Source organism: Budorcas taxicolor, chromosome 10, assembly GCF_023091745.1.
Source record: "Budorcas taxicolor isolate Tak-1 chromosome 10, Takin1.1, whole genome shotgun sequence".
In the NCBI taxonomy this organism is placed as follows: Eukaryota; Metazoa; Chordata; class Mammalia; order Artiodactyla; family Bovidae; genus Budorcas; species Budorcas taxicolor.
This window is the reverse complement of record NC_068919.1, coordinates 53,728,369-53,872,547: the sequence shown is the minus strand read 5'-3', so window position 1 is coordinate 53,872,547 and position 144,179 is coordinate 53,728,369.

The window sequence follows — 144,179 nt, the reverse complement described above, 5'->3', positions numbered from 1 at the left end:
GGAAATAGATTATCGATTAAATAATTTCAAAAACTTGTCAGTCTCTAAACTCTTCACTATTTACTTTTTATAATGCAAAGGCAAGTTTCTTCTTTCTTAATTAAGAACAGTGTTGAACATTACTGAATCTTCCTTTGATCATTTTAGATCCTTCAATCCCTCCAGGTCATTATTTTCAACATCATTGCTCTGCATAGGGACTAAAGATATGGATGTGCCAACATTGGGCTGAATCCATCTGGGCTCATGCATCCCTGGAAGATACATTTCTGGAGGGAGATAAATCCTGAATATGAACTATTTTCTTACTCTTTGCCTCCTTTTCATGAAATACAAATGTGGCCAAAAAATAAAAATAAAAATTTGTTAGTTGAGGCTTTTGATTAGTTTCAGTTCCTAAGACTGCACTCTTTCGACAGAGAAATTAGAGCAACATCTCTTTGCTCATATATTTTTCAAGAAAGTTCCTGAAGCCTATAACTGACAGTTCAGTTTTTAAACTCTTAAGAATTTGGAAGCAGAAATTCTACTTACAATTAAACTTCCTTGAGTTTGCAGTCACAGTGTTTCAAATTCTAATTCTACTGTGAAACAAGCCTACACTGAAAATTTTAGGGTGAAAAGTATACCATTTGTGCTGGGTAATTATTCATAAACAGAGTTTTTAAAACACAATAGCAAGTTTTAAGATGTTTATGCTCCTGGGAGCATTTCTTTGCATTCCGCCACTGGATTATTTGTTCATAGATCAGTGTCCACAAATTTTCAGTGGCAACAACATTAATTTCTGGTTTGAAAAACAAATTAAACTAAGCATATAAAATTATCAGCTTGAGAATAAATTTTGATTCTTAATTATTATCTGAGTTTGAGTCTTTTCTTGAAAGTAAGATACCAACTTGCCCAAATTCTTTGTTTAAAAAAAATGAAAATGGCATGTGAACAGCCAACTGGCAAGAGCAGAGTACATGTCCTGGGATGACTCACAGAAGCACTATCCATGGTGATCACGGATCACAGTTCTTAAGGCAGGAAAGCAGATCAAAATTTTCAAGGTTATGCTCAAGATACACCCTGTTATGGAGAGAGGAGGCATGCGTGAGCCAAGTACAGTAGTCCTGATCTCCCCTTCTGTGTGCTTTCCCTTTCCACAGTTTCAGTTATTCACTGTCAACCATGGTTCAAAAATATCAAGTGGAAAATTCCAGAAATATACAACTCATAGGTTTTAAATCGTGTGCTGAGTAGCATGACGACATCTTGAGCCCCCAGGTCTTTCCCTCCTGGGACATGACAGTATGTCTACACTGCATACACTGTCACCCACTGGCATAGGAAAAATACACAGTATACATAGGGTTCAGTATTACCTACAGTTTCAGGCATTTAATGGGGGTCTTAGAACATATTCCCTGTGGAAAAAGAGGAACTAATGTAGCATAAAATATCACTCAACAAGGGTATCTAACTACTTGCACAGCCAAATGAGGTAATGAAGTCCAATAACGAGCCCTGCTACAGCATTATCTCTCAGAAACCAACTATCCACCCAGGACTCCTTCTGCCCTCACACAGCATAGTCAGTGATATTGACAGGAATCACCACATATCCCAGATAGAGCTTCAATATGCACTGCTACCCAAGACCTTACAGAAAGAGCATCATATATACTGCCCAGAGCATACTACACACCCTCACATCAGAGCAAGAAACTCACTTTACACCAAAGAAAATAATGCAGCGGGCAGGTACACAGCCATGAAATCCTCGGGTACTTACTTCACTCCCCAGAAATTGCTGACATAATAGTATGATGGGATGGCCTACTGAAGGTGCTGCAAGGCCCTGTGGAGGGACTATATCCTGCCAGCAAAGGGAACCAAATCCTCCAGTATGCTAAATCAGTGACCATAACATGGTACATTGTCACCATAAGAAAGAACTTATATGTTTCAGAATAAAGGCACCAAAACAGTGATGGCCCCCTCCACCATCTCCACCAGTGGCCCACATGGGGAATGTGTGCTCACCATTCCCCAAACTCTGCGTTCTGCAGATTTAGAGGAAGAACCTTCCATCAGTAGATATAACAGAACTCCCAGTGGTCATAAAATATGGCTGCCACTCTGGCACTTTGGGTTCCATGTGTGAGGACCAGCAACAAAACAAAAGAGGCAGTTACCATCTTTTTTGGTAATTGACCCTGGCTTCCCTTGTAGCTCAGTGAGTAAAGAATCTGCCTGCAGTGCAGGAGACTTGGGTTTGATTCCTGGGTTGGGAAGATCCCCTGGAGAAGGAAATGGCAACCCACTCCAATATTGTTCCCGGGAGAATCCTATGGACAACGGAGCCTGGCAGGCTACAGTCCGTGTGGTCACAAAAGTCGGACATGACTTACTGACTAAACCGCCAGCACCAACAAAGGGGCAAGGATTACTGACTTAGTTATTAAGAAGAGGTACGTACAAGATTGGGTGTGTACAGAGTGGTATAACCATAGATAGATGAATTTATTTGCAAAACAGAAATAGACACACAGATGTGGAGAACAAACGTATGGACCAAGGGGGAATGGGGGATGGGATGGATTGGAGACCTGGACTAACATACATACACTCAGTTCAGTTCAGTCACTCAGTCGTGTCCGACTCTTTGTGACCCCATGAATTGCAGCATGCCAGGCCTTCCTGTCCATCACCAACTCCTGGAGTTCACCCAAACTCACATCCATCGAGTCGGTGATGCCATCTAGCCATCTCATGCTCTGTTGTCCCCTTCTCCTCCTGCCCCCAATCCCTCCTTGCATCAGAGTCTTTTCCAATGAGTCATCTCTTCTCATGAGGTGGCCAAAGTACTGGAGTTTCAGCTTCAGCATCATTCCTTCCAAAGAACACCCAGGACTGATCTCCTTTAGGATGGACTGATTGGATCTACTTGCAGTCCAAGGGACTCTCAAGAGTCTTCTCCAACACCACAGTTCAAAAGCATCAATTCTTTGGCACTCAGCCTTCTTCACAGTCCAACTCTCACATCCATACATGACCGCAGGAAAACCATAGCCTTGACTAGATGGACCTTTGTGGGCAAAGTAATGTCTCTGCTTTTCAATATGCTATCTAGGTTGGTCATAACTTTTCTTCCAAGGAGTAAGCGTCTTTTAATTTCATGGCTGCAGTCACCATCTGCAGTGATTTTGGAGCCCCAAAAAATAAAGTCTGACACTGTTTCCACTGTTTCCCCATCTATTTCCCATGAAGTGATGGGACCAGATGCCATGATCTTCGTTTTCTGAATGTTGAGCTTTAAGCCAACTTTTTCACTCTCCTCTTTCACTCTCATCAAGAGGCTTTTGAGTTCCTCTTCACTTTCTGCCATAAGGGTGGTGTCATCTGCATATCTGAGGTTTTTGAGATTTCTCCCAGCAATCTTGATTCCAGCTACACTATTATGTATAAAATAGGTAACAATGAGAACAGACTGTATAGCCAAGGAAACAGTGCTCTGTGATGACCTAAATGGGAAGGAAATCCAAAAAAAGAGGGGAAATATATGTGTGACTGAATCTCACTGCTGTCCACCAGAAACTAACACGACACTGTAAAGCAACTATTCTCCAATTAAAAGAGAAGAGAGAAGAGGCAGAGCTGCTATTATCCACTGCAACAGGAAGAAGCATGTGGCCCTCGGGTGAAGGCTGTATCACAGCATTCCCTCATCTCGTTTTGATCATAAATCCACTACCACAGCCAAAACCTTAGAACGGTATGGCTGAGGGATTGGGTCCCCTTGGGAATGAAGGTCACCTGCAAGGAAATCCCCTCAACTAGCCAAGGGACTAACCAAGGGTAAGGGATCTAGCACAGATCCTGACAGTTTAACTTCAAGCCCAACTATAGCAAAAGGTGCCATCTCTCCCATTATCTTTGTTTTACAAGTTTCCACCAATAAAGTGGTCCACCAGAGTTCTGAAGGAGAAGGACTGTTCCCAAAACTTATGGGAGACACTGAATCCAAGGGCAAGACATGGACTATTGTGAATGCAACACTTCCCCCACCCACTTTATAACTGAGAGATTTATTTCTCCCACTGGCCTCAAAGAATGAGATTTCCTGCTTCCCTAGTCAGTCCCTACCAGAGAACCTGTTGACGTAGGGACATAAGGGCCAGCACTTCTCCCCAGAAAGAAACAACACTGAAAGGGGCTTTCTCGGATTCAGTGTTGAGTCCTTGTTGTGACTGCATCACAGCCCAAATCTTCCTAGTCCCTGCTTCCTTTCTTTCCTCAACTGGTGTTGACTCCACGACTCTTCCCTAATAAACTTCCTGTACCCTTATTTCCATCTTAGAGTCTGCTTCCTTGGGTAAACCATCTATAATAATAACCTTTTCCTTTGGAAGCTGTTGTATACACTTGCCAGATTTAAAGAAGGAAAAAAAAGATCTCACTATTTTACTTAGGCCTCCCCCCCCCCCCCCCCCCCCCCCGGTATCCATGCAGTATTTTTTCTTTCTTCTCTTAAGGTCTTCTAAAGAGCAAAGAAAACTTTCCCCTCAAGTGTATTTATAGTCTAAAAAGAGCTGAACTATACAAAATTATTTTTTAAATAACCCTTGATTCTACCAATATAGTCATATACTTAAGGGGGCTAAAGAATGAAGACAAATACAATTTTTTTTTAATGATGATAAAATAAAATGTTTTGAATTTTGTGTCAAAGAATTTGCTGGAATGTTTTTGATACATCATTGGCACATAACCTTAAATTTATCCAACATATCAGAAATCTAATGAATTTTATACTGGCAGCAATTTTAATATACCTCCTTTCTTTTTTTCTCCTGTTTTTGCTCATCTGCCATTTTTAGAATCTGTTTCAAGTCTGCAGTCCTAGTAACTCTGCTCTCCTACCTGTCATTCTTTATTAGTGAAAACTGATTACCATTCTGGACTTGCTAGACTTCTGCATTCACTATATGTTGACCTGAAGTATCTGCTGTTGAGACATGCAGTATCCAGCAGTGTCCAGTAACTGCCTTAACTGTACACTTTGTCCTGGCCAAGTATTTTTCTTCCTTATTGTAATACAGAAGAGTCATAGTTTCCTCCAAGTTAGGTTCTAATATCAATCTGTAAGGTAGAAAATATGCTATTATTACCCTCAAAAATCCCATGAAATCAGAGGGGAAAATATCTCAACAAATGTATCACTATTGTTTTTCCTTCCCACATTCTAGTCAATAATCCTGAAGTGTTGGGCATTCATTTAAGGAAACACTTTGCCCCCTTAAAACAACACCATGATTAAACACTAAAGTTCCAGTTAGCTTAAAGGCATAAGAAACTTAAGACTCTAAAAGGCATAAGAAACCTAAGGTCCACTGACTGAAAGACCATTTTGGTTCATTGAGGGAAATAACTCATGTACTCAACCACACAATGTAAATAGTTATTTTTCTTTGATATATTTTTCTTTCTTGGTTCATTTTTTGTTTTTTAACTGAATGATACTTACTTTACAGAATTGTGTTTGTTTCTGCCAAACATGAATCAGCCATAGGTATACATATGTCCCCTCCCTCTTGAACCTCCTTCCCAATCCCTCCCCATCCCATCCCTCTAGGTTGTTACAGAGCCCCAAGTTGAGTTCCCTGAGTCATACAGCAAATTTCTTGGATCATTTTTGATGATTATATACATACTTGAATTCTTGTAAATGAAATGCAAGCATCAGTAGATCTGACACGGATAGAATACCCAGGAGATGAACTCCCCTAGCAGCTGTCAGACTCTCATTGGTACAAATCCAGCATCTTGCTGAAACCTTATTCCTGAGCCTCTTTCATGTGACTGTTTCAATTCTTCCAGATTATTTCAGTTTATGTATCTTACCCACTAATCTCCACCTGTGTATATAAGGTACATAATTCCACCCATTCCAATTCTACTTCAGCCTATATCTTGCTTTTAACTTTTCTGTTCTAGATAAGCATTAGCCACCTCCCTGCAAAGGAGGCTCAGATCCATTTAGCTACTAGGTATTATTTTCCCAATTTCATATTTGAGGAAATAAATATTAGAGAGGTTTAGACTTGCCCAAGGTCAGACAGTTTTGATGCTGAAAACCTTCCAGTGTTCTCTTCAGCTTTCATAACAGCACTTTTGCTATGCTGGAGTGAAGAGAACAAGCTTGTTCTAAATTTGTGTCACTAAGTCATAGAACAGTGCTGGACACCCAGCATTTTACCATATGGTTGGCGAATGATTGGAGAAATGGCCAGGTGCCTAAGTGATTGCTGGGTTCTACAGAATGAAAGATGGCATGGCTGCTCTATGGCAAGAAATGTTTGCTTTCATCTCATTGCAGTGGCACTCAGCACTCTAGTATGCTCATCAGCTTTATGTGATTCCTAAAACATGAACACCTAAGGACCAAATTGTAAGGCCATTTAAAAATGCCATTCCTATTTTACTGACAAGGCTTCAGGGAACCTATCTTAGTGATCCAGGAAAAATTCAGAGAAGAAAAACTATGATTTGGCTTGACATAATTATCAAGGGAAAAATAATCTGCCTATGAGTCAACAACAACACCCAGTTGTGAATGGGACTGCTGATAAAGCAAGGTCCAATGCTGTAAAGAGCAATATTGCATAGGAACCTGGAATGTTAGGTCCATGAATCAAAGCAAATTGGAAGTGGTCAAACAGGAGATGACAAGAGTAAACATCGACATTCTAGGAATCAGTGAACTAAGATGGACTGGAATAGGTGAATTTAACTCAAATGACCATTATATCTACTACTGTGGGCAGGAATCCCTTAGAAAATGGAGTAGCCATCATGGTCAACAAAAGAGTCTGAATGCAGTATTTGGATACAACCTCAAAAATGACAGAATGATCACTGTTCATTTCCAAGGCAAACGATGCAATGTCACAGTAATCCAAGTCTATGCCCCAACCAGTAACACTAAAGAAGCTGAAGTTGAACAGTTCTATGAAGACCTACAAGAAATTCTAGAACTAACATCCAAAAAAGAAGTCCTTTTCATTATAGGGGACTGGAATGCAAAAGTAGGAAGTCAAGAAACACCTGGAGTAACAGGCAAATTTGGCCTTGGAGTACAGAATGAAGCAGGGCAAAGGCTAATAGAGTTCTGCCAAGAGAATGCACTGGTCATAGCAAACACCATCTTCCAACAATACAAGAGAGACTCTACACATGGACATCACCAGATGGTCAACACCGAAATCAGATTGATTATATTCTTTGCAGCCAAAGATGGAGAAGCTCTATACAGTCAGCAAAAACAAGACCGGGCTCTGACTATAGCTCAGATTATAAACTCCTTATTGCCAAATTCACAGTGAAATTGAAGAAAGTGGAGAAAACCACTAGACCATTCAGGTATAACCTAAATCAAATCCCTTATGACTATGCAGTGGAAGTAAGAAATAGATTTAAGGGACTAGATCTGATAGACAGAGTGCCTGAAAACTATGGATGGAGGTTTGTGACATTGTACAGGAGACAGGGATCAAGACCATCCCCATGGAAAAGAAATGCAACAAAGAAAAATGGCTGTCTGAGGAGGCTTTACAAATAGCTGTGAAAAGCAAAGGAGGAAAGCAAAGCTATAAGCATCTGAATGCAGAGTTCCAAAGAATAGCAAGAAGAGATAAGAGAGCCTTCCTCAGTGATCAATGCAAAGAAATAGAGGGAAAAAATAAAATGGGAAAGACTAAAGATCTCTCCAAGAAAATTAGAGATACCAAGGGAACATTTCATGCAAAGATGGGCTGAAAAAAGGACAGAAACGGTAGGGACCTAACAGATGCAGAGGCTATTAAGAAGAGGGGGCAAGAATACACAGAACTGTACAAAAAAGATCTTCATGAACCAGATAATCACGATGGTGTGATCACTCACCTAGAGCCAGACATCCTGGAATGTGAAGTCAAGTGGGCCTTAGAAAGCATGACTATGAACAAAGCTAGTGGAGGTGATGGAATTCCAGTGGAGCTATTTCAAATCCTGAAAGATGATGCTGTGAAAGTGCTGCACTCAATATGCCAGCAAATTTGGAAAACTCAGCAGTGGCCACAGAACTGGAAAAGGTCAGTTTTCATTTCAATCCCAAAGAAGGGCAATGCCAAAGAATCCTCACACTACCACACAATTGCACTGATCTCACACGCTAGTAAAGTGATGCTTAAAATTCTCCAAGCCAGGCTTCAGTAATATGTGAACCATGAACCTCCAGATGTTCAAGCTGGTTTCAGAAAAGGCAGAGGAACCAGAGATCAAATTGCAACTTCTGCTGGATCATGGAAAAAGCAAGAGAGCTCCAGAAAAACATCTATTTCTGCTTTATTGACTGTGCCAAAGCCTTTGACTGTGTGGATCACAAGAAACTGTAGAAAATTCTGAAACAGATAGGAATACCAGACCACCTGACCTGCCTCTTGAGAAAGCTATATGCAGGTCAAGAAGCAACAGTTAGAACTGGACATGGAACAACAGACTGGTTCCAAATACAAAAAGGAGTATGTCAAGGCTGTATATTGTCCCCCGCTTATTTAACTGATATGCAGAGTACATCATGAGAAACACTGGGCTGGAGAAAGCACAAGCTGGAATCAAGACTGCCGGGAGAAATACCAATAACCTCAGATATGCAGATGACACCACCAGAAAGTGAAGAAAAACTAAAGAGCCCCTTGATGAAAGTGAAAGAGGAGAGTGAAAAAGTTGGCTTAAAGCTCTTAAAGCTTTCTTTTAGAAAACTAGGATCATGGCATCCGGTCCCATCACTTCATGGGAAATAGATGGGGAAACAGTGAAAACAGTGGCTGACTTTATTTTTCTGGCTCTAAAATCACTGCAGATGGTGATCACAGTCATGAAATTAAAAGACACTTATTCCTTGGAGGGAAAGTTATGACCAACTTAGACAGCATATTCAAAAGCAGAGACATTACTTTGCCAACAAAGGTCCGTCTAGTCAAGGTTATCTTTTTTCCAGTGGTCACATATGGATATGAGAGTTGAACTATAAAGAAAACTGAGCACCAAAGAATTGATGCTTTTGAAGTGTGGTATTGGAGAAGACTCTTGAGAGTCCCTAGGACTGCAAGGAGATCCAACCAGATCATCCTAAAGGAGATCGGTCCTGGATGTTCATTGGAAGGACTGATATTGAAGCTGAAATTCCAATACTTTGGCTACCTGATGCGAAAAGCTGACTCATTTGAAAAGACCCTGCCTGATGCTGCGAAAGATTGAGGGCAGGAGAAGGGGACGACAGAGGATGAGATGGTTGGATAGCATCACTGACTCAATGGACATGGGTTTGGGTGGATTCCAGGAGTTGGTGATGGACAGGGAGTCCTGGCGTTTTGCAGTACATGGGGTCGCAGAGTCGGACACGACTGAGTGACTGAACTGAACTGAATGAGTCAACAATTTCTGTGTCTCCAGCATTTCTAAAAATATGCCACTAAGCAACCCAAACTTGGAGTGGAATTGAAATTTTATCCACTCAGATGTATTTTTGTTCACTAGTAAGTTTGGGAATTTTTAGAAACAACGATGATTTCTATGTGCTCATAAAGTACATTCATTAGTAAGTCTTATTAAAATGTTTCAAAATTTTTCTGCCTATCTAATTATTAAATTAAAATGTAAAGTAAGTACTCAATAACTCACTAGAAATACTCTTCTCCAGTGATGTGAATTTGAGTGAATTTTTTTTAATTGTTGACATTCATTTATAAGATTATATGTTTCACATGTACAACATTATATCTCTCCATCTATATACACTACAACCAAATTGCTTCCCACCAAAAGTTTATTTTCCATTCATTACCACAAGGTTGATCCCCTTTATCATTTCACCCTCCTACTCACTCTTCCTCTTTCCTCTCTGGTGACCACTACTCTATTCTCTGTATCTATGTGCTTTCATTTAGTTTGGTTGGTTCATTTATTTTGGTTTTGTTTCTTTGTTATATTCCACATGTGACTGAAATCGTATGGTACTTATCTTTCTCCATCTTACTTATCTGAAAGAGATTATTTAAATGCCATCTAAGCAGGCAGAGTGAGAAGACTGCCAAGTGCCTACCCATTGCCTACCCATCAAAGGTATCCTGATGACATGTGCCAGAACTCACCTGCATGTGGATCAGGAGGATAGTAGAGTTATTCCTGCTCACTTCTACACCATGTACTGTAGTTTACCACTGTGAGTCAGGAAGAGATGAGAGAAAGTGTGATGGGCTAAAAACTCTCAAGAAAAAAGGCACAGCTACAGCAGATAGCCAGAAGAGGTGAGGCTGTCAAATTGCTTTTTCTTTTCTTTTAGGTACTAAGATCCTTTCTTTCTTATAACTATCAGCCAACTTTCCTTTCAGAGGTGAAAGAGGGAATTTGGAGATAAAATCATGTGCTGATTAGTATAGAAAGAATAAGTTCTAATTTAAAAGCTTTTGTTGAAGATGGCAAAGCAGTACGTGGACGTGGAGTACATATCTCTCCATGGATACATCAGGAATACACCTTCATACACAAAAGTGTACGCAGAACACCAGCAGACAGGAGTACCTGACCAGAGGAAAAGGATATACAGGACCACACAAAACTCGATAGGATGAAGGAACTAGGGGGGGAAACAGGAGTGTTAGTAGGACGGGACCTGCCATTGGTGGGTGGGGGAACTGAAGCAGGGGTCCAATCCCCACACTGGGGCATCTGTCTGAGTCAGAGGAGAAACATTTAAGGCTGAGAGTGAAACAGCTGATCAGTGGCAGCCTAAATGGAATGAGAATCACTACAGTCCTTGCCACAGCCATACATACCCCAGACAGGGATGCAGGTCCCCTGGAAAGCAGCTGGGAGCTGGATCTTAGGGACTGGAGTGCAATCCCAGGGCAAGGGCTGCTGTTGACTGCAGAGAGATGGATGGATGGAGGGGATGTGAGGAAAGAGATTATAGTGGAAAATGCCTGTGAGGAAAGCCCGGCAGCCATGGACCAAGACAATACTGCTGAGTCATGCATAGGAGGTGGAGTCATCATGATAGCCTCTCTCCACACACGCCAGCACTGGCAGCTGAACAATAGAGAGGCTGGCCTATCAAAGCCTGATGCACTGAACTACTGAGTAGGACTCCATCCAGGGTGCCCCTTTAAGTGCCTGATGCACCGATCTACAGAGTAGGACCCCAGCTGGGGGGTGGGGCAGGCCCTGTATGTGCCTGATGCACTGAACAACAAAGAAGACCCTAGGCAAGGGAGCCCTCTAAATTCCTGAACAGGTGGAGCTGCGGAGAAAGACTGGAAAAGAGGCTTTCTGATTGACAGCTACAAGAGGCTTGAAAAAAGACTCTGATAGGGCCATAACTCCTGAGGCAGAAGCAGTCCATGTCCCTGCACACTTGGCGCTGCTAGGGTACTCGCAAGCCAAGCAGCTGCGCCACCTTCATGCTCAACTCTAACTGGGGAAGAGCTGCCACAGGCAAAACAGTCTTGCATCTATGCCCACAGGGTCGCTTCAGTAGTGTCCAGCTCTGCAACCCTGTAGACTATGGCCTGCCAGGCTTCTCTGTCAGGGGGGGGGGGGGGGGGGGGGGCGTTCTCCAGGCAAGAATACTGGAGCACACTGGCTAATACTAGTTGCCATACCCTTCTAGAGCACTAATTTCCTACTGCCCTAGCCACCACCACCTCACCACCCCCCGAGTACCTGGTACTGGCAGAACCCCTGAGACCCAAGCAGCTGCACCACCTCCACACCTGGCCCTCACAGGAGCAGACCCAAGTCCTCCAGGAAAGCCTCAGAAGCAAACCCCAGTGGACACCCACATTCAGAGGTGGAAATAAAACCATAACTGAAACCCAGGGGCAGCGTGGCTAAGGAAGAAGACCCAAAACCTTCCCACCAGCTGTAAAAGCTGCAGATTAAATCCACATGATCAACTAGACAGACTCCGTTGATGGAATATATAAAAGGTCATTGAGAACTCCTGCAAAATAAAATGCACTAGTTCTGATAGCTGTGGACATCAGAGGCAAGAACACATAGAAGTAAGACCATATGAGAATGTGAGCTGCCCCACAGCATGTCCAGAGATCAGCACAGTGTTGGAGGGCATCCTAGGGAGGTAAGGTGGACTGTGACTCCCAATGAGGGAAAGGACTCTGACAGCAGTAACTCAAGAAAAACATTTATTATTCTTATGTTTTGACTTGTTCTGTAGATTCTTTTGGATTTTTTTTTCCTTTTCCCCCCCTTTGTTGTGGTTGTTGCTTTTATTGGCACTACGAAATCCAATTAAGCTTTTGAGCTTGTTTTTCCCTCAGTCAAATTTTTTATTGTTGCCATAAACCTCTGCATCTACATTGGGCTTTTGCAGTTCTGTGGAGTTTCCCTTTTTCTTTTTTTTCTTTTCTCTTTAATTTTTTAAACCCATTATTATTTTTTCTACATTTATTCCTTTGCTTGCTTTTTCTACTTTCTTTTCTTGCAGTTAATCTCTAATGTAGGTAAATCGTCATTATCTACCTCTATTTAACTTTGCATATCTATTCTTTCTTTCCTCTCTTTCCTTTCCTCTCAACATATTTGTTAGTTTTATTTTCATTGCTTTATTCCCCAATTGGCACCTTGCTTTAGTTTTGTTTTCCAGTTTGTGCATTAGTTAGCTGTGTTCTGGTAGATAAAATGTTTGGTTTCCTTTATTTGCCAGATCAATCTATTGAACTTTATTTTTGTTGGTCTGTTTTGATTTTGCTTATGAGTGTATATGTATATGTGTATATTCAGTCACACATTTTATTGTTGTTATAAAACTCTATCTCTACATTGGGCTTTTGCAGTTCTGTGGAATTTTCCTTTATTCTTTCTTCTTCCATTTTTTTCTTTTCTTTTTTATAATTTTAATTTTTAATTTTTTAAACCTATCATATTTTTCTACATTTATTCTTTGTTTGCCTTTCCTACTATTCTTTTTGCCTTGCAGTTAATCTTTAATGTATATAAATCTTCATCTACCTCTATTTAACTTTGTATATCTATTCTTTCTTTCTTTTCTTTTTTTCTTCTCAACATTTTGTTAGCTTTATTTTCATGGCTTTGTTCCCCAGTTGGCACCTTGTTTCAGTTTTGTTTTCCCATGTGTGCTTTAGTTAGTTTTGTTCTTAACTGGAAATATAAATTTTGATTTCCTTTGTTCACCAGGTCAATCTTCTCTATTTTTATTGGACTCGTTTGTGTAGATGTATATATGTATATTCCATTATTTTAATTAATATTTGCCTGGTTTTGTAACTGCCATTTGTCTGGGGTTCATCTTTGGCTTCTCAGTTTGGGATATTTGTTTTAATTTTACTTAAAGCCATAACAAACCACCTGTGGAATCCTCATTCCTGACCGAAGATGAAGCCCTGTGCCTTTGAGTGGGAGCACTGACTCTAAGACCCTAGACTACCAGAGAACTAACCAAAGGGAGTATCAGATAGTGAGAACTCACACAAAGGAAACCACTTGAATACAAGATCCGGCATCACCCAACCACCAGTAGCACCCTGTGCCTGACACCTCATCTAAAAAACAAACAAAATGAAAGTGCAAACCCAATCATCAGCAGACAGGATTACCACCTCACTCATCCTTGCCCACCAGGAGAAAAACAAACAAACAAAAATTCGCACAAATCTCACCCTATACAAAGCTTACATGTACTACTGGACCAACCTTGGGAGAGCAGAAACCAAAAGGAAAAAAGAATTCAGCTTTGAAGCTTGGAAAAGGAGACTTCAAACACAATAAGTTAAAATAAAATGCAAAGGCAGAGAAATACTACACAAATGAAGGAACAAATTAGAAACACAGAAGTCCAAATAAGTGAAGAGGAAATAGGCAAACTACCTGAAAAAGAATTCAGAATAATGATAGTAAAGATGATTACAAAAAAAACCTTGAAAACAAAATGGAGAAAATGCAAGAATCAATTAACAAAGACCTAAAAGAATTAAAGAATAAACATACAGAGACAAACAACACAATTGCTGAAATTAAAAATACTCTAGAAGGAATCAATAGCAGAATATCTGAAACAGAGGAATGAATCAGTGATCTGGATGATAAAATGGTGGAAATAACATCTGAAGAACAGAATAAAGTAAAAGGAATGAAAAGAACTGAGGATAGTCTCAGGGTCCTCTGGGAGCATATCAAATGAACCAACACTAACAAAGACTAAACACAAAGAAATAATATTAAAAGCAGCAAGGGAGAAGCAACAAGTAACATACAAGGGAAACCTCATATGCTTAATGGCTGCTATTTCAGCAGAAACTCTTCAGGCCAGAAGGAAATGGGAGGATATATTTAAAGTACTGAAAGGGAAAAATCTACATGCAAGATGGCAAGGATCTCATTCAAAATTGATGGAGAAATAAAAAGCTTTTCAGGCAAGCAAAAGTTAAGAGAATTCAGTACCACCAAATCATCTTTACAACAAATGTTAAACAGAATCATATAGTCAAGAAATACAACAGAAGAAAAAAGATCTACAAAATCAACCCCAAAATATTATGAAAATGACAATAGGAACATATATATCAATAATTACTTTAAATGTAAGTGGATTAAATGCTTCAACCAAAAGACACAGACTGGCTGAATGGATACAAAAACAAGACCCATATAAATGCTGTCTACAAGAAACCCACTTCAGACCTATAGACACATATAGACTAAAAGTGAGAGGATGGAAAAATATATTCCATGCAAATTGGAAGCAAAAGAAAGCTGGAGTAGCAATCCTATCAGACAAAATAGACCTTAAAATAAAGAAAATTACAAGAGATAAGGAAGGACACTATATAATGATCAAGGGATCAATCCAAGAGGAAGACATAACAATTTTAAATATCTATGCACCCAACATAGGAGCACCTCAATACCTAAGACAAACACTAACAGACATAAAAGGAGAAACTGACAGTAACACAATAATAGTAGGAGACTTTAACATCCCAGTCACACCAATGGACAGATCATCAAAACAGAAAATTAATAAGGAAACACAAGTCTTAAATGATACATTAGATGAGATGTATCTCATTGATATATTCAGGACATTCCACCCAAGTGCAGAAGAATACACCATCCTCTCAAGTGCACATTCAACATTCTCCAGGATAGACCACATCTTGAGTCACAAATCAAACTTCAGTAAATTTAAGAAAATTGAGATCATATCAAGCATCTTTTCCAACCACAACGCTATGAGACTAGATATCAATTATAAGAAAAAAAAACTGTAAGAAATACAAACACATGGAGATTAAACAACACATTTCTAAATAACCAACAGGTTACTGAAAAAATCAGAAGGGAAATTACAAAATTTCTAGAAACAAATGACAATGAAAACACAACTCAAAACCTATGGGATGCAGCAAAAGCAGTTCTAAGAGGCAAGTTTATAGCAATACAATCCTACCCCAAGAAACAAGAAAAACATAAAATAGACAACCTAACTTTACACCTAAAACAACTGGAAAAAGAACAAAAAACACCAAAATAATAGAAGGAAAGAAACCATAAAGATATAAGAAGAAATAAATGAAAAAGAAATGAAAGAAACAATAGTAAAGATTAATAAAACTAAAAGCTGGTTCTTTGAGAAGATAAAATTGACAAGCCTTTAGCCAGATTCATCAAGAAAAAGAGAAGAATCAAATCAACAAAATTAGAAATGGAAAAGGAGAGATTACAACAGACAATGCAGAAATATAAAGGATTATAAGAGACTATTATGAGCAACTATACAGCAATAAAATGGATAACCTGGAAGAAATGGACAGATTCTTAGAAAAGTTCAATCTTCCAAGACTGAACCAGGAAGAAATAGAAATTATGAACAACCCAATTACAAGCACTCAAATTGAAGCTGTGATTTAAAAAAAATCTCGCAGAAAATAAAAGCCCAGGAAAAGATGGCTACACAGGAAAATTCTATCGAACATTTAGAGAAGAGCTAATGCCTGTCCTTCTAAAACTCTTTCAAAAATTTGGAGGGGAGGGAAAACTTCCAAACTCATTCTACGAGGCCACTATCAGACAGACACAAAGACCAGACAAAAACAACACACAAAAAAGAAAACTATAGGCCAATATCAGTGATGAACATAGATGCTAAAATCCTCAACAAAATTTTAGCAAACAGAATTCAGCAACACATTAAAAAGCTCATACACTATGATCAAGGTGGATTTATTCCTGGGATGCAAGGATTCTTCAATATATGCAAATCAATCCATTTGAAACACCATATTAACAAACTGAAAGATAAAATCCATATGATAATCTTAATCGATGCAGAAAAAGCCTTTGACAAAATTCAGCACCCATTTATGATGAAAACTCTTCAAAAAATTGGCATAGAAGTAACCTGCCTCATCATAGTAAAGGCCATATATGATAAACCTATAGCAAACATTATTCCCAATGGTGAAAAACTGAAAACATTCCCCCTGAAGATCAGGAACAAGACAAGGGTGTCCACTTTCACCACTACTATTCAACAAGTTCTGGAAGTCCTAGCTACAGCAATCAGAGAAGAAAAAGAAATAAAAGGAATCCAGATTGGAAAAGAAGTAAAGCTCTCACTGTTTGCAGATGACATGATACTGTACATAGAAAACCCTAAAGATAGTATCAGAAAAATTACTAGCACTAATCAGTGAATTTAGCAAAGTTGTAGGATACAAAATCAATACCCAGAAATCACTTACATTTCTATATACTAACAATGAAAAATCAGAAAGAGAAATTAAGGAATCAATCTCATTCACCATTGCAACAAAAAGAATTAAATATCTAGGAATAAACTTACCTAAGGAGACAAAGGGAGAAGGAAATGGCAACCTACTCCAATATTCTTGCCTGGAAAATCCTGTGGACAGTGGAGCCTGAAGGGCTGCTGTCCATAAGGTCGCACAGAGTCAGATACAACTGAAGCAACTTAGCATGCATGAATGCATTGGAGAAAGAAATGGCAACCCACTCCAATATTCTTGCCTGGAGAATCCCAGGGACAGAGGAGCCTGGTGGGCTGCCATCTGTGGGGTCACACAGAGTCGGACATGACAAGCAACGCAGCAGCAGCAGCAAGGAGACAAAGGAACTGTACACAGAAAATTATAAGACACTAATGAAAGAAATCAAAGATGACATTAAAGAGATGGAAAGACATTCCATGCTCCCGGGTAGGAAGCATCAATATTGCGAAAATGACTATACCACCAAATGCAATCTACAGATTCAATGCAATCCCTATCAAATTACCAATGGCACTTTTCACAGAACTGGAACAAAAAATTTCTCAATTCATATGGAAACAAAAAAGACCCTGAATAACCAAACCAGTCTTGAGAAATAAGAAAGGAGCTGGAGGAATCAACTTTCCTGATTTCAGACTATGCTACAAAGCTATAGTCATCAAGACAGTATGGTACTGGCACAAAAACAGAAATATAGACAAATGGAACAAGATAGAAAGCCCAGAAATAAACCCATGCACCTATGGCTACCTTATTTTTGACAAAGGAGGCAAGAATATACAATGGGGCAAAGACAGCCTTTTCAATAAATAGTGCTGGGAAAATGGGACAGCTGCATGTAAAAGAATGAAATTAGAACACTTCCTAACACCGTACACAAAGATAAACTCAAAATGGATTAAAGATCTAAATGTAAGACCAGAAACTATAAAACTCTTAGAGGAAAACATAGGCAGAACACTTGAGGACATAAAGCAAAGCAAGATTCTCTATGACCCACCTCCTAGAGTAATGGAAATAAAAACATAAGTAAACAAGTGGGACATGATTACACTTAAAAACTTTTGCACAGCAAAGGAAACTATAAGCAAAGTGAAAAGACAACCCTCAGAATGGGAGAAAATAATAGCAAATGAAACAACTGACATTGAATTAATTTCCAAAATGTACAAGCAGCTCATACAACTCAATACCCAAAAAACAAACAACTCAATCAAAAATTGGGAAAAATACCTAAACAGACATTTTGCCAAAGAAGACATAAAGATGGCTAACAAACACATGAAAAGATGCTCAATATTGCTCATTATTTGAGAAATGCAAATCAAAATTACAATGAGACATCATCCCACACCAGTCAGAATGGCCATCATTAAAATGTCTACGAAAAATAAATGCTGAGGAGGGTGTGGAAAAGGGGAACACTCATGTACTGTTGGTGGGAATGTAAATTGATACAGCCACTATGCAAGACAGTATGGAGATTCCTTTAAAAACTAGGAATAAAACCATCATATGACCCAGCAATCCCACTCCTAGGCATATACCCTGAGGAAACCAAAATTGAAAAAGACACATGTATCCCATTGTTCACTGTAGCACTATTTACAATAGCTAGAACATGGAAGCAACCTAGATGTCCACAGGCAGATGAATGGATAAACAAGTTGTGGTATATATGTACAATGGAATATTACTCAGCCATAGAAAAGGAATGCATTTGAGTTAGGTCTGATGAGGTAGATGAACCGAGAGCCTATTATACAGAGTGAAGTGAGTCACAAAGTATACAGAATCTAGAAAAATGGTACTGAAGAATTTATTTATAGGGCAGCAATGTAGAAACAGACATAGAAAATAGACTTATGGACATGGGGAAAGGGGAAGAGAGGGTGAGATGTATGGAAAGAGTAACACGGAAACTTAGTTCAGTTCAGTTCAGTTCATTTCAGTTGCTCAGTCGTGTCCACCTCTTTGCGACCCCATGAATCGCAGCACGCCAGGCCTCCCTGTTCATTACCATCTCCCGGAGTTCACTCAGACTCACGTCCATCAAGTCCGTGATGCCATCCTGCCATCTCATCCTCGGTCATCCCCTTCTCCTCCTGCCCCCGATCCGTCCCTGCATCAGAGTCTTTTCCAATGAGTCAACTCTTCACATGAAGTGGCCAAAGTACTGGAGTTTCAGCTTTAGCATCATTCCTTCCAAAGAAATCCCAGGGTTGATCTCCTTCAGAATGGACTGGTTGAATCTCCTTGCAGTCCAAGGGACTCTCAAGAGTCTTCTCCAACACCACAGTTCAAAAGCATCAATTCTTCGCCACTCAGCCTTCTTCACAGTCCAACTCTCACATGCATACATGACCACAGGAAAAACCATAGCCTTGATTAGATGGACCTTAGTCGGCAAAGTAATGTTTCTGCTTTTGAATATACTATCTAGGTTGGTCATAACTTTTCTTCCAAGGAGTAAGCATCTTTTAATTTCATGGCTACAATCACCATCTGCAGTGATTTTGGAGCCCAAAAAAGGAAAGTCTGACACTGTATGTAAAATAGCTAGCCAATGGTAATTTGCTGTATGGCTCAGGAAACTCAAACAGGGGCTCTGTATTAATCTATAGGGGTGGCATGGGGCAAGAGATGGGAGGGAGGTTCAAAACGGAGGGGATATGTGTATGCCTATGGCTGATTCATGTTGAGGTTTGACAGAAAATAACAAAATTCTATGAAGCAATTATGCTTTAATAAAAAATAAATTTTAAAAAGAAACAGGATATAAACATATATGGAATGTGTACAAACATATCATCAGATGAAAGGAGAGCAAACTGCAGAACAGTTTATGTAATGTGATCTGATTTATGTAAATTAAAGTGCACAGGTATATAGTTATATTTCCTGATACAAAATATGTCTGGAAGGATGTACAGACAATAATGTTTTTGCAGAGGAGGACTGAGGGATCCAAAGGTGAAAATGACAGGATTTTCATCTTGACTTTTTCTCTTTTGTACTGTTTGAATCACTTTAGCAACAAATGACATTTGTAAAATATTTTTAAATATAAATCACTGATAGGGAAAAACATGTTTTTCAAACTGATGTGAAATTAGAACCTTAAGGCAGGCCCATCATGACTAACAACAAATAAGCAATAATAATGAATACTTATCAATATCATCATATACTGAACATTTGTTGTTCAGCTGCTCAGTTGTGTCAGACTATTTGCAACCCCATGGACTGCAGCACCCCAGGCTTCCTTGTTCTTCACTATTTTGCAGAGTTTGCTCAAATTCATGTCCATTGAGTCGGTGATGCCATCCAACCATCTCATGGTCTCCCCCTTTTCTCTTGCCCTCAATCTTTCCCAGCATCAGGCTCTTTTTCCGATGAGTTGGCACCTTCACATCAGGTGACTGAAGTATTGGAAGTGACTGAAGTAGTTACAGTGATGCATCCTCACAAAACTTGTATGAGCCAGGTACTGTCATGAACTCCATTTCACAGATGAAGAAACTAAGGCTTAGAAAAAAAATTAAGTAACTGGTCCAAGACTGCTAAGCTAGCATAAATCAGAGAAGAGATCTGAGTGGCCTTGAAATGAGAATGTTGAGTAGCATTTGGTTAAGGGAAAGTAAATTACAGAAGGAAGAGGAAAGAACATAACAGAAAAAAAGAAAAGTCATATTTGAAATACAAGAGAGCAACAGCAACAGTGGAGGATGTTACAGAGAGATGCTAAGAGGCAAGCTGAAGACAGTAGACCAGGGACATATTAAGCAAAGGTATCTGAAAAGCAAGCTAAAAACTGGGGCAGTTTGAAGCCATTGAACATTTCTGATCACAGAATCCAATCCTTGTTTGGACAGTCCTCTGCTTGTTTTAGGCAAAGAAATCACACAGGCCATTAAAAGTTACAGCTAAAATGACTGTTATCAATCACTTGGTTAAACACCTACATTTTACACATGGCTGAGAAATAACTAGAAGCTGCTTTCTGAACACGATCCTTTTTATCACTGTTAATGATATTTTGTTTCCCATGAATTGGTGATCTTTCAAAGAAAATATGTCCCTATTCTTTTGGCAGGATTTTTCTAAATGCATACTTTGAGTGAGAAGGCAATAAATATAAGTGGTGCTAGCCCGAGAAAACATGACATATGCTCCCAGGAAATGTATGTGCCCCCAAGATACCCAGAAGGCCTCTACTCATCCATATGGGCTAGTTGACATTCTGTGGCTTTCAAAGTATTATCACAGAGCTTTCTGGGAAAGGAGCACAGAGCACCTGACCGATCTCTTAGGTCACTGCCCACAGGTGACACACAAGCCCCTTCCCTGACTCTGCACTTTCTCAGTCATCAATTACATCAGATCATCTTTCCCCTTCTGCTTTTCGACCACTGACTAAGAATCTCTTCCACATGATACTTGTAATTTTTGCTTATTTATACTTGCCCAAGTTGCCAAAAAACTGCCTTGGAAGCACTATGTTCCAAATCTAAGAAAGAATTGTAGTTTGTTTTACATACTGTTGGATTTTAATCTGAGGAAGCAAATGCATTATTTAAGGCCAGATAAATCTTCCCCTTCTCTGGGATGATCTCTCCTACATACTCCTTCAAACACAGATTGTATTTCTTAGAAGCAAGAAAACCATGATTGGACAAATTCATTTTATCATAAACAGTAGTTAGGGAAAAAAAATTTAAAAGACATTGAATATACACAATCACATGTTAAGACAGATAGATGATAGATACATGGATATGTAAACACAAATTCTGAAGACTATCCAATTTCAAAATAAAAAAGATCCAACTAATTTTAATACTTTTCTCATTATATTCCCTTCTCAAGATTCACCTTCTTCAGAACTATAGAAAGTGTTACAATAATATTGGTTTCTCCTAAGTTCTGTTCTCCAAATATTACATTTTGTTTATTTTAAAAGAAATATGAACCAGTGCTAGCTTGCTTTTAAATTCTTTCACATGAGTATTTTCTTCTTGTTCTGTATCACATCTTTGCAAAAAAATTATCACTATTTAACTTCCTCATCAATTTACTTGGTACCTAAGTATATCTTTTCCTGTGTTTTATCCATAAACTGAAGGAGTAGACTTATTTTCTATTGATGGAGTAATGTATCCAATGCTTATAACGACGTTAGTGACCAAAGGAAGTACATAAAAAATTATATACTTTTTTATAAACTTGGATATGTTTGTATGTGGATATGTACTGCTCAGTTGCTTCAGTCATGTTCAACCCAATGGACTGTAGCCCACCAGTCTCCTCTGTCCATGGGATTTTCCAGGCAAGAATAATGGAGTGGGTTGCCATTTTCTCCTCCAGGTGCTCTTCCTGATCCAGGGATCGAACCCACTTCTCTTATGTCTTCTGCATTAGCAGGCAGGTTCTTTACCCCTAGAGCCACCTGGGAAGCTACAAAAAGGCTAAAAGTGTCTATCACTGCATGATAGGCTTATAGATTTTTTCTTTTTTATCTTCATCTTTTTATCCTTTATGTAAGATACATGTACAAATATGCATGTATATACACACCATGTATACATTTATAAATACATATACACATATGTACACACATAGGTCTACACACACACATAATTTATACCAGAGTACTCACCAAAACTTTACTTTTAAAGAAAGAAAAATAGAACCATGTTACTATTTACATATGACCCACCACTCCCATCTTAGGGCTGTAGCCAAGAGAAATAAAAACAAATATCCACATAAAAACTAAGTACGGAAATTATCATAATGGCATTATTATTCATGATAGCCAAAAGGGAGAAACAACCCACATGTCCATCTGAAGAATGAATAAACAAAGTGTGGCATTCATCCCAGTGGAATATGATTGGGTCATAAAAAGGAAAAGTCCTGATACATGCCACAACATGAATAAACCTTGAAAATATGCCAAGTGAAATAAGCCAGTCAGAAAGACCATAATAATATTAAATACGGATTGGCAAATCTATATAGACAAAATATACTGGAAGAGATGAAAGCTTAGGGATAGCTATAGATCAAGGGTATGGGTTCTTTCTGAGGCAATGAAAACTAAAATCACTGGTGGGGATGGTTGCGACATGTTACTGAATGTACTAAAAACCAATAGTGTGTGCTTTACACAGCTGACATGCATGGTACATAAATTATATATCAATAAAGCTATTTTTAAAAGAGGTAGAAAATGGTACTTGTCTTGTTTCCTTTATTTACAACTTTAATTTACCTCTGACACAGTATCTGTGGGGGAAACGACAAGACTAGGTATTTACTGACACCAATATAAAGTTCATGCCTTCTGTTTTAGGAAAATTATGGGCTCTTAACAAATCTCAATACAGAGACTGCAAACAGAAATATGTTTTCTGTGTGACTGTAAAGTGTGTAGATTTATTTGAGTAGCACTTGCCCTTAGAACTTCAGTTCAGTTCAGTTGCTCAGTCGTGTCAGACTCTTTGCAACCCCATGAATCGCAACACGCCAGGCCTCCCTGTCCATCACCAGCTCCCGGAGTTCACTCAGACTCACGTCCATCGAGTCCATGATGCCATCCAGCCATCTCATCCTCGGTCATCCCCTTCTCCTCCTGCCCCCAATCCCCCCCCAGCATCAGAGTTTTTTCCAATGAGTCAACTCTTCGCATGAGGTGGCCAAAGTACTGGAGTTTCAGCTTTAGCATCACTCCTTCCAAAGAAATCCCAGGGCTGATCTCCTTCAGAATGGACTGGTTGGATCTCCTTGCAGTCCAAGGGACTCTCAAGAGTTTTCTGCAACACCACAGTTCAAAAGCATCAATTCTTCGGTGCTCAGCTTTCTTCACAGTCCAACTCTCACATCCATACATGACTACTGGAAAAACCATAGCCTTGACTAGACAGACCTTTGTTGGCAAAGTAATGTCTCTGCTTTTCAATATGCTGTCTAGGTTGATCATAACTTTCCTTCCAAGGGGTAAGTGTCTTTTAATTTCATGGCCGCAGTCACCATCTGCAGTGATTTTGGAGCCCCCCAAAATAAATCAGCCACCGTTTCCACTGTTTCCCCATCTATTTCCCATGAAGTAATGGGACCAGATATCATGATCTTCGTTTTCTGAATATTGAGCTTTAAGCCAACTTTTTCGCTCGCCTCTTTCACTTTCATCAAAAGGCTTTTTAGTTCCTCTTCACTTTCTGTCATAAGGGTGGTGTCATCTGCATATCTGAGCTTATTGATATTTCTCCCAGCAATCTTTATTCCAGCTTGTGCTTCTTCCAGCCCAGCATTTCTCATGAGGTACTCTGCATATAAGTTAAATAAGCAGGGTGACAATATACAGCCTTGACATACTTCTTCTCCTGTTTGGAACCAGTCTGTTGTTCCATGTCCAGTTCTAACTGTTGCTTCCTGACCTGCATACAGGTTTCTCAAGAGGCAGGTCAGGTGGTCTGGCATTCCCATCTCTTTCAGAATTTTCCACAGTTTCTTGTGATCCACAGAGTCAAAGGCTTTGGTATAGTCAATAAAGCAGAAATAGATGTTTTTCTGGAACTCTCTTGCTTTTTCCATGATCCAGCAGATGTTGGCAATTTGACCTCTGGTTCCTCTGCCTTTTATAAAACAAGCTTGAACATCTGGAAGTTCAGTTCAGTCAGTTCAGTTCACTCAGTCGTGTCCAACTCTTTGCGACCCTATGAATCGCAGCACACCAGGCCTCCCTGTCCATCACCAACTGCCGAAGTTCACTCCGACTCATGTCCATCGAGTCAGTGATGCCATCCAGCCATCTCATCCTCTGTCGTCCCCTTCTCCTGCCCCCAATCCCTCCCACCATTAAAGTCTTTTCCAATGAGTCAACTCTTCGCATGAGGTGGCCAAAGTACTGGAGTTTCAGCTTTATCATCATTCCTTCCAAAGAAATCCCAGGAGATCACGGTTCATGCATTGCTAAAGCCTGGCTCGGAGAATTTTGAGCATTACTTTACTAGCATGTGAGATGAGTGCAATTGTGCAGTAGTTTGAGCATTTTTTGGCATTGCCTTTCTGTGGGATTGGAATGAAAACTGACCTTTTCCAGTCCTGCGGCCACTGCTGAGTTTTCCAAATTTGCTGGCATACCGAGTGCAGCACTTTCACAGCATTATCTTTCAGGATTTGCAATAGCTCAACTGGAATTTCACCACCTCCACTAGCTTTGTTCGTAGTGATGCTTTCTAAGGCCCACTTGACTTCAGATTCCAGGATGTCTGGCTCTAGATGAGTGATCACACCATCGTGATCATCTGGGTCATAGATATTCCTTATTGATGGAGATTTTTCTGACCAGGAGGTTGGCAAAAACCCTGAGGTTGGGTTTGAACATGAGTAACTCAGAGAAACTAGTGCTACAAGTGGAGTAATATATTCCCCCTACTGGGTTGTAGGTAGGTACCTGCATTCATTAAAGTTTTATAACACCACAGCTTCATCATAGCTATGACATGGGGAAATTGAGCAAAGGACTTTTATTCATCACGTGAATGAATGAACTGGAAGAAGAGCAATATAGCCCAGAGAATGCCCCGGAGATAGTGTGCAGTGACCTAAGAACTCTGGTCACTTTAATTAAACCTTTAATTACTTAAAGCAAAAGCAAAACTCAAAACAACAACAAAAAGATCCCAACTATACCCAGAGGATAGATTTGCAGAACATATTCTACACATATGTTTGGGGAACATTTGGAAATTTCTTGGACAGAGTAATGGATGTCCTCTTGTGATCCAAAAAAGTGTCTGAAACCATTGCTACACATTTTTTTAAAGTGATCAAATATTAAAGTTACAACACAAGAAGGGCTGGAGAGAGAAATCTACTTCCTTTACTAGGGAAAAAACAGCACAGAACTGATACCAAAGTATTAATTATGATTCCATCTGGATTGTGAAATAGAGGTGTTTTTTTTTTATTAATACTTTGCTGTTTTCCAAGTGTTCCAGCATTAGTATCTATGAAAGTATATATTGCTCTTATAGTTGTAAAGTGTTCATTTGCTTTTAAAATTGTTTACATTCAAGGTGTATATCATGATGTTTTGATACACATATACGAACTAAAATGATGATATGTGTGTGGTGTGAGCACTGGAAATCTACTCTGTCAGCAAATTTCTAGTATACAACACAATATTATTGACTCTAGTCACTATGTTGTACATTAGACCGCTATACTTACTCATCCTACATAACTTCAACTTTGCATGATTTGATAAGCATCTCCCATTTCCCCCACCCTCCTGCCCCTGGTAACCCATCTTTTTACTCTCTGCTTCTATGCATTCAACTTTAGATCCCACACATAAGTGAGATTATGTAGTATTTCTCTTTCTGAGTCTGGCTTATTTCACTTAATATAATGTCTCCAGATTCATTCATATTGTCACCAGTGGCAGCATCTCCTTTTTAAAGGCTGTGTATATATAACACTATTTCTTTATCCATTGATCCATCAATATACATTTAGGCTGTTTCTATATGAATAATGCAATGAGTTTGGGAATGCTGGTATTTCTTTGAGGTACTGAGGTATAGTGTTATCCATAATGGCTGTACCAATATATATTCCCACAAATAACATACAACGGTTCCCTTTCTATGCAGTCTTAACAACTGCTTGTTATCCTTCATCGTTTTGATAATAATTATCCCAACATGGGTGTTTTTTTATATTTACAAGTCATGTATCTATGTTATAAAAACATTATAGACAGATATTAAATTTAGATATATATTATGTCCAAGGTTACAAAATAAATAGTTCATTTCACATTTTGAAAGGTTTACACTTCAGAAGTTTCATGTTTATTGAGATTATAGCTATCCTAGACCTCAATCTGTAGTTTATCTCAAACAAATCAATAAGCTCTATTGTATTTAGAAATAATTAAAATATCCTTCCTGAATCTGCTCTTCAAACTAATACTTCATTTCTTTCAGCTCCTCCTTAGATAATATGGGTTAGAGTTTCTTTGTTCAGGGTTAATATTACAATCATTTAACACAGCATATTGTGGACACTAACCAATCAGAGTGGTGATGGACAGGGAGGCCTGGCGTGCTGCGATTCATGGGGTCGCAAAGAGTCAGACACGACTGAGTGACTGAACTGAACCAATCAGAATCAGATGCCAACTAAAGAAAAAAGATACAAATGAATCAGAATACATGCCAAACAATCAGAACAGACAAAAGTGAGTGCTAGAGGACAGTCCTAGAAGCTTCCCCTGCTATATAAGACATGACCTCCCCAGTCACTAAACCACGAGAGATAGCCCCAAGTACACAGAAGGGACAGGAGGTTTGGGATAGCAACCAACAACTAATCCATATGAGAATATTTTGGTATTTTAACTTGGCTAGCGTAACAATGCACTCTGGCTGAGTATCAGGCCTGCCTTCACTTTACTTCTTTCTAAACTCCTACAGGGTGCTCTATGTTCCTTTTTAAATTTTACAACTGTCGAGTTATGATTAAAGTGATAGCTGACTTTGTAGAAATAATTGTAGCCTAAGTGGAAATTAAAGAAGATACCAATGAGAAATAGCCTAGTTCATCTTTTACAACCATATATGTACGTTCAGTGGCTCAGTCTGACTCTTTTGCAACCCCATGGACTGTAGCCTGCCAGGTTCCTCCACCCATGGGATTTCCCAGGTAACAATACTGGAATGGGTGGCTATTTCCTTCTCCAGGGGATTTTTTTGACCCAGGGATCAAACCCTCATCTCTTGTGTCTCTTGCATCGGCAGGTGGGTTCTTCACCACTGCAACACCTGGGAAGCCCCATTTACAACCATGAAAAATTTCAAATATTGCAGATGTTTGGTATCTCTGGAAAGTGAGAGCTTGCCAGGCACTACGTACAAGAGCCTATGTCTCTTACAACCAAGTGATTCTCCCTTTCTTCAATTCCCCCAGGAGGTAACTTGTTTTCTGGAGAAATTGAATCCAAGCATCTCAGAATTCAGGATCAGTGAAGCACAGTAAAAGTTCAGATGCAGTGCCATACTAGAAACAGGAAGATTCAGTTGAAAGTATTGTATCCAAGTCCCCTTCCCTCATCCAAATTCTGACGTATTCACAGACAGGCCTTTGGAAGGGTTCATCTCTGGAGAAAATGTTGGTGGGAATATAAAATGATACAAACACTTTGTGAAATAGTTTGACAGCTTTTTAAAAGACAAATACACACTCATCTTTTGATATAGCCATTTTGCTCCCCTAGGAGCTGCGTGTATCTGTTCAAAGACTTGTACATTATGCTCATAACAGCTTTCTCTGTAATAGACAAAAACTGTAAACACTCAGAATGTCCACCCAGAAGTAAATAAACTGACAGATCTATATGATAAACTACTACTCAGCAGCGATCAGAAATGCACTATTGGTATATGCAACAACATAGATGAATTGCAATGCATGGCAAAACCAATACAGTATTGTAAAGTAAAATAAAGTAAAAATAAAAATTTAAAAAAATTTTTTAAAAACTGCAATGTATATTAAAAAAAAAAGAATTATGTCAGGTGCAAAAAAGCTACACAAAAAAGGAGCACATAGTGTATGTGCAGAGGTGGAGAACGGTGGGGAGGGGTAGGAGCAAAGATTGCAGAGGGGCATAAGGAAGCTTGAGAGGTGATGTTTATGTTCACTATCTTTGTTATGTGGATGTTACCATTGTTTGAGCACATTGCAACATTAACTTGTGTATTTTAAAGGCATACATTTATCATACATTTTAAGCATACACAGCTTATGGTATATCAAGTATAATGCAAATAAATAATAATTATAGCTCAAATAAAACTTAAGAATGAGTGGAAAGCCAGATATACTCCTAGACCTTCATGTCTTTAAAATCTGGAGCAGTATTTATTACAAATTATCACAGACTAAGGTTGTCCTCTTTTAGTGAATGATGTGATGGTTTTTAGGTCTTTGGCATTATTTTTAAATTTAATTATCATAGAAATCTTTTTTTAAATTCTATTATTTGTTGCATGCTTCATCTTGAATGTAAACCTGCAACAACAGTGGACAACTGTATCCAAAAATGAACTGCAATTTTTTAATGCTTTTTAAAATTAACTTTGAGAAATCAACATATAAAATTTACAAATCCAGAAATGATGGTTTTGCCTTACTTTACAACATAGGTAACTCCATAGCATGCTAATGATTATGACCAAAGGTGTTTTACTTTCATTTCAATGCCGTGATTCCTCTTTTGAAAAAGTACTTTAAATTTATGTTTTACATCTGATTGAAAGAAAATATAGGTATGTGGTATTTGTTACACTAGTGAATCACTGCTACTAGAAGAAGATAATTTTTATAAATTCTTTAGGAAAAGGTTAAAAACATCCCAGTAGATGCAGCATAATTCAGTTCCTTTACTACTTTATCACTTTTATTTTAAATAATTTATCTTTGCTTGGATTTATAAATCATCTTTAACATATTGCTTAGTATATCAGCATTTTCATATTACCCCACGTTTATTTTTTATATGCTCTCTAGGATCACAATTTAATTCATAGTTTAATACCAGCTGCTGCGAAGTCGCTTCAGTCATGTCCAACTCTGTGCGAACCCATAGACGGCAGCCCACCAGGCTCTGCCGACCTTGGGATTCTCCAGGCAAGAGCACTGGAGTGGGTTGCCATTGCCTTCTGCGTTAATACCAGCTGCATATCACAATCACCTGTTAATACACCAATTCCAAGACCTAGCTCACAGAGACTATGACTTAACTGGCTCAGGCAAGATCCCAGTACAAGTATATATTTTTAAAACACCTTAGGTGATCGCCTGGAGGAGCCTGGTAACCTGCAGTCCATGGGGTCGCTAAGGGTTGGACATGACTGAATGACTTCACTTTCACTTTTCACTTTCATGCATTGGAGAAGGAAATGGCAACCCACTCTAGTGTTCTTGCCTGGAGAATCCCAGGGACAGGGGAGCCTGGAGGGCTGGCGTCTATGGGGTCGCACAGAGTCAGACACGACTGAAGCCACTTAGCAGCAGCAGGTGATTCTGATGTGCAGCCACTACTAAGAACCACCGACTTAACATTCTCTGTCAGTGTTTCTCAAACTTGTTTGAACATAAGAATGTCCAACGTGGTATTAAAAAAAAGAAAAAAAAAAACAGAAAAATGTATTTTCAAAAGAATGAGAAGATGAGCCACCGACTGGGAGAAAATATTTGCAAAGTGTACATCTGATAAGGAATAGTTATTTAAAATAGAAAAAGAACACTTAAAATTCAGTCATAAGAAAATAAACAACCCAATTGAAAAGTAAACCAAAGACCTTAACAGACATCTCACCAAGAAGATACACAGATGGCAAATAAGCATATGAAAAGATGTTCCGCATCATATGTCATCAGGGAAATGCAAATTAAAACACCAAGACATTACCAAGCATCTATTACAGGAGCAAAAATCAAGAATTCTGCCAACACCAAACACTGGTGAGGATGTGGAGCAACAAAAACTTGCATTCACTGTTGATGAAAATGCAAAATGGCACAACCACTTTGAAAGACCATTTGGAAGTTTCTAACAAAACTAAACAATCTTTATCATATGATACAGTGGACACATTAGTCAATATTTATCCAAAAGAGCTAAAAAAAACACATCCACACAAGAAGTTGCACATGAATATGTGTAACTATGTATGTAATGTGTGTAAATACAGCATCTTTATTCATAACAGCCACAACTTGTAAGCAACAAAGATGTCCTTTAGTAGGTAAATAAACTGTAGTACATCTAGATGATTAAATATTACTTGGTATTGAAGAGAAATGAGATAAGAAACCATGAAGAGACATGGAGGAATCTTGAAAATGAATTACTAGTGCAAGAAGCCAATGTAAAAAGGCTACTTATTGTATGATTCCAACTATATGACATTCTGGCAAAGGCAAAATTATGAGAACAGTAAGAAGCTCAGTGGTTGCCAACAGTTAGGCAACGGAGAGAGAAGTGAAAATGCGGAGGACAGAAGAATTTTAGGGCAGTGCAACTACTCTACATATTAGGATGACATGTCATTATTTGTCTAAATCCATAGAATGCGCAATACCCAGAATGAAACCATAATGTAAGCTATGAACTTTGGATCATTATGATGTATCAGTGTAGGTTCATCAATTATAACAAATGTACCACTCTAGTGAAGAGTGTTGATAATATGAGAAGCTGTGTGTGTTTGTGTTTGGATGGGTGGATGCTTGTGTGTGGGTGTGGAAGGGTGGATGGGTGGGTGCATGGGTGCCTGTTTGTGTACTGAAACAGGAGATAAAATCTGTAAAATATCTGTACTTCCCACTCTTTGCTGGCGACCTAAACTACCCCAAAAAATGAAGTATTTTTAATCCAATTCCAGAATACCAGAGCCTCAAATCAGACCTCCAGAATCAGGAGTTTCAGGGAAGGAAGAAGAAGGATCAATAGGCCCAGAATGAGAAACACTGTTTCACAAGATGCCAATGATATCATGATGAATCTCAAAAAGGTTAAGAAAGAAAAAGGAAAAAGTAAATTAAGATGTCTATAAATTTATTAATAATAAATTAATTATTTACCAGATGATTTCTTTCTTTCTTTCTTTTTTTAAAAGGTGATACATTGGAAGCTTAAATGATCTTCTACCTCATCATTTCCGCTTCCAACGTATCACCTTTTAAAAAAAGGAAGAAAGAAATCATCTGGTAAATATCTTTGAAATATCTCAACTTCTCTTCATCACCCCAGTATTCTTGCTGGGAGAATTCCATGGACAGAGGAGGTTACAGAGTCAAACATGACTGAGCGACTAACACACACACAGAAATATCTTTGAAATACCTCAACTTATCTCCGTCACCCCCCACTGCCTATAGTCCAAGCTCCTAATATTAAGCCTCAGTGGTACGGCAAAATCTTCCCATGGAATATCTGGCTTCTCATCTCTCTCCAACCTCTTCTCATTAGAGCCAAACTTATTGTTTGAAACACCAGTCTTATCATGTCACTCAGGCTTTCAGGATCAACATAAATCTTTAACACAGCTGCTCCCTTTCCAGCCTCATTTTAGACTTATATTCCCCTGTATTCCCTCTCATCTGGCCATAAAAGCCTTCTTTCAGTGTTTCCGCACTGACTAATACCCTCCTGTCCAGGCTATTTGCAGGTGCTGAGCCCTCTGCTCTTCCACCCTGACTTTACCCAGTTACTTCCTATCCGTTTGTCAGAGCTCAGGCAACAGCCAAGTCCCAGCATTTCTCTAGTAGGTCAAATCTCTCACCTTCAGGCTTTCCGGAACTGGTCACAATCACATCACTGCATTTTTATGTGTGACTTCATAGTTGTTTCTGCCATCTTCCCAATGACCGTTTCACAATGAACTCCCTAAGAATGGCATGTTACTTTTGGTCTCCAAGATCAGCCTGCCTGCATTCAAACCCATGTCTCTTGCATTTCCTGCATCGGTAGGTGGAGTGGTAACAGTCTTTACAACTTGTGCCATCTGGGAAGCCTAAGGTCCATACTCGTATCTATCTAATTGCATTAGTTTATTAAATTCACATGTAGAGTGCTTAGCACAGGGCTTGTCTTATTATCGGAGAAGGCAATGGCACCCCACTCCAGTACTCTTGCCTGGAAAATCCCATGGGCAGAGGAGCCTGGTAGGCTGCAGTCCATGGGGCTGCATTATAAGTAGTACTAGTAGTAGTAGTAGTACTGTTATTTTGCATATTGCTTAGCATAATACCTATTTGTGGTAAACAGAATACTGGCCCCTAATTCTAGGAACGTGTAAATATGTTACCTTAAATGACAGAAAGGACTTTGAACATATGATTAAGATTACGGGCTTTCAAATGGAGAAAAGTTAGATTATACAAGTATTTTGGGGGGCTCCAAAATCACTGCAGATGGTGATTGCAGCCATGAAATTAAAAGATGCTTACTCCTTGGAAGAAAAGTTATAACCAACATAGATAGCATATTGAAAAGCAGAGACATTACTTTGCCAACAAAGGTCCATCTAGTCAAGGCTATGGTTTTTCCAGTGGTCATGTATGGATGTGAGAGTTGGACTGTGAAGAAAGCTGAGCGCTGAAGAATTGATGCTTTTGAACTGGGGTGTTGGGGAAGACTCTTGAGAGTCCCTTGGACTGCAAGGAGATCTAACAAGTCCATTCTGAAGGAGATCAGCCCTGGGATTTCTTTGGAGGGAATGATGTTGAAGCTGAAACTCCAGTACTTTGGCTACCTCATGCTAAGAGTTAACTCATTGGAAAAGACTCTGATGCTGGCAGGGATTGGGGGCAGGAGGAGAAGGGGATGACAGAGAATGAGATGGCTGGATGGCATCCCTGACTCGATGGACATGAGTCTGAGTGAACTCGGGGAGTTGGTGATGGACAGGGAGGCCTGGTGTGCTGCGATTCATGGGGTCACAAAGAGTCAGGCACGACTGAGTGACTGAACTGACTGACTGACAGTCTAATCACATGAGACATTAAAAGCAGAGGGAATAGATTAGAGAAATCAAATGGAGGAAGGAAGAGAGAGCATGAGAGCAATCCAACCTGCCATTGCTGGCTTTGAAGATAAAAGAAGGGGCCATGAGCCAAGGAAAGTAGGTGACCACTAGAAGGAGGGGGACAGCCTCCACATGATACCTAGCAAGGAAATGCTCTCTCAATCCAGTGACTTCAAGGAAATAATTCTCTCAACAATTTTAATAAGCAGAAACTGGAGTTTCCCTGAAGCCATCAGAAAGAAAAACAGCCAGCTGACATCTTGATTTTAGTCATCAAGACTATAAGCAGACTTCTGACCTCCAGGACTATAAGTGAGGTTTCTGCGGTTTGAAGCCACTAAGTTTGTGGTACTTTGTCATGACAGTGGTAGGAAACTAATACACAAGCCCCTAGCAGATACTCAATAATAAGGAATAAAAGAAAAAGAAATAATTCTGATCTGTGCTGGAATATTGGAAACCTACAATGTTTTACATTGGAGAAGGCAATGGCAGCCCACTCCAGTACTCTTGCCAGGAAAATCCCATGGATGGAGGAGCCTGGTAGGCTGCAGTCCATGGGGTCGCTAAGAGTCAGACATGACTGAGTGACTTCACTTTCACTTTTCACTTTCATGCATTGGAGAAGGAAATGGCAACCCACTCCAGTGTTCTTGCCTGGAAAATCCCAGGCATGGGGGAGCCTGGTGGGCTGCCATCTATGGGGTTGCACAGACTCAGACATGACTGAAATGACTTAGCAGCAGCAGCAGCACAATGTTTTACATATCATTTCATTTAATTCTCACAAATACCTTGTGAATTTGATGTGAATTTTCCTATTTTTAAGAAGGGGTAAGTAAAGCTAAAGGTAAGTTGTCCAAGATCACTCAGTCTTTTCCCTGACCTGACTCCAAGGCTGAAGTTTTTCCTCTCTACATTACATCTTACTAACTAAAAGTATTAATGTGATTTATGTACCACTTGAGTTTGCAAATCACTTTGTATCTACATTACTGTCTCAATTCATCTCTAGTGAATCTAAAATCTTTGACCTTTGCAGTATGAATGAAAATGTACTATATAAAATATGTGATACAGCTAAAAATAACTCATATATTTAAGAACAATAACTAAAATTCATTGAACACTTACTATTCACTACTACTATTTAATGTCACTACATAACATTCATGTATGTTAACCTGTTTAGCCCAACTATCAACATGATGACAATTACTGTAATTAATTTCCCGCTGTCATGTTTTGCTTAAGAGCAGTTGATTTTTTTTCAGATTTATGTAGTGATGCTAAGATAAATCTTTGATATTATTTATTGTGACAGCAGAATTAAATCAAATATTGTTATACTTTTCAGCTCAGGTGAAAAACATATTAAAATTAAAAGGCAAGAGACTTCTTTAAACCCTGTTTCTTTTCTTTTTGAGAATGCTTTTATAAAAAACACCTTGCATTTGAATAATGAGTTATGTTTAGATGGTAACAGATGTCCATGGAAGAGATATGTCCCCCAGACGTAAGACTCCCTGTAGAGACACTTAATTTGTAAATGTTTAATCACAATTTAAGGTGTTAATTGGCATAGTGAAGAATTCTTTCAGGCAAAATTATTTTTATTACTTCAGACTTAGATTCTAAAATGGAAACTGGATAGAATGGAAAATGAATACATAATTTTATTGGTATGCATTCAAATTATACCAATTGTAAAAGCTCTTTTAATGCTCTCATACTGCTGTCATTTGACTTTGGTATTTCTAATATACTATATTATGAACTTGAAGGCATTTTTATCAAAAAATTAAAGATGAGATAGTTACGTGTATGTACACACACAAATAATCAACTTAAAAGTCTGCTACCTCACTTGGAGTGAAGATAAGATACAAACATTAACTATCGAAAGGGTGCTTTACTTCAAAAATTTTCTGCCAATATTCTCCCTCCTAATCATTCCCTATTTTTCTCATGAACCAAGAACTTACAGATGTACAAATTGGGTTTAGAAAAGGAAGAGGAACCAGAAATCAAATTGCCAATATGTGTTGGATCATAGAGAAAGCAAGGGAATTCTAGAAAAACATCTACTTTTTGCTTCATTGACTATGCTAAAGCCTTTGACTGTGTGGATCACAACAAACTGTGGAAAATTCTTAAAGACATGGGATACCAGACCACCTTAACTATCTCCTGAGAAACCCATATGCAGGCCAAGAAGCAACGATGGATTCAAACATCAAATAACAGACTGGTTCAAAATTGGGAAAGGAATATATCAAGACTGTATATTTCCATATTGTCACCCTGCTTATTTAACTTATATGCAGAGTAGTACATCATGCAAAATGCTGAGTTGCATGAATCACAAGCTGGAATCAAGACTGTCAGGAGAAATAGCAACAACCTTGGATATACAGATGATACCAACCTTGGATATACAGATGATACCAACCTAGTGGTAGAAAGCAAAGAAGAACTAAGAGCCTCTTGATGAGACTGAAGGAGGAGAGTGAAAATCTGGCTTAAAACTCAACATTCAAAAAAGGTCATGGCATCTGGTCTCATTATTTCATGGCAAATAGGTGGGGAAAAAGTGGAGACAGTGACAGATTTTCTTTTCTTGGACTCCAATATCACTGTGGACAGTGATTGCAGCCAAGAAATTAAAAGATGCTTTCTCCTTGGAAGAAAAGCTATGACAACCCTGGATAGCATATTAAAAAGCAGAGACATCACATTGCCAACAAAGGTCTTTATAGTTCAATCTATGGTTTTTCCAGTAGTCATGTATGGATGTGAGAGTTAGACCATAGAGAAGGCTAAGTGCTGAAGAATTGATGTTTTTGAACTGTGGTGATCGAGAAGACTCTTGAGAGTCCCTAGGACAGTAAGGAGATCAAACTACTCAATCCTAAGGGAAATCAACTCTGAATATTCATTGGAGGCTGAAACTCCAATACTTTGGCCACCTGAAGCGAAGAGCTATTAGAAAAGACCCTGATGCTAAGAAAGATGGAGGGCAGAGGAGAAGCGGGCAATAATGAGATGGTTGAATGACATCACTGACTCGATGGACATGAACTTGAGCAAACTCTAGGAGATAGTGAATGACAGGGAAGCCTGCTGTGCTGCAGTCCTTGGGGTCACAAAGAACTGGACATGACTTAGTGACTGAACAGTCATTCTACATTCAGTTCAGTTCAGTTCAGTTGCTTAGTTGTGTCCAACTCTTTGCAACCCCATGAACCACAGGACACCAGGCCTCCCTGTCCATCACCAACTCCTGGAGTTCACTCAGACTATCGTCCACTGAGTCGGTGATGCCATCCAGCCATCTCATCCTCTGTCGTCCCCTTTTCTTCCTGCCCTCAACCTCTCCCAGCACCAGAGTCTTTTCCAATGAGTCAGCTCTTCGCATGAGGTGGCCAAAGTACTGGAGTTTCAATTTCAGCATCATTCCTTCCAAAGAACACCCAGGGCTGATCTCCTTTAGGATGGACTGGTTGGATCTCCTTGCAGTCCAAGGGACTCTCAGGAGTCTTCTCCAACACCACAGTTCAAAAGCATCAATTCTTCAGTACTCAGCTTTCTTCACAGTCCAACTCTCACATCCATAAATGACCACTGAAAAAACCATATCCTTGACTAGACGGATCTTTGTTGGCAAAGTAATATCTCTTCTTTTTAATATGTTGTCTAGGTTGGTCATAACTTTCTTTCCAAGAAGTAAGTTTCTTTTAATAAAATAAAGTCAGCCACTGTTTCTACAGTTTCCCCATCTATTTCCCATGAAGTGATGGGACCAGTAACACTCAATTCCTCACCTTTTTCACACATACTTTTCTCACCATTTCTTTTGCCTAAACTGACTGTCTTTCTTTCCTCTACATAAACAAATCACAGTTCGGGTATCTTGGTCCAACTCAAATACTGCATCTTCTTTGAAGATGTCCAGGTATTGTCACATTTATCTGTTTTTATGCCTCCAACTTGGACTATAAGTATCTGTAAGTCAGGGATCAAGAACTGAAGATTTCTGAATCTCTGGAATCTGGAGTCGTTGGTGTGCACACACAGTATGTACTTAACGAAAACAAATATTGGTCAAGTAAGTGTTTTGTGAGTCAAATATACAAAAGTGTTTACTCATTCTTTCATCCTTTCAATAGAAACGTACCATGTGCTTTTCTGATGCCAAGCAACTTGTCATGTCATGCGCAATACTAGAGAAAGATACAAAGAAGATAATGACATGCCCCTGCCCTTAGAGGAGGTGGACAGTCTTGTGAAACCCTAAGAACAAGAACTCCACGCACAATGTGACAAGATCCGTAATGGAGGCTACTGCTGTTTATTAGGGAAAGAAGTTGTTTTAAATCAATAAACTGACTCTTTACTACTAGATAACCTGGGGGAAGTTGTTTGGGGGTCCTCTCAGTCTCAGATATTTGTCTGTAATGTGTTAAAAAAGACATTATATGTATAAAGCAAATACAGAACTACTAACTAAACACCAGAAACTTAAAATGCTTTACTTTAGAAATTCCATGAAACTTCAAAGATGACATTGTTGGATGAACAAGAGTGTCCATATCTACCATTGTCCACAGCCCATAGCCATTATGGAAATTACTATACCAAGCAGTGATATTTACTGGAGTTTTCATATTATGAGTAGTATAAATACTTTTTCTCCTGAGTCAATTCTCTACAACTTGTTAAAGAAAATTAGCAGAGATAAAAATGTAATCAGTGGAATTTGCAATGCAATTTTAAAGTTCTGAGATCAGGAGGAACAGATGTACTTTCATAATTTATTTTAGAATTGCGATGGGTGAAAGATGCATTCCTCTAGGTGACAAAGATGAGCCATATACCTTCTATTTCAAATGTAACCACTTTTTCATAGTTGAAATTATAGTATATTAATACTAGTCTAAGAGTTCTCAAAATGGAATAAATTTATATGTATAAGCAGAAGGAAGTTAATGAAATAGGGACAATAAGTTCTGAATTAATATCACACTTCTGTAAAATTTATCAACAAAAATAAACAGCACATTATATAAAACATACAACACTCTCAAACCGCCTCTTCACTAGGCTAACTCAGTGACCTAACATTGTAAGATTCTATTTCTTAATTTCATCTATCACCTACATCTGATATCTGAGAAGAATAAGGTATAGCTTTTGGCAGTTTAAGAGGGGTTTGTTCTTCTATCACAAAGAAGAATGCCACAGCAGTTGCCACACAAAATTTTAAACATAACAAATGAGCTCATGTTTCTCTTCCAATAAACCCTTTACTTATCCTAAAGAAAGAAAAGGATCTGCGCTTTCTCCCCTTGTAAACTTGTATCTTTCTCTAAAGATGAGTGAAAAGACAATACTACTCAAATGACCAAATAATTTACACTCAGGCAAATAATATATAATGATGGACAGAATCATTTCTTACTGGATAAGTAGAGCTACACGTTGCGGTTTTAGATTAAAATATAAGTCTTTTTCCTTTTGAAAACAGTTTTTACACAATTTGAGAAGGATTTTGTTTTTCATTTATATATAGCCCACCAAACTTGTCCAACAGAACAACCATCTTCAAATCATTTATCTACTTCTTCTAATATTTAAATTTATATTTTAATTTCATAAAAATGTCTATTTAAAATAGTATAAAAATTGCTATTTCTATACTCCACAGATAATTTTTATCAGTTATTATTGGTTTCCTATTATGGTAGATTACTGAATGCTTACCTACATGATGACTGTATAGAGATGGAGAAGCTCTGTACAGTCAGCAAAAACAAGACGGGAGCTGACTCTGGCTGAGATCGTGAACTCCTTATTGTCAGATTCAGGCTTAAATTGAAGAAAGTGGGGAAAACCACTAGACCATTCAGGTATGACCTAAATCAAATCCCTTCTGATTACACAGTGGAAGTGAGAAATAGATTTAAGGGACTAGATCTGATAGACAGGGTGCCTGATGAACTATGAATGGAGGTTCGTGACATTGTACAGGAGACAGGGATCAATACCATCCCCAAGAAAAAGAAATGCAAAAAGGCAAAATGGCTGTCTGAGGAGGACTTACACATAGCTGTGAAAAGAAGAGAAGTGAAAAGCAAAGGAAAAACAGAAATATACATGCATCTGAATGCAGAGTTTCAAAGAATAGCAAGAAGAGATAAGAAAGCTTTCCTTAGCTATCAATGCAAAGAAATAGAGGAAAATAATAGAATGGGAAAGACTAAAGATCTCTCCAAGAAAATTAGAGATACCAAGGGAATATTTCATGCAAAGATGGGCTCAATAAAGGACAGAAATGGTAGGGACCTAACAGAAGCAGGGGCGATTAAGAAGAGGTGTCAAGATTACACAGGAGAACTGTACAAAACAGATCTTCATGACCCAGATAATCACGATGGTGTGATCATTCACCTAGAGCCAAACATCCTGGAATGTGAAGTCAAGTGGGCCTTAGGAAGCATCACTATGAACAAAGCTAGTGGCGGTGATGGAATTCCAGTTGAGCTATTTCAAATCCTGAAAGATGATGCTGTGAAAGTGTTGCACTCAATATGCCAGCAAATTTGGTAAACTCAGCAGTGACCACAGGACTGGAAGTCAGTTTTCATTCTAATCCCAAAGAAAGGCAATTGCCAAAGAATGCTCAAACTACTGCACAATTGTACTCATCTCACACACTAGTAAAGTGATGCTTAAAATTCTCCAAGCCAGGCTTCAGCAATATGTGAACCGTGAACTTCCAGATGTTCAAGCTGGTTTTATAAAAGGCAGAGGAACCAGAGATCAAATTGCCAACATCCATTTGATTATGCAAAAAGCAAGAGAGTTCCAGAAAAACATCTATTTCTGTTTTATCGACTATGCCAAAGCCTTTGACTGTATGGATCATAATAAACTGTGGAAAATTCTGAAAGAGATGGGAATACCAGACCACCTGACCTGCCTCTTGAGAAACCTGTATGCAAGTCAGGAAGCAACAGTTAGAACTGGACATGGAACAACAGACTGGTTCCAAATTGGGAAAGGAATATGTCAAGGCTGTATATTGTCACCCTGCTTATTTAACTTCTATGCCGAGTACATCATGGGAAATGTTGGGGTGGAAGAACCACAAGCTGGAATCAGGACTGCCAGGAGAAATATCAATAACCTCAGATATGCAGATGACACCACCCTTATGGCAGAAAGTGAAGAAGAACTAAAGAGCCTCTTGATGCAAGTGAAAGAAGAGAGTAAAAAACTTGGTTTAAAGCTCAACATTCAGAAAACTAAGATCATGGCATCCAGTCCCATCACTTCATGGGAAATAGATGGGGAAACAGTGGAAACAGTGTCAGACTTTATTCTGGGAGGCTCCAAAATCACTGCAGATGGTGACTGCAGCCATGAAATTAAAAGACACTTACTCCTTGGAAGGAAAGTTATGACCAACATAGATAGCATATTGAAAAGCAGAGGCATTACTTTGCCAACAAAGGTCCATCTAGTCAAGGCTATGGTTTTTCCAGTAGTCATGTATGGATGTAAGAGTTGAGCTCTAAAGAAAGCTGAGCACAGAAGAATGATGCTTTTGAACTGTGGTGTTGGAGAAGACTCTTGAGAGCCCTTGGACTGCAAGGAGATCCAACCAGTCCATCCTAAAGATCAGTCCTGGGTGTTCAGTGGAAGGACTGATGTCAAAGCGAAACTCCAATACTTTGGCCACATGATGTGAAAAGCTGACTTATTGGAAAAGACCCGTATGCTGGGAAAGATTAAGTGCAGGAGGAGAAAGGGATAATAGAGGATGAGATGGCTGGATGGCATCACCGACTTGATGGACAGGAGTTTGAGTGAACTCCAGACGTTGGTGATGGACAGGGAGGCCTGGCATGCTGCGGTTCATGGGTCACAAAGAGTTGGACATGACTGAGCGACTGAAATGAACTGAACTACCTACATGCCACACACTATTCTAAGCACTTCACATATAGTTTTCATTTAACCCTGACCTAACCCAATGAGGCAACAACTGCTATTATCCCCATTTTATAGATGAAGAAGCCAAGACACTAGGAGATTAAGCAAATTGTCTTAATTTGTACAAGTAAGCCATAAAGCTGGGATCTGTACGCAGACTTCAATGAGGCACATTTTGCAGTGGCTTCTTAAGAAGGATATTTGGGAAATATATTTTCTGAGTACTTTATGTTTGAAAGTGACTTTCTTATACTGTCATGCTTGAATGATAGCTGGATATAGAATCATAGGTTGAAAATATTTTCATTCAGAATTTTTAAAGGCATGGATTACAGTGTTGCTACTGGCAAATTTCATGTCATTTATTTTCATGTGTCCTAGTTTCTTTCTCTGAATTCTTCAAGAATTGTATTTCAGCAAGGAATGTCACCAAGATGGTGACATATTGGGTTGGCCAAAAATATCAATTTTTTCATAGGATGTTGTGGCAAAACCCAAATGAACCTTTTGGCCAACTCAATAGATCATTTATGATTTCACTATCATCTCACGAGAACCATTAGCAACTATGCAAGGACAAGGTACCACTGAGAGAATCCTAGAGCAGGAGAGTGAGGCAGAAGTACCCTACCACCACCATAGTAACCAAGACAGACTGCATTAGAAGAGTAAAAATGGCTACATGCTGATTGCATTGCCACTCCCCCCAAGTTGGCACAGAACCATACAGAGAAATCTCCCCCAAGCCTACAGTTCCTCCACTGAGAAAAGAGAGCCCTGGGGAGACACCCTGCTCCACTACCACTTTGGGTCACTTCTTGGAAGCTCGAGTCTCATCCCATAGGGTTTGAAGGGAAATCTGCAGGGCTTAACCATTGGGAATCTGATCATAATGAGGAAGCAGGAAGGGGCTAGCAACAGCCAGCACTCAGATCTAGACAGACCCAGATCTACCTGCAGAACCCAAGTAAAAACCCCAACCACAAGCTTTGCTTATCTGCAGAACCAAATTCACGGTGCACTGTGACCCGAGAACTATAGCCAGGATCACTGCTCAGTGTAGCCCCTATTTGCATCTGACCAGTTAGACTTCCAAGAGCACCGGAAAGCCTCATAGTCCACTAGATTAGAGAGACCAACAGATGGAGCTGACTGCCCACAGAGCCCACAGATTCCCCTGCCATACCCATGAAGGGTAGTTAATTAATAGCCCCTCCTACTGTTGAAGGTAGCTCCAGGCCCCTTCTGTCCAGAAAGGCTAACAAGAGCATTTGGAAATTGCATAGGCCACAAAATCCTCAAGCAGAGAGGATGGCATACAGATATGCAGAGCAAAGCAAGTAGTCTTGTTCAGCCAGGGAAATTGGCTTGGATTAGCTTGAATCACAAGACACAAAAAGCCTTATTGGCTCTCTGGCTTGTGCTGGGCAGGGGAACAAATTCATAACCACACTCATTGCCTAAAAAATACCTTCAGCCATTCTAACCAGGGAACTTAGCCAAAGCACATGGGAAGCTGCATAGACAATCCAATAGCCCTGTTTACAGTGACACTTGAACACAGAGTACAGCCCTTATGGCAATCGCCATCTCCAAAGCAAAACTGGTTGCCTTACCTGGCCAGGGAATTCAGTAAACACTCTTGACTGATTTGAGTCTGCAAACAACTGTGCAGGCACTGCACCCTCTTCTCCTGCACTACCAAGGCAGGAAAGTTAATTCATAGCCCCTACTTTCTGTTGAGTATAGTGTCATGTCCTAATAAGTTGATCTGAACAATACTATAGACCAAATGGACATAAAAGACATATCTGGAATATTCTGACAATAGCAGATTACACATTCTTCTCAGATGTACTAGAAATGATTTCTAGGATAGACTACACATTAGACTACAAAACAAGCCCTAGCAAATTCAAGAAGATTGAAATCATACCAAATATCTTCTTTAACCACTATGGTATGAAACTAGAAATCAGTAATAGAAGGAAAGCTGGAAAATTCATGAATACATGAAAATTAAACAACATGCTCCTAAACAATCAATAAATCAGAAGAGAAATTAGAAATCTTGAGACAAATGATGAAATACAACATACCAAAACTTATGTGATCCTTCAGAAGCATTTTTAAGTGGAAAGTTCATAGCAATAAATGCTTACCTTAAGAAGCAAGAAAGAACTCAAATAAACAACCTAACTGTTTGCCTTCAGGAACTCAAAAAAGAACTGAGACCAAAGTTAGAAGAAAGAAGGAAATAATAAAGAGTAAAACAGAAATAAATGAAATAGAGAACAGCAAAGCAATAGAAAAGGTTAATCAATCAAAGAGCTGGTTTTTAAAAGATAAACGAAATTGACAAAACTTTAATTAGAAGACCCCAGGAGAAAAGAGAAGACCCAAACTGACAAAATTATAAGTGCAAAAGGAGACATTAAAATTGATACCACAAAAATTCAAAGGGTCATAAAACTCTACTATGAACAACCATATGCTAACAAACTGGAACAAACTGGAAAACTTCTGAGACACATACCAGCTACCAAAACAGAATTAGACAGAAATAGAATATATGAACAGACCAATCACTCAGACATAGATTAAATCAATAATCAGAAATCTTCCAAGGAAGAAAAGTCTAGGACCAGAGAGCTTCATGGGTACATTTCATCAAACATTTAAAGAAGAATTAATGTCAGTCCTTCTCAAAGTTTTCCAAAAAAAAAAAACTGGAGAGGAAAACACTCCCAAAGTCACCTTATAAGCCCAACATAACCTTGATAACCAATGCCAGAAAAGTACACCACCAGAAAATAAAACTAAGGTCAGTATCTCTAATAAGCATAGATACAAAAGTTCTCAATAAAATACTAGTAAACCAAATTTAGTAGCATATTAAAAGGATTACTCACTATGACCCAGTGGGATTTTTCCCTAGGAAGCAAGAATAGTTCAGCATATGCATATCAATCAATACAGTATATCACAGTAACATAATGAAATAAAAAATCATATGATCATTTCTATAAACACAGAAAAGTCACCTGACAAAACACAATATTCATCTATAATAAGAATTCTAATCAAATTAGGCATAGAAGGAACATATTTCAACATAATAAAAGCTATATGTGAGACGACCACAGCTAAAATCAAATTCAACAATGAAAGGTTGAAAACTTTTTCTCTAAGATCAGAAATAAGAAAAGGGTGACTACTTTCACCACTCCTATTCAACATAATACTTAGAGTTATACTCAGAGAAGCCAGTCAAGAAAAAGAAATAAAAGGCAGAATTGGAAAAGAAGTAAAATCATCTACTCTCAGAATATGTGATTTTGTATATAGAATATCCTAAAGACTCCACAAGTCGGACACGACTGAGCTACTTCACTTTCATGCATTGGAGAAGGAAATGGCAACCCACTCCAGTGTTCTTGCCCGGAGAATCCCAGGGACGGGGGAGCCTGGTGGGCTGCCATCTATGGGGTCGCACAGAGTCGGACACGGCTGAAGCGACTAAGCAGCAGCAGCAAAGACTCCACAAAATAAAAGCTGTTAGATGTAATCAAAGAATTAAGTAAAATTAACATTTCCAAATTAGTAGTGTTTCTGTCCACTAACATTATCTGAAAAGAATAAGGAAAATAGTCACATCACTATAGCATAAAAACCATAAACTACTTAATAGTAAATTTAACCAAGGTTTACTGGTTTCCCAGGGCATATAAAGTTATGTTTATAATAAACTGTAGTCTATTAAATGTGCAGTAGCATTATGTCTAACAATGTATATACTTTAATTTTAAAATATTTTATTATTAAAAATGTTAATTATCACCTGAGCCTTCAGCTAATTGTGATGATAGACTTGCTCAATGCGAGGTTGCCACAAACCCTCAATTTGTAAAAAATGCAGCATCTACAAAGCACAATATAGTGCTACAGAACAAGGTATGTCTGTGTATAAAAGTTGTTGAGAGTTGGTGCTAAGAGTTCTTATCATCAGAAATAAATATATACACGTGTAATGTTTTGGTGAGATGACAGATGTTAACTAAGCTTATTGTGATAACCTTTCACGATACATGTAAGACAAACCATTTTACTGTAAAACCTAAACTTACACAATGCCATGTGCCAATTATATCTCAATAAAACTCAAGAAAAAATTATGTCTTTATTCTTGGTATTTCAAATTTCACACATGAGAGCAGTCACTGGGCTGGGAATTTGCTGGGCCTTGGCAATGTAAAAATTCATGTCTTTTTATTCCAGAAAACATCTAGCAATATTCCTTTGACAACTTCCTTTCTAGAATTTCTTCTGATCTCTCTTTCTGAAACTTTCATTAGGTGGAAATTTGATTGTCTATCAAAAAAAAGTTATCTTTAAAAACCTATTAATCACATTTTTTATGAACATTTAGCTAGTAGACATACTATTTTCTAAAATGTCTACTGAATTTTTATGGTTTAGAGTCTATATTTTTTATTTCCAGGAGTCCCTTCTTGTTCCTTTTATGTAGAGTACTATTCATCTCATTGAATGAACAAATCCTATTCTAGTTCAGTAAATACTAATTCTATGGTTTTACATTAATTACTTTCCTGGTTCTTTTCTTTTTCCTCCACTGTTCTTTCCCACCTTTTATTTGATTTCTTTCTTTCAGATTAAAGGTTTGTCCAATAAGCCATGGACTGAAAAGCTAATTGAAAGTTCTGATTTAGGGTGGGTGGAGCTTTTAGACTAGTCATAATTAAAGAGTGATGATGTTGTCATCTAGTCTTCTTACTGGAAATACTATGAACAAATATCAAGTTCTATAAATATTTTCTGCAAAAAAGAATCTCCAGAGAAAAATCCTTCCAGTCCCATGTAAAGAAGTAAGGATGAAGAAGGAAGGGAGATATTCAAAATATTTAACTACCACCGCAATTTGGGAAGCAACAAATCAAAACACCCACCAGCCAGGAGGTCTGAGCAGACCACTGCTGTGCACATATTATCTTTTTAGCTGCTAGGGTCAGGAAAATGATCATGTTAGCAAGATGAGAGCAGTAAGGCCTCACCCTTGTACCTCAGGTGAATACAGGGGAGAAATTACAGGGAAGAGACTGTAAATAAACTTGATGCTGAAAGTCTGGAGATGGACAAAAGAAATGGCCTCGGGATTTTTTTCACTTGGTTTGCAGACTGAATGCCCATGTTCAGCCAGGCATCTAGCAACCTCTCCTCTGTCTCTAGTATTTAGAGTCTTTCTGGCTCTGCTTTTTGGTTTCTTCTGGGAGTGGGAGGAGGGATAGACAACCGTGTGGATTGGAGGGTGTGGTCCTAACCACATCCTACACAGATTTTCCATGATCTCCATGGTTTCTCTCCACAATCCTGAGTGTATACTGTCTTGCTTCTGGTCAGAATGTTCATTGACATCTACCCTACAGGAATTTACATTTGACTTTCCTCATCTCTGTTTCCATAATGCAAGCTTACAGATACCAGCTTGCTTTTTATTGGAAGAGATATTTTACTTCTGTTTCTTATTCAGCTCACTTAAAATAATTTTCAAGAAAACAGAGGAACAGAAATTACTATTTTGAAACCAGTACACCCCAACCTGAGTACCCTATCTAGGCCCCGTCATAGCACTTTCTTCTCTTTGTGTGGTACTGGAGTTTTACGTATATGATTTATTTCTACTACTAGACCACATAGTTCCTAAGTAAAGGCTATCTGACTCTCTCTCAGGGCTTAATGCAGTGTGTTTTTTACATATCAGGTTTTCGGTATATATTTATGGATTAAATGTATGAAAACAGAGAATCAAAACATTATTTTCCTTAATCTTTTCCTGTAAATTCTTTTTCGAGAGGGTATATGGGGTTGTTGGAGTTAAATAAAAAATATTTGACTAATACTTAGCTCAGCTCAGCAAGAGGACACATTAAAAAAAAAAAAAAGACAAAACAGAACAAAGCAAAAATACAATCAATGCCCTCAAAGAAGTTATTATCCCTTAGACATTATAAGATTCACAAGAGACTACCTAGAGAAGACTAGAAAACAGTGCAAAAAGGAGCACTACACTTCAACAATATAAATGCAAAATTACAGGGGTCAGACCTAGAATTCTGTAGCAGATTCATAGTTTTAGTCATCTACCTTTTTATTATGGGGCTTGCCAGGTGGCTCAGTGGGAAAGAATCCACCTACAATGTAGGAGACATGGGTTAGATCTGAGTCAGGAAAATTCCCTGCCCTGAAGGAGGAAATGGCAACACACTCCAGTATTCCTGCCTGGAAAATCCCACGGACAGAGGAGCCTGGTGGGCTATAGCCCATGGGGTCGCGAACTCAGACACAACTGAGCACGCACGCATGCACACCTATTTATTATAGACCCATCTCCTTTGCAAAATGATTCTAACATATTCCAGAATCAGCCTGTCCAAAATTCCCAGGGAACCTGTTTAGGAGCTAAGTCTCCTGACAAGGCCAAAACACCCTTTTATGAGCAGTGAATTTTCATTGCTTGGAACAATTGTCATTATCCAGTTGGCATGCTCACTAGACTGCATTATTTATGACTTTATAAATACTTCCTCCTATTTCAAATGGCTCTGAGTTACCTTCATCAATAAATCAATAAATCATGTCTGTAACTGGGAAATTCTCCTTGGGTATTTATTAATAGCAAGCCAGTTTCCAAGGAGCCAAAAATTCAGAAAGTCAAAGAGCCTTGGAACGCTTAATTATTTTTCTAAAGTTTGAGAAAGTTACTAAATTCCTTTCTAAAGTTCCTTCTAAGTCCAGGTTTCTGTGAGTAGATAATAGACACATACACACACACACGTATATATTATATATATTAATGATGGTCATTCATCTACTTTTGAAATATTTGAATTTCTTATAATAAATTTACTGTCAGCAGAATCACCCATATTGGTCTGATATTCAAATAAATGATACCCTTTTATTGAAATGGAGAGATGATTTATAGAGATGATAAATGTAGACAGATGGACAGTCAGACAAGTGAATTAAATTGTTTAGCAGGGAAGAGCTTCACCTCTGGAAACAGAGAGACTTGAATCTCAGTTCTGTTACTTGCTAAATAATGTTTGATAAATTACTTTGTTTCTAGGCTTTAACGTTCCCATCTGTAAAGTGAACATGATACCTGTGAAACTCACCATAAGTACTAAATGACATATTCCATATTAGTTATATAATTTTGGCACATAGTAAGTGCTTAGTAAATAGTAGCTCCCTAATTTGGTCAAAACTTTCAAATGTTCCGAAATGCAAATCTTTATGAAAGTGTATTATGTTCAGGGCAAAGATGATGTAATATCCTTTCCTTCCATGGACCCTGAAGAAAAAGGCTAGTAGGATGTGACAAACATTATCCTTTCACCAGACAGAAGACAAGCTGAGCCATCTGTGACATGACCTCCTTTCATTTTCCCCATTACTTAAATTTCTAACAATTTCAAAGAACTTGGACTTTCATTAATGCGTCATTCTATGCTGTCCCTCCAAGTCTTTGTAAGCGTTTTCTCTGACAAAAATTCACTACCTTTCTTGCCTTTAAAGTGAAAGTGAATGTTGCTCAGTCATGTCCAACTCTTTGGGACCCCCTGATCCCATCACTTCATGGGAAATAGATGGGGAAACAGTGGAAACAGTGTCAGACTTTATTTGGGGGGCTCCAAAATCACTGCAGATAGTGACTGCAGCCATGAAATTAAAAGACGCTTACTCCTTGGAAGGAAAGTTATGACCAACCTAGATAGCATTTTGAAAAGCAGATACATTACTTTGCCAACAAAGTTCCATCTAGTCAAGGCTATGGTTTTTCCAGTAGTCATATATGGATGTGAGAGTTGGACTGTGAAGAAAGCTGAGTGCCGAAGAATTGATACTTTTGAACTGCGGTGCTGGAGAAGACTCTTGAGAGTCCCTTGGACTGCAGAGAGATCCAACCAGTCCATTCTAAAGGATATCAGTCCTGGGATTTCTTTGGCAGGAATGATGCTAAAGCTGAAACTCCAGTACTCTGGCCACCTCATGCTAAGAGTTGACTCATTGGAAAAGACTCTGATGCTGGGAGGGATTGGGGGCAGGAGGAGAAGGGGACGACAGAGGATGAGATGGCTGGATGGCATCACTGACTCAATGGACATGAGTCTGAGTGAACTCCGGGAGCTGGTGATGGACAGGGAGGCCTGGCGTGCTGCGATTCATGGGGTCGCAAAGAGTCAGACACAACTAAGCGACTGAACTGACTGACTGAAGCAATACTAAAATGCTATTCCCATAGACATATAATTTTCTGGAGCAGTGTTCAGACTGAAGAAGACACATCCCTTCAGCATAGTCAACCATTTACCAATTAGTTAACTGAGGCTCATGTCCTGTCCCTGGAAACTACAAAATTATTACTATTAACAGCCCCCATTGGAGAAGACACATCATGAAGAGGCCCATTCAAATCCCAGAGATGATCTGTGCATGAAATGGGGCAAAATAGCCCAAAGGCTTAGTGTTTTCCTTTGTGTTTTGGCAGCAATTAAACCATAGAAACAATAGGCATGGTTTTGAGTTGGAATCTAATGCTAATAAAATGAAAAGTAAATATAAAGCTTATACTTGTGTGCTAAATATCAAACAGTAATGGCACCAACTGTCCCTACTGACCCTGAAAGGATACCACCAATACATTTTCCTGTCCTTTGGAAAACAAATACCTCATGCCACCTTCATCCTGTATGGTTTCTTTTCTAGTCACAGGCAAGTTCTACCACTACAAATTGCATTACCTCCAATTTCCATAAACCTCTATCCAGGCCACAGTCTTGTCAAAAATATTGAGAGGGTAACAGGCAGGAAGGTCAGGGGTTTCCAAATGGAGGAAACAGGCTGCAAGTGTCTCTTAAAATTCTGTGTTGCCATGACAATACCTGGTTCCACCAGAATGTAACTTTTCTCAAACCTTGAGCTAAACAATGCATTTTTCTTATGGAAATGTGTTTCTTAAGCTATGTTAATGAAACTATGTATTTGCCTTGGAATTTGCCTTTCTTCAAAATGGTTCTGCCTAAGACTAACTTTTTTTCTTTTCTCAAACTTTGGGGTGATAAATAGCTCAATGAACCAGTATTCATATCAATTGTTTTATGGTTGGGGGATGACACACCTCATGCTATCCTATCTCAAAAGTGCATACTGTGGGAGAAGGGCCTGGTCAAACTGTCAGCCTTGACATGTCTCTCTGCCTGATTAATAGCTTTCTAATAGACATAAAACATCTCGCTAAAGACTAGCAGAGGGGCACTCTCCGTCCCCTTTCTGATGTCTATGTCAGAAGTTTTCTCTGTCCCTTTTCTTACTTTAATAAAACTGCTATACTAAAGCTCTTGAGTGACCAAGCCTGGTCCCTGGTCCCAAAGTTAAATCTTCTTCAAGATCATGAATCTGACACCATTCATGGTAATTTATCAGTAAGGCACTCTGAATAGAAAATCATTCAAATGATTACACTATTCCTATTATCTACTGAATTGAATTTGAACTTTTCATTCATCATGCCCAGTTTCTGTACATTACTATTTGCGCTCAGCACCTAGGTAATATATGAATCATATCAAATATACTTTAAATGCATTGCTGAGTCCCTAAAAATAAAAAGGAAATTTCCCCAAACACAAAAATAACGAAGACAGAAAAGCAGAGACTTGAAATAAGAATGATACATGATCTCAGAAACTAGGACTATCTTGGAACAATATTGTTAGAAATCAGAGCTCTAGGGACTTAGGGCTTAAAAGAATAGTAGGCAGGGGTTTGCCAAAGTATATGCATATGTGAGGGAAAGCTGAATCTGAGACCTAAAGTCAAGACCCAGAAAGGACAATATCGTCAAGGAATGGTAGGAAAGAACTTACCTGCCTGCAGTAATGGAAACCTGTTCATCTCTGCTAATGCTGTATCAAAAGTAACAACAATAAAAATAGCCTCCCCTGCCACCCAAAATTGTTAACATGGGCCTACCATCACATGGATACAAAATCAAAATCTGTAACTTCGTCACAGTAGAAAAATGTCTGATTCAAACAATAAAGTCATCCTTAAAAGCTCTCAGAAGGTGTTAGAGAGAAACATCAGATAATGTACAAGGAAATACAATTTGACTGCAAATTTCATAAGAACAAAAACCGTGAAGTTAAATAAATAAGGATGACTATGTTCAGAAGTGTTAAATTGAGGGACACAGACAAGAATGCAGACCAAATTCAACTCTGTTGAAACATAAGGTGGGCAAGTTTTTAGGAACTGGGGTGGGAGGATTGTAGGCAATCTGGATTGGCTAATTGGGTTTACCCAGAGGAAAACTAAACTTTCTGGTATCTTTAGGACAGGAAGCAGTTTCACAACTTGCAGTAAGGCAGTCCCAGGGGTTAGAGTTCCCCTTTCATGTGGACCAGCATCCTTGATGATGACATTTCAAAAGGATGGTACTTGAGAAAGACACCCTGGTTTTTTAAATTGGCAAGAAGATTTTTAAGAGATTTACATTTCAAAGGGATAGAGAAAGGATTTACAATTATCAGTAGTTTTCTAAAGTGTATGCTAAGGAAAAAGTGGTCAGGAATCTAGAGTCAAAAAAAAAACTGATGAAACTAAAACTTTCTTAATAACTAGAGATGAGATGGATAAGTCTACCCTCAATGCATGAGATTCAACATCTCTCCATAACTGATAGATCAATCAGGAAAATATTTAAAGAATAAATAAAACACCTAAGCAACACACAGTATTTTTGATTTGTTGGCACAAGTAAAAATTCACATAGAATATTTATAAATATAGATCATTTAGCAGACTATAAAGCAAGGAATAGCAAAGTCAGTATTATACAATTTGCTTTCTGGTAAGAAAGAAATTATATGAGAAAATAAAAATATTTTCTTATTTTTGATATCAATAATTTTAAAAGGATCTAGAAGGGCGCCAGCTGTGACAGACCGTGCAGAAGCACAACAGAGAGGAGTGACCCCATGCGTGAGGTCAGGGGCAGTGGCCGAGAGGAGCTATCCGACACCTGAGGTCAGGGGCAGTGGCCAAGAGGAGCTACCCCACATCCAAGGAGCAGTGGCTGCATGGGCTTAGGAGGACTGAGAGGAGCTGCTCCACATTCAAGGGCAGGAGGGGCGACCTCACCCAAGGTAAGGAGCACCGGCTGCACTTTGCTGGAGCAGCCGTGAAGTGATACCCCACGTCCAAGGTATGAGAAACCCAAGTGAGATAGTAGGTGTTGCGAGAGGGCATCAGAGGGCAGACACACTGAAACCATAATCACAGAAAATTAGCCAAATCTGATCATATGGACCACAGCCTTGTCTAACTCAATGAAGCTAAGCCATGCGATGTGGGGCCACCCAAGAAGAACAGGTCATAGTGGAGAGGTCTGACAGAATGTGGTCCATTGGAGAAGGGAATGGCAAACCGCTTCAGTATTCTTGCCTTGAGAACCCCGTGAACAGTATGAAAAGACAAAATGATAGGATATTGAAAGAGGAACTCCCCAGGACAGTAGGTGCCTAACATGCTACAGGAGATCAGTGGAGAAATAACTCCAGAAAGAATGAAGGGATGGAGCCAAAGCAAAAACAATACCCAGTTGTGGATGAGACTGGTGATGGAAGCAAGGTCTAATGCTGTAAAGAGCAATATTGCATAGCAACCTGGAATGTTAGGTCCATGAATCAAGGCAAATTGGAAGTGGTCAAACAGGAGATGGCAAGAGTAAATGTCAACATTCTAGGAATCAGTGAACTAAAATGGACTGGAATGGGTGAATTTAACTCAGATGACCATTATATCTACTATTGTGGGCAGGAATCCCTTAGAAGAAATGGAGTAGCCATCATGGTCAACAAGAGAGTCCGAAATGCAGTACTTGGATACAATCTCAAAAATGACAGAATGATCTCTGTTCATTTCTAAGGCAAACCATTCAATATCACAGTGATCCAAGCCTATGCCCTGACCAGTAACACTGAAGAGGCTGAAGCTGGACAGTTCTATGAAGACTTACAAGACCCTTTAGAACTAACACCCAAAAAAGATGTCCTTTTCATTATAGGGGACTGGAATGCAGAGGTAGGAAGCCAAGAAACACCTGGATTAACAGGCAAATTTGGCTTTGGAATACGGAATGAAGCAGGGCAAAGGCTAATAGAGTTTTGCCAAGAGAATACACTGGTCATAGCAAATACCCTCTTCCAACAACACAAGAGGAGACTCTACACATGGACATCACCAGATGGTCAACACCAAAATCAGTCTGATTATATTCTTTTCAGCCAAAGATGGAGAAGTTCTATACAGTCAGCAAAAACAAGACCAGGAGCTGACTGTGGCTGAGATCATGAACTCCTTATTGCCAAATTCAGACTTAAGTTGAAGAAAGTAGGGAAAACCACTAGACTATTCAGGTATGACCTAAATCAAATCCATTATGATTACAGTGGAAGTGAGAAACAGATTTAAGGGACTAGATCTGATAGACAGAGTACCTGATGAACTATGGACAGAGGTCCATGACACTGTACAAGAAACAGGGATCAAGATCATCCCCAAGAAAAAGAAATGAAAAAAAAAGCAAAATGGCTGTCTGAGAAGGCCTTACACATAGCTGTGAAAAGAAGAGAAGCGAAAAGCAAAGGAGAAAAGGAAAGATATTCCCATTTGAATGCAGAGTTCCAAAGAATAGCAAGGAGAGATAGGAAAGCCTGGCTCAGTGATCAGTGCAAAGAAACAGAGGAAAACAACAGACTGGGAAAGACTGGAGATCTCTTCAAGAAAATTAGAGATACCAAGGGAACGTTTCATGCAAAGATGGGCTCGATAAAGGACAGAAATGGTATGGACCTAACAGAAGCAGAGGCTATTAAGAAGACGTGGCAAGAATACACAGGAGAATTGTACAAAAAAGATCTTCACAACCCAGATAATCACGATGGTGTGATCACTCACCTAGAGCCAGACATCCTGGAATGTGAAGTCAAGTGGGCCTTAGAAAGCATCATATGAACAAAGCTAGTGGAGGTGATGGAATTCCAGTGGAGCTATTTCAACTCCTGAAAGATGATGCTGTGAAAGTGCTGCACTCAATATGCCAGCAAATTTGGAAAACTCAGCAGTAACCACAGGACTGGAAAAGGTCAGTTTTATTTCCAATTCCAAAGAAAGGCAATGCCAAAGAATGCTCACACTACCACACAATTGCACTCATCTCACATGCTACTAAAGTAATGCTCAAAATTCTCCAAGCCAGGCTTCAGCAATACATGAACCGTGAGCTTCCAGATGTTCAAGCTGATTTTAGAAAAGGCAGAGGAATCAGAGATCAAATTGCCAAAATCCGCTGGATCATGGAAAAAGCAAGAGAGTTCCAGAAAAACATCTATTTCTACTTTACTGACTATGCCAAAGCCTTTGACTATGTGGACCACAAGAAACTGTGGAAAATTCTGAAAGAGATGGGAATACCAGACCCCCTGACCTGCCTCTTGAGAAACCTATATGCTGGTCAGGAAGCAACAGTTAGAACTGGACATGGAACAACAGACTGGTTCCAAATAGGGAAAGGAGTACGTCAAGGCTGTATATTGTCACCTTGCTTATTTAACTTATATGCAGAGTACATCATGAGAAACGCTGGGCTGGAAGAAGCACAAGCTGGAATCAAGATTGCCGGGAGAAATATCAATAACTTCAGATATGCAGATGACACCGCCCTTATGGCAGAAAGTGAAGAGGAACTAAAAAGCCTCTTGATGAAAGTGAAAGAGGAGAGTGGAAAAGTTGGCTTGAAGCTCAACATTCAGAAAACGAAGATCATGGCATCCAGTCCCATCACTTCATGGGAAATAGATGGGGAAACAGTGGACACAATGTCAGACTTTATTTTTGGGGGCTCCAAAATCACTGCAGATGGTGACTGCGGCCATGAAATTAAAAGACGCTTACTCCTTGGAAGAAAAGTTATGACCAACGTAGATAGCATATTGAAAAGCAGAGACGTTACTTTGCCAACAAAGGTCCGTCTAGTCAAGGCTATGGTTTTTCCAGTGGTCATGTATGGATGTGAGAGTTGGACTGTGAAGAAAGCTGAGCACTGATGAATTGATGCTTTTGAACTGCGGTGCTGGAGAAGACTCTTGAGAGTCCCTTGGACTGCAAGGAGATCCAACCAGTCCATCCTAAAGGAGACCAGTCCTGGGTGTTCATTGGAAGGACTGATGCTGAGGCTGAAACTACAATACTTTGGGCACCTCATGTGAAGAGTTGACTCATTGGAAAGGACTCTGATGCTGGGAGGGATTGGGGGCAGGAGGAAAAGGGGACGACGGAGGATGATATGGCTGAATGGCATCACCGACTCGATGCCCCTGAGTTTGGATGAACTCTGGAAGTTGGTGATGGACAGGGAGGCCTGGCTTGCTGTGATTCATGTGGTCACAAAGAGTTGGACATGACTGAGCGACTAAATTGAACTGAACTGAGTGTTTGCCAGTGAGGACATTCAGTTAATGATGCTTAGACTTCTAACTGGTAACTGGATGGATGGATGGACTGAATGTGTCATGTCCAGTGTTTTGTGACCCCTTGGACAACAGCACACCAGGTTTCCCTATCCTTCACTCAGACTCATGTCCATTGTGTCAATGATGCCATCTAACCATCTCCCCTCTGCTGCCCTCTTCTGGGGGTCAATTAACCAAGATGTCTTTACTCATTTAATAAATATTAATACGAGAGTTCCTGGTATATGACATTCCAAATCTTTCTATTGAAAACTATCATTTTAGCAATATTTCCCAACTGAATCAAACTACAGCCTAGTCGACAGTATATTACACAAAAAGTGAAGTGAAGTGAAGTCACTCAGTCGTGTCTGACTCTGTGATCCCATGGACTGTAGTCTACCAGGTTTCTCTGTCCATGGGATTTTCCAGGCAAGAGTACTGGACTGGGTTGACATTTCCTTCTCTGGGGATCTTCCTGACCCAGGGATCAAACCCAGGTCTCCTGCATTGCAGGCAGATGCTTTACCCTCTGAGCCAACAGGGAATGAAGGCATCCATCCTATCTTTCCATGCCACTGTCTCAATATCACCATGAGAGAGAAGTGGAATGGCTCTCTGTGGGGAAGGAATACAAACCAAGTTCCTTAATTTTCATGAAAATAACTGACATTAAAATTATCTAGACCTTGCTTCAAATATTAGCACAAAATGTCTGTAACAAATCAAAAACCTTTCTGTTATGCTAACTATAGCTTAATTTCTATAAAACGCACAAAACCTTCTCCTTTCCCACTGGACTCACAGGTAACCTACATTTGTGAGCCTCCCCCAAGTCATGTAGATCCACACTAAAAAATGAAGTTTGTGCAAATGTGATGAAAACTTGGTGTGAACCATAAACTCTGCTACAAACTCTGTTTCCCTCTCCACCACTGGCTGAATGGAGAGGAGGTCACACATCAGCAGAAAACACGGTCATAAGGTGAATTTTATTCCTTCCTAACATTATTACCTAATATTACATTATGTGTTCCTCTGCTCAATATGTTTCACATGACAACTTAGAATTTAGAAGATGAAGGCATGCCTCTTCTAAAGTATTAGTATACTTCCATTTATCCACATTAAAAAATGAAGTTTGTGCAAATGTGATGAAAACTTGGTGTGAACCATAAACTCAGGTACAAATTACTCTCATGTTTTATTTTTTCATTGCCAGGAAACTCAGAGCTAAATTTAAATGCAACTCCTCACTGTTCTTTAACTGCTTAACATTATTTTAAGTTGTACTAGTAGATTTTTTATATCAGTTTCAATTCTTTTGGAAATTGGGTAAGATAGAAAATATTATGAGTGAAATGAGTGCAATTCAAGTCACCCCTCTGATTGTTGAATCCTACTTAAGCCTCCATACCTAATACAAATAGCATTTCTTCTATGAAGCTATTCCCCCATGACTCCAAGCTTACTATATTTATCCTCTTGCCTTTCAAATCTCTTACTGCCCTTCCTATCCATAAAATGTGTTCCTGTCTATACTAATTAATGTTTCCCTACAGCCCCACTTAACATCAGAATTAACACAATCTCACTCTGCATTGGAGCAGTAGCACACTCAGCATTCCATAAAAAATAAACAACCTGCCAGGCACAAGAACATGCCCTTTTCTGCATCACATGCCCATAGCCCACAAGACAGGAACTAAAGTGCTTGTAATGCAATTCAGCCAGTGAATACACCATTTCCTTTTGGTCCATTATAATTCTCAGATTCAGAATAAAATCCTCTAGAGATCTTCTAGAGAGTACTATGTCTTCTGAAGATCCTAGTAAAATGCTGGGTAAAAGGTAGGTTAACTGACTGTGATTCATAGGTTAAGACATAGACCAGTCTAGAAGACTAATTCAGGAGTGACTGAAATCAAAGTCCAAGGATTTGATGCTTATGCAGGAATCCCTTTGCCCAAACCCTAAAACTCTAAAGTGCTGGCTCAGCATCCTTCTGCTTCATCTCAGATCTTCCCCACAGAGAGCAAAACGGATTAAAAGAGTAAGTTCTGGAGTCCTGGCAGAAAAACTTTTGAATCTTGGATCTGTTTGAACACATGCCACATTTCCTAATCTCACCCAACCTCCTTCAGATTTCTCTTCTCTTAAGAATGATGGTTCAGTTCGGTTCAGTTCAGTCACTCAGTTGTGTCCGACTCTTTGCGACCCCATGAATTGCAGCACACCAGGCCTCCCTGTTCATCACCAACTCCCAGAGTTCACTCAAACTCACATCCATCGAGTCAGTGATGCCATCCAGCCATCTCATCCTCGGTCGTCCCCTTCTCCTCCTGCCCCCAATCCCTCCCAGCATCACAGTCTTTTCCAATGAGTCAACTCTTCACATGAGGTGCCCAAAGTACTAGAGTTTCAGCTTCAGCATGATTCCCTCCAAAGAAATCCCAGGGCTGATCTCCTTCAGAATGAACTTGTTGGATCTCCTTGCAGTCCAAGGGACTCTCAAGAGTCTTCTCCAACAGCACAGTTCAAAAGCATCAATTCTTCAGCTCTCAGCCTTCTTCACAGTCCAACTCTCACATCCATGTCAAAAGGTTGTAGGAGGAGCAAATATGATACTACTGATGAAGCATACAGTACAGTGCCTTACACAAAGGCTCACTCAGCAGTATTTTCCCTTGTCCTTTTCTTGAGCAATCTATTTCCTCATCTTCACTCTCCTGGTTTACCTTCTATCCCAATGTTCATATACACTGAAATGCATGATTTAAACACTTCAGGGCTACCGTGGTCCTGATATATCATTCTCCACTTGGACTTAGAATTTCATAGTCTATGAATCCTCACAAATTGAAAAATTACAAGGTAATTAATCAGATCTGAGATTATCCCAGTTGTTAAATTTTATAAAACTGAGAAAATAACAAGAAAGATTTCCTTGCAAGTAACCAAGATAGATCTGTACCTATTCCTGTCTTAGATGCAACTACTACTGGAGAAGACAAGGGGAAAAGGAAGAGCCCATTGTTATACTTCAAAGTTCTGCAGTCTGTGTAGTGAGAATTTCTTAACTACATTCTGAAGCCTAAAGTGAAACCAAAAGGAGAGAGGAAACAACCATGGAAATCAATCTACTTAAAACAATCTTTAACAATGTTACGAGAGTTGGACTATAAAGAAAGCTGAGTGTCCAAGAATTGATGCTTTTGAACTGTGGTGTTGGAGAAGACTCTTGAGAGTCCCTTGGACTGCAAGGAGATCCAACCAGTCCACCCTAAAGGAGATCAGTCCTGGGTGTTCATTGAAAGGACTGATGTTGAAGGTGAAACTCCAATACTTTGGCCACCTGATGCAAAGAGCTGACTCACTGGAAAAGACCCTGATGCTGGGGGAAATTGAGGGCAGGAGGAGAAGGGCATGACAGAGGATGAGATGGTTTGATGGCATCACCGAGTCAATGGACATGGGTTTGGGTGGACTCCGGGAGTTGGTGATGGACAGGGAGACCTGGTGTGCTGTGGTTCATGGGGTTGCAAAGAGTCAGACATGACTTAGCGACTGAACTAAACTGAACTGCATTGGAGAGGGAAATGGCAATCCACTCCAGTGTTCTTGCCTGGAGAATCCCAGGGACAGGGGAGCCTGGTGGGCTGCCATCTATGGAATTGCACAGAATCAGACATGACTGAAGCAACTTAGCAGCAGTAGCAACATGTAACTAGCCACATATGACAGCTGATTAATAATTTCACACATGCTCATCCAGAATGGTCTTTTGATGTTTCTTAACCCTTAAAACAACATTTTGAACAACTGTATTCAAAGAAACTGATTTTGACTGTGCCTTCTGACTATTGTTAACTATTCCCAAATTTAATATTATATACATATATGTTGTCAAGTCAGCAATTATTTTAATTATTTCAAATGCTCTCAACCTGTATGAAATACTTCTTTCTGTGTTAAGCACACTGGATACTGACTCCTAATGAGCTGGTAGATAAGTGAAAACAGAAAAATTATTTGCGCTTTGAAAACTGGAAATACTGTTTCAAAATATAGACATATAATTCCTGGAAGTACTAATGACAGAATGGTAAGAGTTAGGATATAATTAAGAAATCTTTTAATGATGCAATTTAAGTCAACTTTCAATGAACCATTCTGAGCCTTCACACCTGTAATCATATTAACTCGAAAGAAATGTGCACAATGTTATTTAAATATCAACTCTAGTCTCTGTACTGGAGGACTTGGCATTTGAGACAGTATTAGACTGCTAATGGAGCTTGAGCACAGAGACAGACTGCTGAAGAACACCAGAGCCTCAAAGTGGCAAATGCAGCTTTTGTGTCCATTTAGTGGGGAGGGATTTTGGCTTCCAAGAGGAAAAACAAAACAAAACAAAAGGCAAGAAAGCTAGGTATAAAGAAAGGATTAGAATGAAGACGAATATGACATATGGAGAAGAGAAGGTTATGAGATTGTGTGCTTAAAAATCTCTGGTCTTTTTGAAGTTAATTAAGCCTTCTCTCCAGGTCACTCAACCCTTACATCCTCACCTCCTTAAACCCACTGCCAAAGTCAGACAGCAATTCCCCAAGACTCTTCTTACTAATTTCCCCTATCTCTCTCTAGCCATATTGCCTATTCTTTTTATTGCTTCATAAGCAAACAATGTTTGCTAACAAAAGCTTTCTTGTGCTTTCCTGTCAAGGCTTGGCCAGCTGGGTAAAAAGGTCATCCAATCTCAGACCCAGCCTGCTGCCAAGGGATCAACTGTTCATTGAAAAGGTATGAAGAAGCCTGAGAGTAAAAATCAATAAGACTGGGAAAGAAAATATATGGGGACTCTCAGTACTTTCTACTCAATATTGCGGTGAATCTAAAACTACTCTAAAAAAATTGTCTATTAAAAAAATTGATAGCACTCAAAATAGCAGCAATTCTGAAAGTAAAGGAGAACTTTGCTTGCTCATGCCTGAGTTAATAGAATATTTTTTTTGCTATTTGTGATCATGAAAATACTTAACTGGCTGTAAGTACAGATCCTACATATTTTGCACAACTTAAAGCCAAAGAAAACACAATAAAATATAGCACATCTCCTCTCCCCACTGATTCTTCATTTGCTATTTACCACCCATTTCAGTTAAGTTTCCATTTAACACACAAAGGCAACAATATGGGGTAATTCTGATCAATGGGTTAGAAAAAAATTCCAAATGGAAATGAAAAAGTTCCTCAAGACAAATGAAAATGGAAATACAACATACCGAAATTTTATAGAATGCAGCAAAAGCACTCCTAGAGGGAAGTTTATAGTGGTAACACCTATGTTATGAAAAAGGAAAGATCTCAAATAGCTAATTTAACTTTAAGCCTCAGGTAACAAGAAAAAGAAAAACAAACTAAGCTTGAAGCTAGAAAGGAGGAATGAAATAAATATCAGAGCAGAAATAATTGAAATAGACACTAGAAATAACAATAGAAAAGATCAATGAAACTGAAAGCTAATGATATTGACAAAACTTTAGCAAGGCTAGCAAGAGTACTCAAAATCAGACATGAAAGTCATTAAAAGCAATAACAAAGAAATACTAAGAATCATAAGAAATAAATATGAACAATAGAAGGCCAACAAATCAGACAACCTAGAAAAAATGGCTAAGTTCCTAGAAACACACCAATGTACCAAGACTAAATCATGAAGAAATAGAAAATCTGAACAAACCAACCATGAATAAAGAGATTTAAACAGCAATCAAAGGCTTTCAACATAGAAAGGTCGAGATGGCTTCACTGGTGAATTCTATTAAATATTTAAAGAAGAACAAACCCCAGTCTTTCTCATACTCTTCCAAAAAATTGGAAAGCAGAGAATACTTCCAAATTCACTTTACAAGGACAGTATTACAAAGCCAGATGAGGACACCACATGAAAAGGAAATTACTGGCCAATATCCCTGATGAAGACTCAGACAAAATTTTCAACAGAATATTAGCAAACCAAATTCAAATCTCATTAAAAGGATTATATGCTATATTAAATGGGATTTTTTTTCCTGGGATATCAGATAATTCAGCATACACATATCAAGCAATGTGATACATAGCATTAACAAAATGAAGGATGAAGATCATATGATCATCTCTCTATATATAGAAAAAGCATATGGCAAAATTCAGTCCTCCTTCCATAGTAAAAACTCTCAACAAGTTAGGAAGAAAAGAAATGTACCTCAACACAGTAAATGCCATATATGACAAATTCAAAACTAACATCATACCTCTATTCAGCATAGTACCAGAAGTTCTAGCCAGTGAAATCAAGCAAGAAAAAGAAATAAACAGCACCCAAACTGGAATGGAAGGAGTAAAACTGTTTCTCTTTGCAGATGGATCTTATATAAAAAATGCTAAAGACTCCATCAAATAACTAATAAGTTCTAAGATAAAGAATTCAAAAGTCAGTTTTATTTTTATATACCAACAACTATCTGAAAGATAAATTATAGAAACAACTCCGTTTATAATAGTAACAAAAACAATAAAATGTTATAGGAATAAGTTTAACCAAGGAAGTAAAAAAATCTATACACTGAAAACTGTAAGAGAAGGATGAAAGAAATTGAAGAACTCATAAATAAATGGAAATAACTTCTGGATTCATGAGTTAGAAGGACAAATATTTTTAAATGTCCATACTACCCAAAGATCTACAAAGTCAATGCAATTTTTATCAAAATGCCAACAGAATTTTTCATAGGAATGTACAGCATGGTGACTTCAGTTGATAATACTATACTACATAACTATAATTTGCTAAGAGGATAGATCTTAAGCATTTTCACACACACAAGAATAGCTATGTGAAGTAATACATGTGCTAATTAACTGGATGGTAGGAATCATTTCACAGTGTTTACGTTTATCAAATAATCATGTTGTACATTGAAGTATTACCATTTTGTTTCTCAGTTATATCGTCATAAAGCTGGGAAGTGGAGCAAATGAACTGAGGGGGAGATTATGTTGCATATTTGTTAAAAACTGTCCTCTTACCCAAATCAGAATACCTGGCAGTGACTTATCTATCAAGCCTTTTCTGATACATTTGTAGAAATGCAAAATAGTATTTTCTTACTCAGATTCATTAATTGAGCATAAAATTGAACACTGCTCTAAGTACAATGTCTATTCCTAGATATAGGTTAACGAGTAAGGTATGATCTATACCCCAAAAAATTCACCCACCACCTATCAGGCAAAACAGAAGGCATTCACAGACAACCATAATTAAAGATGAAAGTGGTACGTGGCATGAAAGAAGGGAAAAAATGTCACAGGTGTCTAGAGAACAGAGGGGAAACTTCCACTGAGGCCCAGAAACTACTTCATGAATATAATAACCTTTGAGAAAATACTTGAAGGATAGATCCAGATATTGTCCACAATTTTCTGTTTTCTACGTTGAGGGGGAATTATATACCCTTGCCCTTTGTTGTTGCCGAAATACTGTTGATTCACAATGCTGTATTAGTTTCATGTGTAGAGCAAAGTGACTCAGATTAATATATATATGTGTGTATATATATATATATATGTTAGAGACTTTTCCATTGCAGGTTATTATAAGATATTGAGTATATTTCCCTGTGCTATGAGTAGATCCTTATTGGTTACCTATTTTGTATATAGTAGCATATATTTTAATCCCAAAGTCCTAATTTATCCCTGCCCCCTTTTTCCTTTGATAACCATAAGTTTGTTTTCTATATCTGTAAGTCTATTTGTTCTGTAAATAAGTTCATTTGTATCATTTTTTTAGATTCCACATATAAGCAATATCGTATGATATTTGTCCTTCCCTGCCTGGCTTACTCCACTTAGTTTGATAATCTCTAGGTCCAGGCATGTCGCTGCAACTGGCATTACTTCATTCTTTTTTATGGCTAAGTTTTACTTCATTATGTGTATGTACCACATGTTCTTGATCCACTCCTGTCAACGGACACTTAGGTTGCCTCCATGTCTTAGCTATTGTAAATATTGCTGCTATTAGAATGCATGCATTTTTTTAAATAATCCAGGTATTGTTCAAAAGGATTACACATTAGAATGCATGCATCTTTTTGAATAATCCAGGTATTGTTCAAGACCTCTCCTTTTCCCCTCTGGCTCCTCTGAGCCACTGCCAAGATCATCAGCCCAAGTAGAGAAAATTTCCCAAGGCCACAGATAGTCATTTTTCCCTCCTCACTAGCACCCCATGTTTGCTAACTCACTTGCCAACATTTTCATTTTTTCAGGACTAGACTTGCCAGATTTAGGTGATATGCTGACTCCAAACCCAACCTGCCACCAAGAGGGTTCCCTGCCCACTGGAAAAGAACAATGGGTAGACCTGTCCTACCAGGACAGAAAAAAGTCCTTTGTGGTCACTAAGACTTGGAGTGCGCTGATGACTGCAGCATTATTTAATATACCCTGGCTGATCTAGCAAGATTCGAATATGTGGCAGGAGAGATATGGCAGATAAATGAAGATAATTCTGAAAACATTTATGAAGAAGAGCAACAGTTCAAAAGTGTTACAGCTTTAAGGCTTATAAAAAGAAAGTGAAGCCTGCTGTGTTTGAATCTACATTTTAAGAATATTTGCAAGTTCTTCTACCCAGTGATATCTATTACTAGCTCAAGTAATTTTTTTTCAAATTATCAGTGATTTCTCTACCTGCTTTTATTTAATCTCACACACAAAAAAATTGACTGGATATTATTCCCTCATCTCCAGGTGACATTTAAAGATTGAATTAAATCCAGCAAACTCTGATTTATGTGGCTCTGATAAACTGTGACATTTCCCAAATGAGTCTATAAAAAATACATAGATGATAGATTCTCCTGATGCTCTGAGTGTATGATGATTTCTGTACTAAAGAAACACATAAATTCTACCTTTTAAATTGTCATCATATACCTATATTCTCTTGATTTAGGGAGTAAGATGAATATATTATGAGAGAAATGCTTATCTTCAAATTTAGAAACTATTCTCTGATTAAGAAACCTTCAGTTAAGAAACTAGCCTCTTACAGCCACTTTTGCCTTCTAACGGAATGCATACAATTTACAACTGTTTTATAATAGTTTTATGGCAAAGGAATGACCACATATATCCTAAAGCTATCATTCACCTTTCCTCTGTTGTAAATAAAATGTATCTTCTCATATAGGCTGTTATTAGCTGGGGCTTTGACCTACATGACCTCATTTAATTCTATTAACAACTCAGTGTCATTGCACTCGGTTTCTATGCTTGCTCCTTGGAAGGAAAGTTATGACAAACCTAGTGTACACTGCACGCTGTCTTTTCAAACGTGTCCAACTCTGTGCAACCCTATGGACTGTAGCCCACCAGGCTCCATTGTCCATGGGCTTACCCAGGCAAGAATACTTCAGTGGATTTCCATGCCCTCCTCCAGGGGATCTTCCCAACACAGGGATCAAACCAGCATCTCTTAAGTCTCCTGCTTCGTCAAGCAGGTTCTTTTCTTTCTTAGAGAAGGAAATGGTAACCCATTCCAGCATTCTTGCCTGGAGAATCCCATGGACAAAGGAGCCTGGCAGGCTAAAGTTCATGGGACTGCAAGAGTCAGACATGACTTAGCACTATCTTTCCTTTCTTGACTGCTTGTGCCACTCGGGAAGCCCCATGACAAACTAAGACAGCATATTAAAAAGAGATGCTTCTGGTTCAAGATGGCAGAGTAGAAGGACATGCACTCATCTCCTCCTGTGAGAGCACCAAAATCACAGCTAGCTGTTGAACAGCCATTGACAGGAGGATGCTGGAACCTACCAAAAAAAAAAAGATACCCCACGTCCAAAGACAAAGAAGAAGCTGCAGTGAGACTGTAGGAGGGGCACAATCATGATAAAATCAAATTCCATACCTGCCAGATGGGTGATCCACAAACTGGAGAACAATAATACAAAAAAAAGTTATCGCACTGTTGTGAAGGTTTGGAACCCCATGTCAGGCTTCCCAGCCTGAGGACCCAGCAAAGGTACTGGGAATCCGCAGGAAATCTGATCTTGAAGCACAGTTGAATTTGATCACAAGACTTCCACAGGAATAGGGGAAACAGACACTCCAGGCTTGGAGGGCACAAACAAAACCTTGCATGCACCAAGACCCAGAAGAAAGGAACAGTGACTCCACAGGAAACTGAACCAAAACCACCAGCTAGTGTTGGAGGGTCTCCTGTGGAGGTGTGGGTCAGCAGGGGCTCATCATAGGGATGGGAGGACTGGCAGCAGCTGTCTGGGAAGGTCCCTTTTTGCCTAAACACTCTTGGAGATCACCATTAACGCTACCTGTATGCAGATCAAGAAACAACAGTTAGAACTGGACATGGAACAACACACTGGTTCCAAATAGAAAAAGGAGTACGTCAAGGCTGTATACCGTCACCCTGCTTATTTAACTTACATGCAGAGTACATCATGAGAAATGCTGGGCTGGATGAAGCATAAGCTGGAATCAAAATTGCCAGGAGAAATATCAATAACCTCAGACATGCAGATGATATCATGCTTATGGCAGAAAGCAAAGAACTAAAAAGCCTCTTGATAAAAGTGAAAGAGGAGAGTGAAAAAGTTGGCTTAAAGCTCAACATTCAGAAAACTAAGATCATGGTATCTAGTCCTATCACTTCATGGCAAACAGATGGGGAAACAATGGAAACAGTGAGGGACTATTTTGGGGGTTCCAAAACCAATGCAGATGGTGACTGCAGCCATGAAACTAAAAGTCACTTGCTTGCTCCTTGGAAGGAAAGTTATAACCAACCTAGACAGCATATTTGGAGAAGGAAATGGCAACCCACTCCAGTATTCTTCCCTCGAGAATCCTGTGGGCAGAGGAGCCTGGTGGGCTGCTGTCTATGGGGTCACACAGAGTTGGACACAACTGAAGCGACTGAGCAGCAGCAGCAGACAGCATATTAAAAAGCAGAGACATTACCCACAAAGGTCCATCTAGACAAAGCTATTTTTTTCCAGTAGTCATGTATGGATGTGAGAATTAGACCAGAAAGAAAGCTGAGAGCTGAAGTATTGATGTTTTTGAACTGTGGTGCTGGAGAAGACTCTTGAGAGTCCCTTGGACTGCAAGGAGATCAAAACAGTCAATCCTAAAGGAAACCAGTCCTGAATATTCATTGGAAGGACTGATGCGGGAGCTGAAACTCCAGTACTTCGGCCACCTGATGCAAAGAACTGACTCATGTGAAAAGACTCTGATGTTGGGAAAGATTGAAGGCAGGAGGAGAAGGGGATGACAGAGGATGAGATGGTTGGATGGCATCACTGACTAGGTGGACATGAGTTTGAGCAAGCTCTGGCAGTTGGTGATGGATAGGGAAACTTGGTGTGCTGCAGTTTATGGGGTTGCAAAGACTGAACTGATACTGATACTGATTAACTCCACCATAGAGCATGTAGACCCAAGGGCTGGGTCACCTCAGGCCAAAAAACTACCAGGAAGGGAGAGCAACCCCACCTATCACCAGATAATTGGACTAAAGTTTTACTGAGCAAGGCCCTGCCCACCAGAGTAAAACCCAGTTTTTCCCATCACCAGTCCATCCCGTCAGGAAGCTTACACAAGCCTCTTTAAGTTCAGTTCAGTTCAGTCGTGTAAGACTCTTTGCAACCCCATGAATCACAGCACCCCAGGCCTCCCTGTCCATCACCATCTCCCAGAGTTCACTCAGACTCACGTTTGAGTCCGTGATGCCATCCAGAGATCTCATCCTCTGTCATCCCCTTCTCCTCCTTCCCCCAATCCCTCCCAGCGTCAGAGTCTTTTCCAATGAGTCAACTCTTCACATGAGGTGCCCAAAGTACTGGAGTTTCAGCTTTAGCATCAGTACTTCCAAAGAAATCCCAGGGCTGATCTCCTTCAGAATGGACTGGTTGGATCTCCTTGCAGTCCAAGGGAATCTCAAGAGTCTTCTCCAACACCACACTTCAAAAGCATCAATTCTTCAGCGCTCAGCCTTCTTCACAGTCCAACTCTCACATCCATACATGACCACAGGAAAAACCATAGCCTTGACTAGATGGACCTTAGTTGGCAAAGTAATGTCTCTGCTTTTGAATATGCTATCTAGGTTGGTCATAACTTTTCTTCCAAGGAGTAAGCGTCTTTTAATTTCATGGCTGCAGTCACCATCTGCAGTGATTTTGGAGCCCCCAAAAAATAAAGTCTGACACTGTTTCCACTGTTTCCCCATCTATTTCCCATGAAGTGATGGGACCGGATGCCATGATCTTCGTTTTCTGAATGTTGAGCTTTAAGCCAACTTTTTCACTCTCCTGTTTCACTTTCATCAAGAGGCTTTTTAGTTCCTCTTCACTTTCTGCCATATGAGTGGTGTCATCTGCATATCTGAGGTTGATATTTCTCCCGGCAATCTTGATTCCAGCTTGTGTTTCTTCCAGTCCAGCGTTTCTCATGATGTACTCTGCATATAAGTTAAATAAGCAGGGTGACAATATACAGCCTTGACGTACTCCTTTTCCTATTTGGAACCAGTCTGTTGTTCCATGTCCAGTTCTAACTGTTGCTTCCTGACCTGCATACAGATTTCTCAAGAGGCCTACTCCATCAGAGCACAGACAGAAGAGGCAAGAACTACAATCCCACAGCCCCACAGAGACTAAAACAAAACCACATTACAGAAAGTTAATCAGCATGAAAAAGCAGAAATGTCCCTTCCAGATGAAGGGACAAGACAAAACCCCAGAAAAACATATAAATGAAGTGGAGATAGGCAATCTTCCAGAGAAAGATTTCAGAATAATGATAGTGAAGATGATTCAGGATCTCAGAAAAAGAATGGAGGCAGAATAGGCTGGCTGAGCAGATGTAAACATGTGCATGTATGCACTTTCACTTACATCACTCTGCTTGACCCCCCCAAATTGTATGTAATTATTTTATACTGTTAGGTTAATCATGTTTCCATTATGGCCTGCAATTGTAATTGTCTTTTATTTTTTGTCTGGTTATTGATTATGAAAACAGATAAACATCTTTTACTACTGTGATTAGGTATTACATACTTAATACCATTGTATCATGATTGGTCAACATAAAAATTACAGAATTCTGTATTACCAAAACTACCATTTATTAGAAAAACCTATAATCATTTTTTTTTAATCCAGATGGATATCAGAATTATCTTGGAAGTTTTTCAAAATACAAATACCCAGTTACTGTTCCTATTTTTATTTTTTTGCAGAGCAGCAGATATGTTTCTAATGAGCAGCCATGTTTAAAAACAACTGGACTATATGAGGAGCTTTTACTTTTATCTAGTTTTTTTCATTTTTTCTAGTTAATATTCAGTGCTTTCATTTCATTTAGTTTATGTTTTCCAATTTCTCCATCTCTTTTTTTTTTAGGTTTTCTCAGGCCTTTATAAAGTGTAGCAGAAAAGTTATTGTATACATATATATAAATAATATATAGAATATAACAGAGATGTTATGGGGAGGGAGGTGGGAGGGGGGTTCATGTTTGGGAACACATGTAAGAATTAAAGATTTTAAAATTAAAAAAATAATAATAATAATAATAATAATAAAAAAAAAAAATATATAGAATATATATTTTAGAAAACATAAATTTCTGCCTAACTAAAAAATTTATGACATTTTGATTCCACTTGTTTGACTTAGTATGTATAGAACGCTAGATTTCTAATTTTAAAAACAATAGATATACAACAAGCAGCAAAGGTTTACTATGTAGAACTGGGAACTATAGTCAATATCTTATAATAACCTATAATGGAAAATGATCCAAAGACTAATATATGTGTATATGTATAACTGAATCACACAGGCACAAAAAGAAATTCTACTTTTTGAAATTTAGTAATATTTATGTTTTTGCCAGTTTTACTAAATGTACTATGGACATCTAATAACAGCAACTGAGACACAAAATTTTAAATATTTTATGTAGGATAGTATTAATATGAATTAATTAAATATAAATCTATTATATTTAAATTATTGATTACATCATTAATTTCAAGATGTTCCTATTCTTATTTTTTCTGCACTTGAAAAAAATTCTCAGAGAAATGTTAATATGTCTCACTATGATTATAGATTTTTTCTTTTCCCTATATTTCTTCTGATTTTTGCTTTATGTATCTTTCTTTGTTGTTATAGAGTCCAGTGGTTTATGATGTCTGTCTTCTTTGTGAATTGTGGCTTTTATCATTAAAAATATTCATCTTTGCTTCAGTTAAAATGAAAAAAAAAAAAAAAGCAGAGCCATCACTTTGCCAACAATGATCCATATAGTCAAAGCTATTTTCCAGTACTCATGTATGGATGTGAGAATTGGACCGTAAAGAAGGCTGAGAGCCAAAGAATGGATACTTTTGAAATGTGGTGTTGGAGAAGACTCCTGAGAGTCTGTTGGACTGCAAGGAGATCCAACCGGTCAATCCTAAAGGAAATCAACCCTGAACATTCACTGGAAGGACTGCTGCTGAGGTTCCAATACTTTGGCCACATGATGCCCTGATACTGGGAAAGACTAAAGGCAAAAGGAGAAGGGAGTGGCAGAGGATGAGATGGTTAGATAGCATCACTGACTTAACGGACATGAAATTGAGCGAATTTGGGGAGATAGTGGAAGACAGGAGCCTGGAGTGCTGTAGTCCATGGGGTCGCAAAAAGTTGGACATGATTTAGTGACTGAACAACAACAACCATCTCTGCAGCTGTGCTTTCTGACAGCCCATCAGGTTGTCCTTGCTCCTCTTGATCTTGCTAACCCCAGCTACAGAGCCTTCTCTGCCTATCCCATCTGCGCTTTGACATCGACATGCTCCTGAGTACCTGTTTTATGCCTTTTTCAAGTGACATCAAACCTGGTCCCTTCCCTCTCACATCTGACCTTGACTTTCCGTGTGGTCTAAAGCCCTAAGTGCTATACTTTGTAGAGAATCCAGTATCCTTCCACTTTCACATTTTCCACATCCTTTATATATACATATATTCAGAACTAACAAAAATGCTTATGTCTATTCTTCCCACTTAGATGGATGGCATTTTCTTTCTTTGTTTCTAGGTCTCTCACACACATAACTGATGATTATAGTGACTCCCAGCAGCCCACAAACACATTTGACAACCTGTATTTTATAGATGAGTCCTCAGTTTAAAAGCATGTATTGAAACAAGTCAACAACTGTAAACATCCCCTACACTCAAAAAATGCACCATAATTCAGGAACAACCTGCACGAGGGGCATCAACACATGTTGTCTTAACTGAAGTGATTCTTCTTGACCAGATATATCCCAGCCAGTACAGCAGTCAAAAGATCCATTAGTATATATGTGGTCAATTGGAAAAAGCACATGACAATGTAGCAATTCTTTTTTTTTTGCTAGCCAAGTCATCATAGTCACTATCCTTGGTCCTAATCTAGAGATTTAATAAGAAAAGATTTTTAAATTGCCCCAATGTTTTGTAAGTCTGATGGAAAAACTCAAATGAGATGATCTGGCAAAATGAACCTAAAGCTTTCCCAGTGCATAATGAGCCAGTGCCTTTTATCTTCTAGGAGAATTTTTGTTGTTGTTGTTCAAACACAGAACTCATGCCTGGATTTCTCTTGTATCCTGCAGAGGGCCTATCATAAGCTCAAGTGCTTAGATCATGGCTGAGTGGGAGAATCCTGGACTGTAAGTCAGACCACACACTTCTTGCTCCAAGCCCTGCCTTTACCTTAATACAGTCTTTTATCATAACTTCTCTCGACCTCTACCTGCTCATCTGTGACATGAGGGCAATGGCCTAGATGACCTCTTCCAACTCTACCTTGTTGGAATTCTCCTGAGATCCTTCAACCCATGCTGGATGATAGTAATAGGCTTCTGTAAATCATGTCCTGACCCTCTCCTTAAAACTCCAGGGTTGACAGAGCTCCTTTTTGTAAGTCTGCCTGCCGGTAGGCTTCACAGTCAGTCAAAGATATCTTACAAAAGTAAAATAACTGTAAACAGTGTAGAAAATGAGAATAATACCCTTGTCAAAGCCAGTGGGTTAAGCCAAGCTTGGGGAATTGTTCATTGCAACAGAGTATGAGAGTAAATGAAGGTGAAACAATTGAAAAGAAAAAACAACAACAAAAAAAACCTGCTATCACCATGGGCCACTGGCTGTATCAAATCCTGACAAGCCTCCTGACCTTCACTCTCCCTGCTGCAGCCATGCTGCCTGTGCTGAACTCAGCAGCACAATGTGATAACCGTGAGCCTGGCTTGGTTTTGTGAATATTCACTAGTCAGTTTTCACCACTTTCAAGCAAAGAGCTAGTGGCTTCAAAGCATTCAGTTTTCTTGCCAACCTCTTTTGTTCCTCATCTTTAGAAAGAAAAAGAAAAAAAAAAAATGGCCTTACACAATAATCAAGTGATATGAATGGCTGTACTCCCTCATGGAGCTCCCATGAAGTTATTAATCCCAGCTTTCCTTTTCCTTTATAAGCTATCTGTCGACTAAAAAAAGATGCCCAGTGTGAGAGGTGTGAGTTAAGCTTTATTTGGGGAAAAATGAGGACCGTAGCTCAGGAGACAGCGCCTCAGATAGGTCTGAGAGACTGCTCCAAAAAGGCAGTGGGGGAAGGTGAATATACAAGATTTTGGTGAAGGGTGAGTTCAATGCACTCAAGCACTTACTTTACAAAAGGTTTTCTGCTAGTCATGAGGAACTGATGTCACCATGAAGGGATTTATTGCTTTTCTTGATATGAGGCATGCAAGGATTGGGATCACGAAATCAGTTCCTAAAAATATCTAGCTATCTAAAGACCTGTTCTGCCAGTTTCCCTGGAGCAGAGAGTGCCTCACTCTCCACCCTGAATTCCCTTCAGGGAGTGTCAAAGATCAGCAGCTGCAGCATCCCAGGCAGATGGCAAATGCCCTCCTTGTTGTTGTCCAGTCACTGGTAAATGCTCTAGGCAAGTGCCAATTTGTAGTTGACATATCAAATAAATGTTAAGTTAATAAGCCAGACATGTTATTATCCAGACATGAGGTCCCACCCAGGACCTATAAAGAAAGACTGCTCCTCCCCCAGTATTTCTGTTTCTTCCAGGACTACTGATATCCTTAGTTATAAAAGCTGAAAGCTTCAGCGCCATTACTGAACTTTCCCTTCTCTGACCCCCAAATTTAGTCAGTTGACCCAGTCTCTCCGTCGTATGTCTGAAATGTTTTCGAAATTCACTCCATCTTCCCTACTCCTGCTAACTTTTCTGTTCATCCTATACTTCACCTGGTCTAGACCAGGCATGTTTTTCCCTCCCTACTTAGTCTCTCCTTTCCATGATCCATATTCCTTTGAAATAATCTTCTTGAACTTCCTGTCACAGCTCTACTTGTGAAGAATCTAAGCTACTCCCTTTTGTTAACAGAAAAACTCCATTTTGAGTTCCGGGAAAAGAGCCTTTGGAAATCCCCTGACCTCACCCCAACACCCATGTGCCAATCGGACCCCAGACCAGAATCTCCTGACTTAACGTTCAGGAACTTGTGATCTACCTAGGAAACAGGGACCAATCAAAAACCAACACACAACACTTCGAAAGAAAGTGACCAATCAGACGTCCCCCTACCTAGAAATTCTTTTTTCATGAACACTCCCTATATAAGCAATATAACCCCAAACCTGAGGCTCCTCCCTATAGTCGCTGCGTCGGTAACGGTGGGAGCCCCAGCTTGAGCTTGGTAATAAAAACTCTCTTGCTTTTGCATCGGATATTGGCTCCCTGGTGGTCACTGGGAGATTTCCCAACTTGGGCGTAACACTTGAAACTTAGAATTATTCTCTTAGCTACAGTATAAAGTCCAAATTACCTTGGCCAAGCATTAAAGCACTGTTGGCTTGTATTTCTAAAAACATATATTGTCCATAAAATACAATTTTTTGGTTAATTAGCTGTCATAGTTAATTTTATGTGTCACTTTGCCTAGGTCATGTTACCCAGATATTTGTTCAAACATGATTGTGGATTTTTCTATGAAGGTATTTTTTAAATAAGTATTAACATTTAAATCAGTAGACTTTGAGCAAAGCAGACCATCCTCTGTAATGTTGGTGGTTCTCATTTCATCAGTTGAAGGCCTTAGGAGAATAAAGAATGACCTTCCGGAGTAAAAAAAATAAAAAATCTGCCAGCAAACTGCCTTTGATCTCAAGCTGCAATACAGCAGCTCTTACCTGGGTCTACAGCCTGCCAGCCTCCCTCATATATTTTGAACTTTCCAGCCTCCACAATGTTGTCAAATTATACCTTAATAAATCAAACAATCTCTGTCTCTCTCTTTGCTCCTCTTGCAATAATGGTTTCATTTCTCAGAGAACTATGTATTCAGTTCAGTTGCTCAGTCGTGTCCAACTCTTTGCAACCCCATGAATTGCAGCACGCCAGGCCTCCCTGTCCATCACCTACTCCCAGAGTTCACTCAAACTCATGTCCATAGAGTCGGTGATGCCATCCAGCCATCTCATCCTCTGTCGTCCCCTTCTCCTCCTGCCCCCAATCCCTCCCAGCATGAGAGTCTTTTCCAATGAGTCAACTCTTCGCATGAGGTGGCCAAAGTCCTGGAGTTTCAGCTTTAGCATCAGTCCTTCCAAAGAACACCCAGGACTGGTCCCCTTTAGAATGGACTGATTAGATCTCCTTGCAGTCCAAGGGACTCTCAAGAGTCTTCCCCAACACCACAGTTCAAACCATCAATTCTTCGGTGCTCAGCTTTCTTCACAGTCCAACTCTCACATCCATACATGACCACTGGAAAAACCATAGCCTTGACTAGACTGACCTTAGTTGGCAAAGTAATGTCTCTGCTTTTCAATATGTTATCTAGGTTGGTCATAACTTTTCTTCCAAGGAGTAAGCATCTTTTAATTTCATGGCTGCAATCACCATCTGATTTTGGAGCCCCCCAAAAATAAAGTTTGACACTGTTTCCACTGTTTCCCCATCTATTTCTGATTAAGTGATGGGATCAGATGCCATGATCTTAGTTTAATGCAAAAAAAGATTCAGCTGACAAATGCTTTCAGGTAACGCTACTGTGAACAAGAAAAAACACAGTTTTGAATAGTGAGTCTTCTAAAATCTAATAACATTCCTGTGTACACCCTAAAGCATTAAGTCATGCTACTTTGTGCCCTCAAAAAGTGGAGGAAGAAAAACATTTCAATGATAAGCTGGTTGTAACCAGCTGGGGAAGTTTAAATCAGCTGGGGAAAAGAGGATGTCATAGCACTCAGGGAGAAAATGCCTACTGACAAAGCTAACTGCCTGGTTATGGATGCTGAGGCTCCACTTTCAGGCAATGCTCAGATGCTAGAGGTCCAGACAATGCATTCAATTGTTCGACATGATAAATGAATTGGAAACTCAGAGTTGTCTTTTGCTGTCAATGTGAAGGACTTAAGAACCTTTGGACCCTTGTATCTAAATGAACACAACTGGGGCAGACCTGGGGTTAGAATGTGACTCCTATGCCAGGCTGACCTCAAAGCTGAGGATGCAGACTAAATGTGGAAGAAGAGGCGAAGCCACAGGTGAAAAGAAAGACTAGAGATAGAAAAAGAGTTGGAAAAGGCAGAGTCTCAGAGGAGGGTATCATCTACAAGGTGAACACGGGAAAAGAGAGGGGATTCGACACCTCTGAGATGAGAGAGAAGAAAAAGGGCACAACAGGGAGGAGGGAAGTTGGAGGAAGGTTAAACTCTTCATCTTCTTAGGTGAGTGGAAGGCTTAGCGGGAAGGAGAGTAGGCTTCAGATTCAGGGTTGTGATATGACCCTTGCTCTTACTATTCGTTTAAATAAGACAAGTTACTTTCCTCCACTGTACTGAGGTAAAGCATGGCAATACAGAAAGAAATCAATGAAGGTTTATTATCATTACATTGCTGCTGTAATGAAGCTCTAGCCTTATTATTTAACAAAGTTTATGTAGCACTTACTATTTATTAATATGTGCCAAGTACTGTTCAACAGGCTTGACAATATGCTTGACAAGCATCATCAGAGCAACCCTATCAGGTAGGTGTGATTATTAGATTCCACTAATTATAATGATGAGTACATTGGACCAAAGACGTCAAGTATCTTTCTGAAGGTAATAGGTGGTATACAAGTTAGATAAAATGTTTATTTCTAGATGTGTTAGAAGCAAGCATCTTTATCCTCAACCAGAGGCTCAGTAGACTGTACCATTAGTTGTGTACCTCTGGTACGTAAACTGGAACCAGAGAGGTCAAGTCTCTTTCTACACACACACACAAATTAAAGATATTAAGCAAAATTATTTTAACAGTCTCTAACATGACGTCTAAAAGTCAAAATGCAATTAGGGATTCTGTAGTATATTTCTGGCATTCTGTGAGCAGAAATCCTCTTATAATATTAAGTCTACTGTCCAATTTTTAGCAGTTACATAAGTTTCTAGAAATCCACAATAGGTAAAAATAAAGACTTTCTACTCTAACACATAAAACAATGAAGTTTATGTTTTACGATGAAGCATACGCTCAAATTACCTTCAAAATGTGGTACCTAAATATGGTTTACCTGTATTTAAATTCACCCATGCAGGAATCAAAAAAGACTACAGAACAAATTAGGACATTATTAAAAATTGCAGTGGTTGTAATCCTCATTTTTTTTTGGGGGGGGTACAATAAGTTACTTTTTTTTTTTTTTTTAAATTTTAAAATCTTTAATTCTTACATGTGTTCCCAAACATGAACCCCCCTCCCACCTCCCTCCCCATATCATCTCTGTGGGTCATCCCCATGCACCAGCCCCAAGCATGCTGTATCCTGCGTCAGACATAGACTAGCGATTCAATTCTTACATGATAGTATACATGATAGAATGCCATTCTTCCATATCATCCCACCCTCTCCCTCTCCCTCTGAGTCCAAAAGTCCGTTATAGACAGCTGCGTCTTTTTTCCTGTCTTGCATACAGGGTCGTCATTGCCATCTTTCTAAATTCCATATATATGTGTTAGTATACTGTAATCCTCATTTTTTATTCCACTTTGAAAGTTACAAGTGCTTCCACATACACACATCTATTCGGACTGATCCCATGGGGGGCAGTGGCCATGGGACACAGCTGCAGGGCACAGCTTTGGAATCAGGAAGTTAGGTTTGATGCTTCTTCTCCTTGATGCTGACTGCTATGTAACATTGAAAACTTTTAAAAATATTTCATGACTACATTTTCTTCTCAACTCCAAAATGAAGAGAACAATGACTGCATCAAGTTTTGTACAATTCAGTTCAGTCACTCAGTGATGTCCAACTTTGTGACCCCATGGACTGCAGCATGGCAGGCTTCCCTGTCCATCAATGACAATAATACACTTAGAAGTTTTCAATACCCAGCCTGTCTCCTTTCAGGAAGAAGAGTAAACTACTACTGGGAGTTAAGTCCTCCTGGTCCATCTCAGCCCACCCCACTCAGTGATAATAAAATCACCATCCATGTTGTTCATATTCTTGTAAAGAACTGTTGTGATCCTGAAATTTTATTACTTGTGGGAAAGAAAATGACTACTTCACAATGACTTTTCCTAGTAGTATGTCTTGATGTCTCTAAACCTCTCTCCTCCAAACTGAGACAAAAATTCAGTTTCATTTAGAAAGGCCATAGGTTGGAATTTTACATCAAAGGGGGCTTTAATACCTCACATTCATGCTGCAGATCCAGGACTATTTGAATGGTATGTTTAAAATTTTCTTGAGGGCTAAATGCCAGGCAGTATCCTAGATTGGATATTAGAACAGAAAAAGGGCATCAATGGAAAAAGCAGTAAAATATGAAGAAAGTCTGGAGTCTGACTACTATGGTTAATTTTTCACTTCTCACAAACATGCCATTGTTATTCAAGACAACAATGTTAGGGGAAACTGGATGAGAAGTATATAGCAACTCTCAGTTCTCTCTGTGCCACTTTTCTGTATGTCTAAAATTATGTCAAAAATTAAGGGAGCCTAGATAGCATATTAAAAAGCAGAGACATTACTTTGCCAACAAAGGTCTATCTAGTCAAGGCTATGGTTTTTCCAGTGGTCATGTATGGATGTGAGAGTTGGACTATAAAGAAAGCTGAGCGCCAAAGAATTGATGCTTTTGAACTGTGGTCTTGGAGAAGCCTCTTGAGAGTCCCTTGGACTGCAAGGAGGTCCTACCAGCCCATCCTGAGATCAGTCCTGGGTGTTCATTGGAAGGACTAATGTTAAAGCTGAAACTCCAATACTTTGGCCACCTCTTGTGAAAAGTCGACTCATTGGAAAAGACTCTGATGCTGGGAGGGATTGGGGGCAGGAGAAGAAGAGGACGACAGAGGATGGGATGGCTGGATGCCATCACCAACTCGATGGACATGAGTTTGAGTGAACTCTGGGAGTTGGTGATGGACAGGGAGGCTTGGCATACTGTGACTCATGTGGTCGCAAAGAGTTGGACATGACTGAGCAACTGAACTGAACTTTCTTACTGTTGGAAGAGGGAGATGTAAGTATCGAAAGGGGAAAGACTACAATGTGATGTCATCCGTGGTGCTGGACTTGCAGCCACAGGAATTTGTTCAAGGAATACCATGACATGCTTATCTTAACCATGGAAAAATATTTGGTGTTGTTCTGAGGGCAGCTGATCAAAGGCTATGATGAGGTTTCCTGGGACTTTTGCCTCTACCAGCATCTAAGTGTGCTGGGCACACTTAGGGGGCTGCCTGAATACCACATGCAAATTTGGGTTAAGTTGGCCAGAAACACCACATTCAGGGCTAGAGTCCCAGCTGTCTGAAGGTGAGGGGAGGCTTCAGGGGCTGTGCCTCATCAGCTGTCAGTGATGGAGAGGTGGTAATACGGTCAGTCATCAAAGAAATAGAGAAAGGGAGGTACAATGTATGGATTGAGTTCATCTGATCAGGAGTTTACTTATGAGCAGAAAATGTGTGCCAGTAAGCCCCAAGGAATTCAGTGGCTAAGGGGAAAATAGCAAGCTCTTATGGAACTGAACTAGCCAATCCTCAAAAAGTCTTTACTAATGACTGAAAGTCAAAAAGCTCACTGCATAAGCCAAAACCCCAAACTGGTGATCATAGAATCAGCACAGTTTATACAGAGAGAGGACTTGGGATTCTCAGTGTCCTTCCCAATACATCATGAGACCTTTATCCTACCCCAAACTCACCCCAAGCCATTGTATGAACTCAAAAACATCTCACCCCTTTGGACCTCAGGTTGCTTATCTGTACAAGAATATTAGTCTTGTTGATCCCTGAGGTCCCTTCTAACAGGGATACCCTATGGTCTGTGCTTGATACATATATTTGTGAGAGCATGAAAAGTGATGTCAGTAATATATTCTGAGAGTCTGCCCTGGAAATCTGGGCACAGGTGATACAGCCATGGTTCAAACAGGCAAAGGTCCTACTCTCATGGAGCCTTTATTCCAATTAAAAAAAAAAACAAAAACAAAAACAAAAATGAATAAGTACATATACAGTGTAATGCCAGGTAGTGACAAATACCAGGAAGAAAAATAAAAAACAGGGAAAGGTATAGGTTATTTTTGTTTCAACAGCCAAAGAAGGCCACTTTGAAAGGTAACATATTAGCAGAAATGTGAATAAAGTGAGGGAGCAAACTATGCAAACATTTAAGGACGGTAATTCTGAGAAGAGAGAAAGAATCACGTGGCCAAAAACTAACATACAAGACGAGTTGGAATATTCTAGCCTGGTGTGGCTGGTGCAAAGAGCAAAAAAGTGGAGGGAGGAATTAGGAGGCTACTAGTACAGGCAAGAAATGACAGTAGTTTGAACTAGAAGCACAGAAATGATAAGTTTATATGCCAGCCACTTTTTTAGTACTTGTCTTAACTCATCTAATCCTCATACAACCCTGTGAGGTTGGTACTTTATTAACAGATGAACAAGGAAGAAAGATTAAGGAATTTGATCGAGGTTACACAGCAAGTGAGTAGAGGAGGCAAGAGCCAATGGAACGGGGCAGCCTAAGGCTGGTAAAGTGAAAGTGAAAGTCGCTCAGTTGTGTTCAACTCTTTGCAACCCCATGGACTATACAGTCCAGGGAATTTTCCAGGCCAGAATACTGAAGTGAGTAGCCTTTCCCTTCTTCAGGGGATTTTCCTAACCCAGGGATCGAACCCAGGTCTCCCATATTGCAGGCAGATTCTTTACCACCTGAGCCACAAGGTAAGAAGAGCTCAAAAGCAGGGTACATTTTGCAGAAAGTTTTAACAGGACTTACTCTGGGATTAGATATGGGGAGTGGGATAAAGAAATGACTCAGTCTTCTCCAACCTGCAAACACTTATTTGTGCAAACACTTATTTGGGGTGATACACTCAAGAGAGAGAAAGCAATCAGTTCTTTGTGAGTGTGAGAAAGAGTCGACTAGTCATGTAACAAAGGGGTAGTCACACCAGCTGCCGCCTTAGAAAGGGATTCAGTTTCATTGCAATGGGCAGTCTCCATTGCAGAACTCTATACATACACAAGACTTGACTGGCAGCTTCCAGGGCAGGGCCCTGCCTTCCCCCGCCATACAGATCAAAACCACATATAATAGAGGTACACACCTGCAAGCATTGGATCAGTCACTGACGAGCATGAAACAGCCCTTTATCATACAAAATGTCTTGTTTAATTGTTGGTTTCCAATGTTATCAAAAGCCAAAGAAAGATGTTAATCTAGGTGACGAATCTTGCTATATAAAAAAGATCTTTAAAGACTCTGTTCTTATGGGGGAAAAAAAAGAAAGAAAAGAAAATACAAGGCACCACACTGTACACCTGAAAGTGCTTTCCCTGAACTCTTGGGTATCAGCAGAAAATTCAATAAAATTCCTCAAAGCAGATAAATGGCTCAGTGTCAGCATAAAGCATGGATGGTAAAGAGATTTCATCTTGAATGCCATCTCCAAGGCTTGTTAGTGGCTGCCTAGCAGTTCAGTGATAAAGCAACATGATCAATAGTGATGTCTGCCAAGGTGTAGAAAGAAAAATAGATGCATGGATCTCAAGTATTTCCATCTTTTTTCCATAGGGAGAATTCTAACTTCTGAAGCTATTCAAAAGTATGGACTTAATTTCCCCATCACTGAAGTACATGTCTAAGGGAAGCTGCTGGGTTATTCATCATTAGTACTTCCTGTGACTTCATCAGCAGGAGGTAGGCATATGGCGTGATTCTTTATACTTTTATGCATTGCCTGAATTTGTACAATCTTATGTTATTTTTGTAATGATAAAAACTCATTTTAGTTTATTTAAAAATTAAGTATTTTGAGGATAAAGCACTCTTAGTGTAAAGTCTGAGTTAGAAAGATTATAAGGACAATAATCCCTCTCTTAAATTAGTACCCCTTGTATCAAGTTTTTTTAACACAGACATTTTACCTCTAAGACTTTTTATGGAATAAAATTCTGTTCACAGGGTAGAGTACCCTAAAATCAGATCTGTAAGAGACAATATAAAAAGGTAGACAGGGATGAGAGAGATGGGAGAGAAAGTACAAATCAGAAATCAGGAAAAGAAAAGAGGACAAAAGTAGAACTTTTGCAAGGAAACTTTAAGAGAAGGACAGAAAGCTAAGAGACTATCACATCAGACCCAGATGACCCTCCAGTTTGGCAAGAAGGATGGGAGTGAGAGGCCTAGAGTCGTGCGTGAAGGTCTCTGGGCAGCACTATGGCCCGCACACCCCCAAACATACGGAGGTTCTCTGAGCCACAGTCAGGCTCCAGAGAAGCGAACCCTGGGTCTGCTCCTTACTGGATGTCTGACCTTGGCTGAGTCACTTAATATCTTCGTGCCTGTTTCCTCACTGGTAAAATGGGGCTCATGACTACATCTACGTCAAAGGGTTGCTACGAGGACTGAATGAGTCCGTCCAGGTAAAATGCTTAGAACAGTGCCTGGTACACAGTAAGTAAAATAAATGCCCAAAACATTTAGGCTTGTTAAAAACAAAAACAAAAAAACTTTAGAAATAACTAAAATCAGTAAATTAAGAGTCTCCAAAGCTTTTTCCATCTCAAACATCAAAAATGCTTTTGTTTCTGTGGTTAGGGCAGGACCTAGGGGACAGATCAACACTGTCACAAAATAATAGTCTGAACAATTAAACAAAGCAGACTACATTTGAAAAACACCAAAGGGCATATTATTTGCAGCAAAACTAAATGAATTGATAAACACCCTACTGAAATCCTCAAAGAGTCTAGTAAGTAAAGGAGAGTAGGAAGAATTTAATTGTACATTAACCATTATCACTAAATTAAGACACGTGAAACAATATTTCTTTTAGTTTGCTGTCCTAAGTATTCTAGGTTAGTAAACACATGAAACCATACTGATAATGGCTTTCATAAGTTTATTCATTACTTGTGCCTGATCTTATTTTTTCCATAATTCCTACAGATTTTTAACCATCTATCTCCTAATAAAATAGGGTTTTTAAAACAACACTCATGAATCAGTTCAGTTCAGTCACTCAGTCGTGTCCGCCTCTTTGCGACCTCATGCATCACAGCACGCCAGGCCTCCCTGTCCATCACCAGCTTCCGGAATTCACTCAGACTCACATCCATTGAGTCAGTGATGCCATCCAGCCATCTCATCCTCTGTCGTCCCCTTCTCCTGCCCCCAATCCCTCCCAGCATCAGAGTCTTTTCCAATGAGTCAACTCTTCGCATAAAGTGGCCAAAGTACTGGAGCTTCAGCTTCAGCATCATTCCTTCCAAAGAAATCCCAGGGCTGATCTCCTTCAGAATGGATTGGTTTAATCTCCTTGCAGTCCATAGGGCATGGCTAGACTTAGACAGATGTTGAAGCCAACCTTTCTGAATGTTAACTAATGCAATATGGCTTTTAATCTTTTGGGGTTTTAGATTTTTTAAATTTAATTCTACAGACAAAGACTTTTACCAGGGCACCTCTGGAACATTATTTATGCTATTCTTCTTGAGGCACAAAATGTAAGAAAATATACTAGAAACTCCTCCCAATTCACTGCTGGCCCTGATTCCAAATCCATCTTTCTGCCAATAAAGCAGCTCCACCTTGATAGAAAGAAGCCTGGTCTAGGGTTATGGTGATCTGGGCTCAGATCTTAGGTCCATCATCTTTATACCATGATCATTCCATTAGGTTTTATTACCTGTGTGAATCCAAACAAGTTCTTCAGCTTTCCTCAACCCTATTTTTCTTTAATAGAGCTTTCTTTATGTTAAATAGAAAACAAAGTAAAACCTAGTACTTGTGACAATTATATGTATTAACATATACAGATAAGACTTTTTAAATATTTTCCTTTCATGCTATTTACAATGATTTTAATACATTTTTAAAAAGAGAAAAAAAAAGTTTATTCTTATACACATACAGTATGTTGTCCCTGATCCTCTCCTCCTCCCAACCCCTTGTGGAAAAAAAAAAAAAAAAGGCAAAACAGAACAAACAAACAAAAAATCTTAACAGGCTGAAGAAGGATGAGAAAACACTGAGCCAAGGAGAGTTCAAAAGAAAATAAATTACAGCCATAGATAAAGGAGACTACTCTTTCTTCCTTCTGCTCTGGAATCACAAGCTTTGAGGATGCCAAGTGTCTAAGGGGTTTAAGAATTATGGCGAGTTTGGAAAGGTTGGCTGCTTTCCCTTTCCCTCCCATTTCTGCAGTCTCTCACTGCTTTTCTCTCACCTCCCTCTGCTTGCCCACAGCTAGGCTTCCTCGCATCACTTCCTTTCCTTCCCTCCTCCTCATTTTGGGTAGAAGTTGTCTTCCATTGGAGATCATTTCTCTTTGGAGACTAAAGCAGACCCACAGTTGAGATCAGAGGAAGGGAATGAAAATGCTGGAGTCTTTGCCAGGCTGCAGGGAGAGGCAGCAGAAACCTCTGAGTCAGTGAGAACTCAGTCACACTTCAAACGGAGCAGGATTCAACACACTGAAATAAGTCAGTGGTAAATTGTTACACGTGCTGGGGGAACCTAAGTCAGGGAGGTCAAGTCACTCTACCCAGAAGCCAGGAAATTGCAGCTAAAGCACAGATGCCTGCAGCTCCCAAACTGAGATGGACAGCAGGTTACAGAGCCCAGCAAAGCCACTGCCAAGACCACTGCATGTACCCACACTGGCCAGCATCCACCACAGCCAGAGAAGAATGCTTACATCTCTTTCTTCCAAACATCACATAGGAACTGTCTTTACCATGCTAGCAAGTGTAGTTCTCAGGCTTGAACTACATATCATAGTTGGAACACTATGATAGAGCAGAGACCATAAAGGGAGAAGGCATGGTGTTCAAGGCCAAGAAACAACGGTGGGCAGAAACCCACCTTATGTTATTCTAGCTATTTGTTGGTTGGTTTGTGTGTTGATGGCTTAGCCAAAAGAATCAAGAAGTCAGGAAGCCAGAATAACAAAATCTACACCTTGGCTGGAATGTTCCTTGTATCAGTACTAAAGGATGATTTTTTTTGTTTTTTTTTTAAGAATTGTACAATTGCCTTATATATAATGAATCTAGGAATGGGGACTTTTTCTTGGATGATACAGTTTTTAAAATTCATTTTTAAAAATTTTAGCCAGAGTCTAGTTAGGTTCTGTTCCCATTCATAGTGAAAGGATGGGATGGGAAATGCTATTTATTTTATATCCTATGGTTAGGCAGCTTTCAAGAGGAACTGACAGTCAGTTCAGCACTGACACCTAAAGTTGTGAGCCAAAGCTCTTCTAGAAAAATCTGGAAATGATTTATCTTCTTTACTGATCAATATACAAACAGAAAGCCAAGCAGTTAAAAATTAGTACCTAAGAAAGGAAGCTCACAACCACTCATATTGAAAGTAATATGAATTGCTTCTGCAGATCTCTGAAATTCTCTTTTACTCAACAGTTTACTCAACCAACTTTAACAGTTTTTAAAAGTAGGTCAAATCATCATTGAGATTCATCAGTTCAACTCACTAATACAAAGGCATTTAATTAGTCCTTAGAAACAGATGGAGAATACATAGTTGTTAACTCTCTTTAATGTCCTCTTCCCTCACATTCTATTTTATTTTTATATGTGCTAATAGGAATTCTACAGCTTTCAAGATGGGTTGATCTCTCCATATTTGTCCCCAGTTTAACTGTTGGAATAAAGAATATGATCATATCACTAAACACATCTGAGAGAAGAAAATTTTCATACCCCAGAACAAGACAGTCATCATGAAAGATATCAATACATCTTAACACATCATAATTGATTATTTCAAAACCCCACTATAAACAAAGTTTAAAAAGAAGTGGCAGATTGGGAGAAAATGTTCACAACATAGATAACAAACACTTACTATCATGAGTTCAATTTTTAATTACTACAAATTAAAAAATGATAACAAAATATTAAAAAGGGGCAAAACAAGAACACAGGAAACTCACAGAAAAGCCCAAAGGACCAATAAACATGTGAAAACGTGCTCAATATTCTGATGTAGGGAGATGTAAAATAAGTAATTCAAATTTCATCCAGTTTGGGAAAAAATATAAAAATACACAATACAAAGGCCTACTATAGATGTAGAAAAATAAGTTGGTTTCTTTTTTTTTTTGGTTGAGGCAGTATAAATGAGAACATTCTGAAAGGCAATTTGCCAGTGTCTATTAACATTTTAATTGTATGTGATTTGTCAGTATCTGTTAATATTTTAATTGTATACTCATTCTGACCAGGAATTGCACTGTTATTTACATACTTAGACACATTTGCAAGGAGACTTCATTTCAGTATTCTTTGTAACAGCTAAAGAAAACAGTAACAAATACCCCTCAGCAGGGGAATGGTTAAATAAATACATAACCAACAGTATACAGGATGAAAAAGGAATTAGATCTAGGAGACAAAGTTGAGTTTTTTCAAAAAATTGTGAACAATCCATATGACATGATGCCTTTTGTATTTAAATGTGGAAAATGGCACTTGGTTTTCTATGCTTTTTAAAAAAGATGGAGAAATGACAAAGATGACACTGATTTTTGACAGACAAAATAACTCAGGTCAAAGGGATCTGGGAGGGAGGGAGGGTTGGTAACAGGGAATATTCCTTTTTATCTGTTCCAGTCGAAATTTTCACTAGGACACAGGAGTCATGTATTACTTTTGTAATTAAAAATAATTTCTACAAATTATCAAACAGAAAATAAAAGAACAAACATTAACATTTCTACACTCACCAAACAGAAACATTTATCTGATTCTCTAATTCTATCCCCTTGGTGCCCAGCAATTTCCTATTTAATAGCCCAGCTTATGTGTAATTTCATTTACAAAGCCTTTTTTGACAGATCTCTAATCAGAGATATTCAGCTCTCAAATCCATGTTCATTTCTCTAACATGGCTTTTAACCCGTTGCATTATATAACAATCAATTCACTCCTTCATTTTTCCCCAAACAGTGAGCTTTTCAAGGGTAAGGAATCTGAATCCATGGTCTCTAACATGAGGTCTGTCTGGTCCAGGAAAAAAAGAATAAATGAAGTCAGTGTTTAGATTTCTTCTTTGCTGAAATGTAACTAGAAGCAGCCCTTATCTTTCTAAACTCCTAACAAGATTTAACTCAAGTCATACTTCTCTTCTTTATCAAACTCACTTAAGTTTCTAATCAAAACTGGGGGTATAAAGGTTTATTTCCCATTCTTACCTGATTTTTTGATCACATTCTACCTTCACTCTCCCACTTGATCTTACTGAATTAAGACAGAATATTGTATAATGTGGTCAAGAGAGTGAGATAATCCTTAAAGACCATCACCAAGCCATGTGAATCTAAATCTCCCACATCTATGAGAGTGTCTCTCATGTAGTATGTGCTTAGTGAATGAATGATTGTAAATGACAATAATGACGCCCAATTAACTATAGCCCCAAAGTCACCACAGGCCTCAGATTCTCAAAGAAGTGTTCCCTGATCCTCAATCCACACCAATACCCCCAAAATGAGACCCTATGAATGAACTAAGAATTCCTCTATGGATAATATAAAAATTACACATTCCATGGACTATAATAAATGTACTTTTAGGGACACGTAGTAAAAAGGGACCCCCACCTAGACTCTGAAAATTTCATTTTATATTATTTACAATGTAAGCAGTACAGTATAGTAGCTAAAGTGATGAGTTCGAGAGTCAAATATTTGACTTTGGATCCTGGCTTCTCCACTGACTGGATCATCTTATTTGGAGGGAGCTACTTACTCGCTCTGCCCTTTTTTAAATCATCTGTGGGGGGCGGGGAAAATGAGAATCAGAACATCTATCCCAAGGGCTGCTAGGCAATTCTGTAGACAAAGTACCTAGAATAGGTAACCTCACACCTTTTTCAATGAGACCAACTATTATTGTTCCTATTGTTTCCTGGTTTTCTGTCTCACAGCAGAACAAAATATCAGAATGAACAGAATATCAGAAGAAGACTAAATATGTAAGATAAATCAAACACTAAGGATAGAAAAGAAATTTCTAGCATCATAAAGCCTATTTATCGTGGTCCTGTATAGATCCACATTCATCCATAGTCCTAGAAGTGCTGAGAAAATTACAACCAGCGTATACACTACTGCCCACATTAATGCACAAGACAAAACATCTAGGATTCTGCTTACACTATTTGAAAAGAGAGGGAAGTGTGCATGACAGTAGTTTTAAAATATGTATTTGAGTGACTATGATAATAATATCCCTTAGGAAGAAACTTCCGTTTGCTGAGGAAATGTTTAAATCATTCTAATAGAGGTAGCTTAGTTGCTATAGGTCGTGGGTTTCAGCTGGTCCCCAGAGTAATAGCAAATCAAACAAGCCTCCTCTCCATGACAGAATGAGAAAGCTGCTCCTGGCTGGGATCAGGATGTGAGTGGGATGACAGCTGGTGACAGGAGCAAGAAAACAGAATAGTGAACAGGATGGTAGACCAGAGAGGAGCTTCTCCTGAGACTGTCTCAGTATTCAGTAAAGTCCAGAAAATTCAGACATGTTCTGCAGCTGAATGTCTTCTGGAAACCGGTAAAGGCTTCAAGTTCTGAAACTGGAAGATGAACCTTAGTGAGTGAGAGTCGCTCGGCCATGTCCGACTCTTTGTGACCCCATGAACTGTAGCCCGCCAGGCTCCACTGTCCATGGAATTCTCCAGGCAGGGAAAGAGGAGTGGGACTAACCTCTCAGCTAAATTCAACAAACAGGAAGTCACTCTCCAAATACATGATTTGAGATACCATGTGTGATAGAGTTGCGGTAGATCTGTATCCATAAAATTGTTCAAATCCCTCTCAAAACATGTTGCCACATAAGAGTTAAATTACATATATGAGAAAAATTCCTATCCTGTGAGTGCCTAGTAATTAAGACATTAATTTCTTCTTCTGAGAAGGTTCCCATTAGGTAGGAGTAGCAGTTGCTGGGTGTAATGTTCCTTTTAGTCTGGAAGACTAAACTAAGACCTGACTTTGTTCCACATCCTACCTCATACTAGGACCAGAGCTGTGTACATGTTAAGGGTCCTATGTTTTATTTTGTTAATTTATTTATTTTTGGCTCTGCTGGGTCTTCGTTGCTGCGTACAGGCTTTCTGCCACTGCACTGAGCTGGGACTACACTCTAATTGTGGGGCGTGGGCTTCTCGCTGTGGTGTCTTCTCTTGCTGTGGAGGACAGGCTCTAGAGTGCAGGCTCAGAAGTTGTGGCACAGGGGCTTTGTTGCCTCACGGCTTGTGGAATCGTCCCAGACCAGGGATTGAATTCATGTCCCCTGCATTGGCAGCGGGATTCTTAACCACAGGGAAGTCCCAGTAAGGGTTCTGTGTTTTCTAAGTTATGTGAAGATCAAGACCTCTCCATGCATTCTCTTTTATGCTGACTGTGGAATTCAGCAGTACATAAGGCCTCCAAGCCAGTTCTTAGGATAATGGATTCCACATATGGGAACAGGGTGCCTTTACCTATTCTAAAGCTTCTCTCCAGAAACCACCTTAAAGCTACTCCAGACCACTTTGTTTCCAGCCTGCTCTGGGGTTCACATACTGGGAGTTGCAGGGCAGCGGGGGTTGGAGTCAAAAGCCAAGTCCCTGAGTCACCATGTCCCAGCCACCTTTGCCTCTGTCCCCAATGGTCACTTTGCAATCATCCATCACTGATACTGTGACTCCAGAAGTTGAGTTATTTTCCTGGGCATGAAGTAACCAGAGGCTTTTCGATGGGCCACACCTGCAAGGAGCAGATGCTGTTGCTGCCCAAATTCTACACAAGTAGCCACTTCCTCTCAAAGGCACAAGTCCCACCCAAGGCCAGGCTCCAGCCCTGGCCACTGAGGTAGGAGAGCATGGGGAGTTCCTCCAGTCTAGGCAACTTCACTTGCTCCTGGTATGGAAGGCTATTTAAATACTTACTGAGCACTTCCTGTGGATAAGTTGTTAATACTTTGCCAGGCAGTTAGCCTATTAGCTCATTAAAGCCCCACAGTAAATCAGAGTAGAGCTCTTGTGCTCATATTAAAGGGAAGGCTGTTGGTCAAGATACCTTCAGCCTTGCATTAAAGAATTTCCAATGAGAGTGGTTTACATAATTGTGTTGTTGGTTAAAAGGGCAGGCTCTGGAGACAGAATGCTGGTTTTCAAATCCTTGCTCTATTGTCAGGTGTGTGGGCAACTTTGGGTAATTTACTTAAAGAATTTTAGGCTTCATCTTTCTCAGTTTTAAGATGGGAGAATACTGGTATCTTCACCCTAGGCTTGCTGCAAGGTTAAAAAGGGACAATGCACACCAAGCACTTAGAACACAGGCTGGAAAATATAGGAAGTCTGAGGTGAGGTAAGTCCGGGTTGGGGTCATTGAGAAGGAAGAGTTGCCTGTTTTTCTGTCCTGTCTTCTTCACTGTGCTTTTAACCTCACGGGACAAGATGGCAGCCACAGTGTCAGGCATCACATGCAGAAATAACAATAACCTCTGACAACAAAGGAAGAAGAAAGCTGTTTCCTCTCTTGCTTCTCATTTTAAGAAGGTTAGCCATCCCCAGACAACTTGTCCTTTTATTCCTCAGACCACAGCGGAGGCTGTGAAAACAAGTGCCAGGATTTCCAGACTCTAGCGTAATTTCTGCCAGCACAAAAGCTACAAAAGTAAAGATGACTGTTGGTTAGGCCAGCAACAAAGTACAGAAACTAATTTTCAAAGTTGTTACATTGCTTAAGGTCACCCAGCCAGTCTCTGGCAGAGCTGGAACATAACAAGCCTGGACCTTCTGCTGGGGATGCCGTCTCCCAGATCACAGCACACAGACCGCTGCCTTTCCAGGGCTACCGTGACAAAGCATCACATATGGGGAGGAACCGAAGCCAACAGAAGATGACTGCTTCACAGTTTTGGAGGCTAGACATCCAAGGTCAAGACATCAGCAGACTGTTTCTTCTGAGGGCCCCGAGGAAGAACCTGTTTCATGCCACTCCCTTAGCTTCTGGTGGTTTGCTGGAAATCCTTAGCATTCCGTAGCTTGTAGAAATATCCCTTTTATTCCTGACTTCATCTTGATATAGTGATCTTGTCTGTATATGTCTCTAAAGGTCCCCTTGATGTAAGAATGTCAGTCATATCAGATGACAGTCTACCCTAATGATGTCATTTTAATTTGATTACCTTATAAAGACCCTCTCTCCTGTGTCGTATAGCTGTAAATTTCACAAATGAAAACTTATCCTCTACTACCCTCAGTCACCTAGTTACCAGCCCCTGAAGAATTGTTGGTATCAGGTGCCTATGTATTGTATATCTTTCTGGAGACTGATTATGCATTTAAATTCTTACATCATTTTTTTTTAAACACACATACACACAAAGTGATTCTCATCTCCATATCTGGTTTCATGGCATGCTGAGAAATCTCATGAAATGTCACTGGGCACTGCTTAATGTCCTTCCAAAAGAAAAATCTTTCAAATAATAATAAACCACAGCCTTGGTATGGTTAAGACATACCCCACAGTCCTTTATGTTAAAGACTGAACTATTGAAAACTTGATTGTAATTCCTATAGAATACTTAAGTAAGTTCTCCCCTGACATTTTATTTTGATTCTCTATTTATACTGATTTTAAGTTTCAAAATATAATTGATATACACATAAAAATTGCACACATTTAATGCATACAATGTGATCAGTTTAACACATGCATACACCTGTGATATCACCACAATCAAAGCAATAAAGATATCCATCACCTTCAAAAAGGCCATTTGGCAGTCATTCATCTTTAGCTCCTCTCTGAAGTACCTAGAGAACAGAATCCAATGCACATTTCCTATGTTACTTTAACAGAGGCTAAAACTCCTTCAACTGGAAGAAGTTAACTACTTGATGACCATGAACACTTGGCCTCCAGACCTACTAGAGCTGGTGGATGGATAATATTAACCCCTGTGACACCACCCTGTTACTTCACCATCAGCCCATCAAAGAACTGTACACAAGCTGATCACATACCCTGCAGCTCCCCTCCTTCACCTAGCCTAGCCTTTGAGAGTACTTTCCTAAAACCCAACTCTAGTTTAGGCTTTTTGAGAATTAGCTGTCCCAGATTCCTTGTCTGGCACTTTACAATAAACACTGCACTTTGCTTCACCACAACCCAGTGTCAGTAGATTGGCTTTACTGCACACAGGCAAGCAGACACAAATTTGGTTGGTAAAGAACTATGTGTTAGGATCTCAACAAATCAATTTGAGAGGGTGACAATTCAATCCATAACAACATAGGTGGAAACCATATTAAATGAAAACCAAAAATCTTAGCAGAAAATAAGAGAGAGGATGACATCTTTCTATTTATCCAGCTGATAGAGAATTTTTAAATGCTCAGACAAAACGCATCCACAAACATAACACAGGGGGGAAAAAAAAAAAAATATATATATATATATCAATAGATTAACTGAGCTCAAGAGTAAATATTCCCTTAACATATAATAACTACTTTGAGGGGCAAAAAGTGGGCTTTTTGGTCCATTGTTTCTTGCCTCTGAAAAGGGATAATGCATTATTCATAATCTAATAATGTTTTGCCTTATGGAAGTACTTTTAGCTGAAACCCTTAGGGGAAATAAAAGTGGACCAGGTCTTATCTTCCTTCTTATTTTCTAAGAGGTCAAGTATTTAAAGTATTTAAGGTTTCAAAATTTTAGTCTATTAAGGACAAGAGCTTTTGTTCTTAACTGTTGTCACGGGTCACTTATCTCACCAAACTAAAGCTTGTCATCACCAGCAGACAAGGCAAGAACTCAAAGGGTCACACTTGGAAAAAACAATTAATGTTTTTGGATTTTGAGGTCACTGTTTCTAACAGCTGGTGATAACAATAAGTAGCAGGAATTAAGCAGTCACTGTGTGTTATGTACCTGGCTAAGCAAAGCAAGACACTCTGCGAGGGTGCATTTATTTTTTTGTCAAAAAACCATTTTATGAGGATACCTTCATATACCCTTTTTCCATACCCTTGCTGTAGATAAAGTGGCTAAAGCATAGAAAGACTGTTGAAGACCATCCCTTGTAAGTGGCAAAGCCAAAGGTTTGAACCCAGGTGGAGAACTGTACAAAAAAGACCTTCACGACCCAGATAATCATGATGGTGTGATCACTAATCTAAAGCTAGACATCCTGGAATGTGAAGTCAAGTGGGCCTTGGAAAGCATCCCTATTGTTAGGTAGGTAGAATAGGGAAAAGGAGTCCAAAATGACGGTGGCTAAAAGACAAGGAAGGGGAAAGCCCACGAAAATAGAACAAAAGAAGGTCCGAGGACCAGAGTGAAGACTTCAGGTAGAACAAACAGCACTCATGGCTAAGCCCAATTTGCATAGGGCAGGCCCAGGTGGAAGAAAACTTATAAAAGGAGGAGCCAGAGCGCTCTCTCTCTCTTTCTCTCCCACATGTGGGTGCCCTTTCTCCCTCTCTCTCTCTCTCTCTCTCTCTCTCTCTCTCTCTCTCTCTCTCTCTCTCTCTCTCTCTCTCTCTCTCTCTCTCTCTCTCTCTCTCTTCCTCTCCTGCATGCATGCGCTCTTTCTCTCTCTCTCCCACTCTCTCTCTCCCCCTCTCCCACGTGCTCCTCCACTCTCTTACCTTCAAATCTTTGGGTTGGCATGCCCTCATGCTTCGAGGATGGATTCTCCCACTATCTTCTAAATAAAATAGAGCTGTAACACTGATTTGCCTAAGAGCTATAACAGAGTTTGTCCAAGAACCGAGAGCTGTGGTGTGCCAAGGACTTTAATGTCCATCGATCCAAATCTTTGTTGTGATGAGACAAAGAACTGAGGAACATACACTTGCGTGACACTACGAACAAAGCTGGTGGAGGTGATGGAATTACAACTGAGCTCTTTCAAATCCTGAAAGATGATGCTGTGAAAGTGCTTCACTCAATATGCCAGCAAATTTGCAAAACTCAGCAGTGGCCACAGGACTGGAAAAGGTCAGTTTTCATTCCAATCCCAAAGAAAGGCAATGCCAAACAATGCTCACACTACTGCACAATTGCACTCATCTCACATGCTAGTAAAGTAATGCTCAAAATTCTCCAAGCCAGGCTTCAGCAATACGTGAACCGTGAACTTCCAAATGTTCAAGCTGGTTTTAGAAAAGGCAGAGGAACCAGAGATCAAATTGCCAACATCCACTGGGTCATCGAAAAAGCAAGAGAGTTCCAGAAAAATATCTATTTCTGCTTTATTGACTATGCCAAAGCCTTTGACTATGTGGGTCACAATAAACTGTGGAAAATTCTGAAAGAGATGGGAATACCAGACCACCTGACCTGCCTGTTGAGAAATCTGTATGCAGGTCAGGAAGCAACAGTTAGAACTGGACATGGAACAACAGACTGGTTCCAAATAGGAAAAGGAGTACGTCAAGGCTGTATATTGTCACCCTGCTTATTTAACTTATATGCACAGTACATCATGAGAAACGCTGGGCTGGAAGAAACACAAGCTGGAATCAAGATTGCCGGGAGAAATATCAATCACCTCAGATATGCAGATGACACCACTCTTATGGCAGAAAGTGAAGAGGAACTAAAAAGCCTCTTGATGAAAGTGAAAGAGGAGAGTGAAAAAGTTGGCTTAAAGCTCAACATTCAGAAAACAAAGATCATGGCATTCGGTCCCATCACTTCATGGGAAATAGATGGGGAAACAGTGGAAACAGTGTCAGACTTTATTTTTGGGGGCTCCAAAATCACTGCAGATGGTGACTGCAGCCATGAAATTAAAAGATGCTTACTCCTTGGAAGAAAAGTTATGACCAACCTGGATAATATATTCAAAAGCAGAGACATTACTTTGCCGACTAAGGTCCGTCTAGTCAAGGCTATGGTTTTCCCAGTGGTTATGTATGGATATGAGAGTTGAACTGTGAAGAAGGCTGAGCACCAAAGAATTGATGCTTTTGAAGCGTGGGGTTGGAGAAGACTCTTGAGAATCCCTTGGACTGCAAGGAGATCCAACCAGTCCATTCTGAAGGAGATCGGTCCTGGGTGTTCTTTGGAAGTACTGATGCTAAAGCTGAAACTCCAGTACTTTGGGCACCTCATGCGAGGAGTTGACTCATTGGAAAAGACTCTGATGCTGGGAGGGATTGGGGGCAGGAGGAGAAGGGAACGACAGAGGATGAGATGGCTGGATGGCATCACTGACTCGATGGATGTGAGTCTGAGTGAACTCTGGGAGTTGGTGATGGACAGGGAGGCCTGGCATGCTGCGATTCATGGGGTTGCAAAGAGTCAGACATGACTGAGCAACTGAACTGAACTGCTTAACTTCAGAACTCACACACTTAACAGAGAAACGGACTAAATGTCAGATACTAGTCTTGTCACTAGTTCTATAAAGGTAGGAAATCTTCATCTGTAAAGTACGGATAAAACTGTCCAGCTCAATTATGGGAAAGTTGACATTTTCCCTTAGACATCTCATCTTTGAATCAAAAACATATGTCCTTTGAGACAGGAGATAGATGAGCTCCAAGTCGGACATTTACAACTGGCCTCATATTTGCATTTCATGCGGCACAAAGTGGGCTTCAGGTTGGATAGCTACAACTAGGCTCCTGTTTGCATTTCCTGAGACAAGAGATAAGTGAGTGAATGAAGTCGCTCAGTCGTGTCCGACTCTTTGCGACCCTGTGGACTGCAGCCCACTGGCTCCTCTGTCCATGGGATTTTCCAGGCAAGAATACGGGAGTGGGTTGCCATTTCCTTCTCCAGGGGATCTTCTGGACCCAGGAATCAAACCCAGGTCTCCCGCATTGTGGGCAGGCATAGGCAGATGCTTTAACCTCTGAGCCACCAGGAAGCCGAGACAAGAGATAGGTGGGCTTCAATTAAGGCTTTTACAGTCAGCCTCCTCTTTACCTTTTGAAATGGAATTAACAACAGAAACAGGGTAAAGAGCCAGACTATCTCTTGTAAACCCCTTAAGGTAACAGTTGTGGCAGTAGTTAAGGTAATAACCATGGCAAGGATAAAGAGGGGTAAAACCCTGTTTGAATAAAGGATTAAGGGATCTCTGCTCCCCTCAACCCTCTTTTTGGGACAAGGGAGACCCAACACATGTGCAAAAAGGCTCCTTGTGGGTCAAAAGTCAGGGGATAATGCCAGGCCCTAATGAGACGGGTCATGGTGGAGAGGTCTGACAGAATGTGGTCCACTGGAGAAGGGAATGGCAAACTACTTCAGTCTTCTTGCCTTGAGAACCCCATGAACAGTATGGAAAGGCAAAAAGATAGAACACTGAAAGATGAACTCCCTAGGTCAGTAGGTGTCCAATATGCTACTGGAGATCAGTGGAGAAATAACTCCAGAAAGAATGAAGGGATGGAGCCAAAGTAAAAACACCACCCAGTTGTAGATGGGACTGGTGATAGAAGCAAGGTTCGATGCTGTAAAGAACAATATCGCATAGCAACCTGGAATGTTAGGTCCATGAATCAAGGCAAACTGGAAGTGGCCAAACAGGAGATGGCAAGAGTGAACATCAACATTCTAGGAATCAGTGAGCTAAGATGGACTAGAATGGGTGAATTTAACTCAGATGACCATTATATCTACTACTGTGGGCAGGAATCCCTCAGAAGAAATGGAGTAGCCATCATGGTCAACAAAAGAGTCCAAAATACAGTACTTGGATGCAATCTCAAAAATGACAGAATGAGCTCTGTTTGTTTCCAAGGCAAACCATTTGATATCATGGTAATCCATGTCTATGCCCTGACCAGTAACGCTGAAGAAGCTAAAGCTGAACAGTTCTATGAAAACCTACAAGACCTTTTAGAACTAACACCCAAAAAAGATGTCCTTTTCATTATAGGGGACTGGAATGCAAAAGTAGGAAGTCAAGAAACACCTGGAGTAACAGTCAAATTTGGCCTTGGAGTACAGAATGAAGCAGGGCAAAGGCTAATAGAGTTCTGCCAAGAGAAAACACTAGTCATAGTAAACACCCTCTTCCAACAACACAAGAGAAGACTCTACACATGGACATCACCAGATGGTCGAAACCAAAATTAGATTGATAATATTCTTTGCAGCCAAAGATGAAGAAGCTCTATGCTGCTGCTAAGTCGCTTCAGCTGTGTCCGACTCTGTGCGACCCCATAGACGGCAGCCTACTAGTCTCATCTGTCTCTGGGATTCTCCAGGCAAGAACACTGGAGTGGGTTGCCATTTCCTTCTCCAATGCATGAAAGTGAAAAGTGAAAGTGAAGCCGCTCAGTCGTGCCCAACTCTTAGCAATCCCATGGACTGCAAACCAGGCTCCTCCGTCTATGGGATTTTACAGGCAAGAGTGCTGGAGTGGGGTGCCACTGTCTTCTAGTCAGCAAAACAAGACTGGGAGCTGACTGTGGCTCAGATCATGAAATCCTTATTGCCAAATTCAGACTTAAATTGGAGAAAGTGGGGAAAACCACTAGACCATTCAAGTATGACCTAAAACAAATCCCTTATGATTACACAGTGGAAGTGAGAAATAGATTTAAGGGACTAGATCTGATAGACAGAGTGCCTGATGAACTATGGATGGAGGTTCATGACATTGTACAGGAGACAGGAATCAAGATCACCCCCCCCAAAAAAGAAATGCAAAATAGCAAAATGGCTGTCTGAGGAGGCCTTACAAATAGCTGTGAAAAGAAGAGAAGTGAAAAGCAAAGGAGAAAAGGAAAAACATATGCATCTGAATACAGAGTTCCAAAGAATAGCAAGGAGAGATAAGAAAGCCTTCTTCAGTAATCAATGCAAATAAATAGAAGAAAACAATAGAATGGGAAAGACTAGAGATCTCTCCAAGATAATTAGAGATATCAAGGGAACATTTCATGCAAAGATGGCCTCAATAAAGGACAGAAATGGTATGGACCTAATAGAAGCAGAAGATATTAAGAAGAGGTGGCAAGAATACACAGAAGAACTGTACAAAAAAGACCTTCATGACCCAGATAATCATGATGGTGTGGTCACTCACACTCACCTAGAGCCAGACATCCTGGAATGTGAAGTCAAGTGGGCCTTAGGAAGCATCGCTACGAACAAAGCTAGTGGAAGTGATGGCATTCCAGTTGAGCTCTTTCAAATTCTGAAAGATGATGCTGTGAAAGTGCTACACTCAATATGCCAGCAAATTTGCAAAACTCAGCAGTGGCCACAGGACTGGAAAAGGTCAGTTTTCATTCCAATCCCAAAGAAAGGCAATGCCAAACAATGCTCAAACTACTGCACTATTGCACTCATCTCACTCGCTAGTAAAGTAATGCTCAAAATTCTCCAAGCCAGGCTTCAGCAATATGTGAACCGTGAACTTCCAGATGTTCAAGCTGGTTTTAGAAAAGGCAGAGGAACCAGAGATCAAACTGCTGACATCCGCTGGATCATTGAAAAAGCAAGAAAGTTTCAGAAAAACATCTATTTCTGCTTTATTGACTATGCCAAAGCCTTTGACTGTGTGGATCACAATAAACTGGAAAATTCTGAAGGAGATGGAAATACTAGACCACCTGACCTGCCTCTTGAGAAACCTGTATGCAGGTCAAGAACCAACAGTTAGATCCGGACATGGAACAACAGACTGGTTCCAAATAGGAAAAGGAGTACGTCAAGGCTGTTTATTGTCACCCTGCTTATTTAACTTACATGCAGAGTACATCATGAGAAACACTGGGCTGGAGGAAGCACAAGCTGGAATCAAGATTGCCAGGAGAAATATCAGTAACCTGAGATGTGCAGATGATACCACCCTTATGACAGAAAGTGAAGAAGAACTGAAGAGCCTCTTGATGAAAGTGAAAGAAGAGAGTGAAAAAGTTGGCTTAAAGCTCAACATTCAGAAAACTGGGATCATGGCATCTAGTCCCATCTCGTCATGGGAAATAGATGGGGAAACAGTGTCAGACTTTATTTTTGGGGGCTCCAAAATCACTGCAGATAGTGATTGCAGCCATGAAGTTAAAAGACAATTTACTCCTTGGAAGGAAAGTTATGACCAACCTAGATAGTTGTTAAAAAGCAGAGACATTACTTTGTCAACAAAGGTCTGTCTAGTCAAGGCTATGGCTTTTCCAGTGGTCATGTATGGATGGATGTGAGAGTTGGACTATAAAAAAAAGCTGAGCACCAAAGAATTGATGCTTTTAAGTTGTGGTGTTGGGGAAGACTCTTGAGAGTCCCTTGGACTGCAAGGAGGTCCAAACAGTCTATCCTAAAGCTCAGTCCTGGGTGTTCAGTGGAAGGACTGATGTTGAAGCTGAAACTCCAATACTTTGGCCTTCTGATGCTAAAAGCTGACTCATTTGAAAAGACCCTGATCCTGGGAAAGATTGAGAGCAGGAGGAGAAGGGGATGACAAGAGGATGAGATGGTTGGATGGCATCACCAACTCAACGGACATGGGTTTTGGTAGACTCCGGGCAGTTGGTGATGGATAGGAAGGCCTGGTGAGCCGCAAAGAGTCAGACACGACTGTTCGACTGAACTTTACCAAACTGAATGAGTCTTTCTCCTTCCAGAAGCTTTCTCTTTGAAATCCATCTTGCCTGAGGGGTGTATGCACACCCAGCTCAGGGTAGGTCAGGTGTGGAAAAAGAAACCAGATAATTGGCTAAAGATAAACAAAGACCCAGAAGAACTGACCTATATAAATGACTTCACTGCTCTTTACTGTTCTCCTCCTAACTAGGGAGGACACCCACACCTTCCTTCTCTGGGTATGCATCTCTTCTTTGCTTCTATCGCAACTAAATGGTTCCTGTGTGCTCTCCTACTTGTTGTTGTGCTTTGTCTCTAATAACAAACCTTGTACCTGCATTTCTAGTTTTTGCTTCCATGATAAATGTATTTTTCACTGGGAGCAAAGATCCAGGGAAAAAGAGCCTCTAGCCCCTAACCCTTGTTGGTCTGGTGGTTTAGGATTCCTAGTTTTCATCCAAGCTACCTAGGTTCAGAACCTGGTCAGGGAATTAAGATCTTGCTCGGCACCACTGCTCACTGCAGCCTTGCCAACATCACTTTGTTCCAATAACAGAGGTATTTGGTTTGGATATAGGACCACCACACAAAATCACTTTCTAAATTATTGTTCTTCCTGACCCCACTCCTTTAATACTTGTTGTTTAGCCTTTCCTCCTGCATCACTTTATATTTTCTTGGCCAGTGTTGCATCTCAGCTCATAAAACATCAGTCGCCTTCTGTATCCAGCCTCCTTTCCTTCTGTTTGCTATTTCCTGCTTCAAGGACTGCACAGATGCCAGTAATGACTTTCTTCCCCCTTTTTATGTAGTTCAGCTCTCCAGACAATAATAGGCTTCCAACTTCCAATCTACAGAAACTATGAAAATGGGAGCCACAGGAGCAAAATGGGGCATCATCCATCCTGTTCTTTCAGCTATTAGAGTAGATAAGCAGCCCCTTTCCCCTAAAACAAGCCTTCTGCCTATGCATTAGGTCCCCCTTTGCTTCTGATGATCTGTTCACTATTGATTCTCTTTCCTTAAACCTCAGTGTTAGAAGTTGTGTTAATGATTCCCTTTATGGCACATTTTCGTCACTGATCCATGCTAAGTTCCTATTTATTTGTGTTCTCTCACCACATTCACGTTTCCATCTCCTCCCCACCCCAAACCACCAGCAGCCAATATGCTGTATTAGTCAAGTTTCCTCAGGAAAACACAATCAAATAGGAGGGGGAGGGGGAGGGTGTGTGTGTGTGTGTGTGTGTGTGTGTGTGTGCGTGCGCGCGTGCGCTCAATGAAGGGCAGGCTGAGTCTGTTTTTTAAGCCTTTTGTAGGCTTGTTTCCTTTCCTTTTGTTTTTAAATTTTTGGCTGCAGAAATCAAACCCTAGCCGCCTGCATAGAGAGACTGAGTCTTAACCACTGGACTGCTGGAGAGGTCTGACAGGCTGAGATTTCATAGAACCGGCTCACACAGCTGTGGAAGCAGGTAAGGCTGAAATCTGTAGGCAAGTCTACAGGCTGGAAACTCTGGTAACAGCCAATGTTGCAATCTTGAGTCCAAAATCTACAGACTAAAAGGTGAGGCACAGTTTCTATTCCAAGCCTAAGGAAGAACTGCCTGTTTAGGAAATCTGTCTTTCCTCTTAAAATCTTCAAGACTGGATGAGGCCTGCCCACATTGTAGAGGAGAATCTGATTTACCTCCAGTCAACTGATCTTAAGCATTAATCACATTCACAAATACCTTCACACAGACACCTAGACTAGTATTTGACCAAACAATCAGGTTCAATAGCCAAGGTGACAGAAAATAGACTATGACATATGGATTCCAAAAAAGTGTGTGCTGCTATTACACATTTTAGATTTATATCAATAATACTGTGTTAATCATTCATAACAGAAGCAGAAGAGATTAAGAAGAGGTGGCAACAATACACAGAACTGTACAAAAAAAGGCCTAATGACCTAGATAACCATGGTAGTGTGGTCACTTACCTAAAGCCAGACATCCTGGAGTGAGAAGTCAGTTGGGCCTTAGGAAGCATTGCTAACAACAAAGCTAGTGGAGGTGATGGAATTTTAGCTGAGCTATTTCAAATTCTAAAAGATGATGTCGTTAAAGTGCTGCACTCAATATGTTAGCAAATTTGAAAAACTCAGCAAAGGCCACAGGACTGGAAAATGTCCAATCCCAAAGAAGGGCAATACCAAAGAATTTCCAGACTACAAAAAAAAAATCGCACTCATTGCACATGCTAACAAGGCTATGCTCAAAATTCTTCAAGATAGGCTTCCGTGGTATGTGAACTGAGAGCTTCCAGATATACAATCTGGATTTAGAAAAGGCAGAGGAACCAGAGATCAAATTGTCAACATTTGCTGGATCCTGGAGAAAGCAAGGGCATTCTGGAAAAATATCTACTTCTGCTTCATTGAATATGCTAAAGCTTTTGACTGTGTGGATCACAACAAACTGTGGAAAATTCTTTAAGAGATGGGAATACCAGACCACCTTATCTATCTCCTGAGAAACCTATTATGAGTCAAGAAACAACAGTTAGAACTGAACAGGGAACAACTGACTGGTTCAAAATTGGGAAAGAAGTACATCAAGATTGTTATTTGTCACCCAGCTTATTTAACTTATACGCAGAGTATATCATGTGAAATGCCTGACTGGACGAATCACAAGTTGGAATCAAGATTGCAGGGAGAAGTATCAACAATCTCAGATATGCAGATGACAACACTCTAATGGCAGATAGTGAAAAGGAACTAAAGAGCTTCTTGAGGGTGAAAGGAGAATGAAAAAGCTGGCTTAAAACTCAACATTCAAAAAACTAAGATCATGGCCTCTGGTCCCAACATTTCATGGAAAATAGATGGGGAAAAAGTGGAAGCAATGACAGATTTTATTTTCTTGGGCTCCAAATCACTGTGGATAGTGACAGTAGCCATGTAATTAAGAGAGGCTTGCTCCTTGGAAGGAAAGCTATGACAATCTTAGCACAGACACATATAGCCAAAGGTATGGTTTTTACGGTAGTCATATACAGAAGTGAGAGGTGGACCATAAAGAAGGCTGAGTGCCAAAGGATTGATTGAATTGAGGTGCCAGAAAAGACTCTTGAGAGTTCCCTGGACTGCAAGCAGATCAAACCAGTCAATCTCAAAGGAAATCAACCCTGAACATTCATTGGAAGGACTGATGCTGAAGCTGAACCTCCAATACTCTGGTCACCTAATACACAGAGCAACTCATTGGAAAAGACCTTGATGCTGGGAAAGACTGAAGGCAAAAGGAGAATGGGGCAGCAGAGGATGAGATGGTTAGATAGCATCACCAACTCAGTAGATGTGAATTTGTACATATTCTGGGAGATAGTCGAGAACTGGCATGCTGCAGTCCATGGAGTCACAAAGAATCAGACACAACTTATCGACTGAACAACAACAATCATTCCTACTCAAGGCATAATCCACTGTCAGGTGGCATCAGCATGACCTACAGTCTTCATACAAATACAGAGTCTCAGGCCTATCCCAGACCTACTAATGCAGGTTAGAACCTGCATTTTAATAATCTCTCTCTTAATTCCTACTCAACTCAGAAAGCTATGGAGAAGGCTAAATTGGATAAAGAGCAATTTTACTCTTAAGTATATATAAAAATAAAATGAATTGTACATTCCAGGAAATAAGAATTCCCCCAGTCTTATTAATTATTATATATAAATTAACAATAGAATGAATAAATTGTGGTATACTTACACATTGGAATATAACACAGCAGGACCCCATGGGGCCTTACCAGGACAGACCTTCCCCCAAATACTTTGTTTTGGCTCCTCTCTGCAGTGCCTAGATAATAGTATTTGATGCACATTTCCTGAGTTGTTTCATAAATGTAAAACACCTCCCCTTCCCAACAAATGGAAGATGTTAACTACTTGACAACCATGATCACATGGCCCCAGGCCTCCTGGAGACTAATGACTGATAATGTTAAACCCAGTGACACTACCCCGCTACCTCCATCAGCCAATAAGAGAATCATGCACAAGTTAAACACAGACTCTGCAAACTTCCTCCCTCTCTTGACCTTTAAAAATGGTTTGCTGAAATCATTCAGGGAGTTTGTTTGACCTCACTGTGCATTGGAAACATGAGCTTGGATTAATAGGAACACTATACAGTCAGAAAATATACAAAATGTAGCTACATGCACCAACATGGATGAGTCTCACAAAAATTAATGCTGAGAAAAAAAGACTCTACACAGAATATGGTCTGTATGATTTCACTTATATGAAGTTCAAAAACAGTCAACATTAATATGTGGTAGTTAAGGTTGTACAGATCAGGATAATGAAGAAGGAAATTAGAAAGTAATCACAAATTGTCAGACGGCAGGTTTAGGGGCAGGGGGAAATGACACTGTTTTATTTTTTGAACCGAGCAGTGATTATATAGGTGTGTGCTTTATAATACTTCATTAGACTGTGCATCTCAGTGTTTCTGCACTTTTCAGTAAGTTTTATTTCATAATGAAAGAGAAAAAAGAAGGTTAAGTACAATAACATGTACAATATGATGACATCCAAGAAATGACAGCTATATCCCAAAATTTATCTGATTTTCTCTGCATGGTTGAGAGTGCTTGTGCTCCAAGAACTTCTTCAGGGATGTGTTAAAGTTTTAATATCCAAGTTTTATACTGCCACCATAGAAAACATCACTTAGTAAACGGGGCAATAAAAGCAATTTTTGAATATTCAGAAGCAAACTTGGAACATGGTTTAGGGAAAAAGAGATAAATTTCTAAATTTCTCTAAACCAGAGAAAAGCAACAACTCAAGGGAGTGGGCTGGAAGCTTATCAGAAGAGGAAGAATGTCTCAAGAGAAACAGAGAAACATCTAGAAGACATGTGTATTTCTCCCCTCCCACCCACACCCAGCCCCAACCCCTGCAAGGGCTCCCTTCCTAAGAGGAGTGATAGATGAAGTTTAGGACAATCTCTAATATTAATCTGATGTCTGTTAATCAGATGACAAGCTTATTAGATATGGTACATTCATCAGTGATTCCATTCCCAAAGTTTCATTAAAGGTTAGTCACACATGACAGCCTTATGATAGATAGATAGGTGGTGTTGTAAGGAAAGGGCTGCCCTGGTGGCTCTGTGGTAAAAAATCTGCCTACTGGGGTTTCAGGAAATAGATGCCTTGTCACCTCTACCTTATCAGCATCTGGCATGAGAATTCAATGTTTGTATCAATAGTCTTAAGTAGGTATCACTTAAATACTATAAATGATGGCCATTTCCAAGTGGACTGGTGGAGCTCTTAAACTATGACCAGAAACTGATGTTCTCCAGAGGATGTCATAGTCACTCAACAGTATTATGGATTCCTGAAAAGATGTGAAGTGAAAGTGAAGTCACTCAGTCATGTCTGACTCTTTGCAACCCCATGGACTGTAGCCTATCAGGCTCCTCTGTCCACGGTATTTTCCAGGCAAAAGTACTGGTGTGGGTTGCCATTTCCTTCTCCAGGGGATCTTCCCAACCCAGGAATCGAACCCGGGTCTCCCACATTGCAGGCAGACGCTTTACCATCTGAGCCACCAGGAAAAGATATAGCCACTCATAATTTTGGCAGTTCATCCACAATAATCCATGATTGGTGATGTGGGCAAGTAAATAAATAATTCAAAGTTCAATAAAAAAGCTATGGCAGTTCATCCACAATAATCCATGATGGGTGATGTGGGCAAGTAAATAAATAATTCAAAGTTCAATAAAAAAAATCTATAGGTGACTTTGGTCTCATAAAAAGAAAGCCCTAAAATCACTTTAGTGGCCTCAAAAATCCCAAGTTAAAGGCTCTCTGTGTAATGTAAGAGGAAAAACAAAGACCAGAACACATTGGGTATCCTGTTAAAGACAAAAACTGGATCTGACAAATATCATCCATGCTACCCAGAAAACTTTGCTGTAGTCAAGTCGATTCCCAAAGTCTCTCTGTTTTCTCCCATAACTTTCTCCTTGACCTAGAAAGACTATATCAAAGTCTTGGCCTTATGTTCATAAACACGTGTCCTCGTTGGTAACTCTTAGATCTCAAAAATTAAAAACATATTGAGAGAACTTCAAGCTCCTAGAAAGTTTCCTCAAAATGAAGTGGAAGAATAGTTTGGTTTCCTCTGGGATGAAGAGGGTATGCTGCTGCTGCTGCCAAGTCGCTTCAGTCGTGTCTGACTCTGTGCGACCCCATAGATGGCAGCCCACCAGGCTCCTCTGTCCCTGGAATTCTCCAGCCAAGAGTACTGGAGTGGGTTGCCCTGTCCTTCTCCGAAGAAGGTATAGTGCAATATAATCAACCAAGCAACGTGCTTTTCTTCCTTATACCAACTACCTCCCTCTCACACCCTCAAGCATACTCTCTAAATGCTGATGACCCATGTGAGGCAAACATGGTGAGGCAGTGACCCTTCTGGAAGGGCCTGAAGGAGGAAAAACAGAGTTCTGTCACTATACACTTAACATCCCTACTTTGTCCTTCCAATCTATTATGTCAAAAAAGAGGTGTTTTTTTTTTTTTAATTACTTTCTCCCTGTTAATTAGTCTATCTTCCTTATGTAAGGGCAATGAAAATTAACAGTAACCTCTGAGATTCCAGAACTAGAGGATACAAAAAGCACAAAGGTCCATCACTTGTGTTTTTCCTTCTTCAACAGGATCTTTTTTCCCTGGACTTTATTACTGAAAACCATACAATTGTCCTATCTGCCCCTCTCCTGAGTTATCAATCTTTTGGTCCTGTGTGATACCTGTATGTTCAAGCTGTGATAGCCTCACATTGTTTTTATTTGTAAAAAAAATGTCCTGAGTGTCTCAAAGGTTTATTTGTTCATGCACACAATTTTTAAAAGATATTAAGGGACTGAATAAAAGAACAATAATCTAGACAGCCCCAGGCACATCAACTTTTAATAGGGAAAAATTCTCATTCCCTAACCCTATACAGCCTCCTTGGAAGAGGTTCAATTAGTTAAATTCAACACACTGTTGAGGTCTCTGCCATCATTGGGATCAGACAAAAGCCAGGAGTTGAGGGACTAGGGGCAGAAGGAGAAGGGGATGACAGAGGATGAGATGGCTGGATGGCATCGCTGACTCAATGGACGTGAGTCTGAGTGAACTCCGGGAGTTGGTGATGGACAGGGAGGCCTGGCGTGCTGCGATTCATGGGGTTGCAAAGAGTCAGACAGGACTGAGCGACTGAACTGAACTGAATGGAAACTGAACTAAGTCAAAAAGTGCATTTAGTATAAGAATCAAACAGCAGACTTCAAACATGGTGGCAGAAACACTTATATCAAACACCATGAACCCTGAGGGATGGGATGGGGAGGGAGGTGGGGGGGTTCAAGATGGGGGGACACATGTGGACCTGAGGCTGATTCATGTCAATGGATGGCAAAAACCATCACAATAGGTAAAGTAATTATCCTCCAATTAAAAATTAATAAAAAATCATGATAATACAGTACCACCAAGAAAATGACAGTTTCTCAAACCCAAACTCACAGAATATTGATATCTACGTGAAAAAGAACTTAAAATAGCTGTCATGAAGAAATTCAACAACCTACAAAAAAACTCAGGATGTCAATACAAAGATCTCAGAAATAAAGTTAACATAAAGAATATTTTGCCAAAGAGAATGAAATTCTAAAAGAGAACCTAACAGAAGTTCTGGAATTGAAGAACTCAATAAACAAGATGACGAATGCGTTAGAAATAGAGCAGATTATGTGGAAAAGAGAATTACTGAGCTCAAGGATAGGCATATAGAAATGATTCAGGTGGAAGAAGAGAGAACTGCACTTTTATTTTTTTAAGTGAAGAAACCTTTTAAGAACTATCTGTGCCAATTATAAGTGCCAGCTTAAGAATAATGGGTATTCCAGAAGAGAAGGAGAATGGATCAAACAGCATACTCAAAGAAATAATAGCTGAGAACTTCCAAAACCTAAGGAAGTAACTGGGTATACATATCCACAAAGGTAGTAGAAGACCTTTCTATTTCAACAAGAAGATCTTCTCCGAGATACATATTAAAACTTCCAAAAGTCAACGATAAAGAAAGACTCTTAAGGGCAGTGAGGGAAAAACAAAACAGTAACTTACAAAGTTACCACACATTCAACTATCAGCATATTTCTCAGCAGAATTTCCATAAGCCAGGAGAGAATGGATTGACATATTCAAACTATTGAAAGGTAACAAATGCCAGCCAAAAAGAGAAACACAGTCTTTCTCAGAAAGACAAAACCTGAGGAAGTTTGCCACTGCTAGACCTGCCTTACAAAAAGTGTTGAAGGGAGTTAAGTTGAAACAGAAAGATGAAAGTACACAAAATTCTGACTGAGGTGGAAAACATTCAGAATACTCTTAACTTTTTAAAAATAGCATATTAAACTCTTAATTATGGCATAAAAGCTTTTTTTAAAGATCATTAACTATAATTCTATAACTTGATAAGAAAAATCACAACATAACAATCTGTGACATCAAAAATATAAAAAGAGAAGAATAAAAAGGTTGAGCCTTCATAAGCAAATGAAAATATATTTCTAATAGCAGAAAAAAAGACAATTTTGATCTGAAAAGTTTTATGTAAACCTGATGCAAGCAAAAATCTAAAGCAAAAACAAAACATTAAAAAGAGAAAGACTAAGCAGATCACCATGAAAACCACCAACTGACAAAGATAGGCAACTAAGGGGGGAAAAGGGAGACACAAAATAACCAGAAGGCAAAATAGCAATAGCAAACCTTTATGTATCAATAATCACCAAAAATGCAAATGAATTGAATGCACCAATCAAAAGGTAAAGAGTGGCTGGACAGATGAATAAATAAGACCCAACAATGTGCTGTCACAGGAGATTCAATTAAGCTCTGAAGACACACACAGGCTCCAAGAGAAAGGAAGGAAGATGACATTCCAAGTAAATTGAAGTGAAAAGGCAATAGGTATAGTCATACTTGTATTGGACACAGGCATCAAGCCAAAAGAATAACATGACACAAAAAAGGTCACTACACAAAGGGGTAGATATATTAAGAAGATATAACAATCGTAAACATATATGCTTTTAATACCTGAACGCTGAAATATATGAATCAATAACAGATCATAAGAGAGAAATAGACAACAATAATTATAGGACAATTTAATATCTCATTATCATCTACTGATAACTCATCCAGACAAAATTAACAAGAAAATGTTAGAATCAAGCTACACTGAAGAACAAATAATCTTAATAGACATATACAAAATATTTCATCTATCAGTAGCAGAATACACATTCTTCAAGTTCACATGGAACATTGTACAGGACATATTAGCCACAAAACAAGCCATAGCTAATTTTAAAAGACCGAAAGCATAGCAACTATCTTTTCCAACCACAACTGTATGAAACTAGAAATCAACAAGAAGAAAGTGAGAAAATACATAAATATTTAGAAACTAAAGAACACACTGGCTCAAAGAATAAATCAGAAGGGAAATTAAAAAGTATCTCAAAACAGATGAAAATGAAAACACAACTATCAAATATTGTGGGATGCAGCAAAAGCAGTTCAGAGAGGAAAGTTTACAGTAATAAATGCCTATGCTAAGAAATAAGATAAAAAAAGAAATTAGAAACATCTCAAATAAAAAACCTAACTTTACACCTCAAGAAACTAGAAAAAGATGAACAAGTTAAGCCCACAGTTAGCAGAAGGAAGTTAAACAGTAAGATTCAGAATGGAAATAAATGAAATCAAGATCAGAAAACCAATAGAAAGGATCAACAAAGCCAAGAAATAGTTCTTCAAAGAGAAAAAAAAAAAATGACAAACTTTTAGCTTAATGAGAAAAAAAATAGGGAAGACTCAAAGAAGTAAAATTAGAAACAGGAGACACTACAACTAAAATTACAAAGATACAAAGAATTATGAGATTAACATGAAAAATTAAATGCTAAAAAAGAAGAAGAAAAATTATATGCTGACAAATCACATAGCCTAGAAGAAGTGGATACATTTCTAGAATTATACAGCCTACCAAGACTCAATCAGGAAGAATAGAAAATCTAAATAGACTATACAAGCACAATAAATGCAATTTATCAAATCAATAAGATAAATGATTAAAGCACATGATCATTTCAATAGATACAGAAACAGCAACTGAGAAAATACAAAATCCTTTTCTCATGATAAAAGTCCTTAACAAACTGGATATAGAAGGAACATACCTCAAATAATAAAGGCCATATATTAAAAATCCATACCTAACATTATAATCAACAGAGAGAACGTTGATTACAGAAAGATCATTCTGTTCCTAACAGAACAATCATGAACACCACAAGAATGTTCACTCTCACCACTCCTATTCAATATAGTACTAGAAGTCTCATCCAGAGCAATTGGGCAAGACGAAAGCATTAGAGATCTGTACGATTAAAAGCTACAGAACTTTGCTGAAAGAAATTGAAAAAGACACAAACAAATGGAAAGATACACCACTTTCATGAATAATCAAAATAATTAATATTATTAGCTCAGCTGGTAAAGAATCCACCTGCAATGCAGGAGACCCTGGCTTGATTCCTGGGTTGGGAAGATCCTCTGGAGAAGGGACAAGCTACCCACCCCAGTATTCTTGGGCTTCTCTGGTGGCTAAGTCAATAAAGAATCTACCTGCAATGAAGGACACCTGGGTTCAGTCCTTGGGTTGGGAAGATCCCCTGGTGGAAGACATGGCAACCCACTCCAGTATTCTTTCCCAGAGAATCCCCATGGACAGGAGAGCTTGGTGGGCTGAAGTCCATGGGGTCACAGAGAACTGGACACAACTGAGCAACTAACCACAAAATGGTCATACTACCAAAGTCATCTATAGATTCAATGCAATTGGCATCAAAATACCAAAGGCATTCTTCACATAAGTAAAAGAAACAATTCTAAAATTTGTGTGAAATCACAGAAGATGCTGGATAGCCAAAGCCACACTAAGAAGAAAGAACAAAGCCAGAGATATCACACCTCCAGATTTCAAACTATGCTACAAAGCCATACAAATCAATATGGTATGGTACTGGCAACAAAAGTAAATATATAGACCAATGGTACACAGCTGAGAACCCATAATTAAGTTTTAGCATCTACTGTCAACTTCCTTTGACAAAACCAAAGGAAGATAATAGTTATTGGGGGCAAGGAGGGATAAGAGAGATGGTGTTTAAGGGTACAAACTTGTAATAGTAGGAAATTAGCCATAGAGATCTAATGCACAGTACAATGAATATGGAACAGTATATTATAATAGCATATAATACCGATATATTGGCAATCACTGCTGCTGCTAAGTCGCTTCAGTCGTGTCCAACTCTGTGCAACCCCATAGACAGCAGCCCACCAGGCTCCGCCGTCCCTGGGATTCTCCAGGCAAGAATACTGGAGTGGGTATAAATGAATCAAAGTGAAATGCTATATACCTTAAACTTACACAATGTGACACACCAAATTTATCCAATTAAAAATGGCATTGAAACATGTATAATATCATATAAGAAATGAATTGCCAGTCTAGGTTTGATGCAGGATACAGGATGCTCGGGGCTGGTGCACTGGGATGACCCAGGGTACAGGGAGGGTGGTGGGAGGGGGTTTCAGGATTGGGAACATGTGTACACCCGTGGCGGATTCATGTTGATGTATGGCAAAACCAATACAATATTGTAAAGTAATTAGCCTCCAATTAAAATAAATAAATTTAAATTTAAAAAAAAAAGAAAGGAAAAAACTGTATAGCAGAAAACCATGCACCTAGAAGCAGAATTAGAGAATGGAAGGAACTCTGGAGTAGAAGTTTAAAACTTTAGGTATAAACCAAGCTCTTCCAAGCACTGGCCAGTGTAACTTTGTAAAAACCATATGACTTCCTTGCCTTTCATTTTTTCTTATTCATGAAGTCAGAGTAACAACATTTACCTTGAGGGTTACTATATTAAATAAGGTTACTGATGTGAAAACTTCAGTATGTAATAAACACCCAATAAATACCTGGGAATCTAGATATAACTTTTCTATGATGCACCAATTATTCAATTAAGGGTTAAATCCTCTGTTATCCAGTTTTGTGGTACCAGAATCTTATATCATAGAAAGGTATCACACATACCCTAGAGAATCTTTCAAACCCTGTACCACACTTAGCTAATCTGAAAAGCCTCAATTTGTTAATGTGGTGTATTACATTGATTGATTTGCAGATATTGAAGAATCCTTGTATCCTTGGGATAAAGCCCACCTGGTCATGATTTATGATTTTTTAATGTGTTGTTCGATTCTGATTGCTAGAACTTTGTTAAGGATTTTTGCATCTATGTTCATCAGTGATATTGGCCTGTAGTTTTCTTTTGTGTGGCATCTTTGTCAGGTTTTGGTATTAGGGTGATGTTGGTCTCATAGAATGAGATTGGAAGTTTACCTTCCTCTGCAATTTTCTGGAAGAGTTTGAGTAAGAGAGGTGTTAGCTCTTCTCTAAATTTTTGGTAGAATTAATGTAATACACCACATTAACAAATTAAAAAATAAAAGCCATATAATTATCTCAATAGATGCAGAGAAAGCGTTTGACAAAATTCAACATCTGTTTATGATAAAAACTCTCCAGAAAGCAGGAATAGAAGCAACATACCTCAACATAATAAAAGCTATATATAACAAACCCACAGCAAACATCATCCTCAATGGTGAAAAATTGAGGCATTTCCCCTAAAGTCAGGAACAAGACAAGGGTGCCCACTTTCACTACTACTATTCAACATAGCTTTGGAAGTTTTGGTCACAGCAATCAGAGCAGAAAAAGAAATAAAAGGAATCCAAATTGGAAAAGAAGAAGTAAAACTCTCACTGTTTACAGATGACAGATCCTCTACATAGAAAACCCTAAAGAGTCCACCAGAAAATTACTAGAGCTAAGCAGTGAATATAGTAAAGTTGCAGGATATAAAATCAACACACAGAAATCCCTTGCATTCCTATACACTCACAATGAGAAAACAGAAAGAGAAATTAAGGAAACAATTCCATTCACCATTGAAACAAAAAGAATAAAATACTGGGGAATATATCTACCTAAAGAAACAAAAGACCTATATATAGAAAACTATAAAACATTGGTGAAAGAAATCAAAGAGGACATTGTCATGTATGGATGTGAGAGTTGGACTGTGAAGAAAGCTGAGCACTGAGGAATTGATGCTTTTGAACTGTGGTGTTGGAGAAGACTCCTGAGAGTCCCTTGGACTGCAAGGAGATCCAACCAGTCCATTCTAAAGGACATCGGTCCTGGGTGTTCTTTGTAAGAACTGATGCTAAAGCTGAAACTCCAGTACTTTGGCCACCTCATGTGAAGAGTTGACTCATTGGAAAAGACTCTGATGCTGGGAGGGATTGGGGGCAGGAGGAGAAGGGGACAACAGAGGATGAGATGGCTGGATGGCATCACCAACACTATGGACATGAGTTTGAGTGAACTCTGGGAGTAGGTGATGGACAGGGAGGCCTGGCATGCTGTGATTCATGGGGTCCCAAAGAGTCAGACACGACTGAGCGACTGAACTGAACTGAATGGATAGAAAATATACCATGTTCGTGGATTGGAAGAATCAATATAGGGAAAATGAGTATACTACCCAAAGCAATCTAGAGATTCAATGCAATCCCTATCAAGCTACCAGCGGTATTCTTCACAGAGCTAGAACAAATAATTTCACAATTTGTATGGAAATACAAAAAACCTCGAATAGCCAAAGCAATCTTGAGAAAGAAGAAAGGAACTGGAGGAATCAACCTGCCTGACTTCAGGCTCTACTACAAAGCCACAGTCATCAAGACAGTATTGTACTGGCACAAAGACAGAAATATAGATCAATGGAACAAAATGGAAAGCCCAAGAGATAAATCCATGCACCTACGGTCACCTTATCTTTGACAAAGAAGGCAAGAATATACAATGGAGAAAAGACAATCTTTTTAACAAGTGGTGCTGGGAAAACTGGTCAACCAGTAAAAACTTGTAAAAGAGTGAAACTGGAACACTTTCTAACACCATACACAAAAATAAACTCAAAATGGATTAAAGATCTAAGCATAAGACCAGAAACTATAAAACTCCTAGAGGAGAACATAGGCAAAACACTCTCCGACATACATCACAGCAGGATCCTCTATGATCCACCTTCCAAAATATTTGAAATAAAAGCAAAAATAAACAAATGGGACCTAATTAAAATTAAAAGCGTCTGCACAACAAAGGAAACTATAAGCAAAGTGAAAAGACAGCCTTCTGAATGGGAGAAAATAATAGCAAGTGAAGCAACTGACAAACAACTAATCTCAGAGATATACAAGCAACTCCTGCAGCTCAATTCCAGAAAAATAAATGACCCAATCAAAAAATGGGCCAAAGAACTAAACAGACATTTCTCCAAAGAAGACATACAGAGGGCTAACAAACACATGAAAAGATGCTCAACATCACTCATTATCAGAGAAATGCAAATCAAAACCACAATGAGGTACCATTTCATGCCAGTCAGAATGGCTGCAATCCAAAAGTCTACTACAAGCAATAAATGCTGGAGAGGGTGTGGAGAAACGGGAACCCTCTTACACTGTTGGTGGGAATGCAAACTAGTCAGCCACTATGGAGAACAGTGTGGAGATTCCTTTAAAAACTGGTAATAGAACTGCCTTATGACCCAGCAAACCCACTGCTGGGCATACACACCAAGGAAACCAGAACTGAAAGAGACACGTGTACCCCAATGTTCATCACAGCACTGTTTATAATGGCCAGGACTTGGAAGCAACCTAGATGTCCATCAGCAGACAAATGGATAAGAAAGCTGTGTTTACATATACACAATGGAGTATTACTCAGCCATTAAAAAGAATACATTTGAATCAGTTCTAATGAGGTGGATGAAAGTGGAGCCTATTATTCAGAGTGAAGCAAGCCAGAAAGAAAAACACCAATACAGTATAATAATGCATATATATGGAATTTAGAAAGAGGGTAATGATAACCCTGTATGCGAGACAGCAAAAGAGACACAGATGTATAGAACAGTCTTTTGAACTCTGTGAGAGAGGGCGAGGGTGGGATGATTTGGGAGAATGGCTTTGAAACATGTATATTATCATATGTGAAATGAATTGCCAGTCCTGGTTTGATGCATGATATAGGATGCTCGGGGCTGGTGCACTAGGATGACTCAGAGGGATGGCATGGGGAGGGAGATGGGAGGGCGGTTCAGGATGGGGAACACATGTACACCCATGGTGGGTTCATGTCAATGTATGGCAAAACCAATATAATATTGTAAAGTAATTAGCTTCCAATTCAAATAAATACATTTATATTTTTTTAAATATGGGGAAAAAATGAAAAGCCTCTCAGGTCTTTGCCATAATTATGCCAGTTGCCAAACTAGGTGACAATCAGTCTTCATTTCTTTGTAATTTTCACAGGCCCTAGTTAGCACAATGCTTGGAGCACAGACTTGTGATATATGTAGGAAATGAATGAATGTATTTAAGGGATAACTTGCAGAACTCTGTTACTCAAAACAATGAGCTAACAAGTGATGAGCTATTCAAGCCAACAAAATCATTTGCCTCTTAGGTATGATTTTGCTGGCAAATCTAATTTAATGTAAAAAGCATAATTTTCTAGATGACTAGGAAATGAGACATCCATAAAAATGTAATAGAGATAACACTTCTACTTAGAAGGAGTCATTAAAAAAAAAAAGCAGCAGGTATGTTGTATTATACAACTGAGGTCTTAACAAATATGATGCACTCTACAATTTTACAAAACAAATCCTTTTCTATTTATCTGAGGTTATCATAAAAATCATATTTAAAAGAAAATAAAACTATTTATACTTGCAAAATGGTGATTTCCTTTTAGACATCACCCCAAAACAAGTATAACAAGAAACATAAATGGATACAATTATTAATGAAGCTAGGTTCAGTCAGTTCAGTTGCTCACTCCTGTCCGACTCTTTGCGACCCCATGAATCGCAGCATGCCAGGCCTCCCTGTCCATCACCAACTCCCAGAGTTCACTCAGACTCATGTCCATTGAGTCAGTGACACCATCCAGCCATCTCATCCTCTGTTGTCCCCTTCTCCTCCTGCCCCCTGTCCCTCCCACCATCAGAGTCTTTTCCAATGAGTCAACTCTTCACATGAGATGGCCAAAGTACTGGAGCTTCAGCTTTAGCATCATTCCCTCCAAAGAAATCCCAGGGCTGATCTCCTTCAGAATGGACTGGTTGGAACTCCTTGCAGTCCAAGGGACTCTCAAGAGTCTTCTCCAACACCACAGTTCAAAAGCATCAATTCTTCGGCGCTCAGCTTTCTTCACAGTCCAACTCTCACATCCATACATGACTACAGGAAAAACCATAGCCTTGACTAGACAGACCTTTGTTGGCAAAGTAATGTCTCTGCTTTTCAATATGTTATCTAGGTTGGTCATAACTTTTCTTCCAAGGAGTAAGCGTCTTTTAATTTCATGGCTGCAGTCATCAACTGCAGTGATTTGGGAGCCTAAAAAAATTAAGTCTGACACTGTTTCCACTGTTTCCCCATCTATAACCTCAAAGACAAAATATATCAAAGACCTTCCAAATGCCCTGAAGTCAAGCAACCATGAAAAACAATTAGGAGAGAACAGTTCAGGCTGTGATCTCAAAGAGTGGTGGCAGAGATCAAGTGTTCAAATAGATGGAACACCCAAAAGGCAAAACCAATAGTATCTGGAGTTTAACAGCAGTGCTTTGATCTGTTTCATGCCTGTCAGATCCCAAAGCTTCCGATTCTTGATGATCAGAGAGAAGTGAAGGCCAAAAAATCCCACTTACATGCACTGCGTATTATAAGAAACTCCTATTACGATCCAGTAAACTTCTGGGGGCCAGCCTAAAACATCAAGATGGTTCTTTCACAATATGAATCTCTTGCAAATAGGTAGTACAGAAAGAAAAGTGAAAAAGAACCAGCACTAGAGCTATGCAAGAATGTCACAATTTTATTTTAATGTTTGGAGCAAAGAATAAGAAAAATGAATAAAAGAAAATTAAAGAAAAAGAAACTGCCACAGAGGAAACAAAAATCAAAGAGACCAACTTAATGAGAAGTGCTGAAATAACTACCTCCTTAAAAATAGCTCAACAGATGCATAACAGCTATGGAAGTAAGCAATAAAGACCATAGAAAGAGAAAAAAAAAGTAAAAATCATATGCTAAGGTCAGAAATCAGACTGAAGGGAAAACTCAAAACCATTATAGAAATGAATATCACATTGAAATGAACATAAAGCAGAGCAGAGACTATTAAAAACAGGATGAGAGGTGAGAAAAATAAGCAAAATGAAGTGACAAAGAGCTAAAAATAGATAAAATACTGGATATGAATACAAAGAAGTTTTAATACCTAAATCCTTTTTTCTGAAGGAGATAATCCTAATGACAGTTCAGGAAAAAATGCATATACACAAATATGTGTATATATATAAGCAGGTATGCATTTCAAACTGTAGTAAAGGAGCACTTTTTAAATTTGCAAACTGTTTCAGGCTGATATACCTATTTAAAGTAAATAACAACAACAGCAATGTCACAACAGTGTCAAATAGCTATAAAGTTTTCCAATTGCTTAATCTTGTTTTCTCCACTTATCTGATGGACAAACAATCCATAATCCAGCATTGGTCCACAGACCATACTTTGATTACCTGGCTTATATTAACACATAGGTGAAGAAACTGCCTAGAATTTAGCACAGGGATAATGAGATAGAGATTGAAATCTTGAAAAAAAACATAGGAGACAATCAAAGGTGGACAGAATGAGAAATATTACCATTAGTTAGAGCTCCTGCAAGAGAGAATACAGTGAAAAGAGAATATTTGAAGAGAGACTACCTGAGAAATGTTTATCATTTAGTGAAACTTGCAAATTTTCTGATATGAATCACAAATCACAAGCAAAGTGAACAAGAAATCTATGTTGTGCTATACCTCTCATACTGAAAATGCAGACCACCAAAGACAAAGAGGTATCATAAAAGCAGGCAGAGACAAAGATGGTAGATCTACAGAAAATCTATAACTGCACTAAGTAAAATACAGGAAGATACTAGATATTATTTTTAAAACAAAGAGAAAAGGATATTTTCAAAGTTGAGAGAAAATTAGTGTTTACCACAAATTCTATAACTACTTAACCAGTAATGAAGGAGAGCAAAATTAACATTTTTCAGACAAACAAAATTTAAGAGTTTATTAGCAGATTTTAAGGGAATTGCTAAATATATATTTCAATAAAAAGTTATTAAACTCCAAAATAAGAACTGAAATGGGATAAGAAATAATGAGCAAAAATGTCATAAACATACAAAAATGGATTGTAGGTAAATAACATTATTTTAAAATAATTTTGTAACTTGGACAAGAAAGGAAAACAAATTGAAATATGAGCCAAAAATAACACGCACACAATCTTATTTCTCTCAATTGAAAGTATAAAGTTTGGAGTTCCCTTTTGGCACTTGATGGCACATAAATAGATGAAATTATTACTTTATTTTGTAAATTTTTTTAACAGCCATTGGAAAGTGGTCAATAATCAAATAAGGTAGGAGAAAAGGGCAAGACAGTAGGTATGTAATACAGATTGTTGTTGTTTAGTCTCTAAGTCATATTTGACTCTTTGCAACCCCACAGAACTGTAGGCCACTAGGCTCTTGTGTTCATGGGATTTCCCAGGCAAGAACGCTGGAGTGGTTTACCATTTCCTTCTCCTGGAGATCTTCTCGACTAAAGGACTGAACCCATGTCTCCTGCATTGGCAGGAGGATTCTTTACTACTGAGCCACCAGAGAAGCCCATATATAATGTATATGTGTGTGTGTGTGTGTGTGTGTGTGTGTGTGTGTGTGTGTGTGTGTATATAACTTTGTATATAACTAATATGGTATTTTCTAATTATTTAAGGCTATTGCAGCTTAAAATGGTAAAACACATTGCAATTTGTAAGCATAAGTACTAAAGATATATGCACTGACGTTTTGCTTCAAAGTTTTTCTCTGTTTCTTTTTTTTAAACTTTTTATTGGGTAGCCCAAAAGGTTTGTTCAGGTTTTTCCATAAAAGCTTATGGAAAATGACTAGAATATCTTTTATTCAAGTATTTTTAAATAACTTGAATAAAAGTTCTAAGAACTCAGAATTTCTATTTACCCTTTACCAAAATTATCCATTGTTAACATTTTTATTCTCATTTTTTATTTTTTCTTAAATAGCTTTGTATAGATAAGATGCCTTGCATCTCTGCGTTGCGTGGGCAGAGCATTTGGGATGGTTTACAAGATGTCTAGCTCAAGAATGCTCTCCCTCAGTTGGTATAGCACTTTAATATGTGGCCTTTTTGCAGGGGTCATGGAGAATAACAATTTTGTCATTTCATTTTTCAGTGTTGTCTGGCAGGGTTTGAAATTTCCCTTTTTTCTTTTTCTAGCCAGTTCCCAAAGGATGATTTCCTTGTTTTTATTCTCTTTTTCTCCTAAAGTATTTCTCTTTTTAAGACTGCTTCCTAGTGGGGTATAATGGGGTGGGGAGGCTCAAAAGGAAGGAGGGGTATATGTATATACTTACAGGTGATTCACATTGTTGTACAGCAGAAACTAACACAACATGGTAAAGCAATTATCCTCCAATTTAAAAAATTTAAAAATAGTTTTAAAAAGACTTATTTCTAAATCCCAGCTCACACATTTTTGGTTTGTTTTTTTTTTTATTGGACGATAATTGCTTTACAAAATTTACTGGCCTCTGCCATACATCAATATCAATCAGCCACAGGTCTCTGTGTGTCCCTCCCTCCTGAACCCCCCCACTCCTGTCTCCCACCCCATCCCACACCTCTAGGTTGTCACAGAGCACTGGCTTGAGTCCCTTCCCTAGGTTAATGCACTCATCTCCTGTAACTCCTTTTCATTACTGTCAACTTTACATATGAAAATATGGGACATTATCTTTCTAGAAGGGATTTCATAGCACTATCTTTCTTTCTTCCACACAGTTTTCCCAGAGAGCTTTTTACAAAGGCTTGGGGCAAAAACTTAAGACACCATTCTATTGAAAATTAGTATTTATTTTTCTGTTTACAGGTAACCTGAAGTTTTAGTGTATTTGGATTCCAGGTACTCTGAAGGTATTGGAGCTGTGTGGTTTTCCCTTATCTTCTTATTGATCCATTTAATTGTGGGCAGTTAGGGAGAGCTTCAGATTTCAATAGTTTCCATTACCTACAATGGCTTCTGGGAATTATTGCCCAAAATATTGCTTAAATCGTAGGTGATATTGCTTATAGCAATTGCTGTCATAAGATTTCACAGTACGTAAAAAGTTAGAAGTTAAAGGAAACCACATAGAAATCCCACAATCGAGTTTTCTAAACTTTTTTCATTTATGAAAACAATATGGAGTTTAAAAGAAAACAATTGCCTTTGCTATTATCATAGTTGTCAACACTTTTCAAGTTAGGATTTCAACATAACCATTAGCTATCACATTTTAATTCCCAAAGAGAAAGAATAAAGTATCAAATTAAGAAAAAGTCCCTAGAATGAAATATTTTTCTAATGCCCTTAATTTTTTTCCTCTGTCTATCTACAAAAATGTTGTCATCAATTAGTACTTAACTAAGAAACATGTTTTGGAACCGCTGAGTTGGTTCAGACCTATCTTTTGTGAGATCGACCCAGAAAGGTTAGATATTCCTGTAAGATCTGTGACCAATTCAGGGTTTTTTCTACTATATCATGCTGACTTTTTTATGTGGTAGTACTAACAGTGAAGACTTTTATAAAGGCTGAATGTGCTTTCTGTTTGCACTTCCATTTGTTGCTGGGTCTTTTTTGGCTCCTCACTAAATAAGTTCATATTGCCAAACTACTTCTTGCTTGCTCATGCACACCACTGTTTCCCTGACAAGCTTATTGAAAGATTCCATCAGAAAACTCTTTTTTCTTACTTTACTTAATTCTGACTAATAAGCAAGAACTATAAATCTTTCAGACTTTCAATAGGGAAAAAATATATCCTGCCAAGTTAACTTTCACAGACATTATAAAACTATATTTGGTATAAAATGTATGACAGCTTCTTGCACTGAGAGTTAGGATTCAAGATATCTATTTGCATTACTAGCAATGTAACATTGCTTTGTTTGTCAATGAGGAGTAAGAGTAAGTTCCTTTTACCTCATATACATCTTATGAAACATTTTTATTATCTTTATTTGCATAGAGGGATAGAATTAATCATACATTGAAGCTGTTTAAATGCTTCACCATCACTCAAACTGTTCCCAAATGAGTCAGAAATTTGTGCTCTATAAGCTAGGTATCCAATATATTATTTCAAGTCTCTTAATGCCTTATATTTCAAAATTTCTAGTGAAAAGATTGCACACTGCACAAATATTTTAACAATGGAGTATAATAGTTTCCAGGAAAATTATCTAAGAATATGTCTCAGTCCCTAGCAACACTGCTTTCCTAGATAATTTATGTAGCATGTTTTATAGTTACTTTGTTTTACATGAGTAATCAATTCTTTCAAGTCATGGTAATCACCATCAAGTAGAGTTTACTAGATGCTTGGTAGGTATCAACATTCTATCAAAACTATAGGGGTTTCCAAAGATTAAGAATTTCTCTTTTTCCTTGTAATTCAAACTTCATGCGGGTAATATTTTCTTAGTAGTAGTGGTTTCGGAGAAGGCAATGGCAACCCACTCCAGTACTCCTGCCTGGCAAATCCCATGGATGGAGGAGCCTGGTAGGCTGCAGGAGTCAGACACGACTGGGCAACTTCACTTTCACTTTTCACTTTCATGCATTGGAGAAGGAAATGGCAACCTACTCCAGTGTTCTTGCCTGGAGAATCCCAGGGATGGGGGAGTCTTGTGGGCTGCCATCTATGGGGTCACACAGAGTCAGACACTACTGAAGCAACTTAGCAGCAGCAGCAGCAGTAGTGGTTTACAAACTGGGATGACTACCCAAGCCTAAACACAGCCCCCAAACAGATTTAGTTCCTGAAATTTCTTCCTTATTTAAAGATGCTTGCATGTTTAGGCTTTGGTGGTCATCCCAGTTTGTAACTACTACTACTGAAAACATATTAATTAAGGGTTTCTCTGGTGTGTCAGATGGTAAAGAATCTGCCAGCAATGTGGGAAACCTGGGTTCAATCCCTGGATTAGGAAGATCCCCTGGAGAAGGGAATTGCTATTCACTCCAGTATTCTTGCCTGGAGAATTCCACAGACAGAGGAGCCTGCTAGGCTATAGTCCATGGGATTGCAAAGAGGTGGACACAACTGAGTGACTAATACACACACACACAGAGACATATTAACTAAAGAAACATACATTGCTCATACATACTGTACCCTGGAAAAACACTAATGCTCATTATAGCAAGGTTTATATACCTTGATATTAAAAAAAAAAAGAAAGAAAGAAAGGCAGAGGAAAGCCCTTTTCAACACTTAGCTAAAGACAAATGTACTAGAAGTGGCAGAAGAATGGATCTCACCCTTAAGTGTAAAGAAGAAAAGTTTACAGAACCAAGAACAAAGAAAGAAAAGTAATTCAGAGAGTGAAGACTAAGGTCACTGAAGACGTTTTACAGGGAAGATAACAAAATCAGGAGAACAGAGAAAAGTGAAATGTGGATAGAATTAGAGATAGTGTTAGAAAGAAGTAAACGTTTACACTGGGCACCTATTAGCCTCAGCAATTTGTGGGCTGAGAGACAAAGACTGTAGTGCAGAAATGGCCCTACAGGCCTGAGAAATGATGACCATGCTCCCTGACTCTTCACTCCATAGGATATCAGGGTATGAGACCCAATGGACGGGACTTGACACAGTTCCATCAAGTTCCATAAGATATCTCCAGAGATGATGTTATCTTTAAAGTAAGTATGTTGTCAGTTCCTTCCTCTCTGAAGCTCTGTTACATTCCAAACCACTACTAGGGAAAAATTCTCATACACACATGTCCGTTTCATAATTAAGCTAGTCAAGTTCTGGTCCATAAATAACTTCCAGGTTCAGTTCAGTTCAGTTCAGTTGCTGCCGTGTCCAACTCTTTGAGACCCCATGAATCGCAGCACACCAGGCCTCCCTGTCCATCACCATCTCCCGGAGTTCACTCAGAGTTGCGTCCATCAAGTGAGTGATGCCATCCAGCCATCTCATCCTTGGTCGTCCCCTTCTTCTCCTGCCCCCAATCCCTCCCAGCATCAGAGTCTTCTCCAATGAGTCAACTCTTCGCATGAGGTGACCAAAGTACTGGAGTTTCAGCTTCAGCATCATTCCTTCCAAATAAATCCCCGGGTTGATCTCATTTAGAGTGGACTGGTTGGATCTCCTTGTAGTCCAAGGGACTCTCAAGAGTCTTCTCCAACACCACACTTCAAAAGCATCAATTCTTTGGCGCTCAGCCTTCTTCACAGTCCAACTCTCACATTCATACATGACTACTGGAAAAACCATAGCCTTGACTAGACGGACCTTAGTCGGCAAAGTAATGTCTCTGCTTTTGAATATACTATCTAGGTTGGTCATAACTTTTCTTCCAAGGAGTAAGCGTCTTTTAATTTCATGGCTGCAATCACCATCTGCAGTGATTTTGGAGCCCCCAAAAATAAAGTCTGACACTGTTTCCCCGTCTATTTCCCATGGAGTGATGGGACCGGATGCCATGATCTTCGTTTTCTGAATGTTGAGCTTTAAGCCGACTTTTGCACTCTCCTCTTTCACTTTCATCAAGAGGCTTTTTAGTTCCTCTTCACTTTCTGCCATAAGGGTGGTGTCATCTGCATATCTGAGGTTATTGATATTTCTCCTGGCAATCTTGATTCCAGCTTGTGCTTCTTCCAGCCCAGCGTTTCTCATGATGTACTCTGCACAGAAGTTAAATAAGCAGGGTGACAATATACAGCCTTGACGTACTCCTTTTCCTATTTGGAACCAGTCTGTTGTTCCATGTCCAGTTCTAACTGTTGCTTCCTGGCCTGCATACAGATTTCTCAAGAGGCAGGTTAGGTAAACCACTGGAAAGAGTTAATATCTGAATTATGGAGCATAAAAATTAAAGTTGCATGTTGGCCCAGGATGAAAGGTTAACAGGTATGGTTTCACACCTATGCTTGTCTGACAGAGACGCAGAGGCAGCACTTGGCATGGGCGTGGAAGACAGTTAGATGAGCTCCACGAGGCTGAGAGCTGTGTCCCGCTAGCCCCACGCTTCCATGTGGTTCCTTCTTTCCATATTCCACTCCCCAACCAAGGGCAGCACTGGGAACAACAATGCATGCTGAGGGGATGGCAACAAACCAAGGCACTCTGGGCCTCACCATCTAAGCAGCAAGGACTACAGCACTGAAAAGTAATGTCCCATCTATTTTCTCTTGTCCTTCAAGAGGAATAAAGCTGACTCCAAACCTCTGTTTTTACATGGCTAGGAGAAAGTGTTTGGAGCTTACTTTTCATGTTTGACCTTCTCCAAGATTGCTCCTAATATCTAAACTTAGGAGCAAAAAAGATCTCACCTTAGACTCTGTAAGAAGCCTTCCATAAGAAATGTGTTTTTTTTTTAAATGACACAAAGGGAAATATCCTTTTGTCTTATGAGGCTCCTTCAGTTTCTCTCCATTGGTTTACAACCCAGAAGGGCCAACAGCTTGTTAAATATCCTGCTCAGAGCTGAGAGTTCCACCTCCACCTCCTAACATGAATAAAGAATAGCTGCTGCTGCTGCTGCTGCTGCTGCTGCTGCTGCTAAGTCACTTCAGTTGTGTCCGTCTCTGTGCGACCCCATAGATGGCAGCCCATCAGGCTCCTCTGCCCCTGGGATTCTCCAGGCAAGAATACTGAAGTGGGTTGCCATTGCCTTCTCCGAAAGAATAGGTACAGACAGCCAAATGAAACAAAGGGAGTTAAATGGGGAATTAAAGGCTTGAATGATGATTCAGGAACGTTCAGTGTTTTGGGTAAGAGAAACCTGAAATACTTAAAGAACAAAGGCACAGTCAGGCAATAGTCAGATTAGAGTCAGGGAAGAGAATCTTCTAGAGAAAGAAGACTAAGGAGAGCTTAGACCATCTCTAATCTCCATCCTTCCCTTCCATAAATTTGACATAAAAATTTAAAGAGGAAAGAATATTAAAGCCTTTCTTCTGTACTTTCTGCTTTGTACTGTATTTTTTTTTTTAACATGTATGCTTTAAAGTGAGTGAAAGTCACTCAGACATGTCCAACTCCTTGCAACCCCATGGACTGTAACCCACCAGGCTCCTCTGTCCACGGGGATTTTCCTGGCAAGAATACTGGTGTGGGTAGCTGTTCCCTCTTCCAGGGGGTCTTCCCAACCCAGGGATTGAACCCAGGTCTCCCACACTACAGGCGGATTCTTTACCATCTGAACCACCAAGGGAAGCCTGAGCATGCTTTAAATCTTATATTAATTCTGCAGGTATAAACTGTACATAATTCTTCTCTATATTCATCCTAACTGCTCACACAGAGCAGTAGCTTCAGTAGGTTCACTCATAAGAACCCGTTACTCATTAACAAGTTCACATAAATGAAATAATGTTGAGATGAAGGTGAATAGCCTAAAAATGGGTAGTCAAATTACCGTCCCTGGCAGTTCAGTCTTCCCTGATAGCTCAGCTGGTAAAGAATCTACCTGCAATGCAGGAGACCCTGGTTCGATTCCTGGGCTGGGAAAATCCCTTGGAAAAGGGATAGGCTACCCGCTCCAGTATTCTTGGGCTTCCCTGGTGGTTCAGACGGTAAAGAATCTGCCTGCAATGAGGGAAACCTGGGTTCGATCCCTGGGTTGGGAAAATTCCCTGGAGGAGGGCATGGCAACTCACACCAGTATTCTTGCCAGGAGAATCCCCATGGACAGAGTAGCCTGGTGGGCTATAGTCCATGGGGTTGCAAAGAATAGGACATGACTGAGTGACTAAGCACAAGTACATTGAAGCAAAGCTACAACTATAGAATTCAGTGGAGAGTAAGAGGACTCCAAGGACTAAGCAGCAATTCCCATCCTAAAGTGCCACCAAGGCACATGGAAAGATACAAAGAATATATATCTGGAATTTCCAGAGGCTCTCTTAGCAAAAGGGTACTCTATCCATAGAGTACCATAAGGCACTAGGCAAATTAAGTCCATAGGCAAATTTCCAGCAGGACTTCATCTGCATGAAAGTAGAGCCGAGCTCTGAATAAAGGGAGTAGAAATCAAGGGAGAAAGCAATGTCAGATCATACGGGAACACAGCCCTAAGTGCTGAAACCAGAGGAGGACAGGTAAGGGGCACAGTGAGTCAGCAAGCCGTCCTCCTTCCATGCTTTCCTCCTGCTCCTTCTATTCCCAATCTCTCTTTCTCCCACAACTCTTGAGTCCCTTTTCTTGTTCTCTGTCCCTGTTAGTCTGAATTTTCAAGTTTAATTTCCAATCTGAATTCTATTTGTATTTACTCTACCTACATAAAGGAAGAAAGAAAAGACAAAATTATTAAAAGTTCAAGTATAAATTACCATAAATTGTACTAAATTACCATAAATTGTACTAATTACCACAATTGTACTAAGCCTGACACTAAAAACTTTTCAAGAATGAAAAATTCAAACTAGGATTTCCAAGTAACAACCTAGCTCCCTACTTCTCAGTATTTCCTTACTACATGGGAGGCTGATAGAAATGTTCACACATTCCCATCTTATGAGGAACAGATCTGATTTTCCTCATAAACGAAAAGCTATAAAAAATTCTTACTTATAGGTAGGCATGTCAATCAGCCCATCATAGAAGATATAACCAGCCCAAATCAGAGACAACTTTCCAGTTTTGGCAAGAAAATGTAAATGATACACTTGAAATATACTGTCTCGAGCCTCATCCAGTACAGACAGGTGAGCTCTCAGAAATAAAATATCTTCCTGCCAAGTTGATGGATTTTTATTAAGGTTTTTCTCCAGTGGCATTTTTAAGGCTGAAGATAAATTAATCATTCATTTCTCTTTCAACAAATTCAGAGGAACAGCTCCAGATTTCAGGAAATACATGGATCTGAAAAATGTGGTTATATATTGTGTATTTGCCTTAACACATCTGGAGAGTAATGGATCTCAGGTTACAAGTTTAATTTAAAGTTACACAATTTCTCAAATTTCACAGAGTCAGAAGGAACCACTGTAAAAAAAAATATAGATCCAAAATGGCTCCACTGCTAACTGGAAGTATGAATTGGTAGAATTTAAGTCTCTGAGTTTCCCTTTATTCACTTTTGAAATGAATTTCACAAGCACCTTAACTCGGGTGCTATTTTTGATTATCTAAGTTGATCTACTTCTCATATATTGGAAGTTATTGGCAGGGGGATCAGGAGAGTCCACACCAGTCATGATTCTGACCCCAAGAAAACTCTCTGGGACACTTATCTATAAACTGAGGAAGGAAGGAGAGAAGCAGTGGATAGGGTACTCTCGCTAGGGTTCCTTATAGCATGAATACTGTATGGATTACAAATGAGTTGGACATAGAATAATACAGCAAATCTGCAAAGGGATATGCTAGAAAAACTAGCTTCTTACCAACTGCCCAGGAGGCAAAAGATATGTTTGTTGAATAATCAGAGGCTCCTACAAAGGACATCCTCTCATTTCCAGGAATCTGCAGTGGAGAAGTCATGTCCCCTGAGGGAATAACAGCTCTCAGTACAAAAAAGTAGATTCTAAAGGGGAGAAGACAGAAGTGGAAGAGTGTGGATAGGTGGAAACAAACACGAAGGGGTGCTGGTTGGAGATGAAAAAGGAAAGTGAAATATACCAGGATGTATCCATGGAACCAAACACAACTTGAGTTTTCATAAAACTAATGGAGGCTTAAAGACCTCATTGGATTTCTTTACATGAGATGATATGCTTAGTCCGGGGAAGCCATCTAATTTGGAGAATTAGGGTGGGCCAGAAGAAGGGAGATGTTCTCCCAACTAGCCCTTGACGTTGGTGTTCAATATCAAGGCTTAGGGCTATAGAATAAAGAACTATTTGAGTTGCTGGCACTAGCTCTGTTGCTGTTGAGGGGCCAGATAACAAAGTGACACATAGAGCAGAGAATATAGCTACATCATGGACTGTTTCTCAGCCTTTCGGCTAAGATCAAGCATAGCTACTTCATGGAGAGCCTATCTTCCACCACCCACAGAAAACAAGGGCTCAGAGGATACCAGGAGAAGGCACCCTGAGCACAGAAAACAGCATCCTTTTGTTCCAGCTCAAACAACACTGAAACCCTTTCCAGAGGATTTGAGGGTAGGAGACACAGGACGCTAAAGCAAGAATAAAAAAGTCTCCATGGTATTATGGCTGACAGGATGTTATGAGGGAATTCTCAAAAGTCCCAAGCTGACTTTGAAAGGGACTGAAAATCTTGCATGCACTAATATATCTTCATTTATAATATCAGGCTTTATGAAAGCTGATTCTTTCCTCCAGTTTTAATTACATCATCAGTGTAGCTTCTCTGGGGAGAGCCACACTATGAAGATGCCTTTAAGGTATCAAGTGGAGTATCATGAAGGGAGCGGGCAAATAATTATCAGCTGCCAAATTTTTTCCCATAACCTGACCTGTAAGCACTGCAATTCATCTCATAACTCCAGGTCATACCAGACTCCTCCCTCTCTTAATACCTACAGCTAGTCAAATTTAGTCAGTTCCTTTTTAATAGTCAGTGAGTTCAGTTGCTCAACTGTGACTAACTCTTTATGACCCCAAGGACTACAGCACGCCAGCTTCCCTGTTCATCACCAACTCCTGGAGCTTGCTCAAACTCATGTCCATCGAGTTAGTGATGCCATTCAACCATCTTATCCTCTGTCATCCCGTTCTCCTCCTGTCTTCAATCTTTCCCAGCATCAGGGTTTTTACAATGAGTCAGTTCTTCGAATCAGGTAATCAGGTGGCCAAAGTATTGGAGCTTCAGCATCAGCCCTTCCAATATTCAGGACTGATTTCCCTTAGGATGGACTGGTTGCATCTCCTTGCAGTCCAAGGGACTGTCAAGAGTCTTCAGTTCAGTTCAGTTCAGTCACTCAGTCATGTCCAACTCTGCGACCCCATGAATCACAGCACGCCAGGCCTCCCTGTCCATTACCAACTCCCGGAGTTCACTCAAACTCATGTCCATCAAGTCAGTGATGCCATCCAGCCATCTCATCCTCTGCCATCCCCTTCTCCTCCTGCCCCCAATCCCTCCCAGCAGTAGAGTCTTTTCCAATGAGTCAACTCTTCACAGGAGGTGGCCAAAGTACTGGAGTTTCAGCTTTAGCATCAGTCCTTCCAAAGAAATCCCAGGACTGATCTCCCTCAGAATGGACTGGTTGGATCTCCTTGCAGTCCAAGGGACTCTCAAGAGTGTTCTCCAACACCACAGTTCAAAAGCATCAATTCTTCAGCACTCAGCCTTCTTCCCAGTCCAACTCCCACATCCATACATGACCACAGGAAAAACCATAGCCTTGACTAGACAGACCTTTGTTGGCAAAGTAATGTCTCTGCTTTTCAATATGCTATCTGGGTTGGTCATAACTTTCCTTCAAAGGAATAAGCGTCTTTTAATTTCATGGCTGCAATCACCATCTGCAGTGATTTTGGAGCCCAAGAAAATAAAGTCAGCCACTGTTTCCACTGTTTCCCCATCTATTTGCCATGAGGTGATAGAACTGGATGCCATGATCTTCATTTTCTGAATGTTGAGCTTTAAGCCAACTTTTTCACTCTCCTCTTTCACTTTCATCAAGAGGCCTTTCAGTTCCTCTTCACTTTCTGCCATAAGGGTGGTGTCATCTGCTTATCTGAGGTTTTTGATATTTCTCCTGGCAATCTTGATTCCAGCTTGTGCTTCTTTCAGCCCAGCATTTCTCATGATGTATTCTGCATATAAGTTAAATAAGCAGGGGGAGAATATACAGCCTTGACATACTCCATTTCCTATTTGGAACCAGTCTGTTGTTCCATGTCCAGTTCTAACTGTTGCTTCCTGACCTGCATACAGGTTTCTCAAGAGGCAGATCAGGTGGTCTGGTATAGTGAGTAACAAGTTGGGGCTATAGGTTCCGCATTTATGTATAAGGAAAAGAAAGACCAATTTCCCACAAGACTCTCTGAAGAAAACTTTCCCAGAAGACTCAGTATACTCTTCCTTGCATCATTACATTACATATCCTTTTCTGAGACAGTCATTGACAAGAGGGATGAAAATACTTTTGAGTCAAGTCCACCACTAGAGCTGAGGACCATTTTCCAAAGCACATTAGGAGGAAATGGAAATGCTGTCAATTTTTCAAACACAGTGACCATTACACCAACCAAACGACTCTCTCACACACTTAGGCATTCTGCCTGGAGCTACCCCTTGTAGCTTTGGTGAACAAGATTTCCTCAATCTCACCAGGTTCTTGCCTTTCTCCTCTTGAACCTCATAGCCCACAAAGCCCTGTAGTAGAGTACAGCACTAATTCTAAAGCTACCAATAGTCTCCAGAAGAACAGGTTCTGTTAAAGTAGGTGTTAATGCTTGTATCCTCTTCAGTCATCTTTACATCTAAATTTCCTACACTCCACACATAGGATTAACAAACAGGTGCATATCCTTAACCCTGGGCTGAGACTGGGAACTGAAGTACTTTTATCCCCAAAGGTGGTCTCTCCCAGGGGATTCAATCTGGGCTAGACTTGGGGACACACAATATATTGTCCTCCTTCAACATGTCTCCTAAGAAGTTATGTTTGAACTTCTTGCTCCATCACATACAAAGCCTTTGTGTAGAGTATCTCATGCAAATAGATTTCTTACCAGCTTCCTATTCATTTCTGAAAAGTACTCAGACTTACCTGGCCCGAGACGTTTCCCCTAGGGAAACCAGTATGCAACAGTGGGATTTGATAAGCTTTGGAATGAGACAACTTTTGGCACAAACATGCAGTCAACACATCTTAGGTGAATTAGCATATGAATATACAAATGTATTTCACCTCTCTCAGCCTTACTTTTCTCATCTAAAAAATGGATTAATAGGCAACCTCACATGGGCAACTCATTTTGGATAAGTCACTTTACCTCTTTGAGTCTGAAGCTCTCTCCACTGCCAACTGCAGTTTACAGGGAGCATGGCACAGGGCTTCTGTGAGTATCCAATGATGGACACAAAGTATCTAAAAGAATGCCAGACCCACTGTAGGTCCTGGGGAAGTGTTCTCCTCCCAATCTTTTTAAATCCCTCAATCAAGATGGAATGTAATAGGGAAGATGTAACAACAGCTGTAAGTTAATTGTTGACTACATGCTAGTCACAGTGCTAAGCTTTTTATATTCAAGATTTTGTTTAATCATCACAAGATCAGCCAACAGCAGTATTAATGTCCTGTCTTTTACAGATGAAGCAACTCAGGCTCAGAAGAGAAGTAGTTAGTATGAAGTTGCATACCTATCCTTGGAGTCAAGATCCAGATCTAGGACTTTAACTTCAGGGCCTTACTCTTAGTAATCATACCATCAGCCTCACTAAGATAACTTCATCCGCATCAAAGCAGGTGCAAAAGAAACAATAACAATGGCAACTTAGGACTCTTCTGTGCATACATTTTTGAAGTAGAAAAACTGGTTTATAAAATTGTCTCCTTCAGTGGGTCTTTCCTCTGAAAAAGGAATTATAGTTTTCCATTTTACCATTTTTTCTTTTTTAAATATAACCACCTGTCCTTGAGCCACTTGCCAGAAGATTTCCTAAAAACACTCTCTTTTCAAGCTGCGTGACCTTAAATAAGTTGACAGGCTTCCCAAACTGCATCTCTTCATCGCTAACATTGGATTCTAACAGCATTTTCCTCACAGAAGTTTTAAGGCTGTTACATAATAACATATTTGTAAAACATTTCATCAGCATATAATACATTCCCAATGAATAATAACTTACTTGTCACTCAAATGTTTCCTGGAATTGCTAGGTCTCTTAAAATCTAGGTATGATCCACAAAAACTCACCCTTTCATAGCAGAAGTCTCAGGTTGTTGTTGTTTAGTCGCTAAGTCATGCCTGACTCTTCTGCAACCCCATGGACGTTGGCTTGTCAGGCTCCTCTGTCCTATGGGATTTCCTACTCAAGTCTCATGACCTCCTATGATTTTTTCAGACTCAGGAGGGCAAGGAAAGTTTGCCAAATTCTTATCAAGCTAGCTCAGTTTGTGAGTTGTTTTGTGACCCAGGCATTTTATGACTATTCCCAATTTCAACTACTAGGCATGGGCTTCCCAAGGTGGTGCTAGTGGTAAAGAACACATCTGCCAAGGCAGGAGACTTAAGAGATGTGGGTTCGATCCCTGGGTCAGGAAGATCCCCTGGAGGAGGGCATAGCCACCCACTCCAGTATTCTTGCCTGGAGAATCCCATGGACAGAGGAGCCTGAGGGGCTACAGTCCATAGGTCGCAAAGAGTCAGACATGACTGAGGTGACTTAGTAGGCATGCAGGCATGGGACTAGTTCTTGCAATTGATTAGCAATCATTTTTTTTTTACATTCTGTATCTCTTTTCACACACACACAGAGCCACTGAACCCCTCACTTAGACAAGTCTTTTTACTGTGAGTAACAGATTGGATTTATACTGTAGCAAATAGAACTTTAAAAATCTGCATTAGCCATCTTTGTGCTTAAAATGTCCCTTGGCCTGTTTTGCAGTTCAGGCTTCAACAAACAGAAGTGTTGCTTCTTTGTCTTCTCTCTTTCGTCTCCTTTATGCTCTCAGAATCCTGGACTCCAGTTAATTACTAAATAGAAAAATTTGTCTCTCCTTTATAGCCCTGTCTCTTGCTAACCTGTTCTCCAAAAGTAGCAATTTCCACTCCAGCTGTTAATAATTCTTTCACCGTCATTAGAATGAATCATTTATCCATCCTTGGCCCTTATTCTCAGACCTTCTGGCAGCTTTATGCCATCATCAAAATTTCAATTTGACAGTATGGTTAGGATTTAAGGAATAGAAATTGAAACTTCTTTGAAGTCATTCATTAGCTAATTAATCCTTTCAATGAATATTTACTGAATTTTCTTGGTTCCAGACACTAATAAATTCTGAGGCTATCTTGGTGAGTAAGACAGACTTTGCCACTGTCCTCAGAGGGCTAAAGCTATTGATAAATACAAAGTTTTTAATTAGAATCATTTAAAGTGTGGTGGATACCATAGAAAAGGAAGAAAAGAATACCATGGGTGTATATGACAAAAAGATGGTCATGAATTGAAAAGAAAACAAACACAGGAAGAAAAGAAATGGGAGATTTATGAAAGACACAAAATGAATAGATAAAAATTACAATACCTAAATGCGTTATTAGGTTCAGATAACAGGTTAAAGATTACAGAAGAAAGTATTAGTAAACTTGGAAATATAGCAGTAGAAATCATCCAAAACGTGCCACAGAGAAAAGAAAGACTGAAAAAATAATAGAATCTCATGATAAGATGAAAAAGATCTGGGAATTTAGTATACAGCATGGTGACTGTTGTTACCAAAACTATATTGTATAATTGACAGTTAGGAGAATAGCTCCTAAATGTTACACACGCACACACACACACACACACACACACACACACACACATTCTCTAACTATATTAGAGAATGCAGGTATTAACTAACCTTGTTGTGGTAATCATTTGCAGTATATGCACATATCAAATCACATTGCAACCTTAAACTTACACATGATACATGTCAATATCTTAATAAAACTGGAAAAGAGAAAAATAATGGAGGTTCACTCAGTAACTTCTGTGACATTTCAAGCAATGCAATATATATGTGATTAAAGTCCCAGAAGGAAAGGAGGGAAAAACAATTTTTCAACAGCCAAGTTTTTTTTTTCCCCCAAATAGGATTAAAACCATAAAATCACGCAGCCAAGTAGCTCAGTGAAACTCAAGCAGAATAAACACACACACACACAATATCAAAGCATATCATAATCAAATTGATGAAAACCAGTAATAAAGGGAAAACCATAAAAGCAGATAAGGTTGAACACATTATGATATATGTAAAAAAGAAACATCACATATTTCAACACAGAAGCTATTCCAGCAGGAAGCTAATGAAACAATGCTACGGTTCTAAAATAAAAAAACACAACCATACACCTAGACTTTCACACTTAACACAAGATACTCTCTTACAATAAAGGCAAAACACTTTTATACAAATAAGCTCTGAGAAACTCTTTCACAAGTGTACATTCAGTACAAGAAATAGTACAAAAATTTCTCCATGAAAGAGAAAGTTAAAACAGACGGACAGAAAAGAAAGAACAGAACCTGAAATAATGAATGATAGTTCCATTAATTAAATACAAACAATATTATCACATTGTTTAATATCTTTGAGAAAGAATTGACTGTTTAGAGCAAAAATTACATTGTGAGGTTTATAAAACATGTAGCAGTAAAATGTATGACAAAAAGTAGAAAATAAAGATAAAAAGAGGAAATGGAAGGATACTTTTATAAGTTTTTTATACATGAAGTCAGAAAACATTTTAATATTTGAGGGTAGACTGAAAAGTTACAGTTGAATATTCTAAACCGATGGCAACCACTAAAATACTTTCAAACAAAGAGATATGATTAATAATTCAATAGTGGAGGTTAAGTGGAATTCTAAAAAATGCTCAGCTAGTCTAAATGATGATAGACAAAGAGGGAAAGGAGGACACAGAACAAATGAGAAGGTAGAAACTAAGAGTAGATTTAAACCTAACCATTTAGGTAAGTATATACAAAATATAAACATGCTTAACACTCCATTTGGAAGGCAGAGATTGTCAGACTTGATGAAAAGGCAAGACCCAATCATAAACTATCTACACAAAACCAACTTTAAAGACACAGAGTTTAAAAGTAAAAGGATGGGAAAATATGCTTTCTGCAAAAATTAATCATAAAAAAGCTGGAGTGAGTATATCATAAAAGTTAGATTTCAGGTCAAGAAATATTGAGAGGAAAAAAAGTAGAATATTTCATCCATAAGACATAATAATCTTAAAATATATGCACTCAATAACAGAGCTTCACAATAAATCAAAACTAACAGAACTTAAAAGAGAAATTTTTGTAAATTCAACCATCTTGTTAGTAACCAATAGATCAAATGAACAGAAAGTCAGCATAGAAAAATAAGACACGAACAGTATTATGAATTGTGACCTAAATGGCATTTACAGGACACTCCCTCCAACAACAATGGGATATACATGAAACATACACCAGAACATAAAATATTCTGGGACATGAAACAAGCATGAAGAAATTTAAAGGGAATAAAATTGTGAAGATATTCTCTGTTCACAATAACATTGAATCAGAAATCATTAAAATAGAAAAATTCAAAATTATTTAGAAAGTATTAAATAACACATGAACTAAAGAATAATTCAAAAGAGAAATAGGAAATAGTTTCAACCAAATTCAAATGAAAATACAATGTATCAAAATTCATGAAACACAGTTAAATCAGTGTTTATAAGGAAATCTGTAGCTTTAAACACTTAGATAACTTATAAAAGTTCTAAAGTCAAAATTTTAAGTTCCCGCCTTAATAAGATAGAAACACAAGAGCAAATTGTATTCCAAAGAAGTAGAAGAAATTAAAGAGCAGAAATCAATGAAATAGAAAACAAAAATTATATAAATTAACAAAATCAAAAGCCGGCTTTTTAGGAAAGATTGACCAAAATGATAAAACTTTGAGCTTCCCTAGTGGTTCAGATGGTAAAAGATCTGCCTGCAAGACAGGAGACCCAGGTTCAACCCCTGAATCAGGATGATCTTCTGGAGAAGGGCATGGCAACCCACTCCAGTATTCTTGTCTGGACAGAGGAGCTTGGTGGGATATAGTCGATGGAGTCACAAAGAGTTGGACATGACTGGGACTAACACTTTCATAATTTAGCTAAACTAAGCTAAATTAAGAAGAGAAAACACACTTCCTCTAAACTGAGAAAACAAATTACAAATATAAAGAATTTAAAAGGGCACCACTACATATTATTCAGATATTTAAAAGATATTAGCAGAAGGTCACTAAATTTTTCATGCAAATAAACTCACTAACATAGATTAAAAAGGTAACAAATCTTGGAAGGCACAAAACAATAAAGCTGACAAATATAAAAAAATTTTGAATTACCCTATATCTACTGCAAAAATTGAGTTTATAATAAAAAAACTCTCCTCCTCTCTAAAAAGTATCTAAGACCAGGCCAGGTGGCTTCACTAGCAAGTTTACCAAACAATTTCTTACAAAATCTGGAGAATGAGGGAATACCTCCCAACTCATTTTATGAGGCTGGCATTACTTTAATACTAGTCAAAGATATTACCAAGAAAAATATTTACGTCTCTCATGAATATACTAGATGCAAGCTTAACAAATTAGCCAATAGAATCAAATAATACATTTAAAAAATAATAAATCATGATCAAGTAAGGTTTATATCAGAAATGTGAGGTTTAAAATTTGATAATCTATTAATGTGATTTACCATTTTAATAGCTTGCTGCTGCTAAGTCACTTCAGTCGTGTCCAACTCTGTGTGATCCCATAGACGGCAGCCCATCAGGCTCCCCCGTCCCTGGGATTCTCCAGGCAAAAACACTGGAGTGGGTTGCCATTTCCTTCTCCAATGCATGAAAATGAGAAGTGAAAGTGAAGTCACTCAGTCTTGTCCAACTCTCAGCGACCCCATGAACTGCAGCCTACCAGGCTCCTCCATCCATGGGATTTTCCAGGCAAGAGTACCTGGAGTGGGGTGCCATTGCCTTCTCCGTTTAATAGCTTAAGTGGCGAAAAAGAAAAGCTCATCTCAATCACTGCAAACAAAAAAAGTTTGACAAAATTTAATACTGATTCATTATAGAAAAAAATTAAACTTCTAAAAATACACACGAACTTCTTTATGCTAATAAAGATCACAAAAGAAAGTACTCTAAAACTAATATCACACTTAATGGACCACAACTGAATGCTTTCTTTCACAATTGAAGTAGGATATCCACTCTCACTGCTTCAATTTAATGTTGTACTAGAAGTCTAGTTAAGTCAGTAATTAAATAAATAAATATCAAACAGATTGGAAAAAAATGATTTTTTAGGGCTTTTTTTTCAGATGATTTGATAATTTATGTAGAAAAATCCTTTTAAAAATCTAAGCAAAAAAAGTCACTAGAACATTAGAGTTTAGTAAGCATGTAAGATGTAAGGTCAATAATCAAAAATCAATTAATTTCTACATGGTAGGAATGAATAGTCAGTATTAAATTTTCTGAAGTATTTTTATAGTAGTATCAAGACATGAAACAAAGATACAGTAATAAAATATGTACAAGATCTCTACAATGAAAGCGACAAAATATTATTGTTAAGAAGTTAATGAAGACCTAAATAAATGGGGAGATATACCATTGTTATTCGTATGAAGATTTTTTAACTGAGGTATAGTTGACTTACAATATTATTTTCAGGTGTACAACTTAGTCATTCAGTATTTATACTCAGTGATTCCGTGATTATACTCCAGTTGAAAGCATAATGAAATAATGGCTCTATTTTCCTATGTATCTACACAATGACTTACACGTGAATGTTCATGGTAGCTTTATTCCTAATAGTAAAACACTTTGAAAACAATCATATTTTTCAATTAACAATGGAGAATGAAGGCAAAGAAAAATAGACACAACAGTCATGTAATCTCTCTTGTGATGGTGATGATATTTGCCAAACAATGTGAGTGTGTCAAATGTCACTGAGCTGTGCATGTACAAGTGGTTAAAATGGTAAACTTCACATTAATTTTATGATTTTTAAAAAGCAGAAAACAAATCAGTTTATACTTCACAGCAAACAGAGAGATGTGAGTAACACAATGGCATCAAGAAAGAGAAAAGGCGAGGCTGAGGACACAAAAGGAATTCTTTAGAAATTAAGTATTTTTTTTCACAAATCCAGCCAGAACTATCATGAACATACAGAGTTTCTCAGAAACAAATGTCCATTTTCCTCCTTTATATCCCAATTGATTCATTAAATAGTAATGTAACTATTCAGAATTTAAAATGAGGAAAGTTCATAGTAGCATCAAGTAGGATGCTTATGCTATCCACCCTTCCCCAGAACAGGTGACCAAGCTGTGCCCTCTTATCCTGGGATGCATTAAATAGATACTCGATGGTTCTCTTAACGTCAGTGGGTCTTACCATGATCCCTCTTCAGAAAAGCTGCTCCCTTAGCTAATCCTCAGATATTCCTCGTCTGGATTTGGATTGTTCTTCACTGACTTGCAACCATCTCATTGTTCTGTCCTGAGTTCTCTGTGACGGCACACCCTGCGAGTTTAACTCTGTTCTCTAGCCCATGTTTCCCTCCTTCATTAAATATGTCTGGAAAACATTCACCAATCAGTTTCTTAGTGTTTCCTTCTTACATGACAGTCTGAGGAATTTTTTTCTAATTATTTTCAGAATAATAATTGGACTTAATCTCACCAGCACCCAAGTGTCTTTGTTAATGAATCCCATTCTGCTGAAGCCTTTCTCTATACCAATCATGGTTTTCTTTCCTTCCTTGATCCACGGTTTTTCTATTTTTCTACCTGTTATATAAAGTTAGTCTAAAAATTGTGTCTACCTCAGAGTTATTATGAAGAAGGAAATGGCAACCCACTCCACTATTCTTGCCTGGAGAATCCTGTGGACAGAGGAGCCTGGTGGGCTGCTGTCTATGGGGTCGCGCAGGATCGGACATGACTGAAGTGACTTAGCAGCAGCAGCAGAGTTATTAAGAGGTTTAAATTAGATAACATAAGTAAAGCACTTAGAATACTGCCTGACACAATAGGTTAAGTGTCAAGCACTACGTTAAGTGTCAAACACTATTATTTCTTAGGCTCCTCTTAATATGATGGGAAAGAGAAACATTTCTCTCAGTATCATTTAATGTATGTCTATTCTGTTATTTTGACTGATCTTCAATTGTTTCACCTACGGTTCAGCCCACTATCCCAAGTTAGCCACACCCTAAAGAGTGACTTGAACAAAAGTAGGCTTTATTACCACATTATTGAAAATTCTAAGAATATCTATGCTTCTTGCATCAGCACTGCCTATCTGCATGACCTTCAACAAATTAATTATCATGTCAGATTCCTTATCTACCAAATGGAGATGAGTGTGAGAAGCCTTGAATTAGCAATTTCTATTAGGTCAAAACTATGAGACACTAACGAAAAAAGAAGAAAAGAATGATCCATATGAAGGAGTCACAGCTGAATAAGCACACAGCCCTACTTATCTGTTGAAGAACCATACTCTGCATCTATTGGTCTCACTGCTATGTTGTTCAAAACTGTTCCATACAATTCCAAACTATGAGCTAGGCTTTTCCATTTTGTTGTCATTGTTGTTCAGCTGCTAAGTTGTGTCTGACTCTCTGCAGCCCCATGGACTGTAGCCCACCAGGCTCCTCTGCTATCTCCAGGAGTTTGCTCAAATTCACGTCCAAGACTTTTCAACATCTTAAGAGAAATAACACAGATGAACAGCACAGTGGAGGTATTCCAGCAGAGGATAGATAGTCACTGAACTGAGATAGTGAAGAGTCTCAAACTTCAGATCTTTTACTCTTGTGAGGCCAGAATTTAAACTCTTTTATGGAAGACTGAAAGCTAGTGGGATCAAATTATGTTTTAAGATCCCTATTATAAGATGTTTAGAATTCAGTTAGTCCTTGATATCCCAGACAATGTTTGGGCTCTTTGTGAAGAACATGACAGAACCCCACAGATACACATCTGCCTTTGCTCTGAAAGCTCCACTTGAGTGGGAGGGAATAGGCAGGGAACACAACCGCAGCCAATGTCTATTTGCATTTCATGGTTAGAAAAAAGAATTGAGAAAATTAAATACAGGATAATCTATTTCAACTCCTCTAAAGTCTATTTCAAGATCACAGAGTTCAAATTTATTTTACAAGCTGTTCCGATTAAAGATTCTCTAGCATTTCCTTTTCCCAAAAGTCTCACAGAAAGACTCAGCATATATCTGATTCTTTCCTAAAACTGAGTTTGTGAAAAAAATGCACTCAAATCCTTTTACTTTTTTGAACTCCCTCCTTGGTTCTTTCTCTGGCAATATTCAACAAACCCAGAAAACCATGTAAGCACACAATCATGTTTTACAAATTGTGGAGATCTACTCTATAGACTGAAGGATTTTTGAAATGAAAACCTTTTTCAACTACTCTTATGAACTATAGGACTTCCCTGGTGGTTCAGTAAAGAATCTGCCACTGATGCAGGAGACGTGGTTTGATTATTGAGTAAGGAAGATTCCCTGGAGAAGGGAATGGCTACCCACTCCAGTATTGTTGCCTGGAGAATCTCATGAACAGAGGATTCTGGTGGGCTACAGGATCACAAAGTGTAGGATATGACTGAGTGACTAAGGATGTACACACTTTTATGAACTATACTTAAGGCTACCCTTATAAATCTCTATGTAGGATATACTTAGTATGCACTTTTGGTAAGCTCCTTATAGCTGTAATGGTTGATATGGGGTATCTTCCACAAAGTAAGCTTTCTGAGCTAAGAGATCATGTGATTGTTTCACATGAGAAAGAGAACAAGGTATATATCACCTCTTCCATAGCATAGCTTCTACATATAAAAACAGAATAAAGAGAAGTCTTAAAAATTTTAATTAAATAATATATGGCAAAAAGGAAAAGAAATCATTTAATTAGCATCATTACTAAGGTAAAACAAAGTTCTTTGTTCAAACTAAACCAGGTAAAAGCTGCTGGCTGATATATTAGAGAAAGTGTAGTTACTAGGCTAACTTTTCACAGAAGAGGACATTAAAGCACCCAAATCACAGGCTGAACATAGAGCCTAGGCTCTTAGGTAAAATGAGTCTGTGCTTTATTCCTTTTACTGGAGTCCCAGTTGTGTATAAACATCCCAGACCAGATGTTTATACACATCTAAAAATGTGACTGCTCTAATAAGTAGTCTCAGCCAAACCCAGGGCAAATGACAAACAGGTGGGCCTTACAATTCTGGCCAAGATTTTTCCCTTAGGTCCAATATATAAACGTTGGAAATAGTATTTATTTATCATTTAACAACAAGTACTATAAACAAGAATGACTCAGGAAATCAAATGAACAGTCACCAAGAGGTATTGCATGGAAACAGCTCTGTAGACTATTAAGTGAAGGCCCATAAAGGATACCAGTTCAGTTCATTTACTCAGTCATGTCCGACTCTTTGCAACCCCATGGACTGCAGCACGCCAGGCCTCCCTGTCCATTCCCAATTCCTGGATTTTACTCGAACTCATGTCCATTGAGTCGGCGATGCCATCCAAACATCTCATCCTCTTTCGTATCTTTCTCCTCCCATGTTTCAATCTTTCCCAGCATCAGGGTCTTTTCAAATGAGTCAGTTCTTCAGATCAGGTGGGCAAAATATTGGAGTTTCAGCTTCAGCATCAGTCTTTCCAATGAATATTCAGCACTGATTTCTTTTAGGATGGACTGGTTGGATTTCCTTGCAGTCCATAGAACTCTCAAGAGTCTTCAACACCACAGCTCAAAGCATCAATTCTTCAGTGTTCAGCTTTCTTTATAGTCCAACTCTCATATCCATACATGACTACTGGAAAAACCATAGCTTTGACTAGATGGACCTTAGTTGGCAAAGTAATGTCTCTGCTTTTGAATATACTATCTAGGTTGGTCATAACTTTTCTTCCAAGGAGCAAGTGTCTTTTAATTTCATGGCTGCAGTCACCATCTGCAGTGATGTTGAAGCCCCCAAAATATGAAGTCTGTCACTGTTTCCATTGTTTCCCCATCTATTTATCATGAAGTGACGGGACAGGATGCCATGATAATAGTTTTCAGAATGTTGAGTTTTAAGTCAACTTTTTCGCTCTCCTCTTTCACTTTCATCAGGAGGCTCTTTACTTGTTCTTCACTTTCTGCCATAAGGGTGTCATCTGCATGTCATCTGTGTGTCATCTGCATGTCATCTGTATCATCTGCATATCTGAGGTTATTGATATTTCTCCCGGTAATCTTGATTCCAGCTTGTGCTTCATCCAGCCCAGCATTCCTCATGATGTACTCTGCATATAAGTTAAATAAGCAGGGTGACTATATACAGCCCTGATGTACTCCTTTCCTGATTTGGAACCAGTCTGTTCCATGTCCAGTTCTAACTGTTGCTTCTTGACCGGCATACAGATTTCTCAGAAGGCAGGTCAAGTAGTCTGGTATTCTCATCTCTTTCAGAATTTTCCACAGTTTGTTGCCCACACAGTCAAAGGCTTTGGCATATTCAATGAAGCAGAAATAGATGTTTTTCTGGAACTTTCTTGCTCTTTTTGATGACCCAGTAGATGCTGGCAATTTGATCTCTGGTTCTTCTGCCTTTTCTAAATCCAGCTTGAACATCTGGAAGTTCATGGTTCACGTACTGTTGAAGCCTGGCTTGGAGGATTTTGAGCATTACTTTGCTAGCCTGTGCAAATTGTGATGATGAGTGAAATGAGTGCCATTGTGTGGTAGTTTGAGCATTCTTTGGCATTGCCTTTATTTGGGATTAGAATGAAAACTGACCTTTTCCAGACCTGTGGCCACTGCTGAGTTTTCCAGATTTGCTGGCATATTGAGTGTAGCACTTTCACAGCACCATCTTTTAGGATTTGAAATAGCTCAACTGGGATTCCATCACCTCCACTAGCTTTGTTCATAGTGATGTTTCCTAAGGCCCACTTGACTTCACATTCCAGAATGTCTGGCTCTAAGTGAGTGATCACACCATCATGATTAGCTGGGTCATAAAGATTTTTTTGTACAGTTGTTCTGGAAACTTCAATCTGAGTCAACTCAAGAAAGAGGAAGAACATCCTTTAATAAAGGGAGAGGAGATAAGAACAAAGTCAAGGCAGGTCCCCTCTGTATTCCATGGGCTTTAGACAAAGAAAATTGATCTGGAACTAAGATTTTCCATTGGAAATCTAATTTCAGAAGAGGAAAATACACCTGTCTACAAAAATGTGACCCCATCCCTTCCACCACTTTTGTTTGTGTCAAGAGAATATTCTTTGGAGGAGACATAGCCCAAAAGCAAAGATTCATAATATTGGTATCACAACCTATGAGATAAGGAATATTCAAAAATTCAAGGATTAAGCAACAGGAGAATTAGGGAAATAGCTTTGCCTGTCAGCCTCTGAATTATTGCCTAAGGCTATCTAGAATTCTAATAAAATTCTACGCCTAGAAATCTTAAAATATATGGTGCATTGGTAAGCATAAATCTGTGTAATAGATCATTCCATGGCTATATAAAGCCAGTTAGATGAATATGTATTTCTTATTCTAGGTATTTTATGGTGGGAAGAGACAACATGAATGGTGTGTGTATTCTCAGTTGCTCCGTAATGTCTGACTCTTTGCAACCCCATGGACTGCAGCCCACCAGGCTCCTCTGTCCATGGGATTTTCTAGGCAAGAATACTGGAGCATGTTGCCGTTTCCTACTCCAGGGGATCTTCCTGATCCAGGAATCAAACTCATGTGTCTTGCATCTCCCACACTGGAAGGTGGATTCTTTATTATTGTGCCTCCTAGGAAGCCCACATGAATGGTAACATGTCTTAAATTTAAAAAGAGTTCTCTTTTATTGTGATTGAACTGGTTTTCCAGATTGGAGGTTCTCAAACTATAATGTGAATCAGATTTATCTATGGATAAACTTTTTAGATACATTTTAAAAGTTCACATCTCCAAATATAGCCTTATTGATATTGAAGCCCAGAAATGTGTGCTTTAAGAAACAGTCTATGCAACCCTATGGACTGTAGCTCTCCAGGCTCCTCTGTCCATGGAATTATGCTAACAAGAATACTGGAGTGGGTAACCATTTCCTTCTCCAAGGGATCTTCCTGACCCAGGGATTGAACCCAGGTCTCCTGCATGGCAGGCAGATTTTTTTGTTTGTTTGTTTACTGTCTGAGCCACCAGGGAAGCCCCTAGAAACACAGAGGTGATATAGGCAGCTCGTGGCCCACACTTTCAGAAGTAATACATAGTACATATCCTCTGCACCACATCAGTTATCCCTAAACTGGAGGAAGTATACCAACTTCTTCTACCCAACACCATTAAAGTTTAAACAGCTTCCAGAAAGCTGTGTCTTACTACATTTTGGCCAGAAAATGTTGTAAGTTCTACTACAGAAGCAAATAAACCAGTACTTGACCATGGGAACTGTAAACAACGTGATTGAGAATTAAGATATTAGAGCTTTGCTTAATAATATCTGTCTTACTGACTGTATGGTCAATTCAAATGTAATCAAACACTATCATATCAAAGAGAGTTTGGTAACCAAATCATTCTGGAACTATTGAACCATGCAAAAGTCTTTACTCATGATTTCAGGCTGCTGCTTTGAAACATTCCAGAAGTTATTTGACAGATTAAATGATCCTAACCATTCACACAAACAGCCTATCTTTTCGTAACTGCC